The 144,179-nt window shown below is 36.3% G+C and overlaps 8 protein-coding genes across 18 annotated transcripts in view; 4 read left to right on the plus strand and 4 right to left on the minus strand.

Moving 5' to 3' along the window:
* Positions 1–2,091: 2,091 nt before the first annotated feature.
* LOC129279907 (PITH domain-containing protein 1-like) lies at positions 2,092–9,112 on the minus strand. The gene is made up of 6 exons (XM_064112064.1): positions 8,711–9,112; positions 7,998–8,041; positions 6,681–6,758; positions 6,163–6,267; positions 4,618–4,726; positions 2,092–4,026 (listed from the first exon to the last, which is right to left on the minus strand). Exons 1-6 carry the CDS (start codon positions 8,894–8,896, stop codon positions 3,925–3,927), a joined length of 624 nt encoding a protein of 207 aa, XP_063968134.1. The 5' UTR covers positions 8,897–9,112; the 3' UTR covers positions 2,092–3,924.
* Positions 9,113–15,265: 6,153 nt separating this feature from the next.
* On the plus strand, positions 15,266–25,616 carry LOC135157289 (tektin-B1). 2 transcript variants are annotated; one of them, XM_064112398.1, is made up of 6 exons: positions 15,266–15,549; positions 21,020–21,488; positions 22,100–22,314; positions 22,981–23,203; positions 23,693–23,916; positions 24,476–25,616. In XM_064112398.1, exons 2-6 carry the CDS (start codon positions 21,063–21,065, stop codon positions 24,678–24,680), a joined length of 1,293 nt encoding a protein of 430 aa, XP_063968468.1. In that variant the 5' UTR covers positions 15,266–15,549; positions 21,020–21,062; the 3' UTR covers positions 24,681–25,616. The 2 variants fall into 2 exon arrangements, with proteins under 2 accessions (XP_063968468.1, XP_063968469.1); XM_064112399.1 differs by having other exon boundaries at positions 15,462–15,549; positions 21,025–21,488.
* Positions 25,617–25,900: 284 nt separating this feature from the next.
* On the minus strand, positions 25,901–51,387 carry LOC129280249 (dynein axonemal assembly factor 11-like). 4 transcript variants are annotated; one of them, XM_064112395.1, is made up of 16 exons: positions 51,228–51,387; positions 49,037–49,134; positions 45,730–45,823; positions 43,804–43,877; positions 41,258–41,335; positions 40,425–40,521; positions 38,981–39,056; positions 38,362–38,472; positions 37,350–37,441; positions 36,251–36,313; positions 34,420–34,515; positions 33,117–33,200; positions 31,145–31,280; positions 30,124–30,219; positions 29,375–29,457; positions 25,901–28,785 (listed from the first exon to the last, which is right to left on the minus strand). In XM_064112395.1, exons 2-16 carry the CDS (start codon positions 49,044–49,046, stop codon positions 28,635–28,637), a joined length of 1,341 nt encoding a protein of 446 aa, XP_063968465.1. In that variant the 5' UTR covers positions 49,047–49,134; positions 51,228–51,387; the 3' UTR covers positions 25,901–28,634. The 4 variants fall into 4 exon arrangements, with proteins under 4 accessions (XP_063968465.1, XP_063968464.1, XP_063968466.1 ...); XM_064112394.1 differs by having other exon boundaries at positions 51,204–51,385; XM_064112396.1 differs by lacking the exon at positions 51,228–51,387 and adding an exon at positions 50,526–50,623.
* On the plus strand, positions 50,753–68,946 carry LOC135157291 (uncharacterized). Of its 3 annotated transcripts, none has more exons than XM_064112401.1 (8): positions 50,753–50,871; positions 59,592–59,687; positions 62,440–62,535; positions 63,360–63,677; positions 65,674–65,721; positions 66,293–66,519; positions 67,729–67,792; positions 68,843–68,946. In XM_064112401.1, exons 2-8 carry the CDS (start codon positions 59,612–59,614, stop codon positions 68,938–68,940), a joined length of 927 nt encoding a protein of 308 aa, XP_063968471.1. In that variant the 5' UTR covers positions 50,753–50,871; positions 59,592–59,611; the 3' UTR covers positions 68,941–68,946. The 3 variants fall into 3 exon arrangements, with proteins under 3 accessions (XP_063968471.1, XP_063968472.1, XP_063968473.1); XM_064112402.1 differs by lacking the exon at positions 50,753–50,871 and adding an exon at positions 51,099–51,390; XM_064112403.1 differs by lacking the exons at positions 50,753–50,871; positions 63,360–63,677 and having other exon boundaries at positions 59,519–59,687.
* A 488-nt stretch (positions 68,947–69,434) lies between these two features.
* LOC135157290 (uncharacterized) lies at positions 69,435–72,566 on the plus strand. Its single transcript, XM_064112400.1, has one exon. The coding sequence runs from the start codon at positions 69,435–69,437 to the stop codon at positions 70,476–70,478; it is 1,044 nt and encodes a 347-aa protein (XP_063968470.1). The 3' UTR covers positions 70,479–72,566.
* LOC135157254 (uncharacterized) lies at positions 71,268–85,074 on the minus strand. The gene is made up of 9 exons (XM_064112232.1): positions 84,732–85,074; positions 81,068–81,205; positions 80,187–80,309; positions 79,122–79,286; positions 75,835–76,155; positions 74,740–74,895; positions 73,507–73,827; positions 72,599–72,695; positions 71,268–72,072 (listed from the first exon to the last, which is right to left on the minus strand). Exons 1-9 carry the CDS (start codon positions 84,844–84,846, stop codon positions 71,268–71,270), a joined length of 2,241 nt encoding a protein of 746 aa, XP_063968302.1. The 5' UTR covers positions 84,847–85,074.
* A 5,133-nt stretch (positions 85,075–90,207) lies between these two features.
* LOC129281015 (microtubule-associated protein RP/EB family member 1-like) lies at positions 90,208–107,362 on the minus strand. 3 transcript variants are annotated; one of them, XR_010296254.1, is made up of 7 exons: positions 107,207–107,361; positions 106,807–106,952; positions 103,780–103,951; positions 102,511–102,650; positions 101,685–101,837; positions 95,040–95,957; positions 90,385–94,498 (listed from the first exon to the last, which is right to left on the minus strand). XR_010296254.1 is itself a non-coding variant. In XM_064112148.1 (7 exons), exons 1-6 carry the CDS (start codon positions 107,325–107,327, stop codon positions 98,921–98,923), a joined length of 825 nt encoding a protein of 274 aa, XP_063968218.1. In that variant the 5' UTR covers positions 107,328–107,361; the 3' UTR covers positions 90,385–95,957; position 98,920. The 3 variants fall into 3 exon arrangements, 2 of the variants coding, with proteins under 2 accessions (XP_054772978.1, XP_063968218.1); XM_064112148.1 differs by adding an exon at positions 98,920–99,013 and having other exon boundaries at positions 90,385–95,957; XM_054917003.2 differs by having other exon boundaries at positions 90,208–95,957; positions 107,207–107,362.
* Positions 107,363–133,141: 25,779 nt separating this feature from the next.
* The window catches only part of LOC129280247 (uncharacterized), a 22,524-nt gene continuing 11,486 nt past the window's right edge, over positions 133,142–144,179 (plus strand). Inside the window, exons 1-2 of one of the 3 annotated variants that reach the window (XM_064111808.1) lie at positions 133,142–133,425; positions 139,351–139,524. In XM_064111808.1, coding sequence (XP_063967878.1) covers positions 139,425–139,524 — 100 coding nt within the window. In that variant the 5' untranslated portion in view covers positions 133,142–133,425; positions 139,351–139,424. Of the gene's footprint in view, positions 133,426–133,656; positions 134,794–139,350; positions 139,525–144,179 lie in introns of those variants that run through there. The other 2 variants (XM_054916292.2, XM_064111809.1) reach the window with 2 other exon arrangements.

Below are 144,179 nucleotides of genomic sequence, written 5' to 3' on the forward strand. Positions count from 1 at the left end.
TTTGCTAATGGATAAATATCAATATAGGTTTTTAACACCAACACTTGGATGTGGACTACATGTAGTTGTATTTTGATTTTCACTGTACAAGACAGCCCACTTTGCATTATTTCTGCTAAAATAAAACATTAATGAAATTGAAGATCTTGTTGGTTTCTGCACTTCTCATAATACATTTTTAACAGTAAGTTAAAAAATCTCCCCGGTTGCACTGACTATTGTGATGATCAAGGGCATACCTGAAAGTGAGGGGATTTGTAGAAATGGGGGGGGTGCTTGTGAAGGGCTTACATTCTGGGTTAACCATCCTCTGGCTACTTATTAAAGGAAACCAAAACCCAAGAAGAGAAGCAATCTTATTGGAAAGAGTAAAACAAAAGGAACAATTTAAAACAAGTTTCATCAAAATTGGTTATGAAATAAGCAAGTTATGGACGTTTAAAAAGTCTTATACTTTCTATGGGGTTCCTCAAATTGGCAAACATGCTTCAAAATGACTGATTTTGTGGACAACCCTCCATTTGTTTTGTACACAAATTTTCCCCTTTATTTTAAATTATTTCACATCACCTCCTCCTGACCTTGACATATGTGGTGTGAATTATATGTTCCCATGACATATGTTATGCTCAGAATGAGGCAATGTGCAATTTAAAAGACAATAGGGAAAATCTTAAAAATTGTGTACAAAACAAATGGAGTGCTGTCCACAAAATCAGTCATTTTGAAGCATGTTTGCCAATTTGAGGATCCCCATAGAAAGTACAACAAGACTTAAACGTCCATAACTTGCTTATTTCACAACTGATTTTGATGAAACTTGTTTTAGATTGTTCCTCTCATTTTACTCTTTCCAATAAGATTGCTTCTTTTCTTGGGTTTTGGTTTCCTTTAAGTTTTCACAAAATTTATTTTAAAGGTTTTTGTATTGGGTGAAAATTGCATTTATTCATATAATAATTCCTCTTCTTCCAGCAAAACTTCCAGCACTAGTTATTAGTTTCACCCACACTTGGGTGATTTACAATAATATTCAAATGAATGCACAGTGTTCCATGGGAAAATGATGCATATAGAGTTTTAGGTAACAATGTTGAATTTAAACCCATAGAAAATTGCGTAATTCATATGGTTTGATGATTCTCATAATTTGTCAGAAGTGAAAAATAAGGAATTCCATGGATAGAATGAAAATGTTGGGATAACCATCCCATACAAATTTTTTTTTTTTTTGGGGGGGGTCATTTTGTTAAAAAAACTTGATCCTATTCTACAAAAACTTTTTAACATGAACATGATGAAGGTTAAGTCTCCTCAAGAATTTGACAAGCAGGAATAAGAAAATTTGATAAAAGAAAAGATCCTCAAATTGGCAAACATGCTTCAAAGTCCAAAAACAATCAATATTTGCAACTTTTGGAATTTACCTCTTCTACACCACATACATAATGTATTTCATTATAGATTATAACAATAATCATGTTTACATGTGATATAAATACTGTTGGGTTTTGATTTCAATGTTGATTAATCGGGAAGAAGGGGGGAAGGGCCCGGAGGGGTACTGCCACTACAACATTCATGCTCATCCTCAAAGACACTTAAAAGGGGTTGCTTTTCACAGCCGGGCAGGGAAAAAATTACATGGGGGCTGGCACGATTTAGCCCCCAAAATGCTCAAAAGAGCACAGGAAATTCCCATTCATCGAAATGTGAAAGCTTACCCAATGTTGGAGATATAGGCAGTAATTTGTGAAAAGTATCCCCCGATAATTTTTTTTTTGCCTGCAGCTGGGTGATGTATGCATGTGCATTCAGGGAAATGAATACAAAATAAAATGAGAAGATCAGGGAAAACAGTATACTTTTCAATCCTATCATGATTTGAGGCATATTTGGGGTAGGAAACCATGACAACATGTGCTTAGGGTACTTTGAGATTGAAGGAAGGATGAATTCTTGCTCAGAGACAATGTATGGAAATGGCATTCACCTTGTAAAAGCAGTCGGTGCCCCCCCCCCCCCTCTCCTGGGGACTTATCATAGCCAATTACCAATGAGATCAAGAATTTCATCACTCATGAGACATGATTTCTTCTGAGAAGCATTCATCATTGTAATATGTACATGAACATACTATGCAATGGTTTATTAACAGACACATTGAAGATACAGGCATAAATGCAATATGATTCATATTTTATGAAAAGCATCAGATCAGAACCATTATGGCACGTATTCTCAAACGAGGTTTCGATTGTAACATGGAGCATGCAGATTTTTAAGATTATTATGCTTATTTCATCGCGTACACAAAGTTAAATCCAATTAAATGCGCACTTTCGACAAAGTGCGCTTAAAATGAAGCATGTTAATGAAATAAATCTGCATAGTCCATAGTTTTGTACTATGGTACAATTAAAACCTCTTTTGAGAATATGGGTTTATGGGTTATTATCATGCCCCAAGATTCATCCGTTTTCAGACACTTGAGTGACTTGCCCATTATAATGAGCTTATCAGTACACTTTGAGAATTTTTTTTTTTTAATCTATGTATATAATTTGAGAATTATCTTAGAAACAGAGACTTTGTGACCTGAAACCTATGTCACATGATCAACTAATACTTGACTAAGATTCAAGAAATGACTCCTTACACTAGCTGCCAAAGTTATGTTTCGGCATAAACAACCTTGGTAATGACTTCATGTTGACGATGCCATTGACATCGGAAAACCTGCATATTTGTCTTGCTTCTGCTATGCAGGCGAAAGAAAACTGAAATGGCCCTTACATCAAGTCACAATAACTGTTCAATTGTTTTATCAAAAGGTAGTACGTATCAAGACTGCCCGATGCATGTTAGAACTTGTCATACAAGACAGTCCTCTATTAACTGCCTTCCTCGCAATCATGAGTGTATTCATAATACACAGATAACACATATTCACACATATTCTCTTAACAAAAAAATAACGGTATTTGATACCTTGTTTTCAACAAAAACAAAAAAATTCAAATGCAATGTGATATTTTTCAGACAAAATGTTTAAAGTTGAAAATCTGATGAGGTTGGCTGTGCATTATTTCCATTATGCCTAGACCGGTCTGGTACTATTGTAAATATCAAGATAAGGAAATAACTGTTTTCCCCATTGAATTTTTAAACACTAATCATGGTATAACTATAAATCCATGAATGTTATGATTCATCCAGTAAAATTGAAGTGCTGGTGCTTCATTCGCCTGCTGAAGCCAATAGTGGTTGGTGAAACGTCGCAACTACAGACAATTGTGAGTTTCTACTTTACAATTTTCACAAATTCCAGTAAAAGATTCATAATTGAATAATACCAATCATGGTATATTTTGAACGTTTTTAAACTCTAATAAAGTTTTCTTTAGAAGCATTAATGAAGTTCTTGAAGAAAAACTCAAGAAATAAATACAGATTTCAGTCACTTCATCAGGATCCACAACACCATTTTATAACAATCAATCTTTTTCACTATCTTTTTACAGACACTTGGAATATTAAAATTGCATAATATTTTTAATAGAAAAAAATATTACATCATCCATAATTCATTGCAATTCCTGATGAAATGCATCAAACTGTTTCATCAAAATAATACAAAACTTAGAAGTATCATATTCTTGTTGCTCTTCATCTGGCTTTGATGAAACTTGAAGTGGTTTGCCTTTTCAATTTTACTCTATTAATTCCAATAATATCATTTTTGTCCAGGATTAATAATTCAATAAAGAAACAATTTAAATTGGTATTGAAAAAAACTTTCAATGATTTAAACAGAGCCAGATGAAATGATTACCATAAAAAAATACAAAAAATTACATAATACAAATAATATTTCCATAAACTATGTCAGTAAACTAACTTGCTTGGTCTGGAGATTGGAGACTATCTAATCTGATGTTGGACGTTGTCATGTAGATCTGTTTTATGATCTTTAGGATTGGCTTGTGCTTCATAACTCACCAGCAAAATACCCTGCCTTGGGGCCTAAAATAAATCAAATACAATTGAGTAATAATTAGGTCATCATTAACTGTCATAATTCGAATTAGGACTAATTCGAATTGGTAAATTGTTGAATGTATGAATTAGGTACATGTAGCATATAAGTTACAAACATGATGAAAGAAGACAATTTAAACTTTACAACAATATGTTTCTTATTACTTATCTCTGAGTTTTGGTATATGGGGGGTACTGTTTTATGCATCCGCCTAAGGCCAGTCAATATTCTTTTCTAATGTTAAAAGATAGGTGCTCATAAAAATGAAATAAAAATGATAATACCAAATAATTCTAATAACATGCTTTATACAAAGTGTGCAAAAATTAATAGCTGAGAAGGAGTATAAATTACACAAAGCCAAGAAGCATAGAGTGTATGCAAGTAAAATAGGTATAATATGAAGGGCAAAAATATAATTACTGCAATAGACAAATAATAAGAATCATATGATTCAAATACAAAAGACCCAGGTATAAATGATAATGATGAAGTAGTAAAATGTGAAAATAAATTTAACAGCGATGTTATCATCATGAATATGACTTAAATTATCATTCTTATCTCAATCATACCTCACTAAATTCTCCTTTAAGACCGATGTAGTAGATCTTTGATGTGTCTGCTCCAAAGTTTTTTGAGAAGTGAATGGACAAGTGGTTGACATTGAAAAAGCGAGCGGCCCTGTAAAAAAAACCACACACACAAATGATAAAATGACTATGCCTACAATCTATCATTAACACAAATGTATGGTATTTTAAACAAGCCAATGAATAGATTACAGTCCATGATTATAATTTCCATTCCAATTTTTGACTTCTTATATCAGAGTCCTATAACATAAAGCTTAGCGACTGCTTGGGTGCTGATATTTACAAATGATCATACACAATAATCAATGCACTCAACCATAAAAATCAGACACTTGATCAATTGCTAGGCTTTATGTTATGGGATACGTGCTCATCTTCAGGAACAGATAAATATATTACAGGATGAATTAAATCAACTAGATTAGATTAAGAAATGTAATGAAATAGATGATGTGAAGTACAGAGGGGGTGGCAATATATACCGTCTCCTGGGGAGCGTTTCATGGAAAGTTTTGTCAGTGATTTTCATCGACTAATTTGTTCTCAGCCAATCAGAAGCAAGGATTTGCATAACCCACAGCAAGTGAAAGTCACTATTGGTTTCATGAAGTAGTCCTCCAATATTTGTTTTTATCAATCCTGTGAAGCCTGGCATTGTAAAATGTCTCCTTTCTCTAAAATTGACTTGGTTATGCTACAGTATTTCCAATGGCACTACAAGTGGAAGACAAGACAGTCAAAGCGCGTACTGAAACTTTGGAAAGAGTGCCCTACAGCATTGGGTAAGTACAAATTCATGTATTGCCATTTTGGGGTGTGTGTAGAACATATTTGGGAAATGATTGAGGGGTGAAGAGGCGATTTTGACAATAAAAGATTTTTTTCTTGAAAAGAAATCTCAATGAAATTAGAGATGAATATATCTCAGAGGTTTCCGGGTAAGGGGAGGTGGAATTATTCCCAAGCACCGCACTTTTGCCATTTCCCTACCCCCTCTCATTTTCCCCATATGCTTGATATACAGCCACGTGCCGATGTGCGAAGGTTTTCTCCCCAAACGCTAGTGGGTGCCCTTCCAAATGAACGGAATTGAGCGTTTCAAAAAATTGCCGAAGTGTCCAGTCTTCCCCTGGAATTGTCTTTGCTATTTCTCACTAAATTTTGTGCATTGAATGTTGATGGTCTTATAGCAAACTCTTTGTACCACCTATAACAGGTAAGCATTTCACACACACACAAAAATTATATAATTTTCACTGACTCACAAGTTTGCTTTTAGCCAATCAGATGCATGGACCTGTAGTAGCTTATAACAATAGTCAGTGAAATAATTCTTTGAAACCAAACTTGTTACAAATTATTGAATTCGAAGAAATTCATTAGTTGTCTCACGATGGATCAAACGTTAGCATTCTAACGTTTGATCAATCGTGAGACAACCAATTTATTTCTTCAACTTCATCTATCGCCACGATGAACCTCTTCCACAACAATGAAATTATTTTTGGTGAATACCATACTTACTTCGTGGCATACTCTAGATCTCCAGTAGAGTCTCTGTGCATTTCAAACATTTGATCAGGCTCAGACTGGACATCATCAAACGTCATGTGAGGTTGATTCTTAAACCTGTACAGAATAAGCGTAACATAAACAATAAACCTCATCAAAAAACAATTTAGCAAAGTGAAAAAAACATGAAGCTATACTGTATAATACAATATCAATTCAATGCACTTTCACTGACTTTTAAAAAATATACGTATTCATCACCCCCTACCCCAGGCATTAAAATGTATGTGAAATCAATTCATGTTCTGTTTTACTTTACCTATAAACTAGAAATCAATCTAAAGAATATTTGTGAGGGTTTCTATAAATGCTAATATTAATATCAATTGGCTGGATTAACTGAACATGTTTGCATTCAAATTTATACAAGATAGTGCGCTTCATAATGAGATTCATAAAATTTAAAGAGTTAATCTTGCTGGTAAGAGCAAACTCCTTGGCTGAAAAAAAGAAAAGAAAAGAAAACTCACAGCCTCATTTCAGATGGATGGCTATCATCTTCTCCTCCAATAACAATGACACCCTTCAGCTTGACATTGCCAGTGAATCTAAAATAAAAGACATACATCATCTTCATTTCAGATCACAACAATCATATGAATTAATTTACAGTAACAAATTTGTACAACCAAAATAGTGTTTGGTAATAATAATAGTAATAATAACATGTTCCATTTTTATGACGCAGAATCTACTACAATTGCATGTACTCTACTGCGCTTGATACTTAGTATCATATTATTACCCCAGCTGTAGCTAAGCCGCCATATTAATAGACGCTAAAGCATTCAAGGAATAAATCCCACTGGGTACCCATTCACCTCACCTGGGTCAAGTGCAGCACAATGTGGGTAAATTTCTTGCTGAAGGAAAACAGGCCATGGTTTGGATTCGAACCCACGTCCATCTGATTGAAAGACGCGAGTCGTAACCACTAGACCACGACGCCCCCATAATGGTTGGAATCCAAAACAAAGTGACTGACATCACTGACCATCAAGATGAATGCAGCCTTAAAGGGAAATGGCTGCAGTATGTTACTGAGGATTCTGCAGTTTAAACAGTCCTTCTCAGGGCCATCACATGAACATGTAGTTTATTTCTGTCATCTTTTTGTAAAAGATTTGACTTTCACCTCTTTAGATTCTCAATTGATTTTCTGAAAATTTGTGATGCAGGCTAGAGGAATCACAAATCTCAAGATGGCTTACATCACCCTAAGAAATAGGGGTGCACATGTTATTGCCTGACATTACAGCATACATACACCATCTTGTGTTTAATAGCTTTAAAAGATTAAGTAAATAGTAGCGTCACCAACGTCAGAGGAGATTTTTCACTGAAATTGTGCTCGCTCATTTTCATGAGGCCAATGGGGATTGTATTCAATCACATGGTACACTTTGAACCCAATCAGTGGTGCTGCTTTTTATTATCATCCTAATGTGAAGTATATGCCCAAATCATTTTTTTCTATTTATGTAATGTGAAGTATATACCCAAACCATTTTTTTTTCTAATTATTATGTTTATGTTGTAAACATTATGGATTGTTTTATATATTGCAAACAATGTAAATAATTTTTGATAATGTATTGTGAACGCAGAAATAAAATAAAACAAACAAACAAACAAACAAACAGAATGGTGGATAAAATCATGAAAATTGATCATCATAGTAAATTCATTTTTTATCTTCAAATGAAAAATAAGAAGAAAAGAGGTGAAATGCTATAGCTATAGGAATAAATATGGAAATTAAACTGCAAAAATCAAATAAAACTTACGGAATATTGAAAAGAAGTTCTTCATCATCGTCACTCTCAACAAACTAGAATCAGAAAAAGGTTGGAAAAAATCTGAAATCATTAACACACAAAATTTTTTTAATATGATCACATCTTTCTGCTTCATTCTATTTCTAATTTCTATATCTAATCAATTTTGAGCATGGTAAAAAAAAGACATTAACAGCAATATGTATCAGTATACTAGCAAATTATTTTTCGATGAAATAATAAATATTTACCCAGTAATACGGTACTACTATAGGTCTAACGTCCACGTTAAAGAAATGGTTTTAACGGTCTGAATAAGTGCCAATCAAAGATTTATCAGTATCACTACACTACTAGTATCATATCTATTCTAGATCTACTCCACTCATGATTAGAATTAAAATTCTTGTTTTCAGAAATAAAGAAGGGTGTTAATCACTGTCTTAATGATCGATCTTCTTCTTTGCGATTTTCACGTTGGACTTAACTTGGAGGCCATTTCATTTAGCGGCGCATGCAATTTTTATGCACACATGTTTTAAAATATCTTTCACAATTTTGTGAAGAACTTCTTTTCACAATTTTGTGAAAGAGCCATTCAAATTACACGGGAACTAAATCTCCGAGTTTATAACATATGTGTTGCGCGATGTTTGTGATCTGTCACACCGTCACTATGCACAGCACAAATATTATTGTGAGTGGGACTGGGACAAAGTTACCTTGGAAAAATCGAGCCGCTCGTCCCATGGTTTAAAAACCAGCTTCCCGGATCCGTCCTTCAATTCATTCAGACACTCTAATCTTTCTGTATTAATTTTCGTGTAAAGGGAGAATAAGGCTCCTCTGTCAGGGCTATCATGATCGTGGTCATGTCCTCCGCATCCATGACTGTGTCCGTGAGACATCGTGAACTTGAACTTTGAAGAGACTACGGTACCCGGTACGGTAGCTAGTATAGCTAGTACTAGTAGTATTACTGCGCTAGTGTGTATGCGCGACGTCTGGAAATGTGTCTGGTGCGCGAGAATTGGCCGTCAAAACATTGACATATTTAAACAAAGGCACTTTCGGTCCGCTCGATCTACAAAACAGGCCCATGGGCCCATTGACATAATAGAGATACGTATTTGATTGACATTCACTCGTTTTGCATTTTTCGTTTAGAAAAGGTTTCAGATATTCGCGTACAGATGGAGGGGGAGGGAGTGGAGGCTTGGGGCGCTTGCCCCCCCCCCCCCATTTTTATTTTTCACGACCAAGAAAAAAAAAACAAGAGAAAATATTCGGGGGGGGGGGGTGATAAATTGCTGTTTCACTTGACAATGAGGGGGGGGGGGAATAGAATATATCATATTTCATGCACATAATAAAATGCAAAATAAATAGTGAATGGATGATGTCATCAGTCCCCTCATTTGCATACTAACCAGGATGTGCATAATATAACTGTTTTGTGAAATTAAGCGAAACTTTAAAATGTCATAACTTTTTCATTTTACATCGATCCGATTTTGATTAAATTTTCAGTACCTTTTTATGCTTGTTAGATTTGTCTCTTTTTCTTCAAATCAACTTTTTGTTGGGGTAGACTTGTCCTTTAAATAAATAGAGTAAAATTCACAAAGCAAAATGCTGAAAAATTGATCAAAATTGGATAACAGATCTAACGAAGTTATTGAATTTTAAACATTTTCATTATTCTGGTGAAACAGTTCTAGTATATATAGGCATGTCTTCATGAATATTCATTAGGTGGGCTGATGATGTCACACCCCCACTTCCCTTTTTACTATGTTATTACATGAAATCAAAATTGCTTCATTTTTGTTTATAAATGTGTAAATGATGTGTCTCCATTATGAAATAACTAATGCACTTAATCACTTGTCAATCCAATTGTTTTAATTCCTGGTAGAAAGATTTTTAGTAAACCTACTTTCATATAATAAAATACAAAAGAACAACTGGGGATATGACACCATCGGCCCGTCTAAGGAATATTCATGAAGACATGCCTAGAACTGTTTTACCGGAATAATGCAAATCTTTCAAATTTTGTTATTTGTTATCCGATTTGAGCAAATTTTCAGATTTTGTTTTGTGAATTTTACTCTATTTCTTGAGATGTAAATATCCTCAGCCCGGAGCATCCCTTTAAAAACATTTCCACTGTTTCCAGTCGGAGTGACAATAGGCCCTATTCGAGGAAATTGTTTGAGATCAATATAGGAGGGTAATAACGTTTCCAAAAATTTCAAAAATATTATTTGATAATGAGTTACCTGGTAAAGAAAATTCATCATAAACATTTCACTTTTTTAGAACAACCCCTCCCCACACACACACCCACATACAATATTTACTTGAATCGCCTTCTAAGTTCTTTTAAGTGATATTTCGTGTGTTTTTCCACCTAAGAATATATTTTTGTAATATGGCATTCATAGCTCACCATCATACTGTAAAATGATTTTAGTGAATTTTCCAACAACGAAATTTGGACCTTTAAAATATTCCAAATATTTTAAAAATATGAATTTACTCACCTCAGCTGGAAATTTTCGTCAAAACTCACAGAAAAGGTTGGTTAACATGACCTATCAATTGTTAATTGGTTTGAAAAAATGCATGAGAAACAAATGGAGATTATTTCTCTTAACCAACAGTTCATTGGTTCATACGTAATATGTTAACCCCCCCCCCCCCTTGTATATAGGCTTAGTGCCGCTGCCCACTTTATCGATGCTGGATATGCTGGAAGTCTTCCACTAATGCGGTGACCGCCTCCCCTAACGAAAGTTTCGGGGGGGGGGTGTCCCCTCTGTGTCGTCTTCAAAGTTTTTTTCTCACTTTTTTCAAACTATTTTTGATAGATTTTGTATTTGCCGACCGATGAGTAAAGCTATCCAAAATTCAAAACTTGGTAAAAGTCCAGGTCCAGATGGTTTAACGTTTGAATTTTTCAAATGTTTTTGGGATCATTTAAAAAACTATATTATTAAATTTATTTAACCATTCGTTATCAGTTGGGAATTTATCAGTTAGCCAAAATAGAGCTGTTATTACACTTTTGCATAAAAAGGGACGAAAAGATATACTATCCAACTGGAGGCCTATCAGTCTTTTAAACACTGATTACAAAATACTGGCATCAGTTTTGGCAGATAGATTGAAACTAGTATTAAGTTCATGTATTTCGCTTGATCAAAATGCCTATACTTAAAAGGCCGTTTTATTGGAAACAATATAAGACTTATTGATGATGTGATAAATTATATGACAAAACATGAAAAATCAGGGGCTATTTTATTTTTGGACCTAGAAAAGGCCTTTGATAAAGTTAATAGGAATTTTCTTTATAGAGCCCTTGAGAAATTTAATTTAATTTTGGTAATAATTTCATAAGTTATATAAAAGCCTTATATGCTGATGCAGAGAGTTGTATAATGAATTTAAATTGGCAGTCAGTTTATTTCCCTCTAACTAGAGGAGTAAGACAAGGTTGTCCAGTGTCTGCCCTGTTATTTTTAGTAGTTGTAGAATTTTTATCAATTGATTTGAACAAGAATGATAACATTAAAGGTATTATTTTGACGAATAATGTAAACAATTCAGTTGAGATCAAGATAAGTCAATTCGCTGATGACACCACAGTATTTGTAGCGGATGAACTGTCTTTAAAAACTGTAATGGAAAGAGTCCAAAGGTTTTGCAAAGTTGCTGGACCATCGTTAAATGTTTCGAAAAGCTCGGGTTTTAGCTTTGGAAATTTTAACAGCAATCTTTTTCAAAAGGTTGATTGGAAAAGTGTGTTTATAAAAACTCTAGGGGTGTATTTCAGTAAAAATATGTTTGATGCTTATGAAAAAACTTGGAAAGAAAAAGTAACAAAAATTGAAAACCAAGTATTATTGTGGAAATGCCGATATTTAACATTTTTCGGAAAAGTTACTGTACTAAAATCTTTAATTCTTTCAAATATAACTTATTTAATGACTGTATTTCCCATGCTTGATCACATTAATACAAAAGTTGAACAAATCATATTTAAATTTATATGGAAAGGGCGTGATAAAATAAAAAGAAAAACAATGATTGGTAGAACTGAAAAAGGAGGAATACACATGCCTGATTTTGTTTTACAATGTAATGCCCTAAAAACAGTTTGGCTAAAAAATCTATTTGAAACCAAGGATCACAATTTTAGATGGAAGTTCCTTCCTGAACTACACCTCAATTACTTTGGACCGAATTCACTTGTTCTTAAAATGTCTTTTGAAAAAGAATGTCAAATGCCTGAAATGAAACAACTTCCATTATTTTATCGTCAATGTATAATTGCTTGGAAAATGTGTAATAACAAACCCTCTTTTGAGAATACAGGTGAAGATATTAGGCAACAGTTATTATGGGGTAATAAAAACATTTTGTATAAGAATAAGTGTTTGTTTTGGAAGCATTGGGTATGCTCAGACATTCTTGTTATTGGAGATATTGTTAACAACGATGGACTATTGGATATACTGTGTATTCATGCAAAATTAAAGAAAAAAGGAAATTATTTATGTGAATCGAAATTAATTTGGAGTTGTATACCAGAAAAATGGAAAAACATTTTGGTTAATGATAAACATTGCTCAAATCATTCAATTGTTAGCTACTTTCAATTGAAGGACCATGATCCTGTTTTACATATAAAACAAAGTAAACATTTATCTGTTAAACTTTCTAAAAGATTATACAATTTTCTTGTGGATAAAAAGTTTATAACCCCAAATGTTGAACAATATTGGTCACTTTATTTCAAAGAAAATTTGATTTGGAACAATATCTGGAAAGAAAAAGTTACTTTCATTGAAGAATTTCGTTTAGCTGAATTCAACTTTAAATTTTTGTATAAACTTTTGATGTCAAATGAATATTTGTTTCGATTTAAATTGGCAGAATCTCCACTCTGTTTTAAATGTAAAACTATTGAAAACTATTATCACTTATTTTATGATTGCCATTATTCTAGACTCTTTTGGTTAAAATTCAGTAACTTTTGTGTTACCATTAATCTGAATATTAAAAATGTGGATATAAGTTATAAAGACATTGTGATTGGTAGACACGGTGGTAATGGACACAATGTTATATCTTTCTTTAATGTATTAATCAATTTAGCTTCTTATACAATTTTTCAACAAAAAAGAAAATCAAATTTTAAAGAAATATTTGAAATATTCTTAGAAGAAATAAAATGGAGAGCAAATATAAAAAAAAAGTATTTTTTGGAAAAATTATAAAACAAAGATTGAAAAGTCAATTTAGGCATTATGTTTGCTTACTATTGAACATGTATCTAAACATTTTTCTTGCTATATTTATATAATGTTGTCAATTTTTATGTTGAATTCTAATGTATATCATGCTGTTGTTTTTTTATTTTTGTTCAATATACAGTGACGATGTAAATGAGAACATACAAATAAAAAAAAAAAAAATAAAAAAAAAAATATTGTTAAGCATCGGATAGTTGAATTTCTGCCAGATCATCTTCCTTATTTACTCATGATTGGCAATTAGTTGGGGGGAATTTTATTGTAGCGCCTTGTTGTGTAATCTTGTTGTATCATCAAATAATCGAATATTTCAAGAAAGTAAAACTGTAATCATGGTATTATTTTTCATATAAAATATTAAAATATTTGCCCAATCGAAGACTACTGGGCCACATCGTATTGATGAGTCCAAAAAATTGACCTATTATATGTCCATGCATATTTATATCATTACATTATTCTGAACCAAAAATATCTGTTTCTGTTTCTGTTTCTGTTTCTGTTTATGGTAACTCCCATAGGAGCTCGGCAGGACAATGTTTTGCTGGTAAACGCCAAGCTGGTATGTAACCAATTATCTCGGAAACATTTTAAGTTTAGGTTAATCAGTCATAGTGGCTGACGTTATTTCAATCCTAACTCCGAATCAAGACCGGAGCAAAATATCGTATCACTGTGTCATATCAAATCGTACATTTCTAAATTCCCCACAATGTTTTTTTTTTGTTTTAGTGATTTTTGGGAAGTTGTTTTTTTCTCTTTTTTACCCGATTGCTAAGAAAGCATGAATGCTTGTAAAAGCAAGCAACCCAAGGACCCAAGGCTCAAGGTCCTCATCCGCAGGGGAGGGGGGGCAGGGCCCTGCATGGGATTTTTTTTTAAAGGGGGTGCTAGCTGGTTTAAATTTGACAAGCAAAAAAAAATATTTTTTTTACCAAAAAGGTTGCTAAGTTGTTCCAGGAAGAATTTGACAAGAATTTTTTTTTTTTTTTAAATCAGATTTTTACATTTATGTATGCGGCCTATATCAGCACCCCCCCCCCCCCACATCCCGCCGGATTCCCAAAACCACTGCTACATGCCTCTCGAGTCTCGATCCGAGCTCGTATTGATAGGATCCCCCTCTCATATCTTCCGCCCCGCGTTTCCCCCCCGGCTATCGTGCTCCATCCAATCCCCGTAAAACAGTAACGTTCGGGGCGTGTGGCAATGGGGGGGGGGGGGGGGGGGGAGGGGGCGGGGAGGCTTTGAGGCCGGCCGGGGGTAATCATGCATGCAACATTATACTGTATAGTCTTTATTTTAATTTTTTTTTTTTTTTTGGGGGGGGGGGTTTGATTTATACAAGTTTATTGATGAAAGGTGGAAACGTAGGAAACTTATATAAGCACCCCGACCCGGATCGTCGTATGTTTACATGGTACCCCCCCCCGGGGGTGGTACTCACGAAACAAGGCATACGGGATGTGACGCTGGAATGGGTCGCTTTTTTGGAAGAAATAACTAAACATGATGGGGTATGTTTTATGCTGGAAAATCCCTAAACACGGCCCAAATTTTTAGATACTAGCCTTAAACACGGGTCCATGGCCCAAATTCTAAAATACTGGCCTTAAATATCCTTCTGCAATTTTGGGTGATAACCCGGTGATAACCTTTTTTTTTTTATTTCTTTCTTTTCTTTTTCTTAATTGTCAAATTTTAATAAATTCCTAATAATGGGTACCTATATTTAGCCAAAATGACCCGTAAATATGGGTATGGGTTTTGAACCTTCCGCCGCACACCCTCGTCCAAACCAAATCTAAGTAACCCCCCCCCCCCCCCCCCCCCCCCCGGGTCAAACCAAACTTGTCCAGTAAAGGCAATATTTTAACCAAATGGTGATTATTTTGTCTAACGACTGGCACAAGTCTATCTATCTCCCGCGGTTGCTATGACCACATGCAGAATTTCAATAGACGTATTTTAATTGGGCAGTCATATCCCGGCTAGCACATAAAAGCCAATCACGTGTAGCGTTAGAAAGAATTTTCAACCATTGTGGCTGTTGCTAAGCAGCTGGCGTGTATACGGAAGTAAACGTGCATTGCATTGATATGACACACGTAAAATTTCGAGCCAGTTCATTCAATTTACTCTAGAGTCTAGTTTCAACACGGTGTCGGTGACGGTGTAACGCCTCAAATTTATATCAGCAAGACCCAGTAAACTGTGGAAGAACATTAAAGCAGGTAAATATTCGATTTTTAAATGTAATCATGGTAAGACGACACAGACTAGACATGCTAGATTATAGATATAGAAATACTCGACTCTTCAAACGTTATTTTAATAACTGACTTGTTCAGTTGTTGTCTTGTTTTGAATTGATGTTGACTTCGTTTACTACGGTTTAGTCTTGAGACTTGACTCTTCTCTCTGACTTTCTGAGTCTGACTCTGAGCCTGACCGAGATTTAAAAGGAAATGGACATAAGTTTGTAACGTTACAGTTTAGGCCTAGGATGGGGGATCGGGTGTCCGCACGTCCGGACACTTTATATTTTTGAAGCCTTCTTTTTTGTCTTTGGATTACCCTAAAAATATGAATTCAATAGTTGTAATCATCTTCGATTTTGTTCTCTATAATATTTCCTACATTTTGTACTAAAAATTGATGAAACTTCGCCTGTAAATTTCTTCAAATGACTTCCTAATAAAATTGATCGTCCGGACACACAACCTGTCCGGACACACAACAACTGGGTATACTTGATTTTCATATTGAAAATGTTGAATGATTTCAGTAGCTTCACAGTTTATTACAAATCACATCACATCACATCACATCACATCAGGTACGGAAATGAAGGACTTCTCCTGTAGGTTTTCCGATCTTAACTTCCGGTAATTGACGATTATCTAGACAGTTTAAACTTGAGAGACTTCACGTGCGTTGAGAAATGGAGGTTTTAAATCTTTCCCCCCACCAAAATTTATCCAAACGATGTTTAAACATTTCCACTGATTTTGCTTCCACTACTTCTGTAGGCAGTTTGTTCCAGTCAGAAATTACTCTTTGACTAAAAAATTTGCTCCTAAGTTCCAACCGGGATCGTCCTGTGAAGAGCTTGAACTTGTGACCTCTAGTTGCTGAATGGATTGCTGGTGTGAAAAATATATCACTCGAGATCCCAAACTTTCCATTTAACAGTTTGTACACAGTAATCATATCTCCTCTTCGTCTTCTGTAAAACAGTGAGTGAAGGTTTAGTCTCTGTAGACGTTGCTCATACGGTAAGCTCTGGAGACCAGGAATCATGCGAGTAGCTCTCCTTTGCACCTTCTCTACTTTGTCTGCATCCATTTTGAATCTCACATGCCATAAAATGTTTCCATATTCCAGATGAGGTCGAACCAGAGATACAAACAAAATTGGTAATATTTCAGGGGTTATTTGAGAAAAAGTCCTGTGTATTATTCCAAGTATTTGGTTAGCTTTCAGAACAGCTGCTGAGACATGTTGGTGAAAATTGAGCTCTTCATCCATAATAACACCGAGATCTTTTTCCTGCTTACATGGTTCTAATTCATCTCCATTCATAGTATACACACTTCTTGAATTGTTCTTTCCAATATGTAGAACCTTGCATTTCTTAGTATTAAACTTAAGTTGCCAGGTTTCACTCCATTCGACAGCATGAGTAAGATCTGCTTGAAGAGTCTTTTGTTTAACATCAGAGCTAACATCACCGATGATTTTGGTATCGTCGGCAAATATATACACAGAATTGTCCAAAATATTAGGTAAATCATTTATAAAGATGACAAAGAGAATGGGTCCTAACACGCTCCCTTGCGGAATTCCGCTGCTTACTTGACTCCAATCAGAACTTTCACCGTTGATAGTCACTCTCTGTTCCCTTCCTGTTACAAAGGCTCTTATCCAAGCATGTAATTTTCCAACTATACCATATGACATTAATTTCTTGAGAAGCCTTTCATGAGGAACAGAGTCAAATGCTTTACAAAAGTCTAAATAAATGACATCTATAGGAATTCCAGCATCAAGTTTGCCTGTCATTTCTTCCATTGCACATAAAAGTTGTGTCATACAGGACCAATTTGGAGTAAATCCATGTTGACAGTTTGAAAGCAAACAATGATCCATCAGATGTTGCATCACTATATCACGAATTAAACCCTCCATCACTTTTCCAACCACTGAGGTTAAACTTATTGGTCTATAGTTTTCAATGTTCTTCTTGCTTCCCTTTTTGTGTAGCGGAGTTATGTTTCCGACTTTCCAATCACCAGGAAGCATGCCTTCATCAAATGACTTCTCAAAAATGATTTGTAGTGGAACAGAAATGGAACGTGCAGTTTCCTTCAACAGTCTTGGATGCATTTCGTCTGGACCTGGAGATTTGCTTCCATTCAGTTTAAGAACTTTCTTTTCTACCTTTTCTTTAGTAATAATTACATCAGATAGTGGTGGACCAGAGTATTGCCAATTTATATCTGGCATAAAATACAAATTCTCATTGACAAAAACGCTTGAAAAGAAGTCATTAAGAAGTTTTGCCTTTTCTATGTCTGAACTTATGACTTTTCCCTCTGAGTTTACTAGATCACTTATTCCAGGTCTTGATTTTATTTTCCTGTTGGCATACTTCCAAAATTTCTTCGGGTTTGAGGCTACCTCCTTAGCTAGTGATCCTTCATACTCAATACAGTCCTGTCTGGTGACTTGTCTCAAATGATTACGTATCCTTTTGTATTTAGCATGATCAATAATACTTTCAGTGTTTACATACATCTTCCATGCTTTTTTCTTCTTGCTGGATAACCTCAATGCTTCTTTCGATATATATGGGCTCCTACGTTGCTTCGAGTCTCTTATCTGGCAAGGAGGCACGCATTCCTGAACAAAAGTAAGGAATATATCTTTGAAGAGTTTCCAGGCATCACAGCATGTCCTGTCTACTAAAAGTTCACTCCACTTAATATCACTGAGAAGATAATTGAGTTTCTCATAATCTCCTTTTTGTGTCAATCACACACAAAACAAATGGGCTTCTGACCTCAAATTTTGGGTGGAAAAAATCATGCTTTTGTTGGTGTTGTTTCTTTTGTCCTTTTGCAAATCTGTTATTGCATTTGCAATGATTTCAATGAAACGGACCCCTCATTGACATTGGGCCTCAACTCAAACTGATCTGAATTATCTTTTTGTGTGTTCTGAACTTCGAAGTTCGAGACTTCTCACAAGTACGATGATAGTTGATACACCAAGTCACCAACCTTGTGGATTGATGATGTTTGTTCGGATGGGGGGCCGGGTGTCTGGACACTTTGAAAATTTGAACTTGTCTTAGCCTTCTTTTCGTCTTTGGATTAGGGCCTAGGCCCTAGGCCTACACTAAAAACAGTAGAGGCGCACGGCCAATATTGGAGACTGTCTCCAATGTGGGAGATTATCTCCAATATCAGAGACTTTTGTAAAGAATTTGGGTATCCAATTTCAGAGACAGTCTCCAGTTTTGGAGTCCAATTTCCTTTGTTTACATTTGCTGCAAAAGGATTAACTTGGCGGCAAATAAAAATGTGATAAGCAGATTCCTCACGAAAAATTATCCCTTTTCACCGTCTACTTTAAAAATTCACCGTCTACTTTTGTTTTGATAAGGATTTTTGTTGTCAATCACACACAAAACAAATGGGCTTCTGACCTCAAATTTTGGGTGGAAAAAATCATGCTTTTGTTGGTGTTGTTTCTTTTGTCCTTTTGCAAAGCAAGTCTCCAATGTGGGAGATTGTCTCCCCTATTGGAGAGAGTCTCCCATATTGGCCGTGTGCCTCTACTGAAAAATAATATAATTCAATAATAGAATATAGATCTAGTCTAACGTTAGATCTCTCTAACGTTAGACTTAGACATTTTGTTTTCTAGATCTAAACTTCTAACTTTTTAATTTTATGCCAAATTCAAGAGTGGAAATAATATCGCCAGCAGCTACATGTAGGTGAGCAGTAACTTAACCAGCACTGTCAATGTCACTGTCACTTAACTAAGTCTAAGCAATAAAAATAATAGCAGTGGCTAGATCTACAGAGTACAGTACACTAGGCTGTAGACAGCTGGCAGCCGTCTGTTTCGAGGAGTTTTTTAACAATTTTAAAATGTTTTTAAATTTCTCCTCGTACACAGACGGCTCGCGATCGTGCAGCCGCCATTAGGGGGTAAACAATGCACAATTCCCCCGACAGGGCTCATCGATTTTTGTCTTTATATCATAAGAATATATAAAAAGAACTGGACCAAAATAAAGATTATTATTCCGTTTTGACCTGAAATGCACCAAAAAGGGGGAAAAAAAAACTTAAAAGGACAAAAACAGTGACTTCGGCTGTCGCGCAACTCCCACTTCCCTGGTTTATCCGAACTTAATACATAAACATGGCCATTGAGTCCCTGTACAGATCAAGTTAGAACTTCAGCCTCTTTAATTTGTGAGTGGAGCCAACGGAGTTCAGCGGAACAACCAATATAACAGAGACCGAAGCTTTTGGTCTATGGCTACACTGGCAACTTTATTCCATGATAATGCATACGGCCATGCCATGCGTCTTGAGCTCGCCCCCAATTTCCCCAAAAGGTGGTTAGGCCTACGCTTTTTCAATTTTATTTCAGTTTAACTTTTTAAGATACAATATCTCCACTCAGTTGAACAGAGCTGAGAGGAGAGATTGTGAAATTTGTATCATTTTGTCATTTTTGAAGCTAAACGCTCTAGACTAGTCACTAGATCTCTATTGAAAAAGTGAGCGCAATAGCACATGTAGACTAGATCTAGACCTAGATGTAATCGCGACATCGTGACTGATGAAAAATTGTGAGGTTGGTTGAGGAGGGGGAAGTGGAATAGGACGCAGCGGTACACACAAAGTCAATGAGAGAGACACGTTTCATAATTTAAACGTGAATAACTTTGTTATAGACTCTAGGTCTAGACCTAGATCTACAGGGGGCTAGATACTTAATTTTGGTCTCATTTTAAAGCATTTTACACCTCTAGATCTATGCACATCATAAGATTATTATGATTTATTATAAATGTAACATAAAAACTGTTAGAAAATGTCAGTTTTTGATATATTTCAATAGATCTATATCAAAATTACCGGTACTTCATTTGAAAGGGAATTTCATGAGTAATAAAAATCTGGTATGTAATTTAATGGTATGGGAAAAAGAGAGAAAAAAATTGGTCATCTGAAATATATTAGGGTTCCTAATTTTTCCCTCATAAAATGTGAGCAGTTCACCTTATCTCATTTTTTATGCCATTATTGGAATCCTCATGAAATTTCCTTTAAAAAATTAAGTAAACTTTTGTATAGACAGGGTGAATATGGCCACTTTGATACCAGCAGGTGCGCTATCATTGGATTTCGACGATGTAACTAAATGAGGCCAGTTCAAAACGCATGACCGTGTATGTACATCTGCATCTACATTCTACAAACAGAATGGCAAAATCTTTATAGGATTTCCTATTAAAGTTAGACTAATTTTTTTCTCTCGAACTGGCAGTTGCAAAACTTGATAATAAAAGGGTCATATTTGATGATGTTGTTACATGTAATTATTCTATTATTTTGTCATTATTTCACGAATGCAAATTTTACAATTGTAGTTTCACATTTGTTTCACTTCTAGACTAGATCAATATAGATCGGAGAAGTCAAGGAAATCAATCACCATGTCTATCAGGACCGATATCGCCAGCAAACCAGTCGTTCATTATGCAGACTCCGACTGGCACACCAACAATCATCTCCTGTCGTCAAATGCTGAGAAACTGCGTGATAATTCCCACAATACCCGCCAAGAATCTAGCCAACTTCGTAATGTGACCTACAACCGCACAGCATGGGATATGCACGACAACACAACTCGTCTCCAAAACAGAATTGATGACATTGAGACGTGGCGGCAAACCCTGGAGAAGACCCGCGATGATGTCATCGAGGAAACTGAGAAGCTTGAAAAGGACTTAGACCTTGCCGAGAGGGCGCTAGAGGCCAAAGCACTTCCTCTTGACGTAGCATCAGAATGTAAAACGCTACGTGACGGCAGGAGGGATATTGATGTTGTAGACGACCTAGCAAATGCTGAAGTTAGCAAGGTAAATAGAATAGGAACATTTAATGCAAATATTTTTTCTAAATAGAATCTAAACTGAATCATGCTATTCATAGAGTAATGCAGATGGGTTCTCAAATACTTTAATTCAAATTCCTATTTCTCTCAGTTCTCATTCAATTGAAACTTTCTTATAATGCATGGAGAAAGTCAAAATACTAAATGAAATTTAAAAATAGACAATATGGCAATGATCAATTCAATTTTTTTACATCAAGTATCTGAGAGGAAATCCCTGGCCTTTGTTTCTTATTTTTGTATTATTAGCCTTTATTTTCTTCAACTTCATAGTCAAATAATTTTTCAAGTTCCAAATGATTGACCCTCTGACCTCTGTGATGATTGAACGTCCGTGGGACCTATTGATGATCCCAACACTTGTTTTTATCATTGTTTTCTTATTTTGCAGTGCTCTTAAATGTATATTTTCAAATATATTTTTAATTTTTTTAAATATATAATATAGACCCTATTTCTTTATCAGATTGTTTGAAATTTTTTAATGAGATTTCGGAAGTAAACTTGAACTGGATTGAATTGAAATTAAGTTCTTATTAAAATCCTCTCCCCAATTTTTTTTGGGTGTGTTTCTAGGAGATTGATGTGATAGAGGGTATTAAGGATGCATTGCAGGCCAAAGTGACGTCGGCGCTTGAGAAACTCTGTCTTCTTCGAGAGGCTCGTCAGCAGCTAGATGCTGATCTAAGGGATAAGACTGAAGCTAAGAAGATTGATACCTATGCTCATGATCTCTCTATAAACTCGCCAGATATCTGCTATCAACCCAATTCTACCAGGACACCTAAAGGGTATGTATTTATTTTTAATTTAGTTATTTATTTTTTTAGTTTGTAATAGTATTTCACTATTTTTTAGTCTTATTGCACCAGGACAATGTCTTACTCTTTATTGTGTTTTATAGATTATTATTGCCTTGCTCGACAAGTTCTGGTTTACAATTACAATTACTATGCTATACTGAAAAAATATGTAATTTTGATCACTTACATATGTAGAGCAGTTTTACATTTCAATATCAGAAAGTCAACACTGCTGTTATATTGAATTGCGTAATGGTAATGAGATAGACTTGTGTTTGTCTATTCAGGTTTGCATTTTGCTTTTCTCGATCAGTGGTCTATTTTCAGCTCTCTAACAACTGCTAAGATTCATCCCCATTTTTGAATTTGTAGGGTAAATGAAATGTCTAAAATTGCAATAATTTCTTATTCATGATTTTGATTCCCCCCCATTTTGTTGTTTCAAAGAAAAAGATGGGTTACAAATCGATCGCTACCTCCCCAAAAAAAACACAAAGAAAAGCTAGAGCAGAAAAATAAGCGAAAACAGATTAAAATAGAACTGAAGCAAGTATAGAAAATATGAAATATGATACAATGTACACTGCCAAGACATTTATCAAACATCCACACCGATAAATTTTAAATCTTTGCTGGTTTCTTTTTTTTTTATAGGAGTACCACCCCCCAGACATGGGAAGATTTCTCTCGTTATAATAAGGACAGAGCAGATGCTGAGATGCGTTCATCGCAGCGTCTAAGGGAGGCAATCCACAGTACCGTAGCACAGACTGATAACGATTTAGAAGCTCAACGTCAAGCTACTGAGTTTGCTATTCGCAAGAGGATCCACGAGATGAAGAGAGCCAAAGACGAAGACGAATGGCAGAAGAAGAATGTAAGATCATTGTTTAAATCATTTTATTTCTCTTTCCTATATGGTATGAAACTGTGCTTGTAATCTTAATACAAATCTTCACAGGTACAAATTCGTTTTCCAGTAGTTCAAATTTCTTTTAACTTGTTGATGAAATTAGTAAATCTGTATGCTGAATGATAAATTTTTAGTAAAAAGCAATAGAATATAGTGTGGCATAGTTTAAATACGTACATGTAGATGTAAAATGATGTGAATGGTATTGCTCAGGCTTAAGGGTTTACATTTACATATATTCTTTTTTTTTTAATATTTATGTATTTATTAAAACATTTACATATATTAATTTCACCTGGTATCCATATTCTTTAAGTTATTTACTTCATTCAGTTTTATATTTGTTTCGTTGATTTATGTGTTTTTCAAGTTTTGAGCTTGAAAACTTAAATAAGAGATGCAATTATTCATGTATCCTGTTTAATCAATCACTATTTTTTTTCTCAACCACAGACTGAAGAGGAAATTGCTAAGCAAGAACGTAACATTCGTGAGCTGGAGCGAGCCATCAAGGACAAGGAAAATCCCCTCAAGCTTGCCATGACCAGACTTGAAAACCGTACCTACAGACCAAACGTTGAGCTATGTCGAGATAACGCACAGTATGGATTGGTTAATGAGGTACATGAGATCCAAGACAGCATCAAGGCTCTCGAAAAGAAACTCCAAGACGCACAGTAAGTTAATTAAAAAAAAAATTGTACCTCTAAACGAGCAATTTCATTCGTCATAATAAACTAAATATCACACTATATACAACATTTCATCTGATAATCCCTTATCTGGTGGGTGTTTCACAAAGATTTACGTATGACTTAGTCGCACTTAAATGCCGACGCGTACATGATATGCAACGCGCAGTCTTATTGATCAATGCGCAGTAGTGCGCTTCCTCTTTGCATGATCTGACCAATGGGGTAATGCTTTTTACACCGCGCGCAACTAGACATTTATGTGCGACTTTAAGTCATACTTAAATCTTTGTGAAACACCCCCCTGGTTTCTGAATTTCTTTCTTTGTAATGTATCGTAATTTCAAATCACTTTGGTGAGAACCATATTTTTTTCTGATGAGCAACATTTTGTAGATACACCAAAAGGCAATTGTCATTAGTATTGTACATTTAGGAAAGGGTTCTGTTTGATTTCACTTTGGCATCACAAAATTTTCAGTTTGATCTCCTTGAAAATGACACGATGCTAAATGCCTTGTATTCATTCCTTTGTTTATCACAGCAATGCCCGGGATGCGTGCGAGAAGCAGCTGTACCGTATCAACCAGGACCTGGAACTCAAGAACAATTCTTTGGACCTCGACAACAAGTGCATGCAGGTCAGACAGAAGCTTACAACTGGACCAGTCACACAAACTATGAACAACCTGTCTACGTTCAAAACTGATCGGGAGCTCTACACGGCACAAAGGAGTCTACTTGCTTGAACATTTTTATAACCTTATAAAGACTTTCTGTAGTGATGGAGATGTCGAGCTGCATTAGTTTGCTTATGAGGATGATGCATAGTTGGCATACCCGATGCAGTTATCCAACATTGATGTTAATCTACCTTCATATGCAGATCAAAAGATCATGTTAATTTGAATCATTATTCATCAGTAAGTGGTGTGCCATAGTGATATATTTATTTTTCAAAAGAAAAAAGGTGATCAAGTAATTTTGAGGGGCAATCGTCAAGTCTTTGTGATACTGCAATTCAAACTGTACTCTCATGCTCATTAGTTTGATATTTCATTCCCAGCAAAAAAAAAAACATTGATTAGATTCAAGTTACACATCAATAATGAACCAACATTGCCTTTACAAGTCATGTCGAAAGTGAATTCATATCATAGCCAACATGCAGATAAACAAACCAGCCCCCAAATAAATTATATTATTGTATTCTATTGTCCGTCCATTATATTGCAATAGTATAGCAACTTTTGTTATGTAGATATTTGATCGATTCTATAATGAAATTGTATAAAAGTGTAGTAAAAAATATACATCTAAATTATTGCATTTCTCGTTATTGCATATATTAAAGGACAATTGTGTCTCGTGTCATCTACGAAACCTACTATCTCATAAAAAGAGAATTGTAATCGATTGCAAATTTGAGGAGCGCTTCACAAAGACTTTTGTTGGTGAGTTTCACCCCCCAAAAATGTTATAAGCTATTGAAAATCTTGTAAATCTGATTTGCCGAGAGTATATAAATGGGTAAAAATCACTGACAAAACTCTTTGTGAAATGTTCCCTTATCCAGAGCAAGAGAAGTACTTCAACGTTTCTGTATATATTTGATTGATTCTATGGCATGTTTTATTTCATGTATACATATATTGCACTACACAAATAAACTTTTTAAATGATAATGGAGGATGTGTTTCATTTGTAATCCTTTGGTACCATGTCCGGGGGGAGAGGGGGGGGGGGTTACTGTCATTATCATTACATTGTGGAAACTATTCTTGTACATTGATTTTCAAAATGGACCCTAAACGATTATCACCATTTGATCTTGGGCCCAATCGTAGAGTACCCTGAACAAGTATTTTTTTGTGTGTATTCCCACCTCAAATTATGCCTTGAGTATACTGTTTTCTTAATATGATATATACATCTCTCTCCCATGATCGACAATAATCAATGTTCAGCATAATTTTTAAATTCAATCATTTATTGCATATAAAATATACATAATATAAATAGACACTTCAATGAAAACACACATAGTATATGATAAATTCCAAGGTGTATTTCTGCGGTGGGCCCAGCCGCCCAGTCATATAAAGAGCTGTGATAGAATGATTAAGCAAACTCAAATTGCAAAAGATCTCAATTTCTCTTAACTACACAAATTTGGATAAATTACAATTTGAGTTTGAGTTGATTCTATCACAATTATTTGTGAAACCGGGGTCCCTCTCTTGACAATATCGCGTATATATATATATATATATAAACAATGTACGGAAGAGTGAAAACACCTTATGAAAATGGTCTTTCACACAGACACTGTATCTTCAGCTTTAAGATTAGAGCACTACTCTGAAAATCATCTTTATATATCATACACTGAGTTTGTACGACGTCAGATCTATTCATACATGTGTAAAGCTGTACATGTAAATGCCGCATAAATTTATCTCTGAGCGCCAGATATAATCTTGTCATGAAAATGAAACAGTAATTTCCAGGAAACAATGACAGAGATACATAGTGTCGAAACCCCGGCAACAATATCTTGGAAAAGGACGGAATGTAAATTATTTCAATTTTGTACGGTTGCAAATATCTTACATCAAATCCACTATACATGAAAAGGCCCAACCTGTAACAGCCGATGTCAATGCTCACATCTCATACACTGAGCTTGTATGATGTCGGAGCTATTTACGCATAAAGCTGAAAATGTCGCATCAATATCTCTGAGCGTCATATAATCTTTTCATGAAAATAAAAAGCGATGCTCCCTAGAAAAAAAAATGACATAGGAGGTATCGACACCCCAGCAACAATGGCGTATTACAGCAGCAACTTCGCAGACACTTTCTAGAACATTGACAGTCTATTGAAAATGCCTGTCAAATCACAATGGAAAGATTAGAAGTTTTTGTCGAAAGTTGGTGGACTGGTACAGCACATCGTCTAAAGATTCGGACCAGATAAAAAATTGCAAAAATGCAGTTTGTCCAGTACGGCACTGCTGTTTTGATTCACCAATTTTTGACAAAGGCTGCTTTGTTCTGAGGGGTTTTTATAGAAAACATCTGCATCGTGATTGCTAAAATTTCCTAATAACTTGGGAAGGACGGAATGTAAATTATTTCAATTTTGCAGCGTTTCAAATATAATACATCAAATCCACTATACATGAAAGCCCAATGCTCGTAACCTGCAACAGCTGATGCCACTCATCCAGTATGACCAGCAGATGTTATGTAATACTACTGGAAATTATATCCATTGCCTTGTGGTATGGTAAATTCATTTCACTTCCTGGCCTGACACTTGCCCAAGGCGAAGTAGGCCAGGGCCTGTTTCATAAAGACTTGTTATAGTAACATATTCACAATTTATATGACAAATCTACTATTAGCCAATCACACTGAATGATTTCAGTAGCTTTTAAACTGTTATTGCAAATTTGTTATAACAGTTTTAATGAAACAGGTTTCCTGATCAAAGAAATTCTCTCTGGTACATCAAGTTTGCTCTCCCCACAAAGAAGTCTCTATTGCATGTATGCTTTTCACAAAGTCTGCGGTCAGCAGATAAATATCCACTCCCCGTGAAAGCTGGACCCTGTCTTACAATGAGTTCCCATTGATCCGATCATCCTCAACTACCGGTACATGGAAATCTGTCAATGCCATAATTTTTTTCTCCTGGAAATTTGTGCAATGTCCTTTGCAAACAAAGAGAAGCACACTGAATTTTCAAGAAAACAATAAATGTATGAATATACATTATAGTTAGAAAATATTTTGAACAAACATGCATAATAGATGTTGACTTTGCTGGCTTTCCTTAGTTGTTGATCGGATCGATGGCAATTCCTTGTAAGACAAGGCCCTGGGCCCCGTCTTACATAGAGCTACGATTGATCCAATCAACCGCAACTATGGATGGCCAGCAATGTCAACATCTATCATGCATGTTTGTTCAAAATATTTTCTAGCTATGATTTATATTCATGCATTCGTTGTTTTCATGAAAATTGACTGTGCTTCTCTTTGTTTACAAAGCACATTGTGTAAATTTCCTGTAGAAGAAATTATGACACTGATGGATTTCCATACAGTTACAATTGATTGGATCAATAGTAACTCTTTGTAAGATGGGGCCCTGGGGCCCGTCTTACAAAGAGTTACGATTTATCCAAGCAATCGTAACTCTATGGAAGTCCATCAGTGTCATAATTTCTTCTACAGGAAATTTGTGAAATGTCCTTTGTAAACAAACAAGAACACACCAAATTGTCAAGAAATCAATGAATTTATGGATATACATTCGTATCTAGAACAAATTTTGAACAAACAGGTATTTTATATGTTGACTTTCCATAGTTGCGACAGGGCCCAGGGCCCCATCTTACAAAGAGTTGCGATTGATCCTATCAATGGCAACTATGGAAAGCCATCAACGTCAAAATTTAAAATTACATATTGGTTCAAAATATTTCCAAGAAATTATGTATATTCATACATTAACTGTTTTCTTGACAATTCAGTCTGCTTCTCTTTGTTTTCAAAGGACATTGTGCAAATGTCCTAAAGAAAAATAATGTCATTGATGGATTTCCATATACATAAGATTGTTCGGATCAATTGTAACTCTTTGTAAGACGGGGCCTAGATGTTTAATGTAGGCGAGGGAGATGTCCATCATCATATTAAAGGTGGTACGTCGGGATCATCTATGAAGTCATCGCTGTTGTTTCTCTCTTCCACTGTCTTTTGTAGCGGCTCCATGGTGGTTGGTTTCGTCACCATCAGATCAACGCGTCTCCCGCTGTTGGGATCGATCTCAAGCTTCTTCCTGCAAGCAATTTGAGAACAATTTATGATCAATTTATGATCAGTTATTATAAGTTTGGGATTGCTGAGTGGAATTTGAGGTTTATGGGTTTAACAGTTATGCATGAGTGAACAGGGTGGCATTTCAACAACAGTTTCATCCGACAAGTTGTCAGATCTGACAATTTTCCTCGATTTTGATTGGCTGAGAAGCACTATTACTATGGCAATAGTCAGATAAAACAGGAGCGTTTCATGAAAGGACTTGTCGGACGTTTAATCCAACAGTTACTATAGGAACAATGCCTCTCAGCTAATCAGAATAGAGGAAAGATGTCAGATCTGTCAACTTGTCGGTCAAAAATGTAGATGAAACATCAACTTGTCGGACATCCGTCAAATCCTTTGATGAAAACTTGTGAGGAATTGGGATGAATTTGACAATTTTTTGCCAGGCAATCATCATCTAAGAATATTATGTCAGTGGGTTTTATATTTTAGTGTGAATATTAAGCTATATTTGTGTATGCATCTATGAACAGGTTTCGAATATGATCTAATTCATGCTCAATGCTATATCATTCCTTTCATACTAGAAACATAAAACTTACTCTACTCTTGATATCTTGCTGTCCTCATTCCTGACAGTACTTGGTTTTGTTGAGGACTTCTTTGGTCGGATATATTCCTTAGCCTGAGAGATAAAAATATGCATTAGATTAGTTTATGAAATCATGTTTCTGAGTAATGCAAAGGGGAGGTTAGAAGTCAGGGTTACTAGCTTGTCTTCTAGCTGACCAGGCTCCCTTTGGGGATGACAACCCTAGCTTGCATCCGTACGGGCTGTAAGGGGGAAACCCTGTTTCAATCCCCGGAGCATGTGGCTTCGGCCCCTGGCTATATTTGGTTTGGGTTGACTGCCCATTCCATCTAATTACCATTGTCACATTATTTAATTATGGTTTATTAAGTGGCAGTCATGGACCTTTTCTCATCATTTTATGATGGCAAAATCAGGCCCAATTAAATAAAAAAAAATTAGGGTGTGAAGTGCACCTACAAAATAGTGCGTAACTTTGGAACTGCAAACATGAACATTACAAAATTAATTTTGCTTCAAAAGTTGCACGATTCGTAACAGAAAAAACAAAACAAAAACAAAACATGAAAACAAGGCAAGAACTTTCACAATACTGATATATCATGAAAATCATTGAAGGGGTCTAAATATGCCCCTCCTTCAAAATTGCATGTCAAACAAAAATTACCCTGAACGTTGAATCAAATGAGAATCAATTATATGACATAAGGAGCCAATATGATCCTCAGACAATCCCTCAACCATGGTCCAATAACATACCTTTGGCATCTTGATGAGTAGGTGACCGGTGGTTTGAGATCTTTTAGCTTCACTAGTATCAGGCATCACCTCTTCAACCAAGGTTAACTGCAAAACCTAAAAAATGATAATAATAAGCAAAGATACGTTCAGTGAAAATAAAACAATTGTTAATTTGAAAATAATAGTAAATTAAATGTAAATTTCAGGGAAATGTCTCATGAAGCATCTTTTCAATGATTTTCACTGACAAACTTCCTCTCAGCCAATCAGATGCCAGGATATCAGTAGCTTATAACAGTTGGCAGTGCCATCCCTAATGGAATAAAATGCTCCACAGATTACACACATCCTGTCCAAGAACATTGTTAATGTTAGCTCCCAAGGATTTTCTTCACAGAAGTATGTTTACAGAAGTACTGAAAGAATGAATTCACATGCTGATCTTTCGACACAAATCCACCCGATACTACCAACGCAGAACCCCTACACAAATTGTGGATTATGTAACATGTTCTGCAACACTTGGACAATGCTCTTGCAAGCGATAGACTAGGTAAGTAAGTAAAACTTGGGGCAAACTTAATTCTATCTTACTGAAAGCTATTTTATATCAATATTCATTTAATACAATTATGCTTATGGGATATTTTGTTAATAATCTTTCAGTAACTTGAAAACTGTAAGTTGTTGCATTGACCCCTCGAGGTACATAGAAGAGTACCGGTTATCTCATTTTGATCTTCAAATTGGCAACAATTTTTTACTACTTTAAAAAAAAAAATGGATATAACATGAATCACAATTGATGATTAAAGACAAATTCTGCCAAATTACATTTTTAAATCAACACTTTGTGGTATTCATCAAGTTTGTACAAAAGGTTATCTTGAGTAAAACGTCTTTTATTCAATAATGACACCGCATACTCCACAGGGAATGGCAACATTTTTGTAAGTACATTATTCTCTTTCTAATCCTATTTAAGAGATATTGGTAGAAATGAAACAATTAATAGGATATTGTGAACACTTGGTCTTACCTTCCCTTTAAGAACTACTTTAACATGCGAAGGTTGAACGTCTACGTCAATGAGTGACGTGTCTAGATGCTTGAAACACGCCACATCTAATTCATAGGTGTTCTCATCTTCATTATCCGTCAGTGTGAAATCAATTCTAAACAAAGAAATCGATGTATGATTTATCAATTAATATAATAGTCACAACATTGATTTTCATTCTCACATTTTTCACAAATTATCTTGGAAAATTAAAAAATCTTCAGATCAGTTTTGATGTTGGAACCACAAAATGGCAAAAGGTTTTTGATCTTTTATCTTCTTCTAGTGTGAGCACTGCTTCCAGGTGTTGAAGATGAATTCACTGGTTGGGTGTGTGTATGTGTGGAACTTTTTCACACACTGATATTTAAGTTATTTGGGATTAAATCCTGAATGATATTCTACCTTGAATCTCAGGCCAAATGATTTATGACACTTGAGTAACCTTGTGTACAAATGGCATACAGTAGCAGCAACTATTTTAAAATCACCTTCCATATTAAATTAAAAAAATTTTTCCCGCTAAACCGTGGGGGGGGGTGGGAGTCTTTCACAAAGATTTTAAGTATAACTTAGAGTCGTACTAAATGCCTGGTTTCATGCAGTATAAAAGACATCAGCGCATTGGTCAGATCACACTAAGAGGACATGCATGACTGCATATTGATCAATAAGATTACTAGGGCTGTTATTGATAACGTCTTTATCGCTAGTCTTGTCAATAATCGCTTGCTATTATGTACTCTCGTTGTCAATAATACCCGTTATTATGTAGGGACACAGTGATTTACAGCGATTTCACAGAATTCACGGAAAACATATTTTTCCTCAAACTGCACAGAACAGCAACAGAAATTACTCCAAAATCTCAACAAAATACGAATCCTTACTAGCCACAAAACACGATCTCACCCCCACTTCGCTATAATCATGACAATCCAAACATCGTGACTGCACTCCACTACATTTCAATCAAATCGAAAACATCACAAGCGCAAGCTCAATTTTAGCAAAGTACCAACTAACGTAAGCGTAGAAGGCAGCACACGGCCATGAGTTGCTGCCCTCTACGTTCAAAGATGTTCAGCATGATATCAAAATGGCGGATAGGTGAAAGGCATTGACTGCTCCGAAAGATGTCGAAAAAGCCCCCAAATTATTGATAAAACTTCATCCAACCCTAAAATAATGCTAATAACGTGAAAGGTGAGGATGTATTTATGCTAAATATGTTTGTTAAAAGATGTTATGTAATCATTAACATCCGATGAACGCGGATTTTAAAGCGTTCTTGGTACAGTGGCAGATACAAATTTTGACCAACACGAGCATGTGACATTGCTATAATGGATAAAAAATGTGTATTCATTATGTTCTTTGGTTGATACTTATCGATATCGGTAAGATATTTTCAACGCAATATCGACAGAGAATTTTCTGACCGACAACAGCCCTAAAGATTACGCTTTGCATATCAAGTACTCCTCGGCATTTAAGTGCGACTCTAAGTCATACTTAAATCTTTGTGAAACATCCCCCAGAATATGCAAACACATATACTATATATCTGCTCAGTCAAATTTGCATACATCAAACAGATTTCTGTGGTCTACAAAATGATTTGACCAAGGCACATTCACCTGTACTTTCAAAGTTATGATAAAATTTCAAACAAATGAATCTTACATGAAGACTTGATGCTGATGACACTGCCAGAAAAAAAAAACACACACACACACATAAAAAAAACAGCACCTATGTCTGATCTTGTTTCTGCTGTGCAGGCAAGACAAAAATGAGAGTAATAGTGACAAACTATAAAAATAATATTGAATTTTTGTTAAAAAAATAATTAAAAATATTGATTTTTTGTTTAAAAAAATAAAAAATATTGAATTTTTGTTTAAAAATCCAACAAGATTTAATATCTTAAAGCATTAATTTGACTCACTTTGCTTGATTGACATTTAGAGGAGTACCATCATCCGTCATAAGTCTTACAACTCTCGGTGGTGGTTTGGGACCTTGCTTCTTACTGTTATAAATACAATCAATAAAATACAAAATCTAATCATTTTTCACCTGAGAGTGCAAGCATTCAGATTAATATAATTGAATTAAAGGAGAATGAAACTCTTGGAGCAAGTTAGCTTTTGTGAAAGCAGAAAAATCAAAGAATAAGATCAACAAAAGTTTGAGTAAAATAGGACTAGCAATAGAAGAGTTATGAGCATTTGAATGTCGAGATCACTAATGCTATGGAGATCCTCCCATTGGCAATGCGACCAAGATCTATGATGTCACAGATGAACAACTCTCCCCTTTTGGACACTGAAAATATACGAAAATATATATGAAGAGACTCATTACATATTTCAATTACTTCAAGAAGCTTATCTGAAGTTTCAATAAATGCAATTTTCAAGTTGACTCCTGTATATAATTCATATTTCATGACTGTCCCCTGTACATGACTGCTTGATATTCTTTTAATCTCCTCTTGTTTATGTTGTTTAACCCCACCCCCTGCTTTGATTTCATAACAGTTCATTCTATTATGTTTGCTGCTCAGGTATTCTTGATTTAGTAACTATTTTAATGTTTAAGATATGTCACGAGTCTATTCTTAACAGTAATATATACAGAAAAATTAATCAATGTTGCCAATTTGAAAAGTAAAAGCAGGTAGATCCTTACAAAATGAATGCTGTGTACCTCTTTGGATTAAAGATATTAAAAAGAAAGTAGTTGTAGAAAACAATTATTTCATGAGTCTTTTAAATCAAGGTAAATTGTCACCATATTATCATATAAAACTTATCTTTGTAAAATCATCATATCTTCACTCAAAACCGATTATTCTGATGATCACCAACACAGAAAGGCATTTGTGGGACAGTGTATAAATATTGCTTTGAAAAATACCAGACATTTGATGAAATTCCATGCTTATTTTCCAGTGACATTTGACACATATTTTTCATTTATACAAACACTTGGTCATTGGATTCTGTTTGAACTTATTTCGAAATCGTTACCACAACTGGTATTTATCTTTAAGCCACCTTTCTTTTTAACAAGTATATTGTTTATCAAAGAGATACAGAATGAAACTGTTTAAAAACACAGTGACCACTCAGTAAAGCAACTTCCTTTTCAAAACGGAATGCTGATAGAATGTTGATAATATTTCATTGAAGTGTCACATTTATAATATTCATCTCATCTACAACAATAAAATATAAAAATCTAACCTTCTTTCCTCTTCCTCTTTCCTCTTCTTCTCCTGTACATGTTCACTTAGGGCTACCCGAGACTCTGGTGTAAAACCAACCTTTTCATTCCAAAACCTGCAAGAACAAGGCGTTTTTGTTAATATTAATTCATAAAGCAAAAGGATAGTGGATAAAAACAAATGGAGTGCCTCTGGCAGTCTCGCCTGCATTTCGCGATTCAATGTAGCAGCAGTGCTGACTTTGAAAATGACTATACAGTAATTAAAAAAAAAAACACCATTCATATAATAATACTACGTTCATTGACCCTAAATGACATTTGACCTTGATCAAGTGACCTACGACTTGTGCAAGATGAGCAATGATACTGGATGACCCGCCGCCGCCGTCAGAAAAGCGGCGCCTATAGTCTCGCTCTGCTATGCAGGGAAGACAAAAACTGGCGCTCGATATAATCTTCTTTTTTTTTAGACAGATTATAATAAGCAAAATGGAGGTACATAAATGATGTTTATGATGAAAGAGGAAGATTGGAAGAGGGTTGGCAATGGAGGTGATGGTGGTGATGGTTATGATGATGATTATGATGATAATGGTGGTGATAATGATGATGATAGTGATGACAATGATGACAGTAATGATGTTGATGATGATCGTGATGATGATAACGGTGGTGATAATGATGATGATAGTGATGACAATGATGACAGTAATGGACAGTAATGATGTTGATGATGATCATGATGATGATAACGGTGGTAATAGTAATGACAATGATGACAGTAATGATGTTGATGATGATGATAATGGTGGTGATAATGATGACAGTGATGACAATGATGACAGTAATGATGTTGATGATGATCGTGATGATGATGACGGTGGTAATAGTAATGACAATGATGACAGTAATGATGTTGATGATGATGATGATGATAATGGTGGTGATAATGATGACAGTGATGACAATGATGACAGTAATGATGTTGATGATGATCATGATGATGATAACGGTGGTAATAATGATGATGATAGTGATGACAATGATGACAGTAATGATGTTGATGATGATCGTGATGATGATGATGATGACAGTGATGACAATGATGACAGTAATGATGTTGATGATGATCATGATGATGATAACGGTGGTAATAGTAATGATAATGATGACAGTAATGATGTTGATGATGATGATAATGGTGGTGATAATGATGACAGTGATGACAATGATGACAGTAATGATGTTGATGATGATCATGATGATGATGACGGTGGTAATAGTAATGACAATGATGACAGTAATGATGTTGATGATGATGATGATGATAATGGTGGTGATAATGATGACAGTGATGACAATGATGACAGTAATGATGTTGATGATGATCATGATGATGATGACGGTGGTAATAGTAATGACAATGATGACAGTAATGATGTTGATGATGATGATGATGATAATGGTGGTGATAATGATGACAGTGATGACAATGATGACAGTAATGATGTTGATGATGATCATGATGATGATAACGGTGGTAATAGAAATGACAATGATGACAGTAATGATGTTGATGATGATGATAATGGTGGTGATAATGATGATGATAGTGATGACGATGATGACAGTAATGTTGATGATGATCATGATGATGATCACGGTGGTGATAATGATGATGATAGTGATGACAATGATGACAGTAACGATGTTGATGATGATAATGGTGGTGATAATGATGATGACAGTGATGACGATGACAGTAATGATGTTGATGATGATCATGATGATGATCACGGTGGTAATAATAGATTCTGGATGGTGCTGCATACAGGAGAGAAAACTTACTTTTCTTCTTCATCCTCCTCCTCCTCATCATCTTTGGTCTTTGTGTTTTCTTGGTGTGAGTCACTATAGATGAGACAGAATCAAAGAAAGTCAAAGAGGAGAGAATGAAAATTTTAAATAAAAATCAAAGGCCCCTTTTCAGCACAACTGCCAATTGTGGTAATGATCTAAAACTGATTTTGAAGAAATCTAACAATATGACCATGATAAGTCTTTTGATGTATAAAGGAAACAAAATATGCCAAATTATTCTGTTAGAAAATGTGAAATTGCTAAGAGATAACAAAATAAGAATTGCATTCCAGCCAGGTGACAGGTCTTTTTTCTTGCTACTTCTTTTTCTTCTATTACCTATGACCACAACTACTTCCCTACGTAACCCTTAACTTGGAATAGGCCTGGCAGAAGCTGTATCATGATGATACGTATTTATATTTTGCAGCAATCATTTTAATACATAGTACATAGAGCCTGTTGCAGAAAGAGTTGTGTTTGAACACAAATTAAAATAATATAAATGACAAGTCCAAAATACATATTTCCAGTAATGAAACACAAAGATTATCCATTGATGTTATGCTTGATTTCTACAATTGACTGTACATTGTAGTCAATGTAATCAATCATAAAATAATGATCTACGATGATTGCCATTAAAGCTTTGTGTTACAGGCCCCTGATTAAAAGTTAGAAATCAAGTACCGTTTGATTTCTGGGCCCCGTCTTACAAAGAGTTACGATTGATCCAATCAATCGTAACTCTATGGAAATCCATCAGTGTCATAATTTTTTCTACAGGAAATTTGCAAAATGTCCTTGGTAAACAAAGGAGAACACACCAAATTGTCAAGAAATCAATGAATTTATGGATATACATTCATATGTAGAGGAAAATTTTGAGCAAACATGCATTTTATATGTTGACTTTGCTGGCTTTCCATAGTTGCGATTGATCGGATCAATCGCAACTCTTTGTAAGACGTAGCCCAGGTGTTGCGTTTGATTGCGAATGTTTCTGCAAGAGAATCCCTAACAGCAGAAATATGTTGCCAATTTTGAGAGTGAAGTCCTATCAATTTGAGCCAATTCAGCCACTTACCCTTCGTTGATATCAGTATACCATCGTTTATCAAACCCTTTCTCTTTCTTCTTCTCCTTCTTGTGATCCTCCGCTTGAGCTTTCTCTCTCTCCTGGTGATAAACATAATTTATAATCACAGATTCTCAGACATGTCAAATACTACATAATAATGATAATAATAATCCGCTTTTATATAGCGCTTAATTCATCTGAACGACGTGTCTAAGCCCTTTACAGATATACTATTATCCTGGTCATCAGATCACATCCTCCACTACCTGGGGAGTATTCCAGTCAGTCGCCGGTGAGGCGCACACAGTATACTGGACAAGCTACAATGACTTTCACATCCTACCGGGTACCCATTTAGCACCTGGGTCGAGAGTGGCAAAGTGTTGATTAACGCCTTACCAAAGGACGCCAGACCGTGGTGGGATTTGTACACACGACCCTCTGTTTACAAGGCAAGAGTCTAACACCACATCTCTTCCACTACATGGGCTAAACCCATTTGGTCTACAATCAATATGGTCTCCCAGGTAATTAACGTTGCCAATCTTGATAAAGATAAATCAATTGTGAATTTTGAAACTTAAATAAATTTCTAAATTTTGTAATTGATCTTATTGTTTTGTTTGAAAACTGCTACAATGGATATCTTGCAAGGCTTTCAGTGTCATTTAAGTGTTATGAATTTGACATGAAATTTCCATTATAGGTCCAATTTACAATAAAAACAAAAAAAGGTGGATATTTTGCAATATCCTTTCATTTTCATGTTCCCTTTTTGTCTAGTATACTTTAATAGCATGCAAGTAACTTAGTGCAACTATACATATTTTCAACACAATCATGGTGATCAATGATGCATGGACTCAAGAAAATCATCTAGTTTATATTTTAACATTCTTTTGGGAGACAAACTTTCGTCAATAATTCTACATATTTTTCTGGAAAAGATATGAAAGTTGGGTAGGTTTTGTTTTGTAATTTGCTAATAAATCTAGCGATAGAAATAAAACATACTTACTCGTGTCAGCTGATAGGATTTCTGTTGTTCAATTATTTTTGGTCTGATAACATCAAGATCTTGTTTAGCTGCTATTCGCTCTGATTTCTCTATTTCTTTCCCATCTAATCTCTGCAAAGAGGACAGATTACAGCTATTTTTTTTTCAAATTGAAATAATACAATTTCCATTATATTACAAATAGGTTAGAGCAATGAGGAAATTACCAAAATAATGTAGTGATATCAGATCATACACATAGTATAGAACTTTCCTTGCAGATCTAAATCAGCTTTCCTATTTTGATGGAAAACATTCAACTTCATCAGGCGGTGGAATAAGTCTGCGGATGGTTTTGGAGACATCTATATGGGCATACTTACTTTACCGCATGGTGAAGATGGACGTTCTTCTGTTGAAATATAGTGGAATATTTTCAGTTAGTTCAGAGTTTTATTCATAACTTTTTATCTGTTTGAACTTGGACAAAATGAATGATAATCTTTAGCACTTTTACAAGAAATTTTGTGTATTTTTGTGTGTATATACAGCTGTTTAGATTGGTCATACTGCAAAGGACTGTCCAAACCTATACCACAAGCTTTTTCATTTTGTCTCATAAGTGATAATAAAGAATTACCTGCAATTGTTGTAGGGTGCCTATTACATACTCCCTATAGCCTTCAAATTCTGTGCATGGATTACCTGTTAAAAATCTAATGAAATAAACACAATATTAAAAGTAAGTTCGTTCCCATTAATTCAAAATGATGTAACTTAATACTAACAAAAAGTTTAGAAGTAATGATGCTGATATGAAATGAAATATTGATATATGCAGAATATGATGATCCTCGCAATTGATATCATCATATCAGCAAATAATCACTGGCCTCACAATAGGTGCAAAGGTTTAGCGTCTCTGAAGTAAGGTTGATCACATGATGTATTGTGAATTTCTGTGAATGGTGGTCACCGATTACATCACTGTGTCGTACTGTCATCAAGTTTACATTTTTTTTGGTAATAAATTTCAAGACTTTTGGATGCCAATTTCACTATCATGGTTGAAAATTTGAGGGGGGGGGGGGGATTTTATCCCCTGCGAAATACCGGGTAGATGAATTTTGTCATGGATATTTTTCTGCTGGTCTATCTTTCCATGCCTGCCATTCCATAGATTATTAGTCTGGTATTCACAGATAGTGATATGCATGAAGGAAGGAAATGTCACCTTATCATGAAACTCAATTTTCCAGAAATTATGGTCCACAATGGTAAACTTCACAACAAAAGTTTATAAAAACAGGTGACCACAGTCACAAAATTCACGACTGCAAGTCATACGATTGAAGCTGTCCAATTAACCTTCAATGCAAGTGTTTAAATTGTATTATTTGCAATTCTTTATCTTGTACTCGTCATAGAAAATGGATTAAATAATTTTTTTCATGACCATTGGTTGGTAAAAAAAAAAGCCCCCCCCCTGACAAAAAAGGAAGGTACAGTATTCTGAATGCTGTGGGAAAATTTTATCGCATGGGGAACTGATGTGCCCTATTTAGACCTCTTTTAAGGACAATTCCCATTTAGAAGTAATATCAATTTTCAAATGTGATAGACAGTTTTGGTTGTTCAGGAACTAGAGCCCATTTCTCTATAGTCCTGTGTAAAACTTGCTATAAATAGGACAAAGTTTGAGTCGCAGTAAAATTGCTATGCAGTGCCGGCATTATCACTCCCAGCAAATTGAGGAAAAATTGTAAGGAATATTGTTGCTGGGCTGTAAAATCCTTATATCTCAAAATCCACAAAAAATTAGGGCAGCTAAGAAAAAGTTTATTTCAATTTTCATGAATACATGTATGGCAATGTTGGCAACCTTATATTGTCTGGAAACAGTCACTAATTCCTGTAAAGAACAATTTCTAGGCAATAGAATGTTGCTACTATGTCATAACTCTAGAATCAAGCTTTTTCTGTGCCGTCCTCAACTATTTAATTATTTAAATTTTGAGATGCAGGATTTTAACAGCCGAACGGCAACATATTTAAGAAAGCAAAAGTGTAAAGGTTGTACTTACAACTCCCTGAGACTATAATTATCTTTGAGGCATTCTATACTGGTCAGTTCACCTACAAAGTTGACCGTCAGGTCGAGTTTCTTCAGAGATTCACACCCTTCAGAGAGTATATAGAAAGAGTACATGTACAGTTGAAACAAAAAGTTTTCATGTGGCAGAAAAACCTTTTTTTCAAATTTTCATCATCTTTAGCTGTCCAGTTTAATTTTGTTACTTAATATACATATCTATGTATATAAGAAACAGAAATAAAGCTTCTTTCACATCAACCTAGAATAAAGCCGGGGTAATGATAATAGCAGGGCCCGCTGGGAGAACAGTTTTCAGAACTGAAGTGGCTTCCCTGGGTAAATATATCAATATTATTATTATATTATAAATTCATCAACAAACTAGGCTACAAATATTGTCATGCATAATTCGTCATTCACGGTAGGGTATAGAGCAACCAGCCAAATAAAAATCAGTATCACAAGACGTCACATGCCCCAGAATTCCATCTTTTGCCCCCCCCCCCCCCAAAAAAAAAAAAAAGAGCAAGGGACATCATTTTTGGTACACTTTGAGCTTGAGCTAATCATTACACATTTCAAATTGGCAATGCAATAAAACCAACAAAATCATAGTTTAAAAATACAAATTGGCAACTTGTCAGTACATTTGTTTATTCATCATTAATTTAGACGTGTGTTATATCCCTATTTTCTTTTTTTCATAATATGAAAATGAATAAAACAATTAATGGTTGTTGCAAATTTGAGGAGCAAAATTAATTTTGAACTGATGTAACTTTGTAAGATGTGTCCTGTATGGGCTAAGCCATTTAACAGTACCTGAAAGATTCTCTATCTTCTCCACATTATTCAGGGCAAGGTTAAGGTACTCCAGCTTCTTCAGCCGTCCGACGTTCTCTGTATAGAACACATGCAACGGAAAGGTCTGATGTCAAAAGAAATGAATATAGCCTCACAAACCCAAACAGAGTACTCAAACAAACATACATGTAGATATAAAGGAAATACAAAATATCGGGGCCCTGTCTTACAAAGAGTTGCGATTGATCCAATCAATCACAACTATGGAAAGCAAGCAAAGTCAACATATAAAATGCATGTTTTGTTTTAAAAAATTTCTAGATATTAATGTATATCCATAAATGCGTTGATTTCTTGACAATTTGGTGTGTTCTCCTTCGTTTACAAAGGACATTTTGCAGATTTCCTGTAGAAAAAATTATGACACTAATGGATTTCCATATTGATCCAATCGATCATAACTCTTTGTAAGACGGGGCCCAGGTCATGAATCCAATTCCATGGTAACTGTACAAACCCAAACATAACCCCCTACCCCAAAAAAAATAAAAACAAAAAAATCAATAAGTAAATAATAAAAAAATGAAAATTTATTCAAAATAAATACAGACAAGGAAATTACAAAATATCAGGTCATAAACCCATTTCCATATTTACTACACAAACCCAATGAAAGTACTAAATCAATGATTGAAATAAACAAGGCAATAGCCAAAATGCATCTCATCCAGTTTTACATACATGACACAAATAGAAAAGATGATGCCTACTGCTGGCCTTTGACCTGATAAAAGCTCTCCAACTCAAATTTGGTAACAATTGGATAAATAAGGGCAAAGTTATGGGTCACCTGCTTCAACTACATGGGATTCTCAACTAAACATACTCAAATTCAATGGCTCTGCAATTGCCAAACTAAAATTTTATTATAAACAAGACTTCTAAAAAATTTTAAATAATGAATTTTGACCTTGTGACCCTAAAATCTACTCAGGTCATCATCACTCTTAATTAAAAGGTCTAAAGGCGACCGCACACCTTATGACTGGTCTGCGAACCGATTTAGGAACAAATCGCATTTTGCTCATTTTCTGAAGATGTGAATGGAACATATCATTTTATTTGAGGTTGAAATTAATTGAAATAATAATATTATAACAATTTTGAAAGATTGCAAGCCCTTATTTTGGAGAAAAGTCCAAATTAGGTTCAAATCGTAGCCAATCGTAAGACTGCTATGACGTCATTACGACTAGATATTAAATAGATAGCATAGTCACAAATTTGATCATAGGTATTCATACAATGATTTCGAACATTACACAGTAAGATATTCCAAGTCTCAATATTAGCATCAAATTCTATTACATTTCATTCTGAAATCGGGTCGCAGACCAGTCGTAAGGTGTGCGGTGACCTTAAAGTTTTAAGTTGACAAAAAATGAAATCCTTCAGTTATCACAAGACAGATATATTTTCAGAAATACAGTGTGTCCCACAAAAAACGAAACCGAGATTTAGCGATGATTTATCATAACTTAATCATAAATAAAACATACAAATGACCTATCAATTTAAAGCTTAGAATCTCCTCTTTCATCTGATATTACTTAGATTATTCCTCATTCACGCATGAGTGAGCAAAAACAATTTGAAGAAAGGATACCAAAAAATCATTTGGCAGGGGGTATCTGAATTTCAAAAAGAAAATCACATGCCTAAAAAGTTCAATATCTGCTCTTTTATTTGATACCTTAATCACAAAAAATGGTCCAGAAGTAAAAAAGTTATGTTCCCTCGAAACAATGCTTGTATTTCCATAATTTCATTACATAAACGTGTTTTCACCGGTTTCCCACAGAAGCTATCGCACGGTTAACAAAAGACTTAATGCATGGCTAATCGTCAACAAAACGGAGTGTCGAGTGAGTTTGAACGCAAGCATGTAAAACTTCTTCATTTTATGAAATTATTGAAATTCAAGCCTTATTTCAAATAACCAGAACTTTGTTATTTCTTGACCATTTTCTGTAATTGAGGTATCAAATTAAAGAGCAGATATTGAACTTTTTGAAAATGTGGCTTTCGTCTTGAAACCCAGATACAGCCCGCCAAATGACTTTTTGGTATCCCCTCTTCAAATTGTTTTTGCTCACTCATGCGTGAATGAAATATAATCTCAGTAATCGCAGATGAAAGAGGAGATTCTAAGCTTTACAATGGTAGGTCATTTGTCTATTGTATTTGTGATTAAGGTATAATAAATCATCGATAAATCTCGGTTTCGTTTTTTGTGGGACGCACTGTATAATGACCTTTGTGACCTCACCACCCTAAAATCTTATCAGATCATCATCTCTACCACATGCATAAAATAGCTTAGTTTAAAGTTGAACCATAATTTTTTTTTCTTCTTTTTAAGTTATCAAGACTACAAGTTCTTTTCAGGTATACAATGAGCTCTGCAAGTTTTGACCTCAAGAATCAAGATTCTACTGTTAACCTTCCTCTCTTCTGAAATAAAATCATAAACAAGCATCAAACTTGATTGATATTATACTCACCAATTTTAGGAATGAGATTGCTCTGGAGGTACAGAATCTTGAGGTCCCTACACCACTTGTCTAGAAACTCAATCCTAACAATAAATAAATGAATTTATGGTCAAATGTATGATATGTATCAGAAAACAAAATAAATATTAAATTTGGGCAGGGGCTAACACAAGACCAGAGTGTTTAAGCGGTGTTATGGCTGCTTTACTCCTTAGTCTTCTGCAGACCTGCCAACCTTCTACAACTAAAAAGTATTCTTAGAAGGAAAAAACAAGTATTTTTGACAAAAGAGAGTATTTTTAAAAATTTGTCTCAACGTAACAATCGCCAGCCTGTTGTAGTGACATCGGTGAAAAACATGTGAAATGACTCTACTTGAAAACTTGATAATTCACCATTTTAAACATGTGCTCGTAGGCAAGAATTTACTTGTTCTTTTCATGCAACAAGTCACTGGCCTGACAGTGATTTTTACAGGTCTTGGATCGTCGGACCAGCGCTAGTGTCGCGTGCTGTGTACAATATCCAAGTCCTGTGGAAGCGCATAGGGACGTTATGACATATTGTGATATGTGCTATACAAAGTACTCCATGATCGGAAATTTTAAAAAAAGTAACAAATCATACAAAAAGGTATTGGCATATTTATATCAAAAAAGAGGAACAAATACAGTAGGCTAATGTTTTTACGAAATGGTGATATGGCTCCTAATCATATGATTGGCTGATATCTATCACATGACCTGTCATTTATTCTAGCTACATGTAACATGAAAATTTGTTAATGACTGGTACTAATGAAAATAAATAATAATAAACAACATTTATAAAGCGCTTAATACGCATTGTTTCTAAGCGCTGGATACACATATAGACAATAATAAGTACATGTCAGCAAAATACAAAATAAAATATAACATCAACTTTATTATACGACAATTGAAAATTAAAGGAAAATGCATAGAGGATAAATTAACAAATTACAATATATCACAAATAACAACGAAAATTGATATGATTTGCTAATGATCAAAAAGGTAGGTTTTCAGTTTAGTCTTAAAAATGGAGAGTGCTGGAGAGTCACGAACGAAAACCGGGAGAGCGTTCCAAAGCCTAGGAGCATGTACGGCGAAAGCAAATCACTGTAGCTGGTGTGGGTTCGAGGACCATGAGATAGTCGAAGGTGGACTGAGGATGAGCGGAGTCTGATAGAAGTAGGGGCTTTAGGTGAGACGAGTGCTTTGATGTATGCTCGAGCGTACATATTAGTTACATTGTATATTGACTGGTCATAGTACTCACATCACTCTCTTCTAAAATATATAATTAATACACATCACTTTGCTTGGACATAAGAAAAGTTACACGCACTTGTTGCATTTACACAGTTTGTTACATTACAAACAGTTCAAATGCCCTTGGCTATGTCTCTGTGGTGTTCTAACGGTTCATTTTCAATCGGTCTAATACCAATTCGTCCAATTACCAATTTGTCTACTGTCATTTGGTCTACTCATCAGTTCGTCTATTATCCACATGGTCTGATTGCCATTTCGTCTACTCACCATTTTGTCTAATAACCAGTTGGTCCAATAGCCGTTTAGTCCATATCCTACCATTTGGTCTAACTGGAGGAACATGTTAATTGGGCAAAACAAATTAAAATAAAATGGATATTAGACCGACTGGTTATGAGACGAAATGGTCAGACGAACTGGTGATTAGGCGAAGTGATGATTGGACCAAATGCTGATGGACAGAAAGGCATTAGACTAAAAGAAAGGTAGACCATGTGGTGAGTGGACAGGTTGGTAGTAGACAAATTGGCAATTTACTGTTACGGTTCCAAATTAATCTAGTGTGCATTATTTTATTTACTAATGCCATTAATTATGTGTATTATTTGTATAATTTGTATAAGTACTGCCTTCTTACCTTTCTATATCTTGTTGATGTAGGGAGAGTTCTTCGAGGGTTGATATCTCCATCTCATTATGTTCCGATCTTTTTCTCACCATATCTTCACTGACTGAATTTAAAGAATAACAAATTTATTAAGGAAAGTTTTTTTTTTAATGAGTATTTCATCATTTTCATAATCATACAAAAAAGCTTGGCATTGCAGTGAGCCATACATCTAAAACAATCAGTCCTAGATTTATGTTTTGTGGTTTCATTTTTATCAAACTCACTCAAGCCACTAAGACTTCATTTCGTGGGTTGGCCCCAAGTATTATAAATCACACAAATACAAAGAACAAGAAGACATTCTACCACTTTCAATGTATGAGTAATAATGGTAACAAAATTTTGAATGAAAATAATGACCAAGTTCCTCACATATAATGGAATGTACACTGCTTTCACCCCAAATCCACACATTTTCATATGTACACTTACATATGTACAAAGTCAATGGTTATCAATCTTGTGATATTGTTAAAGGACAAGTCCACCCCAACAAAAAATTGATTTGAATGAAAAGAGAAAAATCCAACAAGCATAACACTAAAAATTTCATCAAAATCAAATGTGAAATAGGACAGTTATGACATTTTAAAGCTTTGCTTAATTTCACAGAACAGCTATTTCCACATCCTGGTCGGTATGCAAATGAGGGGACTGATGAAGTTACTCACTATTTATTTTTTATTTATTATATGAAATATTTTAATTTTCTCCTCATTGGAAGGTGAAACAAGTTTTCTTCCTCCATGAACATGGGGAATTGTAATTGTTTTAACATTTTATGGTTCAGTCAAGCTGGTCATTATTGTCAAATCTGTAAAAAAAAATGAAATATTGTATAATTCAAACAATAATAAACATAGAAAGTCAAAAGGGGCCTAAGCTTTTGATCCTAGCAGAATCTTTGTCGGAGGCAAAATAATAAACATAAATAGTAAGTCAGGGACATCATTGACTCTCATTTGCACGTTTCTGAATTGTGCATAGGCCTATAACTGTTTTGTGAAAAATCAGTGAAACTTTAAAATATCATAACTTTCTTATCTTGATGAAATTTTCTGCGTTATTCTCGTTTGATTTTTCTCTACTGATTCAAATCAACATTTTTCTGGGGAGGACTTGACCTTTAAAGGGGGAGTGAACTGTGTGTGATCTCTCATTGACTGTGTGTTATTTATACATAGTCTTAAAATATACGTTTTCAGATATCCACTTATACTACAGATAATAAATTAATGTATAATTGTATTTGTATAGAGGAAAAGTAATTGTTTTGCTACTTGGTATTAAATGTATTGAGTAGTTAATTAGCATGTTATCATTCAAGTGGGTCTATATTACTAGACTACACTAGCATTATGGGCCGGGAAACTGGCCAGGTATGAGTAGTTGAGGACTCGAGATGGCACTATTGGTTCGTATCTGCTTTAAAGGTCCAGTCCACCCCAGAAAATTTTTGATTTGAATAAATAGAGAAAAATCAAACTAGCATAACACTGAAAATTTCATCAAAATTGGATGTAAAATAAGAAAGTTATGACTGTTGACATTTTAAAGTTTCACTTATTTTTCATAAAACAGTGATATGCACAACTCAGTGACATGCAAATGAAACAGTCGATGATGTCCCGCACTCACTATTTCTTTTGTTTTTTATTGTTTGAATTATACAATATTTCATTTTTTACAGATTTGACAAAAAGTTCCAACTTGACTGAACCATATAGCATTAGACAATGCAAATTCCACATGTTCAGAGAGGAATCAATCGTTGTTTGACTTGACAATGAGGAGAAAATTAGAATATTTCACATTTCATATAATAAAATACAAAAGAAATAGTGAGTGGATGATGTAATCAGTTCTTCATTTGCATACTGACCAGGATGTACATATAACTGCTTTGTGAAAAATACCGTAAGTAACAGACTATAAACCGCACCCGTAGATTAACCGCACCCCCAACTTTGGACTAAAAAAAAAAGAGATTACCGGTATGCGGAAATCTGCTGTTCTTGATCAATTTATCTACAAATGTTTGCAAGAAAGAAAGGTCCCGACAATATTGGCCACTTACACACTCCCTCACCTCACAGTCACAGTGTACACACACAGCACTGCCGTTCTTGTACATTGCAAACTACGATACGGTACCAGTACATCTTATCAAATAATGATCTGTGTCTTTCCCGCCGTAGGAGGAAGAAACATTCACATTTCTTGCATCACAAACTCACAATCACTTTCAGAATTTGTCTAGCATTCGATGTCTTAGCATGAATTTTGGATACGGGATTACAGGAAGGTTCAAGAAACATAGAAATTGGCATTTTTTACAGTTGTTTTGACGGCTTCGTGCTGTCTCTCTCGTTGTGTGGTGTACATGGTATCTTATGAAAAGCAAACGGGAAAGAAAAAATAAGCTGGCGCGAAACGGGACTTTGGAGGGGATCGAGGGTTAAAATGAATAGCGCCAGCTTAAGTCGCACTGTAACCACGATGCAACGCAAACTAGCTCAGCTAACTCAACTCTCGCGCTCGCTCAGCTCAGCTGTGACAAAATATTACCGAGTATGCTTGGCTTCTCTTTGAACTTAGCCCGGGAACTTCCCTGCTTTGAACCGAGAATAAAGTCGAAATTAGTGTCATGAAGGTGGGTGCGTTTGTTATAATCGCTTCTCATTACCCGCGGCTCATACCCCTCTAAACGACATTGCCCTGGGCAGCTACGCCCGGCCAATCGATGTGTTGTGAACTGGCAGACATGTTCGGGAGGGGTTACGACGGGCTGGCTCAGACCCGTCACCGTGGATAAACCGCACCCTTGACTTTTGCTTCTATCCCGCCGAGAAAAAGGTGCGGTTAATAGACCGTTACTTACGGTAAGCGAAACTTTAAAATGTCATAACTTTCTTATTTTACATCCGATTTTGATGAAATTTTCAGCGTAATGCTTGTTGGATTTTTCTCTTTTTATTCAAATCAACTTTTTGTTGGGGTGGACTTGTCCTTTAAAGAGTAAAACAGGTTTGCTAATCCAAGTTTGAAGAGTGACGAAGAGACAAATTCATGACACAAATATCAATTTTCACCTAGTAATATTGTTCTAGCTACTGCAAATCCTTGCCTCTAATTGGCTAAGAAAAAGTTAGTCGGTGAAAATCAGTGACAAAAATTATTCATGCAATACTCCCTCACTACCAAAGAGGGCTTCAAATAATTGTCCTGTTCAAGAGTTAATCATCTTGAAAGATAAAAGAAAGACAATACTTACTTCGTACCATCTTGACCTTTGTGAGAACTGATGAAACAAGTCTTGAATTAGAAAACTGCCTTCAGATTACAGTTTAAATATCAGATGTCCTCCTGATCCTGTCAGAATAAGATCAATCAAGAAAACAAATAAATTGATTCAAGAGATAGCAGAATGAAAATGCAATTTCACTCATTTCAAGTCAATAATGTAAAAATGTTGGCTGACCTTTATCACAGTGAGTGTGATATTTTCCAATATGCTGATCAGAAGAATTTAATAATGAATGCCGTTAAACCTGTACTGGCCCGGTAAAAATTAACCCTAACCTGGACCCCCTAACGTTAAGTCTAATCATTTTATTTCTGGCTGTTTCAAATAGGCCTAGATCTAAATAGACAGACTCTATTCAATAACATTTTTCCCCCACTCTGCTTCATAAATCATGCCATGGCGTAAGCCTCAACTCTTAACTTGAGCATCTCTTTGCTTTCTCTGTCATCTGACTTTCTATCGCTCTCAGTCTCACGTCTCTGAGTCTGACTCTGTCTCACACACACTAAGTCACTAGTCTAATGCAGTCGACTCTGGAGTCTGACTTGGTCTTGATCTTGGTGTCACTCTATTAATATTGATGACTAAATCAGCAATCAGTGAATCACCCTACATACATGGCCAACGGTGGCATGCTGTTATAGTTATCACACACAACTCACACAATAACTTATATTATAAAATAGCTGTATTATTTCAAGCATCGCGATTGGTCAATACGCGTCACATGACATCCAACTTTTTTTGTGCACTGCACGGTAGTGCAAAAGGTGTGCAACGAAAATTGACATTGCACGCTCGAGCAAACCAGTGCGGTAGAAGTCCAACAAAACTGTACTGTAACTTTAAAAAAAATTGTTTCTGTGTTGCTATTTTATAAAACAAATAATGCACTTGCTCTGTCGTGCGTAAAAGTAAATGCAGAGAAAGCTCGGTTTCTTCAGATGGAGCACACTGGGCACTCGCCGCAAGCGGCTCGTGCACAGTGCGACTCCTATCTAAAGAAACCTCGCGTGCTCTGCATTTCCACTAACGCACTCGGCTGCATGCATTATTTGTATAATATTATGCATCTCCGCACAGTTAGCCGTAAGTTACTGTCTCATTGTCTGCACTCTGTCTCTGCAGCAACCCGATTTAGCCTGTAGCCTTGGCCTTGGCTACCCCACAGCTCAGCCTCAGCTAGACAGGAATAACCGTCGTTTCTGGGGATTTATTCAACAATTTCTGACATTTTACTGTAATCTCCATTTACCGATGGTAGGGTGTACGTGTGGGCTCGCATGTGTTCTCATTCCCTCCCTTTTGTCAATTCACAGTCCAAAGTTTGATGTAATTTTACACATCGAATTTACAATCTAAGGATGTATAAACAACAAACTTTTAGACCTTGATATTCCAATATTTAAAAACTTTAAACGATATAGATGAAAAAGGTATGAAAAATATACTTTACCGATGTTTAATTGGGTTGAACACGATGAAAATTGTCAAAATGGCAGCCAAACTATAAAATATTTACAAACGAACGTCAACAATCACGAATGTGATATCGATATTGCTTTCGATATTGTACGATCTGCTCCATATGCGAACGAAACCGAAGATAAACGATACTAGTTATACTAGTACTAGTACTAGTTATAATCGCGATATATCGATTCGAGACATTAAGTTAATAACGATAATGACGTCATTCAAGATGGCAACTTGCAAGAAAAACCGTCAGGTCAGGTGAAAATGTCTTAGATGACAGATTTCTCAATCATCCAGAGGATTTTTTTCAATAACTCCGGCCCAAGGTATGCAATTACTTAAGTTATTTATATTTTCCTGATAATGGAAACCATGAAACTTTCAATTTTGCTTAAAAAACAGTTTTAAATCGCGATCTATAAAACGCTAGTTCACTATACGTTGGCTGTAGGTACGGGGCCCCATCCCCTTCAGTCTATGTATGGTGAGTGGAGCCAACGTAGTTCAGCGGAACAACCAAAATACAGAGACTGAAGCTTTTGGTCTAAGCCTCAGCCAGCGCTAGCCGAGCGCGACTTGCAACGGGGAGCACTCTCGAGCTCTTAGTCTTAGACGGTGCAAAATTTCGGAGGCCGTGCCCGTGCTGGCCTCTAAATACCTGAACATGATTGTTATGCCATACTTCTCGTTGGGAAACAGTCCTAAGAACGCAACCCGCCTCTTTCTTCCGTAATTTCTCCGATGATTTACTTCAGTAGCTCGGTATTTACAAATAACAATCCAGGATTTGACAAAGACAAAGTTGAACTTGTTTACATGTGTGGAAGGACGCCAACTAGCGTTGGGTAGGTAAACAGTCGCATATTTTGGCATAATAATTGGGTGCCGGTGGTGTAGAAAAAATTAAATAATGAGGAAAATTGTATTGGGATGGGAATGGGGGCACTCGGATGGCACAGGGATAATTCCACCTACCCTCTCCCAGAAATATTAAAGATTGTAAAATTTTCGACGATGTCCAGTCTTTTTCAAAGCAATAAAACACTCGACCTGTCCCACATGTGCTTATGGTGATTCACCCAGGACCAAAATCCAGTTAAAACCAATTAGAGCAAAACCAATTGAAACCAGTTGGCCAACTGGTTTCAATAGGGAAATTGGAACAACTGGTTCCAATTGAAAACCGGTTGCCAATTGGTTCCAATTGAAAACCAGTTGCCAATTGGTTCCAGTTAAAACCAATTGGGCAACTGGAACCAGTTGGCAATTGGTTTCAATTGGTTCCAGTTGTTCCAATTTCCCTATTAAAACCAATTGAATCCAATTGGAGGCAACTGGTTTCAATTGGTTCCAGTTGAAACCAATTGGAGGCAACTGGTTTCAACTGGAACCAGTTGAAACCAATTGGTTTCCAACTGGATCCAATTGGAACTTCACGTTGGAATGAACTTAATTAGTTACAAATTAATTAGCATTTGCACTAACTATTGCTCATGCCAACTCAGAAGCAGTACATGTCTATTATTACCAATGTAAAGGGCATTGATAAAATACAGACTTTCATATGTATATATTTATATGGAAGATCTTCAAATATATGTATTTTTGTTTGATGTAATTTGGTAACAGTTAGTGGTGTACTAATTATCTTTGAATCTGTTGTAATTATAATCTATAACATTAATGAACATGGTTTTCACTGTATTATAAACACTTATCTTTAAAAAGTGTGGTACTTGAAATTGAAAAGAATTAAATAGATACATTGTAAATGATGATGAAGTCCATAAAACATTAATCTGTGCACACTGGCAGATAATATGCAAATTAACTGGTTTCAATTGGATCCAGTTGGGTAACTGGAAAATTTCCAATTGGAAACCAATTGGAAATCATTTCCAGTTACCCAACTGGATCCAGTTTTATTTCCAGTTTAATACCCAACTGGTTCCAGTTAGGATTTCCAGTTGCCCAACTGGTCCCAGTTAGGATTTCCAGTTACCCAACTGGTTCCAGTTAGAAATCATTTCCAGTTGGAAGTCATTTCCAGTTACCCAACTGGTTCCAATTAGGATTTCCAGTTGCCCAATTGGTTCCAGTTAGGATTTCCAGTTACCCAACTGGTTCCAGTTAGAAATCATTTCCAGTTGGAAGTCATTTCCAGTTACCCAACTGGTTCCAATTAGGATTTCCAGTTGCCCAATTGGTTCCAGTTAGGATTTCCAGTTGCCCAACTGGTCCCAGTTAGGATTTCCAGTTACCCAACTGGTTCCAGTTAGAAATCATTTCCAGTTGGAAGTCATTTCCAGTTACCCAACTGGTTCCAATTAGGATTTCCAGTTGCCCAATTGGTTCCAGTTAGGATTTCCAGTTACCCAACTGGTTCCAGTTAGAAATCATTTCCAGTTGGAAGTCATTTCCAGTTACCCAACTGGTTCCAGTTAGGATTTCCAGTTGCCCAACTGGTTCCAGTTAGGATTTCCAGATACCCAACTGGTTCCAGTTAGAAATCATTTCCAGTCGGAAGTCATTTCCAGTTACCCAACTGGTTCCAGTTAGGATTTCCAGTTGCCCAACTGGTTTCAACTGGAAATTGTTAAATTCCAGTTAAAACCAATTGAAACCAATTGAAACCAGTTGGAAATCCAACTGGTTTCAATTGGATTTTGGTCCTGGGCAGTCATTATGATTCCACAAAGATAAATTAATGAAACAATCCAGATCTGGAGTTAGCTTGATTTTCATTTCATTTCGATTCCGATTAGTTTCCGTTTCACTATGTTGTACATGATATAATAAACATAACAAAGTCAACAGTATAACAAGACATAATTTTTTATTGGATAAACGCAATTCAAAAATGAAGCTATAACTCAGATGATTTTTGTATTTTAAAGTAAAATGGAGAGGCTTGCCGAAAAAAAAGCAAATTAAAGCTTTTGTTTAAAAGGTAAGCCTCTAAACTTAGTTTCATTATCTAATTAACACACGAACATACCCTCACCTTCCCTCACACACACCCTCACACACCTGCACGCGAAATTAAGTTCGTAGTGTGTACACTTCTAGTCCAGTCAATCTAGCCAGAATAGGGGGGTAACCCACCACTAATTGCAACACGAGATATTCCACTGAAATGCTTTCCAAAAAGGTCCCCGTAACAACATACTAAAAGTCCCAAGAAATCCAAGTAGTGGAAATTTATGAAATTTGCAAATTATGCAAATTAGCCATGAAAAATTTGAAAAAGAAGGGAAATAGTCCAGAGATTACAAATTAAATGTCCAAAACAATTTAATTTGAATGGAAATTCATGATAAAGAACTGAATTCAATGTTTTTAATCAAAAGTGCAAAAATTTCTACCTCATTTACATATTATGCAAATAAGCATCCTTATATGGAAAAAATGTCAAAATATTGTGATTTTTCTCATATAGACTGCTTGAAAACATTTCATTAATGTTGACATTAATATGCTACTATATCACTAAGCATGATAATTCATCACAATGCCTGAAAATTAATTTGCATATTATGCAAATTAGCCATTAAAAAAAAAATAGAAAATGAGGAAATTATTCCAAAGATTACTTAAATTAAATGTCCACAGCAAGTAATTTTGAACAAAAGTTCATGATGAATAAATAAGTTCAATGTCTTTATTTAAGAAAGCTAGCTAATCTGCCTCATTTGCATATTATGCAAATAAGTAACCTTATATGGAAAATGTCAAGAAATCTTGATTTTTATCACATTGACTGCAGTGAAAACATTTCAGTTTTTCAAATTAATATGCTGCTATCACTAAGCATTCAAATCTATCCTAATATGATTTATATTCAAGGAAAAATACTGGAAATATATTCTTTGCTTCCTACGCGTTAGTCTGACAAGATGATGGGATTGGCAAGAACAAAGCACAGTGTTTGAATTGGTGCGTAGTTTGTTAGAGTTGACAACCCTTTCATATATGGTTGGGAACGACTTAGACTTTCTTGAAATTTCACCGCATAAACATGATAAAAGGAGGCCAGGAAAAGCAAACTTATGGCAGGTAAGATCTGATGAGTAGTCTCATTAAGAAGTGCAGCAGAGATTCCGTCTGGCCTAGTAGCTTCATGCAGGTTGTTTTCTTTAACAATTTCTTCAGTAGTCTGGCTACACCTGCTTGACTAAACAATATGTTATCTGGCCATATCTGGGCCAGGACTGGGTCCCAGGACTTCAGCGTCATCATCATCATGATCAGTGGTGAATACTAAGACTAAAAATCTTTGCCTTCCTTTAATAATGATATTCCAATGTAGTCATATCTATTGATATTAAGGGCTCCCAACATGCTAATTGTTACAGCCTGGATCATTGTCAACCCGGTCAACAAATTATGTATTATAGGCTTGTCTACAAACCCTCTTATGGTCCTCTTTAATGCATTGTAGCAATTCTGAGCTTTACCTTACTGATGCTTTTGGAGCTCTAAAATGTGCAAGCCTTCCTAGCCTTTCTCTAAAACTCTTGACATCTTCCGACACAACTTATGTCCATTGTTTCATTGAGGCAACTTGTGTCGGAAGAAGACATGGTTGACGGTGTGTTCTTGTTAAAGTCCTCTTGATTGGCATACAGTCTCCTATGCTCGACTTGTCGGATTTCAGTACAGAGAGTTGTATGACTGTACAAAGTACATCTGCATGCCACTATTAACGTGATTAAAGTCAGCATTCCTCCAGAAGAACATCCTTAGTCGTACCATAAAATGTTTATTCCTCTGGATAACCTCACAGTATACCCATGAGTAGCACATTGTGGCAAATAAATCCTGGAAGTGGTACACACTGTCTAATCAATGTTGGATGGTATTTGATGGTGATGTTAAGGATGTTCCATTATGTTGTGTCCTCTTGTTGGAAAGGCAATAATCTGGCTTAGTCCTCCATCTGGTTTGTTCATTGTCTCACTGAGGAATTTCTGTTTATCATAAATATCAGGAAATTAATATTATTATTTTCATACGACTTACTTAGAAACTATAGCTTTAATATTTGGAGATGGATGCCATAGGAGATTTATCAAAGAGGAAAGAACAGAACATGGATGCTTCATCGTGAAGCAGCAACTGGATTCAGCAAGAACGTCTAATCTCGATTCCTGTATCTGAGAAAGATGCCTATAATGCACTTTAGGCCTTCATCATGAATTTATGGCTTTCATGTCGCTCGTATAGGCAAATGCCCATTGTTACTCTTATTAAGCATGCCCAGAGATCTTGTGATCAAAGCAAGTACTCATATTCACCACCAAGACAAGTGATGATGATGATGGGTTCTTGTAAACGCCGGTATCCGCCACAGCTGGGCGCTCATGGCGCTTGCTCAAAAATAGGAAATATCTCACAAATTTCAATGTCTTCAAACAGTGCTTAGGATCATCATTCAGTTCAAGTACTGTCCTAGTAATGCTACAAGTGAGTTATTCTTGTATTGGGATAATGTTGGAGTGGGGAACAGAAAGGTCTTCAGGTAAGACTCAAAAGTTGATTGGGTCTCTGCTCTCCTGATAAATTGGGGAAGGCTATTCCACAACTTTGGTCCAGAGATGTAGAAGGCTCTGTCACCCCAGGTTGTGTGGCTGAGAGATTCCCTCAGCAATGCTTGAGCTGCTGATCTGAGACTGCGTGTTGGTCTATGCTGAGATAAGAGCTCTGAGATGTAGGGTGGAGATTTATCGTTAAACGCTTTAAATACAAGGACCCCAAGTTGATAAGCTAATGGTGTGCTACAACATGGACCTATTACAATAGGTCCATGGCTACAAAGACCAAATATTCGAAGCTAATGGGCTTTTATTTGTACGGGTGTGACATCTTGTGCTGATCACTTGGCAATCCAGGAGTTGCTAGCGTGGACTATACTCGCAAGAAACGCAAAGTCTCTACAAAGTCAAGAAGAGAGCAAGACCTGGATGGAAATAATGAAGCATTCAAGCAGTGGGATCTATGTAGAATGGACTCATCATTGTACAATATGAGTGGGGTAACTGCTCATGACAAAAGTCAACATCAACCAAGCAAGAAGTGTAGGGAAGGTCATCATGGTTAATACACATAATCTATATGGAATTTTAGAGGAAAGTATCACTTATGTGTTCCTTGAATATTTATAAAATGTCGGATGCTTATTTGCATAATATGTAAATTACACTTTGGATATTAAGCTGATTATTAATGTATTTGCCATTCTTAGTGATCACATCATATTGATCCAGACTGAAATGTTTTCATAACTGTTTTTGTGAGAAAAATCAAAATTTCTGGATTTTTTTCCATATAAAGATGCTCATATATGCAAATGAGGTAGATTTATTTACGATTTTTTATTTAAAAAATAAATAAATTTGTAAAACTTATCATGGGCTTCAGTTCAATTCGTATTGATTTCTGCACTTGATTTCCAATATTTTGATTATTTTCCTTATTTGTAATTTATTATGGCTAATTTGCATAAAATGCAAATTTTGTGATTTTCCTATATGATTGTATATTTAAGGACTTTTAATATGGTGTTTAGGAAACCTTCCTGTAAGGTATTGCCATATTTCAATATCAATAGATAAAATACTTGCAATTTTTGAGGGATGTATCACCAGAGTGTTTTCTTGAATATTTATAACATGTTAGATACTTTTATTTGCATAATATGCAAATTACACTACAGACACTAAGCTAAATACAAATGTATTCAACGTGCTTAGTGATAGCAGCATGTAAATTCCAACATTAATGAAATTTTCAAGCAGATAATGAGAGAAAAATCACAATACCTTTACATTTTTCCATATAAGGATGCTTATTTGCATATTATGCAAATGAGGTAGATTTTTTTTGCACGTTTGACAAAAAATATTGAATACAGTTATTTATCATGAATTCTCGCTCAAATTGAATTGTTTTGGACACTCAATTTGTAATCTTTGGGCTATTTTCCTTATTTTTCTAACTTTTTATGGCTAATTTGCATAATATGCAAATTTCATAAATTTCCACTGCTTGGATTTCTTGGGACTTTTAGTATGTTGTTTAGGGGACCTTCCTGGAAAGCATTGCAGTGGAATATCTCGTGTTGCAATTAGTGGTGGGTCAAACCCTATATTGACTGGACTATTCGCTAAATTAACTTGAGAGGAGTTGTCAAAGAATATGCTGTTTGGTAAAGTATTACTTTTGTTAGTATCTTTTGTTAGTATCGAAAGTTTGTTAATTGGTTTTGATCCAGTCTGTAACATTAATTTGTTAGTTCATAATGTACAATCCTAACGAGTTGGTTAATATCATCATGGGAAAATAAGATATTGGAGTTGTCTGCAGCTAGCGATTGTAAAGACTTTCTCATCGAATTTTTCATGTTCTGCTTGCTGTTGCCTATAACCTGCTTGCTGTAGCCTATAACCACATTCCCAATAGTAGCTAACTTCGAACACTTATCAAAAACCGCTTTGATTTCGTTCTCATCGCCATTTGCCTAGCTTTTCTCGATCCTGGCACCACTGCCACAAACTGGGTCTATTTATAATGTTTAACAAGACTCTTCATACTGATTTTATTATGAATTAGATGATGATGACGACGACGACGACGACGACGGTGACGATAACGGCTGTTGTTGTTATCATCATCATCATTATCATTATCAAGATACGTGACTTCCAGTAACGTGTCATCCTATGTGTACATAGTTCTAATTAGTCAACAAACTACTTTTTGAATAGATTTGTAAGACAAAATACTCCCTTAAGGAGCTGGGGATAATTATATAGGCCTATTGCTGGCCATTAATAAATCAGTATATGTTTTTACTTGTAGGCCTATATTACTGAAAGCAGTGGCGTAACGAGCCAAACATTTTAGGGGGCTGGATCCCATATATTGATTGCGTAAAATTAATGCTTGCAAGCGAAGATAGCGAGCAACAGTTTTGACATTTTCATTGCCAAAATACAATTTTGTGAGGGATTTTGACATAATATATTGAGAAAATTACGTCATATATTTCATCCTTCTCTCTTTCCTTTCATATGATTTCCTTTCCTTTTATTTCTTAGTCGTGAAATTCTTGTTTGGGGGCAAGACTCCCTCCCCAAGCCACCCCATCTGCACGCCACCGATTGAAAGAAATAAATTATATATTGAAAGTAATAAATTTGAATATTTTCACTCTCCCCTCAATCTTCAAAGTAATTTGTGTGGGATTTTACTTGTTTAAAAATTAACAGTCAATTAGGCCTATAACTAATTTTCAAAAGACGCGAAGTCCACTTTTGACACTAGTAAATTAAAACGGCAGATGTAGGCCGGCCAACAAAAATAAGTTTGCCATTTCAGTGGGCGGGTTTGCTCATTTCCATGGCCGTCGGCATAATATTAGCAAAATTTTTGACCGTCTTATATACAGAGAAAACAGAATGTATATTTTGGGAAAATATTTTGACATGTTTGGTAAATAATATCATATTTTTCAATACTTCCTTTCCTTTATTTCTGTCTCTCCTTTTTTTTTCTCTCGGTCGAGATTTTTTATTATTATTATTATTATTATTATTTTTTTTTTTTTTTTGGGGGGGGGGGGCATATGGCCCCCAGTCCCTGTCTGTCTGCCTGTGGTAAAATCTAAACCACGCAATCCGATTCTTTTATTTTATGAATAGAACAGGATCCGAATAAACGGTGGCAATGATAACATCCACACCCTCAATAAACAAAAGTACTACCACGCGATGAGAGCAGCTATATACAGAGCGTGAATACAGAAGTAGAATCATCGCTAGATTCGATACGTAATTATTATTGTGGGAAGGTATTCAACCGTGCAATATTTCGATTTCCTGGTCCGTTTCATAGTAAACGTAAAAATCGCTTCCATATATTGATCCGGCCGTACACAAACTGGGCTTAATTCATATACTCCGCATATATTTTGGAAAGGCTATAATGCAACCACTATAAGGCGATTCAAAGTTACTCAGTTATCTGTTCGTGAATTAATATTTAGATGCACTTGGAGAGGCCATCATGGATATGCAGAAGTGGTATCTACAATTTATATTGCTATTGATCTTGATCTTCAATGGAGTAGTATGTCCAAATGGTAAGAATGTCATTGAACTGAATTAATTCCTACATGCCAATAGATGAAGCCCAAGGCAATAGCGTATTCAACATAATACTGCGAAATGACCGTGTTTATGTGTGTTTTTCATAAAAGGAAACATATTGTAAAATACAAAATTTCAAGTAAATGCCATACGCATATACATATATATTGTCGATATGAAACGGTTTGTATTTAATTATGTTCTCTGTCGTAAAATGTAGGCCTAATTGCATATTTCATAAGGCTTAATCTAATGAGAATTTGCAACTTACAAAAGGGGATTATAAAGAAGAGAAGATAAGAAAAATGTCGCGTAATGTTAGAAACATCCGGTTATATAGGAAGATCATGATGGACCTACTTTGTTTTACTTTATCATTATTATTTTACAACAGAACACCATACTGGGCGTCGATACGGGGGGGGGGGGGGTGGAGCTAGGGGGGCGATATTGCCCCCGATGAAAATATTTGAGGGGCCGGGCACAAACACATCGATTTGCAACCCCATAATCAGTTAATATGCAATGCAAGTATAGCTTTCCTAAAAGCATTGTAAATCATTCACACTATAAAATCATTGAACATAATAATGACATAAAAAGGAACATACTACATTTTCAGTTTTCTGACGCGCTTCGCGCGTAAAATGCTGTAGGCCTATTACAATTTAGAGGCCACGCTTACTCCCCCCCCCCCAATTTTGCCCACTCCTATTGGCAACATACAATGGCACCCCTGTACCGTAGATATGGGAATTTGCAGAAAATATTTTACAACACTGTTATTTGATCATGGAACTGCAAGTCAATTCTTGATAAAGGGAAGGTCTAGGCTGAAGATATTTATGTCTCAATAAAGCAAAATGCTGAAAATTTTATCAAAATCGGATAACAAATAGTCATTGAAAAAGTTATTGAATTTTAAAGATTTGCATTATTCCGGCGAAACAGTTCTAGGCAGGTCTGTATGAATATTCATTAGGTGGGCTGATGATGTTATATCTCCACTTGTTCTTTTGTATTTTATTATATGAAATCAGGTATATTCAAAAAAATTCTACCAAGAACTAAAACAATTGGATTGACAACTGGTAAAGTGCATTAGTTATTTATTGCCGCAACTTATTTCATCATAATGGAGACACATCATTTACACATGTATGAAAAAATGAAACAATTATGATTTCATGTAATAACATAAGAGAAAGGAAAGTGGAGATGTGATATCATCACCCCCACCTAATGAATATTCATGACGATGTATACCCAGAAGGAAAAACCAGTAAAACCAGTAAGAATTTTTACTGGTTTCCAGTAGAATTTTACTGGTTTCCAGTATATTTTTACTGGGCCAGTTGATTTTTAACTGGACCAGTAAAAATCAACTGGAGACCAGTTCCAACAATTGCATTCCAGTTGATGCAATTAGTAATACCAGTTAAATTGTTTTTCATCAAACTGGTGTTTCTGGTCCAATAAATGGTTTCCAGTAGATTTTTACTGGTTTCCAGTATATGTTTACTGGACCAGTTGATTTTTAACTGGACCAGTATAAATCAACTGGAGACCAGTTCAAACAATTGCATTCCAGTTGAAGCAAATGAGTTAATTTGTTTTTCATCAAACTGGTGTTACTGGTCCAATAAATAATGATTTTATTTCAAGTCAGATCATTTGACGAATTATGGAAAATGAATCTTGCAATTCATAGAAAGTTATTATCGTTATCATCATTCTTCTTATAATTATCATAATTATTATGATTATTATGATCATTGTTGTTATCATTCTTATTACTGTTATCATTTTTATCGATATTGTAATTATTATTATTAATATCATAATTATCAAGTATTAACATTATCATTAAAATAATTATTTCCTTTAATTATGATTAAGATCAAAGCAAGATACATTCCTCTGATATAGTCAACTGGTCTAAAGTAATTCATTGTTTGAAATTGAACTGGTCAAGACCAGTAATACCAGTAATTCTGATGATGCTGATCACGTGGTTTACCTCATTTGCATATTTCCTATTTAAAAAAGAAAAATCAGGATTTAGAATGGAATTATCCTTACAATGGCACTCATTGTTGTTTAAAAACTTTCCAAATTAATGTGCGAACTAATTCACAATGAAAATGTGTAATTTCATATATCACATTTAAAATAACAGCAGAAAGATTAATTTACTAACCATCTTTTCCATCACATTTCACAGACCATGGTATATAACAAACCAAATGCATGTAATAAATTGATCCAGTAAGACCAGTACGAGGACCAGTTTGACCAGTTCGACCAGTAGAAAATACCAGTAAACAGACCAGCTTGAAAACCAGTACGAAGACCAGTGATACCAGTATAACAACCACCAGAAACAAGACCAGTATAAAATTCCAGTAATTCAAGACCAGTTTAATTTTTAACTGGACCAGTAAAATTTTAACTGGACCAGTATGACCAGTTAGACCAGTAAACCGATGTTCCAATTTCCAGAGTTACCAGTTAAAATTCTACTGGTCCAACTGGTCCAGTGGAACTGGTTTTTCCTTCTGGGTAATAACTGTTTTCACAAAATATTGATAAACTTTAAAATTCAATAACTTTTTTATTTGTTATCTGATTTTCAGCATTTTGCTCTGTTAATTTTACTCTATTCATTGAGATATATTTTCAGCCCGGACCATCCCTTTAATTTTCTTTTTTGTTCTTTCATCCATCACTGCCACGACATCAAAGGTGAACTAATGTGTCAATATCAAGGCAATGATGGTATGAGAGGATTTTTAGTGAATATGGCCGAAGATGATCAGCTAGACGTGTACTCTGATGAAGGTAGGCCAACAATATTTTTGGTATTCTCACCAAATGTATTTTGATATACATGTATATTTTGTTTCTAGAGTGTTTTCTTTTTAATTTATCAGCCACAAGGTCAGATACAAATTGAAACAAATTTCAGAAAATTACATTTAATTTTTGACTGACAAAAAATGTTCAGAAGATTCGAACCCTATACAAAAAGTGGCAAAAATCATTTTTCCAGTTATAATCTTGTCCTTCAACGCCTCTGTTCCATTCGCACGCAATTTCATATTCTTATCCTTACAAATTAATGCATTTAAAAATTGAGGTTATGTCCATTACATATGCAGCATCAGATCCTACAAAGCATTTCATGGGCCCAATATTATTGTCCGAGGGCAATAGTGACTCTATTATGCTTGTGCATGGGCCAATCCTTTTATTTCCGTGACCCGTCCATTTATTTGTCATTGTTGATGCTGTATATATACGCTATATAGTGCATTTGAGGTATACCTTATCTATTCTTGATATGAAATTGTCTTTTAATCACCAGTATTATTGAATTTATACCACATGTGAATCCATCTCTTCCAACATTTATTTTTTGTGTGAATTGCGATATCAATTTTTTTAATCCTATGTTGGATTAAAAAAGAAAACATAATCGTGATGAAGGCGGTTTTTTGAGGAAATAGATTAACATCAATTATTATTTTCTTTCAAATTGGGGGATTTGGTTGGAATCGTCAGGACGATATTTTGATATAATTCTATTTTTATTCAACAAGCACCCTGTGATGAAATCATAAAATTTTATTTTTTTCTTGCCATTATATGATCCTCTTTTATAGTCGCACCACGTGTTCAAATTGATGCTCGTGCGAACGTATCATGCGGTACTCAACATAAAGGGAAATTCTCCTTTGAGCTTGTCGGTCAAAAGGAATGGCAAATTCTTCTTCGTTTATCTCCGACAGACGTCAGTGATGACGTCATCGTCGAAGCCTCCAATGGGCATGATGTTCATAGTATCTCGAGAGAAAACCACCAATCCGGTTATCCGATGTATCTGCTCTCAGAGACCAATCTGAAGATTTTTTCTGATTTTAAAAGTCGAGGAGATTCAAACAGGGGGTTTATGCTCAATGTCCGGGCAGTCAAAGTAGTTGGTACGTATGTAGACATAAAAGCCCCTTTATTACTCAAAGTTTCCGGATCCGAGATATAAAATTTGGAAAACACATTTTATGGAATTTGTGGAAACACTGGAAGGATATCAACGTATAACTTTGTGGATAGGAAATCATGTGCAAACGGAATTCGGGGTCCAATTTTAGAAAACTTATATCATTGACTATTATTTGAGACTACGAGAACCGAGAAATCATTTATTAGACAGTGACTATTATGTCGACCTATTGTCTGCAGTGCGAGCTGAACAATTTTTTTTCATTGAGATGATAACTGGGCGTTATAAGCACCATTTTAAACCGTGAACAGGAAAGGTATCAAATTAAACAAAATAATGATGCGAGTGCGTACCGCGAGCTGAAAATTTTTAATTTTCATCGCTTTTTTGTAATGCATGCAGGATGGTTATCTCGCTAATACCTGTTTCCATTGTCACGATTTCGCCACGACTCAAACGGCGGTCTTTATCGTGGAGTAATCGCAGTAGTAGTTTCAGACAGAGGCGTCGATCCTGGGGGGCAGGGGGGCGATCGCCCCAATGAAAATATTGGGGGGGGGGGGGCAAACATATCTTTTGCCCCCCAATAATTCCGCATGTGCAAAAATAAAACAAGATTGTAATATTACACAGAAATCAGCAAGCGAGATTGAAATACACAACTCGTTCTTTATTTAAAATCGTGCTCAAAATGTCCGCTTTTCAGATTGGAATATAAACATTTTCAGGTCGCGCTTCGCATCATTTCTGTAGCAGAAACCCATACTTTTCATGATTAAATAGGTGAATAGAATGCCCCGTTTTCAGTTCTAAACCTCAAAAGAAATCCCACTTCGATTTGCGATAAACTTTTGTTGGATATACTATATCTTGTTCTTTATTAAAAAGTCCATTAAACTGTCAATTTTTTTCAGATCGAAATATCAAAATTTTCAGCTCGCGCTTCGTGCTCGCATCTATTGTTCCTTTTAAATACCCATCTTAATCGTTGGTACCAAAAATGCTTAGAATATCAAGCTTTCAGGTCAGAATATAAAGAAATTTCAGCTCGCTCTCGGCACTCGCATTATCTGTGTAGTGAGATATGTATCCTCCTCATGAGTTACTACAAACAGTTAACAGAAACCTTTTTCCTGCTTTCAGGTCAGTATATACTAAATATTTTCAGCTCGCGCTTCGCGCTCGCATTTATTTGTTGGTGAGATATGTGTCTCTTTCTCATGAGTCATATATATAGGCCTATGTGTGTGTGGGTGAGTTTGTTTGTTTTGTATGATCAAGCGCGCCTTTGGAACATTGATTTTGCCCCCCAATTTGAAAAATGGATCGACGCCCCTGGTTTCAGATCGTATCAGATCATAGCATATCAGTTGTGGCAATCGTACCCGTAGAAAATTTGTTGAATGGTTAACAAAATCAGTTACGAAAGGCCAATCGTGGGTTAAGGATCGCATGGCAGTGTGAACGAGGTATTAAAAAAAAATGAAAACTCGAATTACGGGAAGAATAGTTGTGTATATTGAACACTGGATTTCAAGCCCCATGTTATCATTTATTCATCCCAACCAACAGCTACTGTGAGCCCGAGCCAAATTTTGAATTTTATATAATGACTTGAAAGATTTGTGTTAACAGTGACTGGATGAGAAAAAATTCAAAATTTGATGAGTAAAAATGCTGTTTTGGAGCACTTTATTACAGCTTGAGTAGGAAGCTTGTGACAGAATTTACTTCACATTTTTATCTTCAGTATTTCAAAATATCTGGGGGGGGGGCAACGATCCTGACTAAGGGAGTGCCCCACTCCCCTTGGTGCCAACACTGGATACATGTCGGATAAAATTAGTGTGTAATCATAGGCTCAGTAAACATATGCATGACAATATATCGATGTAAATAAATGATGAAGGCTATCCGTTAGTGAGGAACAGCTTAGTGCCATAATCAGTTACTTGTCTTTTTTTTTCTTTTCACAGAACAACATTATCTACAACATTCGACGTCCTGTTACAACCAGGAAAGGGGTAATTATAACAAGTTCCTTATTGCAAAGGAGCCATACTCTGCAAGAATAATACAAAAAATCTGAATTCTTAATCTTATGTCTGTCATATTATTTAATTGATCTATTTCCCATATTGATCGCATTTAATAGGGGGGGGGGTGGAATTCAATATCGAATAGGCCTATCATCTACACCCAAAGCCCAAAATCGCTATACAATTATTACAAAGGTTTTAAACTATGATTGCATTATTGATATTTTCATTAGTTGCATATGTGGAAAACTTTGCAGGAGGGGAAAGTGTACACCCCCCCCCCGAATGCTCATCGCCAATTTTGGAGACACTTTCCCTGTCTATATATATCTGAAACAAAAGATAAAACAGTTATCAAAATTCTGGCAAGGGGGGGGGGGGGGGGGGCTCTGCCCCGTTCCCTTCGGTATAGTGATTTTTAAAATCTAAATTGATAAAATAATAACCCTTTTTCTTTGTGTAAACTTTCTCAAGTTAGTAAAACGTAAAAAAAAAATTGAATTCACTCCGGACTTGGATTATGATTAAGGCTGCTTTTGTTTTCATTCTTCTGCAGATGGCCAATCTGGTGCTTGGATATATCGAGTCACCTGTGATGATATCCATCCCACTTACGACAGTGTGCTCATATCATATCGGCAAGGCCCAGGGATGTCAGACACTGGATACAAAACAGTTATGTGCGAGAAATTTCATGATGATCTTCCCGGCACCTCCGTCATGCCGTGGATTGACACCTGGCCGAATTTATCATGCTTTCGTAATTCAAATAAATTAGTGATGGTAGGTTGAGCTCAAAACAGACATTAAAATAGTACTCTAGGCTGAAACAATATGATTTGAACAGATATAAAAAATCAGACGAACAAAACACTGAAAATGTGATAAAAATCGAACAAGGAATAACAACGTTATGACATTTTAAAGATTTTTACTGTTCTAAGATGCAATTCTAAGATGCATATCTTTGATCATTAATATTCAATGAGCAAACTGAGGATATCACATCCCCACTTGTTCTTTTGTATTTTATTACAAGAAATTATTTTTTCCACCAAGAACTAAAAAAATGGATTAGCAACTGATTTAATGCAAATATATTCATCGCTGCAACTTATTTTATTATAAGGAAAACGTTATCCTTCACGCATGTATGAAAAAATTAATAATTATGATTTCATGTAATAACAAAAAGTAAAGTGGGGATGAGACATCATCACCCCATCTAATGAATAATCATGAAGACGTGCATAATCATAACTGTATTCACAACAAACCGCTAAACTTTGAATTCAATAACCTTGTTATTTGTTATCAGATTTTAATGAAATTTTCAACATTTTGCTCTGTGAATTTTACTGTATTTATTTTATTTATCCGGAGTACCCCTTTAAGCATGATCATAACAATTCGTATACCCGTGTTACTCATTAAATCATTTCATAGCAGTACATGGGACTCAGATTACAATTTTTTGTGTTTAAAAGATCAGTGGCATAATGAGCCCAAAAGTTTGAGGGGGGCAATAGGGCAAATAAGGGTAAAAATATGTGTGAACGCGCGAAACGAACGAGCAAAAATTTTGACTTTTATTCATACAAAAACCAAATTTGGAATATATTTATAATATTTTGAGAAATAATTCATATAATCACTCTTTTCCCATTCCTTTTATTTCCTTTTCTTATTCATTTTCCTTGGTCGTAGAAGTTTTTGGGTTCCATGGCCGTCAACCCCCCCCCCCCCATCACCTCTGTATGATAGTGGTTTAGATATTATCAATATGTGTGTTCAATATTCTCGAAACATATAGAGGGGTCGAGTGCGTAATATATACTGCGCATTCGCTTGAATCTGCCACTGTATTATCATCTTTTAATTCTTATTGTTTTAAATCCATTTCAAAGTCAAGTGAAATAATAATAATCCATTATAACCAACCGATCTGAATTGACGAAAACTAAAAATATTTCATATTCTATTTTTATACAGGTCGTTGTCTCAGCACAAAAGCAGATGGTATCCGACGTCATAATAGAAATGATCATCTATCGCGGTGAGCTGCACAATGAATAGGGAGTTTTCGCACCACCACGCAGAACGGATTTCAAGAATACAGTAAACCTATAGAAAATGCCCGTCACATGACAATGAACAACTATGAGGTTTTTGTCGAAACTTTGTGAACCGGAACAGCAGTTTCCTAAGTATCGGAGCTGACGAGTAAAAAAATGCAAATATGTCAATTGTCCAGAGTCCAGAACGAAACTGCTGTTTTGATTCACCAACTTTCGACAAAGCTTCATGGTTGCTCATTGCCATGGATGGCATTTGACAATATATTTTCTATGTTCTTGAAAGCGTTCTGGGTGGTGATGCCAAAAACTTAATAATAGTTAAGGTTTAATTACCCCCAACAACAAGTTAATGAAATGGAGAGAGGGTGATCACACAGATATGATGGAGCAATTTTCAAAAAGAAAAATCGAATGTGAAATAAGAAAGATATGATGTTTCAAATTTCACTAACCATGCTAATTTTCACAAACACTTCGATGCGCAGTACATGTGAAATGCAAATTAAAGTATCAATGATAATAACAACTCACTACATCAGTGTTGTTTTATTATTTAACATGAGATTATTAAATTTTGGTGAATTTGGCAATAAGAAGCACTTAATTGAATCTGAATAGTTTACAATGATAATTACACACATCAGACCATATTTATCTTACACTATGCAAAAACTTAATAATTATAATGAAATGTGTGTTTACTAAACAGCACGATAAACAAAAACATGAAAAGTCCTGAAAATATATGGCTTCGAAGTATCTAAATCATTATTCTTTCGATTACATTTGATTGGTTATGACAACCTAATTTCTGACTGCGGTTGAAAATATATGATATTCTCATGCATTGGACGTGGTATCATCGTCGCTTTAATTGCATTTTGACTAAAATTTGTATTTCTATTGAAAACTGTCTTCTCATGTCTTTTTCCACGTCAGATACGTGTCTCTTTGTAAATTATGAACCCGTGTATTTAGAGATTTATGAAATAATTTACCTCCATATCTCATTAATTGTTTAAATCCAGGTTCCGGTGAAAATAGTGAAAGGAGAGCTACACTGATCATTGTACAAATTGTCGTTGTCATCGCAGCTGTCTTGATACTTGTGGCATTCACGGTATAAACGAAGGTATTTAATAAAAAATTATACAATGAAATAAGTTATATATACACACACACTCATATTTGCACTTGGGAATGTGATTGTAATATCTACGATAGTAGCAATAGAAATTATTATCATTACTTCTGATTACTAGGACATTTTTTTAAATAACATTCATTTGGCAAAATAACATCTTCTGTATATTTACTCTCAGGGACGCGGACGATTCTGGAAGTTTTTTTTTTTTTTTTTTTTTTGGGGGGGGGGCTGACCATGACAAAAAAAATCATAAATCAAGAGTCATTTTACAGTTTTGCACACACTTATTGCAAATAGTGGAGAACTGAAGCCCCCCCCCCCGCCATCTGGTTCCTTGGCCCCTGAATGTGATAGCCAAACAAAAAGAACCCAAAACCGAGAGTGACCATCCCAAATTGAACTCTTTCATTATCTTTAGAAACAAAAAGGAAACGGCGAATGCAGATATCATCTCAGCTAAAAACGACCCAAACATGCCGGATAGTGGTAGATCAGGAGAGGGCATAGAGGCTGAGAATCCTCGATACACGGCTTCGAACCCCGCGTTAGAACACGAAGGTTCCTCGAACGTGATCAATCGGGGTGAAGAATCGACTACCTACAATGAGATCGGAGAGCAGGACTATCATCACTACTACTACCCAGATAGCATACCAGGAAACACATCGGTTGGTATGACCACTTCCGGTGAGTCTGGTCAGTATCAAGAGCTCATCAAAGGTGAAAATGGCGCTGCCGGTGCAGTGGATAAGAACGCGGGAAATAAAGGTCCTGATCATGGAACGTCCAGTGACCAACATACCTACCAGGACTTGCAACGTGACGTTAGCAGCACCAATGGTGTTCGCCAAGATGGTGATCTTCCACTAGCTCGAGCCTTACAGGAAGCACCCGCAAAGGAGAATGGCTACCAGGCTCTCCAGAAGCCTTCCCCTGAATACGCTACCCTAGAACCTCCTTCAGATATTGCAACAATAGCGCAAACTGGACAGACGTTAACTTCCTCTTCTCATGATAAAGAACTTCCTTCAGATACGAGGTACGAAGCTCTCCACCAAGGATCAAAGACGGTTGGACACCAAGAAAGCTCCGCGGGATATAGTACACTAACGCCTACAGAAGAATCAGCAGACGATGATTACGAAACTCCAGATGCAAAGCCGAGGGTGACACATGCCTCTCGCGATCCGAGAGCTGCTACCGAGGAGCCATACGACCACCTCGAACGCACCAGACCGTCAGATGCTTCACCAATTATTGACCAGCCAAAGACCAACGGCACTGTATCTAACCCTGACGATGATTACCAGACACCAATCGGAGCAGTCAGAGATCACCTGCATGAATACCAGATCCTGGAGAACCAAGGTTATCATCTTCAAGAACCTGCAGACCTTGAAGATGATCATGACTACTCACATCTTCAGAGGACCCTGGGACAAAACCCCAATTCCGATGTGACCAATGACAATGGTGGGGATAATTCTTACGGAAAGCTACAATTTAACGATAAGTAAAGGGAATGAGAGAACATCGATATGATTATTTGAGTTAAGAAATTCAAAGCATGAATTCAGAATGTCATCACAGAATGATTTACTCAGAAAGTTGTTGATGCTATTAGTGTAAAGATAAAGTGTACTATAAAACCGGTAATATCATTTTACTCATATTTGTTTGGTGTAAAATGTTCATTAAAAATGAGAACATGGATAATGGATGAATGATAACTTGTCTACATTTAATTGATACCTTAAATACCCAGACACCATGTATTACTGAAATAAAACCGTTAAAATCTACGGGTATGTTTTTTTTCGTTGATATTAAATTGTTATTCTCAAGTTTGCAATTAAGACTGGATGTAACGTTTAGTGTTGTATCAATTATTTAGCGATTTACTTCTCATTTTCCCCTCATTAATGATACATTGCTGCAAATGCTGACGGACTAAAATCTGATACATTATAGTTGTCGAATCACTAATTTCACTTATTAAAACACAATTTAAATCATAAACGTATTATGCACGTAACCCCCACTGGTGATTAAAGTTTCTTAACAATTCTTTTCTTTTAAAATGCAATTTGAAAACTAAAAACAAAAGTCCATTTGAAGAAATGTTTAAAACATTCTTCGTATTAGTTTTACATATACTACTATGAAAAAGAAATTACAGATTTTCATTTTGCTGAACACAGAATAAGAATCTTTATACAAAGGCTACACGGTGATGTACGCAGTAATCCCAGTAATAAATTAGAATAGGTACCAACATTATTGGGCATATTATCATTTTGGATGATTTATCTGGTGTTGCCCTCGAGTTTCCCATACTCATTACATGGATCTCGATCAAGGTGATGATGACCTGATGGCAGGTTGATACCAAGAGGCCTTTGAAGATGGGAGTACTCTCCGTCATCCTTCGGATCCGCATCCAAGGTTGTGTAGGTGTTGGCCAAGTCATCTTCAGCAGCTTCATGTCGTGTTCGGCTGTCGGCGTGATTTTCTAGAACTTCCGGTGCGCTTTTTCGAGGATGGTCGTATAGTTTGCGAGCAGCATCGTCGGGTATCACCTTTGGTTTTCCCTCCAGGGCTTCAGAGTCGGGATCGACTCTTGTTGTTGATGATGATCCATCCTTTGAGATAAGTCCAGTCGCTGGTGCTGGTGAGGTTTCGTTTCCTGCTTCAAGGACATAATATGAATGGTTGTTCCCCGGTCCTTCCTGCCCAAGTTGCTTCTGGAGATCCGATTGGTTTGTGTTTCCTGCTCTTTGATTACTTGTCTTTTGCACCTCCTGTGGAAGATCTGGAATATGCCTATCTGGTAGGACGTAGGTATGATAGTCGCCCTGCTCTTTGCCGCTGAACAGGACACTGTAGTTTTCCTCTCCAATTTCATTGTAGATCACATTGCTTGCCCCATCACGACCATTCTGTTGCTGTTGAGCGATCCTGGATGCATCAGGTTGCATTTCGAACAGTGGAGAATCATGTGCTGAGTGAAGAGGCCCTCCGTGATGATCACTGCTGACTGTATTGCAAGTAGAGTTGACGGGACCATCCGAGCTTTGACAATACAGATTCTTCCTTTCAGTCAAAACTTTTCTATATAGATGCAAAAGTCGAAGAAATACAAGTTTGATTTATTCTCTAATTTAGTCTACATTGGATTAAATGGTTTATATATTCTAAAATTAAGACCGAAAACTAAATATAGGAAGATGTAATATTCTGGAACAAGCTTTCCTCTCAATTTAAGAAGTCATTCATTTTTAAGAATAACGTAAAAGTCTATACAGTATAACAGTTAAGGTCCCTGTTCTTATTTTATTATGTTTGGTTATTCCCCTCTTTTTTTACATACACTTGTGATTGTGTAAATAGGCCTACAGTACTTTCATAAGTCGTAAATTATGTTATTTTCTGTAGATTAAGTATTAAATATATTTGTGGTATACGTACTAATTTTGTATTGAAAGATTATATCAATTTATTCATGTATGTTCTTTGTATATCGTGTCTCTTTTCTCGTGATGCAGGGTTTCTTTATACAACTCGCGGCTATACCTTGTGTAAATAAAACTGAAATAAATAATTGGACAAATAAATAAATCTCTAAGTGTGAATTTACCTTCTTCTGCAGAGGATCCAAATTACCGATACACCGACAACAATGAGAAGAATTGTTGGTAATACGATAGCAAAGGGAGATAAAGAGCTATCGGAATCTGAAAGAAAAATGCATTGTGGGAAATGTGGAATCACTATTTTTGTTAATGGATGAAAGGGGGGAAACTATTTGTAAATGGCAGGAATCTGTAAGCCTATAACTTATAATCTTTCTTCGACCATGTGTTCTCTTTAAAGGTGAAGTCCACCTCAGAAAATTTTTATTTTAATCAATAGAAAAAAATCAGACAAGCAATATGCTGAAAATTTCATCAAAATCGGATGTGAAATAAAAAAGTTATGACATTTCAAAGTTTCGCTTTTTTTCACAAAATAGTTATATCAAGTTAGTCACATGCAAATGAGTAAATCGATGATGTCCTTCACTCACTATTTTTTTTTTTTTGAATTATACATTATTTCAATTTGTACAGATTTGACAATAAGGACAAACTTGATTGACCCATATAATGTTAAACAATGGTAATTCCACATGTTCAATTTCATATTTCCTACAATAAAATACAAAAGAAATAGTGAGTGAGTGATGTCATCATGCAGTTCCCTCATTTGCATACCGACCGGGATGTGCATAGAACTGTTTTGTGAAATTAAGCGTAACTTAAAAATGTCACAACTCTCTTATTTTACATCCGATTTTGATGAAATTTTCAGCATTATGCTTGTTGGATTTTTCTCTTTTTATTCAAATACACTTTTTGTTGGGGTGGACTTGTCCTTTAAGAAAGGAAGCAATAATATTTTTTGTCATATTGGGCCTATACAGTATAGCCCTTCTAAATGGCTTTAGAGTCTTTAACGGATAAACAAACAAATGCGAAAAAATAAATATAAACCAAAGTAACTTACCAGTTTCTTCGAGAGCCCATCCTTCTATCCCAAAAAGATGACCTTGCTTGAAATCATACAGTGATGCGTTAATAATAACTGTGTTCGATGCAGATACATATACGTTATCATCCAGAGAGAAGGTATGACCACTGTTGCCATCAACTCCATTTGTTACTGTAATAGTACTCCCTTCAGAGTGGTGTACAAGAAGATGAATCATTGAGTTTGGTGGTGCGTTCATTCTCCATGTATAGGAGTATGGCTCGGGTGATGAGATGGAGGCATTGGAGAGGGCCGAACAGTTTATCTTGGTCGTCAGTCCTTTGGTGAGATTCACCACTTGGTATGAATAGAGAGAGGAATGCAGAAAAAAAAAAGATTTTGGAATTGTTCTATATATGCCATCTCTTTTGCTAGTTTCAAGGGTCTTTTCAAATTATTATATATTTTTTTTAAACATTTCCTCCTCTCGTTGTGCATATGGCCACTCCCCCCAAAAAAAGTCGGCGCGTAGTGTAGTTGCCCCCCTCGTAGAATGATACGCCGTTGAGATGGAGAACGAATATTCGAAGGTTACTCCTCTAAAGAATAGTTTGCCTACTCCTAATTGTTATTCACAGATTTACTTGTAATGACATGAAAAATTGATACCCGCAACTGTATCAAACTTATGTCTTTGTGTAGTAGTAGAGAAAGATGCAAAGTGAAAAAAGTATAAGCAATTAATGCCCCCTTTCTTTACATTTAATCACCTCTCCCTCAAAAATAATATAGAAAAGAGGTTTGATATATTGTATTTAAGGACTGATGCAATGCCTGAATATGTCATGTAGGAATTATCATACACTCTGCCCACACACACACATACCCCCCCCCAAACGAAAACGTTGATTGGTCAATTCTATGACCAACATATTTTATTGGTTGCCACGCTTACTTAAGGATTAAAATGTGGGCTAGTGAATAGGTTATGATCATGACTATTTCATACTGAGAGTAAAAACGTTGTTTATTTACTTTTTATACAACACTATTAACTATATGAACCTCATAGTACGTGCATGTAGTTGTTTAAAAAGTTTTAAAAAGTGTTTAAAATCTAAGAAAACAAGGTTTATTTTTTGAAATATTCAATTCTCCTAAATTAAACATGTTAAACAATTAGAGATAAACAGCATTGCATAAATCTTGAAACACCGTTTTTAAAGTGTACTGTTGAGTGAGTGACATCGGTATAAAAATAGATCTTACCTAAATCATCTGGTCCAATAGGACATGAGCAGTCAGGTAGCCAGTGTATCGATGGCACACCTTTTTCGATGCAGGTCCAAAAAGTATAATTTGAAAGATGCTGCACTGCATCCTTGACGTAAGATGTGACGTCACATTCAACCGTAGGGGTTGTATCTATAATTATAAGCAGAGATTTAATGGGAAGAAAAGGAACTAGAAAATGGCATTGGACATAGAAATATTATCAGATAGGGACAAAAAGTGACATAAAAGGCACTCAATCCCCTACCCCCACACACATCTGTCTTCGGGGGAGGGGGGGGGGGGGGTATAAGAGATCGTCACAATTAAAATTTAATTCTGTTTTTTTTAATGGACTTAAATTTCTGGGAATTTTGTTGTCTGACCATATTGTCAGACAAGCAATATGCTGAAAATGTCATCAAAATCGGATCGGATGTGAAATAAAGAAATTATGACATTTTAAAGTTTCGCTTATTTTTCACAAAATAGTTATATGCACAAGTTAGTCACATGCAAATGAGAGAATCGATGATGTCCTTCACTCACTATTTCTTTTGTTTTTTATTTTTGAATGATACATTATTTCAATTTGTACAGATTTGCCAATAAGGACAAACTTGATTGACCCATAAAATGTTAAACAATGGTAATTCCACATGTTCAGTGAGAAATAAAACTTTGTTTCACAGGTTTCACAGGACAATGGGGAGAAAATTAGAATATTTCATATTTCCTATAATAAAATACAAAAGAAATAGTGAGTGAGTGATGTCATCATGCAGTTCCCTCATTTGCATACCAACCGGGATGTGCATAGAACTGTTTTGTGAAATTAAGCGTAACTTAAAAATGTCATAACTCTTATTTTACATCCGATTTTGATGAAATTTTCAGCATTATGCTTGTTGGATTTTTCTCTTTTTATTCAAATACACTTTTTGTTGGGGTGGACTTGTCCTTTAAGAAAGGAAGCAATAATATTTTTTGTCATATTGGGCCTATACAGTATAGCCCTTCTAAATGGCTTTAGAGTCTTTAACGGATAAACAAACAAATGCGAAAAAATAAATATAAACCAAAGTAACTTACCAGTTTCTTCGAGAGCCCATCCTTCTATCCCAAAAAGATGACCTTGCTTGAAATCATACAGTGATGCGTTAATAATGACTGTGTTCGATACAGATACATAATCGTTATCAACCAGAGAGAAGGTATGACCACTGTTGCCATGATCTTCATTTGTTACTGTAATAGTACTCCCTTCAGAGTGGTGTACAAGAAGATGAATCTTTGAGTTTGGTGGTGCGTTCATTCTCCATGTATAGGAGTATGGCTCGGGTGATGAGATGGAGGCATTGGAGAGGGCCGAACAGTTCATCTTGGTTGTCAGTCCTTTGGTGAGATTCACCGCTTGGTATGAATAGAGAGAGGAATGCAAAAAAAAAAAGATTTTGGAATTGTTCTACTGTATATATGCCATCTCTTTTGCTATATATACACAACAAAAAAAGTAAGTCCCCTCTTAAACAAACATCAATAATTTCCGAACCAATGCGAGTTTTTAATATATTTTTACATGAGCGTGTAGGTAATTTTATAGGCTACCCTCTGAGTAAATGTTATGGACGTATTTTACGTCATGCTTCAGTGAGCACGGTCATAAGGCAAAAATGTCACTTTTCAAAAGTCACAAGCAAAATATCATGACTTTGATTCCATTTTTATTGGAACTAATTCCACATTCTCATCATGAAAAATAGTCAGAAGGCTTGTAAAAGGTACTTTCTAAAAGACAATACAACTTTTCTGGCTAAATTTCACGGTTGAATGAACACAAGTCCAAATTTGCTATAATTGGATTTTGTACACATTTCTATCAATAAAAATGATAGAATATGATGACAGTTATTTTTGGGAAGAGTATCTTTAACAATATTCATTGTTTCACGGTTCAATGAACATTTATTGTTAACAAAAGATACGATTTTCAAATATCATAGGCAAGTATTGTTTCATTTTGGTAACTGAAAATGATCTTTTCTCAACTTTTTCGTTATGTTCATGACCAATTAACATGCTTCAATGATTCAAAGGCGTTTAATTAAACATTCACGCTTGAATGAACATGTGGAATGTGATTAGCTCTTTTTTACGTTATTGGAAAAAATGCAATTTGTAACTATGGATATCTGTCACAAACCTCCTTGCGTGGTTCATTTGATTTGATTTTTATGAAAATCCCGATGTTTAATGCATCAGTGAGCACACAATATTCGAAAATTATGCAAATGAGAAGAAAGTTCAAGGCCCTGGCCCCACTCTGTGCCGTATCAAATGGTTATTTTGGTGTGCGCACATTTTGGATAGTGTTACACTGAAGCAATGTGCGAAGTTTCATGAAATAACTGTTGGCAGAAGTAACAAAAACCGTCCATGAAACAAACCTTCATTTCATATTTGTTAAAATGTTGACTTCCTCTCTCATAGACTTGTGTACATTATGGGTGCATATGTTTAAGAATAAGTAACCCCCTATTCAATGTGGTGGAACTTTTTTTCAAGACTGTCTTTAGCAATGTCATTTGGCAGTAATGTTTATCAACCTATGGGTAGAATTCTGTGTAAAAATGAAATCGATTTGTTTATTTATGGATGAGTGAGCACACATCAAAGTGGGAAATTGGGTATTTTCAATGTCACAGACCCATTTTAAATGGTAATAAAGTGAATATTGGGGGCAAATTCTGTTTCAAATGTGACTTTAATTGCTGTTGTTTTTATCATCTATCATTTCTATCACCACACACTTTCCGAAGTTTTAAAATTTTCATGGTTGAGCGAGCACATTCGAAAACTTAGGAATGAATACTCTTTATAGTGCATAAATGTATTTTTTCTTACAAATTCTCATGATCAGTTTAATTTATGGACAAATCAGTGGTGGATCCAGAATTTTAAAATGGGGGAGGGGCCTATAATCGGGGGAGCCACCAACATTTTCAAATTTTAACATGATCTAACAAGTTGTAGAGGATACTACCATAAACCCCTAAAGTTTGATGATACGTCACTATACAGGGGCCGCGGAACGGTTTTCAAAGTGGGGGGGGGGGGGGCTGACCATGCAAAAAATCACAATCGTATGGTCATTTTTACATTTTTGTACATGCTTTTGGAAAAAAAGTGGGGGGCTGAGCCCCCCCCCCCCCGCGGCCCCTGCATTATTGTGCTCACTCAACCATGAACATACGATATCAAAATTGTGTGTGGAGTGGCTAAATGATGGATAGTAAAACAGCATTAACACCATAAAATTCACCTAAAAGCAACTTTTGCCCAGCTTTGTATTTGCACAATCTGAAAAACGACTCTTGTGACTTTCAAAAATGGTCATTTTTAATTCAATCTTTAATTACTCATGCATGACTCAACCGATCAATCTCATTTTTCCCCAGAGGTTGCTTAATGAGTGTAGAAAACCACCTACGAAATATCATATCTCAAAATAATTCCGTTCAAAAGTTACAGCAATTTGATTTAGGGGGGACTTACTTTTTTTGTTGTGTATAGTTTCGAGGTCTTTTCGAATTATTCTATTTTTTTTTTTACATTTCCTCCTCTCGTTGTGCATATGGCCACTCCCCCCAAGTCGGCGCGTAGCGTAGTTGCCCCCCCCCCCCTCGTAGTATGATACGCCGTTGAGATGGAGAACAAATATTCGAAGGTTTCTCCTCTGAAAAATAGTTTGCCTACTCCTGATTGTGATTCACAGATTTACTTGTAATAACATGAAAAAATGATAAAAATGATGTTCATAATATACCCCGCCACGTATCAAACTTATGTCTTTGTGTAGTAGTAGAGAAAGATGCAAAGTGGAAAAAAATGCAAGCAATGCCCCTTTCTTTACATTTAACCACCCCCTCAAAAAAAATATCTAAAAGAGGTTTAATATATTGTTAAGTAACGACTGATGCAATGTCTAAATTTGTCATGTAGGAATGTACACTCTGCCCACATACTCATACTTCATCCCCCAAATGAAAACATTGATTGGTCATCTATGACCCACAGACTTTTATTGCTTACTTAAGAATTAAAAATAATTTGGGCTAGTGAATAGGTTATGATTATGACTATTTCATACTGAGGGTAAAAACTGTAACTATATGAACCTTACAGTAGTTGTTTAAACAGTTTAAACAAGGGTTTAAAATCTAAGAAAATAAAGTTTTTTTTTTTCAATATTCAATTCTCCATAAATCAAACATGGTTGTTTAACCTGTTAAAAGATAAACAGCATTACATAGAATTTCAAACAACGTTTTTAAAGTGTACTGTTGAGTAAGTGACATCTGTATAAAAATTGATCTTACCTAAATCATCTGGTCCAATAGGACAGGAGCAGTCAGGTAGCCAGTGTATCGATGGCACATCTTTTTCGATGCAGGTCCAAAAAGTATCATTTGAAATATGCTGCACTACATCCTTGACGTAAGATGTGACGTCACATTCAACCGTAGGGGTTGTATCTATAGGCCCTATAGGTGGAGATTTAATGGGAAGGAAAGGCACTAAAAAGTGGCATTGGACATAGAAATATTATCAGATAGGGACAAAAAGTGACCCATCCCCTACCTCCACACACATCCGCGGATATCCGTCTTTGGTACACTCTAAAAACACTGAGTAAAATTCTACCCAATATTGAGTAAAAAGGGAACATGCATGTTTGCTGGGTATTTTTTCACCCCATATTGGGCTATTTCAACACAACATTGCGTAAAAATCTTTTTACCCAACCTGCATGCATGTTCCCAATTAACCCAATATTTTGTAAACCTTTTTTAGAGTGTATAGGGGGGATAAGAGATCGTTTAAAATTTAATTTTGTTTTAAAAATTGACTTGAATTTCTAGGCATTTTGTTGTCTGACCATATTTGTCAGATCCAATATATTTCTACGATTTTGATCGCTGAAGCATGTGTCTGACTGTTAATAAAATGTTGGATGAAACAGACATTATGGGAAAACACCCCGACAAGTCTTCCCATGAAACGCTTCCATGCCTCCCAAGATGTACCACGCTCGTTTGGACGAGCTCAATCTGGGGGGGGGGGGGGGGGGGTCATGAAATAAAGAAAAAAACTTTCACCGAATACTTTTCTTCGAGCCAATCAAGATGCATGGTATTGAAAAAACTATTTCAGGCGCGGATCCAGATAATGTTCTTTATTTTGGATGGATGACCGTTCCTTTTTTGTTTTGCTTGACATTAAACTTTTCAGACAAATTCTCACCCCGTAAAAGTCCGACTCTGGATCCGCGTATGTGTTTATTTCATAAAATTCTCCCCCAGCATGCCAAGACTGCAAGAGAGCAATAGCATCGAGCTCACGTGCACGTTTTTACTTTCTTCCTTTTTTCCACTTAGGCCTACCTCCATTCTGGCACATTTCCGTGTAGTCATCACAACAATTTTCATGATTTTGACATTGTTCATTACATTGGCATGAGAGAGGTTTATCATAACCCTGGTCGCATCGCCATGCACAAGACGTGTCTGAATGGAAAATGAAAAGAAATTAAAATACATTATCTTTCGAAAATATGAAATAGGGCGAAGGGGTAAAAATAGGCTACATGATGTGTTTTGTGCTTCTAGCCTTCTGTTTTTAAGGACCATTTCTTTCTGTTCTTTGCTTAATTGAATATTGTTCATTGATTGAATTTGAATTTGAAGTGAAGCAATTTATTGAATATTGTACTTGTTTCAGATTATACTTTCACTGATTACGTAAAAATGTTTTGAATGGTATATCAAATAAAACAACATTCAAAAATGAGGAAGGGGAGGGATAAAGGACAGAAGAGATACTATTGTCACACAATAACGTTTTCCCATATATCCTTTCGCCGACAAAAACTATATTTTGGCCAATAGGGCTTGCGAAAATTTGGGCGGACACAAAGAGGCATGCAGCAAGCAATCGCCCTCACCCCCTTCAATAAAGAAATCAGTCAAGAAAAATTGTGCTATGGGTCCCAATGGCGAGGGAGAGCAAAATACGACCACGCAAAACAAAATAACTAGCGGCTCTTAAACGCATTCTTATGGCATGTAACACCACTAATATTGTTAAATGGCCGTTGGCCCCCCCCCCTCCAAAAAGGGAGGAGCAGGACAATCAAGAGGAATATTATTATAAGGGAGGAAATTATAGTATATATAGGGCCCATATATACATTCCACAATTTATATGGAAATATGTATATGTTAAAATAAGATACTTTGAAATTATTCCGAAAATGAGTTCTCACTACAAACGTCGCCAAAGTCAGGACAACAGTCTTTATGACGTCCACATAGAGAATTACACTGACAGGACAACCTTGGGTTGAAGGCATCACCACATCTGCTCACGCACGAAGTCCGAGTCTTGTAACTCCCTTGCCCTGCTATTGAGTTGAAGAAAAAAAAAGTCACAAAATCATTGACAACTCATTCTCGAAAAACACAAATTTCTTTAAATATCAGTTGTCAGTGGCGTAACTACGGGGGGGGGGGGGGCATGGGGGCACGTGCCCCCCAATCGGCTGGCCAAAAAAAAAAAACAGGGGAAAAGGTGAAAAAGAAGGAGAAAGAAAGAGAAACGTAGTGGGGAAGAAGAAATCATTGTATTTAATATATTATATTATATATTTCACATCATATTACATAAAAAATATTTCTTTTTAATAAATTTATGAAACATAATTGGCTTAGGGCGTATATAGAGGGCTAATGTGTTCATCATTTCTGGTGCTCGCATTGTCTGAGTAATGAGATATATAAATATATATATAATATATATATATATACACAACAAAAAAAGTAAGTCCCCCCTAAATCAAATTGCTGTAACTTTTGAACAGAATTATTTTGAGATATGATATTTCGCAGGTAGTTTTCGACACTCATTAAGCAACTTCTGGTGAAAAATGAGATTGATCGGTTGAGTCATGCATGAGTAATTAAAGATTGAATTAAAAATGACCATTTTTGAAAGTCACAAGAGTCGATTTTCAGATTGTGCTTATACAAAGTTGGGCAAAAGTTGTTTTTAGGTGAATTTTGGGTGTTATGCTGTTTTACTATCCATCATTTAGCCACTCACACACAATTTTGATATCGAATGTTCATGGTTGAGTGAGCACAATGTATTGCAGGGGCCACAGAAGCGGGGAGAAGGGGGATCGAGGGGGGAAGGGCTTTAGCCCCCCCCCTCACTTTTTTCCAAAAGCATCTACAAAAATGCAAAAATGACGATACGATTGTGATTTTTTGCATGGTCAGCCCCCCCCCCCCACTTTGAAAACCGTTCCGCGGCTCCTGTATTGTGACGTATCATCATAGGGGTTTATGGTAGTATCCTCTACAACTTGTTAGATCATGTTAAAATTTAAAAATTTTGGGGTCTCCCCCGATTAGGCCCCTCCCCCATTTTAAAATTCTGGATCCACCACTGATTTGTCCATAAATTAAACTGATCATGAGAAGTTGTTAGGAAAAGAATACATTTATGCACTATAAAGAGTATTCATTCCTAAGTTTTCGAATGTGCTCGCTCAACCATGAAAATGTTCGGAAAGTGTGTGGTGATAGAAATGATGGATGATAAAATCAACAGCAATTTGCCCCCAATATTCACTTTATTACCCTTTAAAATGAGTATGTGACATTGAAAATACCAATTTTCCCGCATTGATGCGTGCTCACTCATCCATAAATAAACAAATCGATTTCATTTTTACACAGAATTCTGACCATAGATTGATAAACATTACTGCCAAATTACATTGGTAAAGACAGCCTTGAAAAAAAGTTCCACCCTATTGAATAACGGGCTACTTTTTCTTAAACATATGCACCCATAATGTACACAAGTCTATGAGAGAGGAAGTCAACATTTTAACAAATATGAAATGAGGGTTTGTTTCATGGACGATTTTTGTTACTTCTGCCAACAGTTATTTCATGAAACTTCGCACATGGCTTCAGAATAACACTATCCAAAAGGCGCGCACGCCAAAATAATCATTCGATACGGCACAGAGTGGGGCCAAGGCCTTGAACTTTCTTCTCATTTGCATGATTTTTTAATATTGTGTGCTCACTGATGTATTAAACATCGGAATTTTCATAAAAATCAAATCAAATGAACTATGCAAGGGGGTTTGTGACAGATATCCATAGTTACAAATTGCATTTTTTCCCATAATGTAAAAAAGAGCTAATCACATCCCACATGTTCATTCAAGCGTGAATGTTTAATTAAACGCCTTTGAATCATTGAAGCATGTTAATTGGTCATGAACATAACGAAAAAGTTGAAAAAATATCATTTTCAGTTACCAAAATGAAACAATACATGCCTATGATATTTGAAAATCGTATTTTTTGTTTTCAATAAATGTTCATTGAACCGTGAAACGATGAATATTGTTGAAGATACTCTTCCCAAAAATAACTGTCATCATATTCTATCATTTTTATTGATAGAAATGTGTAAAAAATCAAATTAAAGCAAATTTGGACTTGTGTTTATTCAACCGTGAAATTTAGAAAAAAAGTTGTATCGTCTGTTAGAAAGTACCTTTTACAAGCCTTCTGACTACTTTTCATGATTAGAATGTGGAATTCGTTCCAATAAAATGGAATCAAAGTAATGATATTTGGCTTGTGACTTTTGAAAAGTGACATTTTTGCCTTTTGACGGTGCTCACTGAAGCATGACGTAAAATACGTCCATGACATTTACTCAGAGGATAGCTTATAAAATTACCTACACGCTCATGTAAAAATATATTAAAAACTCGCATCGGTTCGGAAATTATTGATGTTTGTTTAAGGGGGGGACTTACTTTTTTTGTTGTGTATATATATACATATATATATAATCCTGTTGTACTAAAACATCCCGTTTTCACGTCAATATACACCAAATATATTTCCTCGCACTTTGAGTATTTATTGTTTTATGTAGTGACATTTGCTTTTTAATTACTATTTCATGATTGCCCCCTTTTAAGGTCTGAATATCAAACATTTCCTGTCCGCTCGCATCATTTGGTTAGTGAAATACGTATGGTCTTAGTGAATTCCTACAAACAAGCCTTAAAATGCCCCTCTTCAGGTCTGAAATTCAAAAATTTTCAGCTCGCGCTTCACGCTCGCAATATTTGATTAGTCAGATATGCATCATGTTCATAATTACAATGACTACAAAAGGTGTTTCATGGGTTAGGTGTAATTGTAACAAAATCAGCAAGCACTTGCATGGCGCTCGCATTAGATGACTATGGTGAGATAGGTATGGTCTTTATGAATTCCCTAAAACAGTCCTTAAAATGTACCTGTTTCGGGTAAATATATACACAAAATTTCAGCTCGCGCTCGCATTGTTTGTTTTGTGAGAGAGGTACGTATTATGATTACAAAATTTTGCTTATGATATTCTTTCTTAGGTCTGAATATCTAAAATTTTCAGCTCACGCTTCGCGCTCGCATTATTTGATAAGTGAGATACGTATCCGTTTAATGGCACCGTCCTTAAAATTTCTCTATAGGTCAGTATACATGGCAATTAAGCGATTCGCGCGCCCAAGTATACCATGACCCACGGTCCGCCACTGTCAGTTGTCGCCTTGCACTTGGACTTCCTTTTTAGGACTTGTTTCTTTCCTTCAGTGGCATAATGAGTTAAATTTTTGAAAGAAATGAAACGACAAGCCAGCAATATTATCATCGAACGACCTCACCATCATCATTATCATCATCATCGGCCTCTTCCTAGCTCCTTCTCCTTAGACCATTATCCTCCCCATTGTGAACCAACACCAGCACCACCACATACAACCAGGCATCATCATCATCATCATCCTCATCCTCATCATCACCATCAACATCATCATCATCATCATCATCATCGTCATTTTTACTTACCACATCTCTGCGTTAACGGAACGGTGCTCGATCTAGTTGAACACATCAGTCCGATGGCTGGTAGCGATATGAATAAATACCATAATATCCAATATTCCGAACTTAAATGACTCATGATTATATTGATCTATCTACAGCAACATGCCCTTTCAGCGTTAACTTTCACCATTAACGATGTTTTTACTGATAGATCAATTTACCGTAAAGAAGAAAACCATTTACGACAAGTTCTTATTACGTTCAGAATATGATCTACATGCATTGTTCACCTGCATTACGACGGACAAATTGTTAGCGCTTCTCTAATAATATATGTTTGTATAAATTCGTAATTGAAACTGCCAATGCACCCGGAAATAAGAATAGTACAACATGCTCAAGGGTTTGTGTTAAGTTACAATTTAAATGAATTATTGTACACAGTGTGACAGTGGCGTACCGTGGGTCACGGAATTGGGGGGCACCAGCAAACATTTTGAGTCGCTTAGTGAGCGCGCTTCGCGCGCTCAGTTGCCAGGTATACTGACCTAATAGAGACTTAAGTACAGTGCCATTAAACGGATATGTATTTCACTGATCAAATAATGCGAGCGAGAAGCGCAAGCTGACAATTTTTTATATTCAGACCTAAAAAGGGACATTATAAGCAAGTTTTTGTAATCATGATACGTACCTGTCTCGCTAAACAAACAATGCGACCCCAAACAGGGACATTATAAGGACTTTATCTAAGGAATCCAATAAGAGTATACATATCTCACCATAATCATCTAATGCGAGTGCCAAGCGCTTGCTAATTTTGTTAGAATTACATTTTAACACATGAAGCACTTTTTGTAGTCATTGTAATCATGATTATCATACGCATCTCACTAATCAAATATTGCGAGCGCAAATTTTGGAAATTCAGACCTAAAGAGGGGCATTCTAAGGCTTGTTTGTAGGAATTCACTAAGCCCATATGTATTTCACTAACCAAATCATGCGAACGTAAGCACGGACAGGAAATGTTTTATATTAAGACATTAAAATGGGGCAATCACTTTAAGTAGTCATGAAAAAGAAGCATATGTCACGACATAAAACAATAAAAATGTTTCTTATGTAATATAACATAACATATTTATTATATAATATAACACTAAAATGAACAATATAATTTCTTCTTTCCCACTCCGTTTCTCTTCTTTTCTCCCTCTTTTTCTCCTTTTCCCCGTTTTTTTTTGGCCAGCCGATGAGGGGGGGGGGGGGGAGGGGGCACGTGCCCCAATGCCCCCCCCCCCCGTAGTTACGCCACTGACTGTATATGATTTTGCCGAATAATTGTGTATTATTCTCTTGTGGTAATTCCCTTTCAAAATAATGTGTTGAGTGGGTTCCGTCCCTTACGTCACCGATTTCCTCATAAGCATGTGCATATACATAGGCCTATATTTTGTTTTGTGAAAATAAGTGAAAATTGAAAAATGTTTTGCATCCGATTCTGCTGAAATTTTCAGCGTTAGGCTTAGTTGTTTGATTTTTCTCTCGAATCTTTTCTCTCTTTTTTTCTTGGGGGGGGGGGGGTAGACTTCCCCTTTAAAAGACATTTTATTTGCATATAATATACTTGTGAGCCCAAAAGTTTAAAGAGTCACAACGTTGCGTATGTGGGAAAATGTTTGAATTTCAAAATGAAAATCGAATTCTGTGATACATTTCAACATAATATTCAACAAATAAACTTATATTTCATCCCTTCGCCATCTCCATGTTATTGGTCGATCGTGTGATTTTTTTTTTTTTTGGGGGGGGGCAGAGCCCTAAAACTCCAACCATCTACACGTAAGTACAATGTAAAACCCGGATAAATTCAATAAAAAGTGCTGAAAACAAACAATATATCATTGGGCAGAATAAACGAGGATACTGTTATTTATATCAATATACTCATCAAATGAAGATCTGTCTTGTGATACCACATTGTTATAAACCAGGCAGGCCACTTCCAGCTAACGACGCTGTTTTTACTTTCTTCCTTGTTTTTAGAGCTACATGGGCTAGAATTTCCTGGAACAAATGCACGAGTGACAACGAGGTGAAGAAACTGAATTATCATAAATGCTTTGGTTCGCTTGTGAAAATGTTTACAATGTGGGTGGGGCACTGGGTAGTCATTCATTACAAGAATATAGAAAAGATACATGTATGTGTCCTTCCCTTTTTCGTTGATATTCCTCTTATATTAGAGCGTGATCGGTTCATCATGGACGGACATTTGATAGACTTTGGAAATTTTGAAGGCTTGTAACAAATTAGGAATAAGATGAACAATGTTCCTTTGTGTTTTATAGAGAAGGGTAGGACAAAGTATGCTGAATGATGGAAAAAGTTTGTTGCCATGGTTACCTACAAACATAGATATCCAGTAAATGTGCCATATCACGGACGGACATGATAGAAATGTGGTTTTCAGAATTTTTGTACATTTTTATTGTTTCTATCTAAACAGCTTAACATTGACCAATAATTGCTAATGCAACTAACACTCAGGTATGTTAGCTTCTATGTTCAGCATATTGAATTCTTAACCAATATCAAACTTCTGAGAGAATTGCAAATATTTTCCATTACGGACGGACATTTTGGACGGACATCACGGACGGACACAATTGAAATACATTGGAAGTACCTTGTAAGAAGTTCTTATTACTTTTTTGGGGGAACAAATGCTATTGTATTGATGATTTGTACATTTTTTAATATGATTAAACAGTATTAGTTGCACAATCAAGTTGCTACAACTTGATTTAAGTTGTAGCAACTTGATTTCTATGCTAGATGCACAGTATAATATAGACATATGATTGCTTTAAACACAGCTCTTGTCAAGTCAAATGTAAAGAATGTCTGAATGCATATTGTCTTCTTTTCAAATGATAGAATACTAATAGGTACCAAATCAACATCTAGTTGATCAATGATCATGTTGATACAACTATTTTTATGATATATCATGATGATACATGTTAATACATTTTTAGGCATTAATTTTCCAAAAGCAAAGATATTTTTTTGGTCCATTAACTAAATCCAAAAGATTCAAAGGTTGCTGATCCTTATGCTTGTTTGGTGGATCAAGTATGACCACAACACTTGTTAGAGGCTCTCTTCAAATTCATCTTTTGTCCATATTAAAGTGGAGACACCCCATAACATCAACAGCCCTAATGTATTTAGGCTCTGACCGAATCCAAAATTGAAATTGATAATTCATACCAATCAAAAGCTTATTATGCTTCTAAACACTGCAGTGCAAGCTTTATAAATAGTATGCATTTTAACAGTTTACCAGATAAGCAATTTGCTTAAAATTAGCTCCAAAATGGACTTTGAAAAAAGGTATTCTTGTACTTTTCACAAGCCTCAAGACATTAATGTCATGTTCTGTTAGGATTGTGAATCCATAGGTTTGTACAGTATGGACAAAATTGATGATTTTTCTGCTTATCAGATTATGCATTCTACTTTCTTCTTTTCCATCACTTTCTGCAAGCTTGAATAGATTAAATCTACAGCTTTGGACTTGTTCTTGCCATATCTTATTTCCTGCTTTTTTGGCATGTACATGTATACATGTAGATTTCCAACTCTATCTGCATTCCAATTATGTTTAACAATTTTTCCTGACAACAATTTAGCCCCAATAACATCCAAACAAAGATACCACAAAAAATTGTGAAGAGTTTAAGGGGTCTATCCATTTGAGTTCTGAATAATTCTCAGTGACATTTTTCACTGCAAATTGAAAGTAAAGTTAAATTCATAATCTGCTCAGCAAAGTTTCCCATTTGCATGGATCATTCCACAGTATTAGCAGTATTTGCGTATATTGCTCACTTGTCCTTCCATGATGAAATTAATGTCCGTCCGTGATCATTTCTTATAATATGATATGCGTAAAATGTATGGATTTTAGCTATGTTCAAATAAAATGATGTACAGTGTCTAGTGACATACTTCTACACACTTTTATTTTTGTTTCTATTTTGATAAAGAATAAAAAGCTGAATCCATACATATTATCCATATCATAAACTCAATAAAAACTGATCACAGACGGACATTAATTTCACCACGGACACATCTACCAAAAAAATTTACTTCCTATATATTTTTTTTACTGATTTATGTTTGATGATAGATTAATATTAAGAGTGCAAGAACATCCAAACCAAATTGAAGTAACTTTGAAAACAATAAAACTAGAGTGAATTTACTTTGTCCGTCCGTGATGAAATTAATGTCCGTCCGTGATCATTTTGGATTGAATTTATGATATGGATAAAATGTATGGATTTCAGCTATGTTCAAATATAATGATGTACAGTGTTTAGTGAAATACCTCTACACCTTTTTATGTTTTATTTCTATTCTGATAAAGAATAAAAAAACTTTTCATCACGGACGGAAATTTCAAAATGGAAATGTTAACACCTACCAAAAAAAAACTAGTTCCCAATATTTTTTTCTACTAATTTATGTTTGATGATAGATTAATGTTCAGAGTGCAAGAACATCCAAACCAAATTAGAGTAACTTTAAAAACAATAAAACTAGAGTGAATTGAATTTGAGTAAAAATGTCCGTCCGTGATGAGAGGTAACAGCACCCCCATGAATAAAATGGATTATCCCAGTACTTTTGGAATCATCAATCTTCATGAAACTAAGTTTTTTGAAACCTGAGATATCAAAGATTATTTTAAAAGCAATTTTGATAGAAATACCTTTTAAATTTTTTTTCACCTCAATGCTAACCCTTAACCGATCATGCTCATTATTGCTCTTCTACTATTTCCTCTTCTTGTTCACCGATCTTCCTCTCCAACTTCCTTCTCATCTTCTTCACATCTCCCTTCTTCCCCCTCTCATTCATTTCGCATTTTTCTTCTACTCCTTCTTTTCAATGTTCTTCTTTTCCTCCTTCCTCTTCCAACCCTCCCTATGAGATGAGAACAAGTTGCTCCTTCACTGGCCATTCAAAATGATTTCATCACGACGTCATAAATTTACTAAAAATTGTGTATAATCCAAACTTTGAGTGGTCAACGAAATACAGGAAGGTGTGGCGAATTCGAACAAAGGTAAACCCTTTACTTGAGTAAAGGGTCTGAATTGCAGCCTACTCATGCCTTGTGTACTGAAGGCCCTCTCTGAAACAACAAGTTTTGTATGTGCTAGTCTTTGTGTGGAGACACACTTGTTGATCAAAGTTTCAATCAGGGTCTGTGTCTGCAGACTAGAAAGGGGGGGGGGGGGTGCGTGGAAGAACATAAAACGAACAAAATACACAGGATGGAGTAGGAGGGCAGAATGCAACAATTCAAAACTAATACAACAGCCAAATCAATCAAAGCCAGAAAGCAGTAATAAAAAAAAAAATGAAGGTTTGATGAAAATCCATCAAAGAACAGGTGCTATGAAACCTTGACCAATATTTTTCACTATTTTCTCTGCTTTTTAATAAAACCAAGTCACAGTTTGGAAATATTAATTTCCCAAACTGTATCAAGATGGCAGACCAAAGGACGATTTCATTGGTGTGACTGTAGCCTAACTGATAAAAAAGAAGAAAAATAAACTACCAAGAACAAATTACAACTGGCACAATATGTTGGATATAAACACGTCATTTGACCTGTATTTCAATAATATCCGTAATTCAAATAAACCATCATAAATATCATCGTAATACTCACAATGGCTGGATTATAGGTAAAACAACACAAACATTTTCAATATTATTTCACAATTTACATTAATTTTCAAAAATGTTGTATAAACAAACATGCCCACTCATGGAGCAAATAGATATTTGTTGTATTTTCGTACATTGTATGATTTGCCTCTTTTTTATGACCAAATAAATAATGATATTTAAAGGGTTTTTGATGTGAAATGGAATCCTAATTTTAATCTCATGTTTTACCCTCATAATAACCGAGTCTGCATATATGCTGGCTGGGGTCTGTGTAGTCTGCAATCACAGACTCATATTTGACACTTTAACCAATAACGGGTCTAGAGTAAAGACTAGATGCTAAAGGCTCTGTGTCAAATAAGAGACACAGTACATAGTGAATCTAGTCTCACTACTACAGACTCTGCAATATTCACTGACTATTTTTGCTCTGAGCCAATCAGATGTAAGGATTTCAGTAGCTTATAACAATAGTCAAAGAAATTCACCATCTGTTTCATGGAATGTTAGCCAGTTTTTGCATCATGAAGTCTGTTGAGAGAAGACTCCATGGATACTTGACTGGCATTGGCGGAAGGGGAGCATTTCATGGAACAATTTAATAGTCTCTGATATGCAACGTTTGTTATAAGGTACTGAAATCCTTGCATCTGATTGGCTCAGAATAACTTTGTCAGTGGAAATCACTGACCGGATGCATGATGAAACATTCCCCATTTTTTTTTTTACGAAGGTTACTGCAATGCTCACCTGAATGGTTCATGCATTTAAACTATGAGTACACCTCATTTTATCTAGTCTAGTCCATAAAAAACGTTGAACAATCTTGAGTTATTTCAAGGCAACCTCAACACCTAATAACCCTTAATTCTCATGTTTACAAAAGCATCAGATTATCGCAATAATATGCCCCTTAAACTTTCAAATACTCCTTTATACAAAACAAATGACTAAAAGATTGTAAAGCTCCTGTAAAATAGTCCATGACATTCAGAGCATTCTTGAAAGTGAGTTAATAGCAGTAATGAAATTTGCATATGCATGCTAATTGATTTCATAATCTAATTCAATTAATCAGCAGTTCACTTAATGGAAGTGTAAGATTTAATGTTAAGTTGTTACTTTCAGTTACACGTATACCTTTTTATTGATAACAACAGGGTCCAAAATCCTAACTGTTACAGTCCATGTACAGTAAATTTATTGAAAATGAAAGTCAAACATTATAATTACAAGGAATTCACACAATCTGTTAACATTGCAGATATAATTACAAACTGAAGTTTTCAAAAAGGAAGTGTAGGATGACAAAAATGAACAAAAACCCAACTGCAAGAGAGAAATATGAATTGACAAATTTGAATCGAAGCAGGAGAACATTTAAATCGGTAAGTCAATCACACAAAATAAATGATCAAATATATATCAGATTTTTATTTACTCTGGCGCATTAAAGTTAACCGGATTTCTGACTTATTGCCATCTCCACATTCAGCCGAGGGGGTGGGGGGGGGGGATGCCGTCTTGAGAAAATCACTGACAATAAGCTTCCCAGGTACACTGCATGTACAATAATGTTTGGTTGGGATGAAGGCTGCCCTCTTTAGTCTGACAGTGTATAAGGGATCAGAGCACACACAGATGCACAAAGTCAAGTGAGTGTTACACCAGAAATTATTCTACATGTATGTAGAATAAAGAGCAATTGATATAGAGCAATTTTAACACAACAGGCATGGCAAATCACATATAAAAAATGCATAATTTCTTCATCACATTGTTTTCCCAAACGAGAGTTCAGTTGGAGTTATCATATTTGCATCATCCAAACAATAAAGGAGATCAAAATAAAGTGAATGAATACTGGTAAATATCATTATTCTAATTCTAGGTGGAACAAGGTCTGCCGCTCAAATAGCATAAGGATGTTAAAAATCTATGTGGTATGCACAAGTGTATTTCAGTGCAAATACTAACCTCTTTTCCTTTGACATTCAACATTTTGGGAACACTCAAATTGTAAATTGGAATTATCAAGCATTCTTTCCACAGGATACAAAGCACTACTGCCCATATGCATGTGACCTCTAACATGATTTTGTGGTGAATAATAAAATTGCTTCAAGACAATACCTATAGGAATATCCTATAACACAGTCTCCAACAGGAGCCTTTCATGTCCATTAGATATCTCAAGTGAAAAATGCCAATATTCATTCTTTTGTCAAAGTGACCTTTTTATATCCATTTTTTTCTGATGTACATGTATGTATATCAAAATTGTGTGTTTTCTGTTTATCAATATGCATTCCTTTGTTCCCAAACCATAACATTATTAGGCACTTCATAGATGTATCACCTCTTTCTATATTATCAAACAAATAATGCATAGTTTTTTAAAATTTCAATGCATTAATTAGCATTCACATGTGTTTCATAACAAATCCCTCCTAGCCCAAACTTAAAATATCAATTGATTTTTTAAGTACATGTGCTTTCAAAATTCTCCTTAATTTTGTATGTTTTTAGTCCTTACCCTTTCCAAGTTCAAAGGAATTGACAAGCTAACAGACAAACCAATCACACAAACAAATAGGGTATGAAAGGTAACTCAACGCTTTATACATTTAATTTAAAAAAGAAAACTGATTCATACACATGCATGCGGTTGGAAAAAAAAACACACACACATGAAAATGATTCAGTCGGCGTCAAAAGTGCAAAATCAGCAACACATTTACTTCTTGTAAATGTGATTACATAGCTTAATATTATTTAGCAAATCATAAGGAATGCATAAGTGTTTCATAAAGTTCACCAGCTTCTTACTATTAGATAATCCAGTATATTATGGTCCTAGGCAAGAAATAAAAATTCACTAGACAATAATAAATGTTTGTAATAATAACGCTCCACATTAATGCATAGTAATTCTATATAATGAAATAACTCAACAGAAGTCAAATGTGATTGTGAAATACATTCAACTAAAATGTGCAAGTACAGATGCATTTATCCGTAGTATCCTTTAGGGTATACCATTCAGGTCAGGATTACAAGGAAACCAATTAAATGAATGTTAAAACCAGATTCATCCTTGTCGGGAGAAACAGGGTCTAGTAATGAATATGAGAATGGATGAACATGTTTAACAAGCAAAATGATAACCTCTGAAGAAGGCAATGGTAAAAACTATCCATTCAATTGGATTTGGGTGGTTCTATTACACAATAAACTATTTTGCTACAGAAAGAAGTGGATATTAAAAATGATATGGAGCCAAATTCACATAAGTGTACTACCTCACACCGTGCATACAAATGTTAATCTGCCCAACTTTGGCAAAAGGAAGCAGCTGACCCATCAGTCAAATCTAAGTTATTGTTGTTTCTTTAACACCCTTTGTATGTTGCACGAAATGCACGTTCATGCAAATTTCGGGGGAAGAAATGATCGTTCTAAGGAAAGATATTGAAGAAAATATGCTGTTGAATTGCCTTGACGCCTATCTAAATGATGAACACACATTGCTCATTTACAACAAATGATACTTTTGTGACTTGCTTCTTTTTGCCAAAGTATGGCAGTAATGTTTAGCATGAAGAATTGTGCTACATCTACATGTGTGTGTATGATTATTTCAGAATGTTCACACTGATTTTATTTATTTATTGTATTTATGCACATAAAATTGACCAGCAGCACATGCTGAAAGGGTCAATTTACAAAAATTCATGAAGTACAATATAACAAAGCAAATGAACAAAAACGTAATTACAGTATTCTACATCAAAACTTCAATCCAATTAAAATAATTTTATTGATAGTCAGAACTCCTAAAGTTCATGCACTCTTGTTCTTATTGCAGGTTTATGATTTAATTTTGAATAAATCAACTAAGTGTTTCAAGAAAATCAGGAATTCTTTAAAGAGACAGACTTCTGTATGAAAACCAGGAATTACTTGGGCTCATTGTCTTCAGAAGAATAGTACACATGTACATGTGTGTTAAGGCGACCGCACACCTTGCGACTGGTCCACGATCCGATTTTGTAACAATTGCATCTTGCTCATTTTCTGAAAATGTTAATGATAAGTATCTTTTTATTACAGGATCAAATTAGCTGAAAGAATACTAATATAACAATTTTGGACGATTGCAAGCCTTCAATTTGGAGTAAAGGCCAGATTAGTTTTAAATCGTAGCAAATCGTACGACTGCTATGACGTCATTACGACTCGATATTGAATTCGCTTTATACAGTATTCTGATAAGGATTATAGCATAGTCGCATTTTTTAATACAGGTATTCGTACGGTGATTTACAATGTAGAACATTACATAGTAGGATATTCCATGTCTCAATACTGTATTAGCATCAAATTCTACAATGTTTTATTCCAAAATCGGGTCACAGACCAATCACAAGGTGTGCGGTGGCCTTTATACAACGACAAGACTGGTGGTAGTTTGGTGCTCTGCTGACATGACCATCATTAATGAAGCTATGTCTGCCATACTAGTCGTATATTGATTCATTTAGTTTAAGAAAAACAACCGAACACTGGGATCTCTTTTGGGTTTTGATGAAAATAGCCGAATTTGTGAATATTGCATATTTGGCGACTTCATGAACCATTGGGCAAAGAGCACACAGATAACAAATAGAATTTTAGTAAATACAGTATAGAGATGAAAACTGACTGACTGATTATTAACTATTGTTTAAAAGTTGCCATGGTGAATAATGTACACTGCACAGTTTGTAGTCCTAGTCAAATGTGCCTAACTATACGTTTTGAGATGCCCAACTGTACAGTTCGAGGTGCCTAATTGTACAGTATGTTTTTTATGAACTCAACTAGACTTACGCTGCACAGTTTGTAGTCCTAGTCAAATGTGCCTAACTATACATTTTGAGATGCCCAATTGTACAGTTCGAGGTGCCTAACTGTACATTTTTGATGTGCGTAACTGTACAGTTTAATATGCCCAATTGTACAGTTTGATGTGCCTACTTGTACAGTTTGTTTTTTCAATGAACTCTATAAACCATACTTACGAAGAGAATATCTACCCATGAAGCATGCATCCAGACTGTGTAGGCTAGGCAGACAGCTACTCATCGCCAAAGGTCCTTTAATTGCCACACCGCACCCACTTTCTCCACTAAACTTCATCATTTGTTAAGCTTCAGGACGACTTTAAATACTAGATCTACAACATAAGAAGGATAGCTGAAGCCTCTCTCACACAAGTCCTTATCATACAACAATCATACGCATTTATGTAATAGATATATGTACAAACTTCTCTTCCCCTGTGATGGAGGCATCATTGATATTCTAACTATACCCAAATAAAATGTTCTGGTCGAGGGTAGGACTGGTTTAATACTCCTCCTGCTCTTGATCCAGTATCTCCTCTGGTTGGTAGTCGACGCCGCCAGCATCGCCTTCGTCATCTGGTTGCTCAAAACCATCCTGGAGATAAGGAAGAGACGAATATAGATTAAATAAAAATGGGTGTGGGTGTATTAAATGAGATTAAAAAGCAATGGGACTGGGAGAGAAAGGGTGATCATGGAGAGGTTATTAGAGAATGGGGGGGGGGGAGAATAAGCGACGGGGGCTTTAAAGGGCAAAGTGGGAGGGGCAAAACTGAAAAGCATAAACAAAAGTAGTGGAGGGGGATACTACGGGAAAGGAGCATGTACATTTACATAAGAGAAATAAAATCAGATGAATAGAGAGGGAATGGGGGGGGGGGCAGAGAGTGAGACAGAGAGAGAAGGGGGGGGGGGAGAGGTGTGAAAGGTGATAAGAGTAGAAGATGTGAGAAAAAGACGAAGGAGGGGGGGGGAGAATGGGGTTGAGGAAAACTTTCATTTTGAGATTATCAATTAAACCAATTTTCACATTTCATATGAAGAAAAAAAAAGGGCTTTCACTGAAAAGATAGACAATATGTATCACAAAACTTTCATTTTTGAGACGAGCCACCAGTAATAACAGACAAAGCACCAATAGATTTGAGAACGATGGTTCAGGTACAGTGGAAATTCATTTCAAAATACGTTTTTAGAAATAGTTTTGAAATTAAATCATGCATAGAAACAACAAATTTGAAGGTTTGAAACACTAGACAATGAGAACATAAGGAAGCGACATTAAATAATTATTTCAGAAGTGCTTCTCGCTGAGTTTGAGAATAAGAATTCCTTTTTATTTCTTTTCATATACATGTGGAGGACACATACACAGAACACTACCCCCTCAACATGAAATTTGCGGATCTATTCTTTCTTAAATGCCAAATAAAATGTGCAATTTTCAAATGATGTGCAATCATAGACAGCATGAAAATCCAGAGAAAAAAAAAAAGTTCTAAAAGCTGAATTCATTAAAAAAAAACATTTTCAAGGGACAATATATGGGAAATGTGTACAATTAAAACAGTGAAGAAATAATAATGTAGAATCTACATGTACATAAAGTCATGTCCTTTCAAATCGCCCACAAATAATAATGAAAATGTCACTTTTGGATGTTCAAAATTTACACATGAAAATTTCTTTCTTTGAAATGAATAAATGTCCTGAAGTTACATGAAAGGCAATTTCATGAACAGCGAAAATAAGGCAAGTAATGGACAGATAAAAAAAGGACATGGATGTTGAAAATAAAGTTTTTGTGGGTCGTCAATATTCAGACATTTTCACTCATGAAATGGGAACATTTGCCTCATTTTTTGTCATTCTTTACATCCTCAGGATATTTCCTTTTAAATAAAGTACACTCTTGTATCGATGAGTACATTGATGCACTAAAGTGCACTATAAAAGAGTTGTGTGAGGATCCACATTTTGGCTAAGTTTGAAATGCATGTCCTCAAAAGATAAAAAAAAATAGAATTAAAAATTAACCATTCCCATTACACAATTATGCACCAATAGCCATTAAGAAAATGTCAATTATCACTGGTGGAAAATTGTGCATGACAAAGTACTAGCAACAATATTACTGTAAAAGAAATAATGAAGGAGGAAAGGTGACAAAGTTCAAATAATTTACAGTCATTTCCATCAAAATTAATGAAAAAAAAACTTGGTATCAAATTAATAGGAAAGGGAAAGTCTGACAAGGAAAAAAAAATGTTGATAATGATATATAGAAACTAATTCAAAGCTCAAATCCAGTTTTAGTAGAATATTGAACTACTATTGCTCGTATCAGAAACTGATAGCAGTGTCACATTATACATCTTGAACAAACACATACATTGCAAGATTAAGAATAGCAGCGCATTCTTCAAATGGATGCAATACATGCTATGTAGATAACAATCACTCTTTAGCCATACTTGGGGAAATCTAAACCCCCGCGGCACTACCCCCGCCTAAGTTCTATGCAGAGCGTATGTTAGAGTTATTAAAGATAAATTGCTATGCCTTTTTGGCTACAGGGAATTCATCCTTAAAAAGGCAATTTATGCAGGAATCCCAAGCATCTTTTCACCACTAATTCTCACATAAGTCACAGACAAAGCAATGGGGAATGTATGTGGTAAAACTACTGCAGGTGAAAGACACTAAGCACCCCCTAAATGCTGCCAAAAGCAGAGCTACCTACCATATTTGAGAAAAAGTCTATAATTTCTTTTTATCCTATTTTCAATCCTAAAATAATATTTTTCTATAAAACATTGAAAAACATGTATACAAAAAAAAATCATCATTATTACAAGTTTCAAAAATGCTGTGTCACTTTCCCCTCCTACTAAATAGGACAACATCCTACTACATGTAATTGGCAGCTCTGTAAAAATTCTATCAAGCATCTCTCACGGTAGCCTTTCAATTTTCACCACTGTTTTGTCGATGGAAGTGAGAATTAGAACTGGAAGAAACTTGTGGTATTGGCGCATCGAAGACGCTGCTCAGATATTTGCGTTTAAAATCTTTATCATGGTGATGAAGAAAAACCTTCATAGCATCGTAATCTTGCTTACATTGTTGACTTCCTACTACAAAGTGAAGAAAATCAAACTATTTTGAGATTTTACCAAAACTGGAATTGAGGAAAGTAAGTAAAATAGAGCATAAAGGATAGTGGAATAATAGCATTTTAACATATATTTCAAGAGTGAAAGGAGAGGAGAAAAGAGGAGGGGAGGAAATGTGATGAGCAGGGATAAGAGAGGAGAGGAGCAAAGAAAAGAGAAACAAAGAGAAGCTAAAATAATGTAGAAGAGAAAAGATGCGAAGTGATGCAAAGAAAGAAGAAGAGAACAGAGAAGAGAAGACAAGAAAGCAACAAAAGCAAAACACATTTTAAAATATGGAATAAAGGGCAACAAAGATGATAGCAAAACATAAAGTTTTCAAGGACAGAAATTTCAAAGAGCTTCATGACGGACTGGACACCAATGGATATATTTCTCTACCCTAGTATTGGTCTGAGGTACGATCATCAAGATCGTCCAGGCTGCCTGGGTCTGAATCCGTCGCCCCAAAGTCCTCAGGAACCGCAAAGCCATCCTACGTATTCCCACGAAGCAAGAGGAGCAAGATATTAGGGATGGAAAGAAAGGGCGCTATTAAAGCAAAATCAATGATTTATCTCATAGTCATTTGAACAGTATTTATTTGCGTGACGTGAACTCCTCTTCATACCCGGAACACAAGTGCATTGGAAACTTGGTAAAATGAGCATTTTAGGATCATTCAAATTACTCCAGGCCCATAGTGCAATAAATCACAATTTATCATAGATTTCTAATAATTATTCTTATTGGCTAATAGCATTTGAGTAGCATGTGCATGGAACTGAAGATTTTTTTGTTAAAGCTGCTGCAAATTTTTACAAGGAATTGAAACTGATATGATGACAGATACTAGGTTTAGAAACACCTGTCAAGGAATGGTCATCTCTTTACACTAAGTTTCCAATGAACATGTATAAATAAGTGGTAGATATGAGTGATGGAAACAAGCCACTCAGTATTGAGGTAAGGGTCCTAAACAAAGAAGTCATAAGAGAAAAATATACACCAAGGATTGGAGGTGTGATGCCCATCTAAAGGGACCAAGAAAAGAAGTCTACAGTGTGGGCCAAGGCAGTCTGGGCATAGGAATCTCCTTTCCACTTTTATTTATCATGCTGCATGCAAGCTGGAAACAACACCACCATCATGATCCTCCACCATCAGCCAGGGCTAACCAGGAAAAAAAGGGGATAAAAATCATGAGTCACAGGCCACCTTGTGAGAGATTCCGATATCCTCAAATGCTTTGTCGATCTCAACTGCAAAGCAATGTTCTTCGGAGTCACCCTGAGGAGCGTCTGAGACAAGGGCAGTCGTAGTGGGGTCTTCTATAAAGTCTACGGTGTTTTCCCGGGAAAATTGCTGTGTCCCCACCCCAGGGCTAATTCTAGAAATTTCTGGACTAAGTGTCTGACTTTCTTGTTGGGGGTGATCAACAGCCATGGGGGCAGTCTCGGGGCTTACTCTATCTATATTTGGGGGATTTCCCAGGTCATCAGGCTTGTAATACACAGCTTCAACCAGGTTCCCAGCTCTACCTCTTATCAAGGATACATCTCTATATTTGTCATTGCTAAGGGTATCCGTCACAGATTCAAGAGGGGCCGGGTTTGAATGATAAAATGACGAAGCGTCAACGGCCCTGTCAGGGATTGGAGAAATGGGCCTTGGACTTGCATGAACATCAATCTTCCCTATGGTTTTTGAAATCCGACTAGAACTACTAGAGGACCCAGAAGGAAGATCTTTGTTGCTTGGATTACGATTCTGTTTGAGGGATGCTCGGGGAGGTTTTTCCTTCAAGGGCTTTTTGGCAGTTTTGGAAGTAGAGCTCTGCTTGGCAGTAGCCGTCTTGAAAGTTCCAGAATCATAGTCAACAGTCCTGTAGACAGGGTCTTCAATCCCGGGAATAGGGCCAGGGGTCTCTGGGATGGATTTTCCCGTCTTAGGGGGTGGTGCCCTTGGGATACCCCCAACCTTCCCTGGGGTGGACTCGGCCTTTCCCGGAACGGGACGGACTATCTCGGGGACAGGCCCAGGATTCCCTGGGGTAGTGTCAGCCACCACTGGGACAAAGTGTGAGGCTCCTGGAACAGAGAAGGGGGTCTTGGGCGGTTCCTGTCCTTGCTGTTTGGCACCAGGGTGCATCAAAATCCAATTAGATTCCTCCTGCTGAGGTGTGAAGTCTTCGAACACACCCTCCTTTGGACGGAATGCCATAATGTAAGGGATGCAAATGAAGCATTCAAAATTGTGTTACATGTTTATGAAGCAGTAATGAATGAAAGCAAGGCGTGAATCGATGTAATAACATACATGTATATCTAAAATGAATACTCTCTTTGCGTGCCTATTTTATTTATCAATGTTAAAAAATTAGAATAATAATCAAAATCCTATTTATAACTTCAAATTCAAAAAGGCAAGGCTTGTTGCATGTTACATCTTCTTTATGGTATTTCAACCAGGACTGACAGGGCTATATTCTGCCTGATAAGTCTTTATTCTAAAAGTCTTTTGGCACAAAGTTTTCTGACGAATTCCTGTTAATATCTGCATCAAAGTGTTTTCTCTCATCCCCCACAAAGCATCAAATGGATGACTGGTTTTTAATTTCAAATCTTTTGCTTACAAACTTGGAGCTAAAAGGGCTGTTTAGCTCCATTACAACACGCTCTTTTGGTAGCAGTATTTATATCTAGATAATATCAATCCCCGGAACCAAGCAGTGGGTACAATCAACAGCAAACTCACATATTTGGTATGATTAAGCCAAGGGCTCTGTGGATGAATTATGAACCACTGACCAGCGAATGAAAGCTGCACAAAATGCCATTTTCCCCAGAAATGTAATGGACTTCGTAAATTGGAGGGAAAAAAGGCCCCCATAAATCAATACGAGGTTCAAGACAAAATGTAATTTGGAATGGAATTATTAATGGGGAAGTGTACAATACATACATGTACCACCCTGCCCCCCCCCAAAAAAAAAAAATCCTAGATGCAAGTGAGTAATTTCAATTGATTGCTTTGTTAACAAAGGGAAAAAATTCTGGCATTTTATTCTGGTGGCCATAAAAGGGTTTGACTTATCACCTCTGTTGCATGTAAGACTTTCAATACTGGTGGCAACTAAAACAGAATTGATTGATATCAAGTATTACCTCTGTTGCATATAAAACTTCCAATATTCTTGAGATGCCACTGTGTGGTTGGTCTTCAAATTCTGAGCAGATGACTTCGATATCTCGTAACTTTCCAAAGTAGAAATCTCTCTCCTTTTCTAGCCCAGTTATCGTCACTAATGATTCATCAAGCTATAAATAAAGAGGAGTATTTACAGAATTGTTATTACAGAGCGCCATGCTGCTGGCATCACCAATAGTGCCAATATCATAGTCATCATTGTCATTATCATCATCACCATCTATTCACCACCACCCCCACTACCACCCCTACCAGTACCATCAACACCATCATCATCGGCACTACCACCATTACCCATCACTATCATCATCCTCGTTATCTTCATCACTGTCACTATCATCATCATCATCATCACCGCCACCATCACCATCATCATCATCATCATCATCATCATCATCATCATCATCATCATCATCATCATCATCATCATCACCATCATCATCATCATCATCATCATCATCATCATCATCATCATCATCATCATCATCATCACCACCATCATCATCATCATCATCATCATCATCATCATCATCATCATCATCATCATCATCATCATCATCACCATCACCATCACCACCACCACCACCACCACCACCACCACCACCTTCATCAACATCATCATCATCTTCTTCTTCATCATCATCATCATCATCATCATCATCATAACATCGGATGATTTCATCGAGAACTGTAAAAAATATTTACATTTACAACCATTTGTCTAATGGTGACATTAACAACAAATAAAATATAGACAAAAACAAGTCAATCAGTATAACTGACCTGTAACTGAAGATCTGTGACCTGTGCATTTGTTACTGCTGCTCCAGCTTTACTTGATGCAGCTGGTTTTGAGGGTGCTGGTTTCGATGCTGCTGGTTTTCTGGTGGGTTGTGCTGCTGGAGCTGTTTTGGCTTTCATCACTGGAGGGGAAGGGGGGGGGGGGGTGATCATTTCAAATCAATTGAATTCATAATTAGAGTTTCAGGAAGCATGAGTGTTTTCAGGGCCCGGTCTTACAAAGAGTTACGATTGATCCGATCAATCGCAACTATGGAAAGCCAGCAAAAATCAACATCTAAAATACATATTTTCTAGAAATGATGTGTAGTCATACATTCACTGTTTTCTTGACAATTCAGTATGCTTCTCTTTGTTTCCAAAGGACATTGAGCAAATTTCCCTAAGAAAATAATATGACGTTGATGGATTTCCATATACTTGAGATTGATCGGATCAATCGTAACTCTTTGTAAGACGGGGCCCTGCAGATCAGCGAGGGCATTAACAGTCACACAAACGAAACCGACTCCAAACCGAATAATGTGTCTACAGCTGGAAATCTCGTTATTGCTTTGGTTGGTCTGAGGAGCGTTCTAGGGGAGGACTTGTCGGACGTTTTTTCCGACAAGTCCTGTTTTATCAGAGAGTTACACTACAGTAACAGTGCCTCTGAGCCAATCAAAATCAAGGAAAGATGTCAGACCTGACAACTTGTCGGGCGAAAATGTTGATGAAACGCTCCCTTGCAGTTGGTTCTGCCCGTGTGACTGTGGCTCAAGAATTACCAATGCAACTCGTGTAAATCTTGTAATGAGATTTTCCAGCATGCCCAAATGCAAGATCGATTCCCAGAAATACAACCAACAAGACATGCAACGTGTTAATCAATCATGGTGCACTCCAGGCTGAAAATAATACAGGTGTAATACATAAATGAATAGAGTAAAATTCACTGAGCAAAACGTTGGAAAATTCATCAAAATCTAATATAAGTAACTGAATTATTGAATTTCAAAGCAATATTTTGTGAAAACAGTTAAATGTACACCATTATGAAACTGCAATAGGATGCCTGAAAAAGTTATAATCCCACTTTCCTTTTTTTTCATATGTCATGTGTGTATGATCAGTCTCCCTTATAACAAAAGTGTAGTATAGACTAAATGGAAATTAATCAACTGACTAAGACTAGATGGATAATACTTCAAACAAATGTGGCATTACACTATCTGAGAAGTAGGTCAAGTGGTAATAGTGGCCTATACTAACCTGGAGCGGTTTTCTTTGGACCTCCTGTTCCTCCGACCGATGCTCCTCCCCTTGCTGCTGCCGCATCATACTCCTGACCGCTGTAATTCGCATCGAAGAACTTCTTGAACCACTGCGCAAATTCAAAGTTGTCTTGAAACTTCCCATTGACAAGCTTTTGTATAGGAATTACCTGAAAACAGAAATAGGAAAGAGGATCACACATAAGACTACAGCATCACGATATTGCTTATTTGGATGTACATGTAGATCATTCTTAGTCAAACATTGTCAATTAATGTTCTAATAAAACTTTTTTTAGCTAAATTAAGAGGAAGACTAAAACAGAATTGATACGGGGAAATATAATAGTGGGTAGGGATGAGCATTATGAGTATTTCCCATTAAGAAACCTGGTTCAAGTTGAATTGGAGTAGAAATAATGTCTGTATTTTTATAGTATTTTCAAGGCAGATTTGGTGTCCAATCTTGGAGTTGTAGAGAGCACACAGAGTTCACTTTAGGAAACAGGATGCCACCAGAGGTGGTGGCAATGTCCAGTCCGGGTGGGTGTTTCATAAAGCTGTTCGCAAGTTAAGAGCAACTTTAAGAGCGACTGGTGAACCTTTTTTGCATGCTAAATAATCACCAATGAACATTTAATTGTGAATATCATTTACCACAAGAAAGGATCACCAGTAGTTCTTAAAGTCGCTCTTAACTTACGAGCAGCTTTATGAAACGGCCCCCAGGAGTTGTAGACGGCCCACTAATAGTTCATTTTGGGAACCAAGACAACACCAGAGACAGCGGTTGTATACGATCCAGGAGAACTGGACAGCCCCATAGAGTTCCTTTCTGGGACAAGACGAGCAGGGATTCTGATAAGAAAACCGAAATTTGGCCCGGACGGCGGATGTGGAACCAGAGTTTTCCTTCAGAAACATCACTACTCAAGACCAATAGGGGAATTTCACCCTGATGAAAAATTTGTTGTAAAAATACCAGAAAAAAAAAATCAAAAATATTAGTGAAGGTTCGAGGAAAATCCATCAAAGATTAACAAAATTATTAGGATTTTGAATTTTTTATTAGTGATGTCACATACATGTACGAACAGCAGTTATTTCAATATGCATGAATTTCAATCTTTTAATGGTTCATTACTAAAAAATTTCTTCATTCAGGATAAGGAGTGAAATAATTTTCATTTCTTTGAGAAAAAGACATATCATTGATTTTTAAAGTCAAGATACATGGGGAGCTGCTTGCATATGACGTAGCAAATCAAAAATTTAAATTCTTTGATGGATTTTCCTGAACATTCAGCAATATTTTCAATTATTTTTTTCTGCTATTTTTACAATAAACTATTTGTCAGGGTGAACTTCCCCTCTATTAAAATCAACACCATCTACGGTATTTTAGAGGAGCCCAGGAAATGCACGCAGGGGCATATATTCAGAACTCAGGTTGAATTTAAACCTTGATCTAAAGTTGTGGTTCAATTATGGACAGTCAATTTTGACACAAATCTTTTAACAGTACAGGTGGGTGTTTCATAAAGCTGTTCATATTAAAGTTACGAGTGACTTTACAAACGACTGATGATCCTTTCTTGTGGTAAATGGTATCCACCAGGTTTTCATTCGTGTTGATTTTTAACCAATGAAAGGATCACCAGCTGTGTGTAAAGTTATTTGTAACTTACGAACGGCATTATGAAACACCCACCTGGGTCCCGTAACACAAAGGTTAGCGATTATTTGTACGCTTGATTTTCACGATTCATTGTACATTGTAGTCAACGCAATCAATCATAGAAAATTGTTGTACGATCATTGCTAAGCTTTGCGTTACGGGACCCAGGTGGATATTTCATAAAGCTGTTCGTAATTTAAGAGTGACTTTAAGAACGACTGGTGATCCTTTCTTGTGGTAAATGGTATATTCATTGGCGATGGTTAAGCGCGTAAGGTTCACCACTGACCAGTCATTCTTAAAGTCGCTCTTAACTTAAAGGAGAATGAAACCCTTGAAACCAGCTGAATCCATATCAAAGAGAAAAATCAAAGAAACATATTGTTGAAAGTTTGAGGAAGATTGAATGAATAATAAGAAAGTTATGATCATTTGAATATTGAGATCACTAATGCCATGTAGATCCTCCCATTGGCAATGCGACCAAGATCTGTGATGTCACACACGTACAACTCCCTCATTACTTTAGTACTTATTTCACTTATATTCTCACTTTTATAGAGTCTATCACAAGGTGAGGTGTTCTCTTTATGAGAGGACAAGTACAGAGGTTTCACAACATTATATCATTGATGAATTGTTTGTCATATGATTAGAATGAGCAAAAAGAGATGTTTTGGGGTATATTTTCAGTGTCCAAAAGGGGAGAGTTGTTCATCTGTGACATCATAGATCTTGGTCGCATTGCCAATGGGAGGATCTCCATAGCATTAGTGATCTCGACATTCAAATGCTCATAACTCTTCTATTGCTAGTCCTATTTTACTCAAACTTTTGTTGATCTTATTCTTTGAGTTTTCTGCTTTCACAAAAGCTAACTTGCTCCAAGAGTTTCATTCTCCTTTAAGAACAGCTTTATGAAACACCAACCAGGTTTGAGTCATCAGCTCAACTCTTACTCAGGTCATTCATAACTGTCTGGGAATAATAACTAAAATCAGTTTTCTTCACCATTGCAGCATGATCAAAGAGCATTGTAATCATAAGAAACATACAATGTTAACAAAATGTTGACATTTTGACTTCCCATCATTTTAACAGTATGGCCTATTTTAATCAGACTCCATGATACTAGCCAGGATCTCTAATGACAGAAAATAAAAAGAAAATGTCTGGGCCCAGTTGCATAAAAGTAATATCATCATGGTAACTTTGTCATGCAATCGTAACGTGCACGGAAGCCTTGATTTTGATTGGCCGTTGATCAGTGTTACCACGTGGTAGTTACCATTGAATGGCGAACTTTTTATCAATAACAACTTTTATGCAATGGGACCTTGGTCTTACCTTGTCTACCCCGCATTTCTTGAAAGCTTTCTGTAGCATCTTGAAGTTTTCAATAAACTGATGCTCCTGCTTTGCATCAAACCTCACTTTCTTCAATGCGACACAGTTCTCAAAAAGCATGTCCATGAACTGGCAATACGCAGCCCCTGTAAATGAGATGGGAGAGATAAGATTGAAATGAATTCATTTTGAATAGAATCAAGTCTGTAACACATACAACTATGTAATATTGTTATTTTCTCTCTATGTTATTGGACTATTCTTTGCTTAATTGAATATATTTAGTCTCTGATGTCATCACTTTAATTCAATTGTGCCAAATTAATCTTATATATACATTTTATTATTGATGAAAATATATTAATGTTGACATTAAAAAGCTGTACAAGTTAACACTTACCATTACAGAGATTCTCCACCTTTGAGATGTTCATTTGCAAACTGTCATTGACCCATCTAACCATATCATGTCTGCTGATGTTTTCAGTAGTCACTGATGTTGATATAACATTGACAGCCATTTTGTATGAACAAATTAATCACAGGTCTGCAAAAAAAAAAACAAGACGAAGAAGAGGTTACAAAGCAGAAAATAATTTTGCCTTACAAATCTGAATAGCATTTTTGGTCAAAAGAGAAAAGCTCTCAGCTAATAAAGTAATGTACAGTCCCATGTATTAAATATGCTATACAAAAGACTTAATACATAGCAGTCTTTCAAAAATGTGGAGCAAATAGCAATGCGATACCAGGAAAATTATTCCCTGCAAAGACATACTACAATGTAAGAGGTAAACAGGTGTCATTTTCAACTACACTCACATGAAGTATTTTGATTCTTTTTCCTCTCCGTTAATGGTATAAGAGAGGGAAGGCTCACAAAAATTGTAATGTATAACATTCCGTGGTTGAAACATAAATTCATAATGGAAGGACTGGAAGCACACATAAGTGCCAAAAGAAATGGAAACAGCAATGCTCAATATCCAGGACCACCCAAGGCATGTCCTTGGATCAGTTGGATGTCCTAGACTGGCCTCCATGGATGATTTCAAGTATGGTGTTGAAATCTGGGGTGGGTGTTGTGACAACACCAACACCAGCCACAACAACGTACTTGAAATCAAGCTGGTGTTGGGATTGACCTCGGAAAAAATGATGTATTTCTGGCAGTTCGTGTTGAAGGCTGGTGTTGACGATCTACGTGTAATTTCCCCATTTACCAACACCAACCTCCAGGGATTGGGAAAATCGTGATTTCAAGTTCGGTGTTGGCAATCTCGAGCTAGCGAAACAGGCGGCGAACACGATGAAACATCCCTGTAAAATTAGCTTTTACAGAAATATGAGTACAAATCATTTGAGCATCATATTTTGATAAATAACTAGAGATGCTCGGCGGGTGGCGCAGCCGAGCACATGTATCCCCCACGTCATCCGTCATTGCGATATATAGAGCTCACACAGAAATTTGACAAATAAATACAATCATCATGGCGACAATGACCCTGCCCACATTTTGCCTGTGGGTACCAAATTTGATGACAATAATATGACGTAGCAGCGTGACTCTGCAGAACCTAAAGTATTGTCCAGTATCACCTGTTGGGGAATACAATTATAGAGTAATCTGGATATATTTAGTAAACCTAACCCTAAGACCCCCACCAAAAATGATAGGCATCTTCGCTTCACCTTCTAATATTGCCCCTGTGTGCCAACTGTTATGACAAACTGGAAAAAAGCAGATCATTTACAGGTTTTACCAAATTTTCCACAAAAATATGTTTCTCCTTTTCTTTCATCCCCTTCACTAACCTGATTGGTCTTCTCTACTCGCTAATGCCCCTTTTGTCTCCTTGTTTCTAGTGTTGCTGTAGCTTGTCTGTGGTCTATATTATGGTTGTTCCACTTTATATGTTTGTCATTTTGCCTCCGACAAAGATTCTGCTAGGATCGAAAGCTTAGGCCCCTTTTGACTTTCTAAAAATATGTTTACCATGGCAACGATGTCTCTGCCCACACCAAAATCAATAGGCAGCTTTGCTTTATGGACCTTCATGCCACATTTGAAGATGATCGGAGAAGAAATGCAGCTGGTAGAGCGCTCACAAGGACATCTCTGCTATTTCCACAAAAACTCGTTACCATGGCAACGATGTCTCCGCCCACACTAAAATCAATAGGCGGCTTTGCTTTACCATAATGGACCTTCATGCCACATTTGACGATGATCGGAGAAGAAATGCAGCTGGTAGAGCGCTCACAAGGACATCTCTGCTATTTCCACAAAAACTTGTTACCATGGCAACGATGTCTCCGCCCACACTAAAATCAATAGGCGGCTTTGCTTTACCATAATGGACCTTCATGCCACTTTTCCTACCTGACCCTGATGATTCTGGTATTGATAAAGAACAGGGCCATCCTCTATCGGTGATTTGTGATGTATGTAAAACTTATTATCATCGACAATGCAGTGGCCTATCAGATGAAATTTTTGAGATCATCAGCAAATTTGGCACGCAGGGCACTCGAGACATACCATGGCATTGTTCGATCTGTAAGAAGTATGCTCAAGTGATGTTTGATGAGATGATTGATTTAAAAAGAAGGCAAGATTTGTTAGAAAGAGAATTCAATCAAGTCAAAGAAAAGCTGAAAAGTGTTGGCGAACTCGGGCCAACAGTGGTGAGTGAAGATGACCCAAACCTCTATAGCGCCGTAAAGGAAGTAATGGAACAAGATAAAAGACAGAAGAATATTGTATTTACCAATATGGCTGATGTCACGGCTACAAGTACGCAGAAAGCTGTATTGAAAGCCACCAAAGACCTATTTCAAGGCAAACTCCAAGTAAGCTCTAGTGATATTGAGAAAGCCGAAACCATTGTCACAGAAAAAGGAGTTCTAGTAAAGGTACAGATGAAAAACTTAAAAGCTAAGAAAACGGCACTCTCTAATGCAAAACTCCTGCAACACGATGAGGTGTCAAAAAATGTATACCTGAAGCCAGACCTGACTTACAAACAGCGATGCAAAGAAGCCAAATTAAGACTAGAACTGAAGCGTCGGAGGGAAATGGGAGAGAGGAATCTGAGGATAGTGAGGGGAAAATCATGGAAATAGACCCCCCTCCAGTAAAGGAACTGAAGTAAACACTTCAATACTAAGCACCACTGTATATAGCGCACCATTAAAGCACAATGAAGCAAATTTTTTAATTGATCCAAGAACTTCAGAGGTAAACCACCATGGAGAGGATCCACTAGATTATGAGTTATCCAAGTTCTCAAGGAAACAAGAAGCAATCAAAGACAACCAACCAGAAAAGCACAAGAACTTTTATAATGACATGGATCATAACTCCCAAAATAAAGCAAGTATTACAGTAAACCAAACATTAAAGGAAATGTCACTAGAAAGAAGTTGAAATGCATATTAACAAATGCCCAAAGCATCGTCAACAAAAGAGACGAACTACAGAGTACTGTATACCAAGAAGAGCCAGATATAATAAGCATTGTAGAGACATGGCTAAATAGTAAGATATCAGATGCTGAGATACAAATTCCCGGTTATCAAGCCACTCGACTAGATAGGCAAAACAGACCACATGGAGGTGTTCTATTGTACACCAAGGAAGGAATAGAAGTACAACAAAGGACAGATTCTGAGCTAAATATCTACGACGAAGCACTATGGTGTGATATCACTAGCCAAGGCACAGAACTAGATTTGTTAATTGGTATTGTGTACAGAAGCCCCAACAATACAAATGAAGAGAACGACAACTTAAACAAAGCCTTATGCCTGCTAAATAAAGTACAGAAAGACATCTTGATTATGGGCGACTTTAATTATCGTGATATTAATTGGGAAACGATGCAAGCAGGCTCAGGCAAGTCAGAAGCTTTTTTGGATGTTATTATGGACAACCTGTGGACTCAACATGTGTCCGCACCGACGAGACAAGAATCACTCCTGGACCTTGTGATTATATCAAACCCTTGTGCAATCCATGAAGTTGAAATCATAGCACACTTGGGAAATAGTGACCATAATATGCTACGATGGGATACAAACTACTACGTAAATCAGAATGACACTGTACCTAAACGAGACTTCAAATCTGCCAACTTTGATGCAATCAGATGTAAATTAGAAGAGATTGATTGGAATAACAAACTAAACAACAAATCAGCTGATCAGGCATGGAATGAAACTAAGGCTGTGCTTCATCGGCTAATATATGACTATGTACCTACAAAACAACAACGCAAAAAGAAGAAGACGCTGTGGCTCACGAGGAGAGCACAGAAATTGATTCGTCGCAAACACAGAGCATGGAAGCGATATAAATCCCAGAAGACAACTCAAAGATTTGAGCACTATAAGCAGTGCCAGAAAGAGGCAAAGCATGAAGTAGAAGTAGCCAAAAGAAGCTTTGAGAAAAGACTAGCTGAGAATATAAAGGAAGATACTAAAAGCTTCTATGCATATGTGAGGACGAAACAGAAGGTAAAGGATTCCGTCGGGCCTCTTAAGAATGAAGCTGGCAAAACAATTAACCCAGGAGTTGATACAGCTAACGCCCTCAACAACTATTTTGTGACGGTGTTTGCAGATGAGAAAAATGAAGCACCCTTTCCTGAAACAATATTTCAAGGACCTAATGACATGTTTCTCAAAGACTTCTCGATAACCGATGAATGTGTCAGAAAGAAATTGGAAGCGCTTGATCCAACAAAGGCTGCTGGACCAGATGAGATACCTCCAGTCGTTCTCACGACTATGGCAAGCCAACTATGTGTACCCCTAGCCTACATATTCAACAAATCCTTAAAAGAAGGAATAGTGCCTCCAGATTGGAAACTTGCCCGTGTTATCCCAATCTTTAAAAAAGGATCAAGGTCTAAGCCTAACAACTATAGACCAATCAGCCTAACTTCAACAGCTGGGAAAGTTATGGAAAGCATAGTTAGAGACAAGATTACTGAGCACGTTGAGAAACACAACCTTATCTATGACACTCAATATGGCTTCACCAAAGGAAGGTCAACAACAACGAATTTGCTGGAGTATCTCAAAATCATCACAAAGAGTCAACGAGGGTACGCCAGTTGATGTCGTATACCTCGATCTAGCAAAAGCGTTTGACACCGTACCACACAAAAGACTAATCAGGAAAATTGAAGCATATGGGATTGGTGGTAAGTTACTACAATGGATCAAATGTTGGCTCAGTGATCGTAAACAAAGAGTTAGTACACAGCGAGCAGAATCTGATTGGAGGGAAGTTACCAGCCCCGTTGTTCAAGGCTCTGTGCTGGGCCCACTCTGTTTTTTGATGTATGTAAATGATATGGATATTGGAATAAAAAATGGCTCAAAAATCAGCAAATTTGCAGATGATACCAAGCTTATACATGCCGTACAAACTGACGAAGACATACAAGGTATGCAACAGTCGATCAATCACCTCGATAGATGGGCAGCAAAATGGCTGATGAGATTCAACATAGACAAGTGTGCAGTTTACATTTTGGATCCAACAACCCTCACCAAGTGTATTCACTGAATGGCTCTGCAATAAAAGAAACAGTCGAAGAGAAAGATCTCGGGATTCTTGTCAATAAATCACTAAAAGTTGCTTCCCAATGTGCAGCAGCGGCCAAGAGAGGCAATATGGTACTAGGGATGATCAAACGCAACTTTACATTTAAAAACAGACAAGTGATCCTGAAACTGTACAAATCGCTGGTACGTCCACACTTGGACTATGCAATGCAGACTTGGAATCCATAGGTCTAGCAAAGGACAAACAAATACTGGAGAAGGTCCAAGCAAGAGCTACAAAAATGATCCCTGATATCCATGATCTATCCTATGAAGACAGGCTTGCCAGATTAAACCTCACTACGTTAGAAAGGAGGAGAGAAAGGGGAGACCTCATTCAAACATACCCAATCATGACACAAATGGACAAATCAAACCCGGACAATTATTTCCAGAGAGTAGAGTGTGCCAGAACAAGTGGACACTCTCTTAAATTTTCCAAGCAACGATCTAGACTGGATATACGGAAACACTTCTTTAGCCAAAGGGTTGTCAATCAATGGAATAAACTCCCACAGTCCACAGTTAATGCACCAACACTCCTGCAATTTAAGATACAATTATCAAAATTGGGTTTTTAAATGGGCTCTTAGAGCCTCCTTAACCCTGCCACACTCATCTGTACAGGCTTGTTATAATCACTCGGGTCGCGTTCGCGTTCGAAATCACTCGGGTTTTGGATTTTTGGCGATTTTTTTTATTTCGATGCGATTTTTTTTTTCTAACGGTGTCTTCAATGGGACAAACACGCTGGGAAAATAAAATGAAATTCAAATTCTAGTTTCGTTTTAAGCCGGCAAGTGCCCTAAAAAAAAGGCACTCGCCTACTGCTTAACATAACAAACAAGAAAATCAGCCATGTGGCTCAACTATCCTAGAATACATCCAGACTTCTACTGTTTTTATACGAGGACTCCGAGTCGGAACTTGCCATATCTGCCACATCGATATTACATCGTCATTCCCATGTACGGACATGTATGCCTGCATGCAATGGCCCCAAGGCGGGACCCGGCCACGGTCGGACACGGCGTGCATCGGTAGCATGGAGCAAGGTAACGTGAGTCCAGCCGAGTTAGATCCCACGTTACAGTGCCAGTCAGTCTGCAGCTCGTCCGAAAGTATTTTATTCAGCGGTATGCATAGCCAGCCATCCGTGGTTTAATGCATATATACGCAGTTAGACCAAAAGCTTCGGTCTCCAGTCTGTAATGTTCGTTGTTCCGCTGAACTCCATTAGCTCCACTCACCAATACAGAGACCGAAGTTCTAGCTCGATCTGTACAGGGACTCAATGGCCATATGTTTATGCATTAAGTTCCAATAAAACGGGGAAGTGAAGTTGCGCGACAGCCGAAGCAATTAGTTACTGTTTTTCCCCTTTTAAGTTTATTTTCTCTTTTTTTGGTGCATTTTAGGACAAAACGGAATAATAATATTTATTTGATACAGTTCTTTCCATATATTTTTATGAAATAAAGACAAAAATCGATGAGCGCTGTCTGGGGGATTTTGCATTGTTAACCCCGTAATGATGGTTGCACCATAGCGAGCCGTCTGTGTACGAGGAGAAATAAAAATGTTAAAAAACTCGAAACAGACGGCTGCCAGCTGTCTAATACGTAATGAGCTTTGAGGACGATCTTTCCGATAGGCATTTTAAAATTCTGCTCTTAACTATTGTCCATTTCTCATAAAATTTGTCTTATTTTATAGATAAAATCGCCATATCATGTTTTAAGTAACTGGAGACCTAAAAAATTCCCTACCTAAATTCTCGAAACCATGCATTAGGTGATGTGCTTAATTGATCTTCTTCGTGCTCGCGTGCCAAACGTATACGTTGAGCTGAACGGGGATCAGTCTCTCTCTCTGTCTCTCCTACCTTTCCGAAATTAAAACGGTCCTTCGATCGGACATAGTTATTTAGACGCAGGAGAAATAATGCTCTGACAACCAAACTAACTTTTCGTCAGCATCAGTAAAAATGTGAATGGGCTTTTAAAAACTAATACTAAAACTGATCTAAAATTGATCTTAGATCGATTTTAAAATTGATTTTGGAAATCGATTTTAAATTAATTTTAAAATCGTAATTGTACCTGTTCTAATTAACCGATTTTAAAATCGGCTCCCGATTTTACCCAATTTTACCACAATCGGCGCGATCACCTGCCAATCTTCGATCATGCCCCTTGAAGGAAAAATCGGATATAAAATATCGGCGTAGATCTACAGAGCTGCCAACCTTGTGCAAGCAAAAAAAGGAATCATTATGGCCAAAAAAAGGAATTTCCAACAAAAAAAAGGAATGTGTTAAAACGAACCTTAAAACGACATGCGACAAACATCCAATGCAAAAAGTATGTATGCAGTGAACAATTAAAAAAAAGTTAATCTCTAGGCCTAGTCTGGGCTAAGTAACGGAGCGTTACAAATTGGACCCTTATTTTAATTAAGTCAGTAGCAGGGCTTGAATTAAGAATTGAGAGGGGCAAGGCCATTTTCAAATGGGCACTTTCAGCTTGGGGCAACCGGCAAAGTGGCCTTGGATGCCCCAAAATTTCAAGGGGTATCAAGGCCATTCTAAAGGACATGAAGGCCACTTTTATTCTAGTCAATTGGGCACCTAGGCAAATTTTTCTAAAAATGACAAGTAGGCCTTTCATTTTGTAGTGCAACCTACTCCGGCACTTATCAAAGTGAAGATCTGTCGAGAAAAAATTCTTTCAGGGGCACCAAAATCAGTTCTGGTGAACATTTTTAGGGCCCCATTTTTCTGGGGCTTCCTTTCCACTTCTAAAATAATTAATTGTTTTATGTTGAGTTTCCTGACAAAACTACCAAATTGTAGACTAAGAGAAATATAAAAAAAAAGTTGACATCAATTCAGACTTCTCTTCCCAAGTAACATTGTTTTTGCCAAACAGTACCCTTTAAAATTAAAGTGTCATAAAATGGAAGTGTACATGTAACATTCATAAATCAATCTAATCTAAAATTCAAATAGATCTATAGATAAGAAGTTGAAATCATTCCACAAAAGTCCCATCGTAAATCACTTCACGATGTGCACAGCTCAGCCTCAATCACACTGCACGCACACTCAATCATCCCCAGCAGTGACGGCACTATAGAGCAGACATCTAGGCCGCCAGAACCGGGGAAGAAATCTTCCCATTCCTGCTAAACTGAATGCTAAAGTGCCGACTTTTTTAATGAATTCCAAAGGCAGTAGGACATCTCTCTAGTATAAATCATGTGAAACTATCAATAAATGTTGAATATCACCCAGAATTATTACTTCAAGGGACAATGAAGAGCTTTCCAGGTCTTTTCAAAGCCGAATTCATCGTATTTGTTTGATACGATTACGAGTTGATGAAAATTAACCAGACAGTACCGTTATCCGAAGGGAATTGATATTAATCAATTCAAGAAAATAGCCTCAAAATTTCATTTCTTTATCACAACAATAAATTTTAAAGTATATGAAAAATATCTTTTGATGATTCAATCTTTAATATATATGATGAGTATTTTTGTAAAATTTTGCAAATGGAATTATAATTTCCCTCAAACCTCCAAATCCCCCTCCATTACAAATGGACTCTTCTCTTACTACATTTGGGAATTACCCTACCCAATTCATCGTACTCCTCGCTCTGCGCTGCAAGAACAAACGTTGGCTCGATCACCTAAAGAGTGTTGGCCCGTGCGTAAAGACAACGTATTAGCAGTAACGTTAGATCTAAATTCTGAAATCTGATTTTCGGATCGTTTTTTTGTACATAAAACATCACTTTATAGGAAAGAAATTACATGCAAATTTAAGATAAAATATATAAAATTCAGAAATATCGTACCTTAGACCGCAGTTACTGTTATTTCCTTTCAAATGATGATCAAAACATAATCATCCTCGATCCTTTCGTTTGTCATCGTAAGTTGCCATCTTGGATGACGTCATCATCCTTACAGACGTATTTACCAGTCGCTATACATCGCGATTCGTACCATGCATGCCGCTCGCATATTCAACTAACGTATATGTACGTGCACGCTATCAAATTATTAAAGTGCGTTGGAAAACCGGCCGGCGGGCGACTTTGCACGCGCAAATACCAGGCTCATCTCGGGCTCAACCACTGAACTAGAAATACGTATTTCTAGTTCAGTGGGCTCAACACGCACTCCACATACATACAATTATGTACACACATTATCAAAATTGTCAAAAAACGTAATTTGAAAAGAAAAACCATAATGCCGTAATTTGAATGAAAAAACGTAATGATTACGGCAAAAACGTAATGGTTGGCAGCTCTGGATCTAGTTACAGTGCGTGATCGTTCAGAACATATTTCAAGATTTTTTTGAGGTGCTAGCTATTTAGAGGTCGCATTAATCAGGGAGAAAGACGCAGTATTATCTCTGACGATGTTTACGAGGATAGATATCTTCTCTTCAACCTCGTGGTGATAGCGGACGCCGCCGTGAACTTTTAAAGGTCGTATTACCGACGGACATCACTGCACTACTCTCTTACCTCCTTTATGATGATAGACACTTCTCTTCAACCTCGTGGTGATAGCGGACCCCGCTTCTTTTATATTTGTTCTTGGCTATCAAAAGTTAATTTCTGAAGATAGTAATAAATTGATTTGAAAACGTTAGCTCCCCAAAGCATTTTAATAACATGTTCCGAATCATCGCGCGTGCTTGCGACTTCTATTACATTTTAATTGCACTTGCGCCTTTAAGATGATGCATTTTATTTAAGGCATTTGCTGGCTTAAAACGAAACTAGAATTTCAATTTCATTTTATTTGCCCAGCGTGTTTGTCCCATTGAAGACACCGTTAGAAAAAAATCGCATCGAAATAAAAAAAAATCGCCAAAAATCAAAAACCCGAGTGATTTCGAACGCGACCCGAGTGATTTCGAACGCGAACGCGACCCCAGTGATTATAATAAGCCTCTGTACACCCTCGTCATGAAGACAGTGAGATGTGGCCATCAAGGTAACTTCAAGGTAACTTCAAGGTAACCTCAAGGTAACTTTTGAAGATGATCGGGGAAGTAATGCAGCTGGTAGAGCGCTCACAAGAACATCTCTGCTATTTCCACAAAAACTTGTTACCATGGCAACGATGTCTCCGCCCACACCAAATAAATAGGCGGCTTTGCTTTACCATAATGGACCTTCATGCCACATTTGAAAATGATCGGAGAAGAAATGCAGCTGGTAGAGCGCTCACAAGGACATCTCTGCTATTTCCACATTGTTACCATGGCAACGATGTCTCCGCCCACACCAAAATCGATAGGCGGCTTCGCTATACCATACTCTACCTTCATGCCAAGTTTGAAGATGGTCGGAGAAGAAATGCAGCTGATAGAGCGCTCACAAGAAAATCTCTGTGGTGGCGTATGCGGCGCGACGAGGCCAAATCCATAGTATCCTCCGAACTCTGTTTGGGGAATACAATGTTTACTCTGTCCAATTCTTGAATTGATTAAAGCATTGGCATTCTGCACGATGAGAATTTAATGCAATTTCTCCCCGATTTCACTTTCGTCGTGGTACGATTCATGATATTTATCAGCCGATGCAAGTATTTTTCTTAAATCTAAGTTTGGTTAGCACTGCTCATGATATTACGATAACAGAGTAAACGCTCCTCTACTTAAAATATTTTCAATTTTTTTATAATTAATATTATTCAAAACTATGACCCTTTAGTTTCAAAATGGTCCAAATCATATATTGTAGCCCATTAAGTTTGGGCTCAAAACCCTAAAGAAAATGAGTATTTTGGAGCAACATTATCATGATTATTGTTGCCATAATACTCGGTGCGCGTAGAGCAATGGCATCCCGTCCCTGGCTCCATGGAGATTAAGCACCTCAGCAAAGCTCGACATTAGCAGTGGCCAGGGGCCACCAGAAATTTAACTCGGGCAACCATTATTGAAAAATGCTTAGTTTTGGTGGCCTGAATCGGGCAACTAATAATTTTAAAAGCAGCGCAATTTTTCTCCCGATTTTTCATGCATTTATCAACTTACCACAGTTCAAATTGCACACCAGTTCATTTTGCAACATTTTCTTCAATCTACACATAATATGCATAGTCATGACAGTACCACTGGTACCGCTTTATATACATGTAGCTATCCAGCCGGCATGAGCCATTGCAGCTGGCCAGGTACGCAGGGAGCTAGATACAAAATGTTGCTGCTATAAAGAGATCTTCCACAGAACTTTGAAAATCTATTAAAGTTAAAGTCACATTTTACACCAATGAAGGTGTACCCTGACTATTTGCAAGCATTGAAAGTAGGAATTGTGACCTCTCTTTTGAATAAAAAAGATCGACTTCCAAATGAATTAATGCATACAAAAACACATACGTGAGTATGCATTTTTATGTGTGTTGATACTTGGTTTCTTTCGAAGCTGTGTCTTTTCTATAGTCAGGGGCCTTAGGCCCATAATTTGAAGTTTTGGGGACAGAGTTTACAAAAGCACCTAACTTTCCCTATGTCACTATTAGGTCAATAGCTTTAATTTTCCCATAAAACATGGTGTTGAAAATTGCATTTTCATGCAAAAAATATGCTAATTTATGTAAATTAGCTGTAATTTATGCATGAAGCCATATATGCCAATAGGAATTAATTAATAAAAGTAAATAAAGAGATACCAAACTTTAGGAAAGTCTCTTTCGGGTCAATAGCTTTAAATTTCCTTATCAAACATGATATCGAAAATTGTGTCTTCATGCAAAAATATGTTAATCTATGTAAATTAGCAGTTAATTTATGCATGAATAGTAAAAATTAGTAAAAAGGAATAAAAAGAAACCAAACTTAGAGAAAATCTCTAACAGATCGATAGCTTTAATTTTCCCTATCAAACGTGCTATTTAAAGGGGTGGTCCAGGCCAGGTTTAATTTATATCCACTAGATAGACAAAAACCTTCTCTTTCCTATACTATATTTTTTTTCAGAAATAAGAGGCACAGTTATTTTTTATTGAATTTTCAATTTTGCCAAAATCATATTCTGGCACGAGTCTGTACGATCCCAGAATGCAATGCGCAGCTTTTTCTGTGACGTAGCATCTCCACTTTGGCTTCGCTGGCTGCTGCTACGAGCGCGAGCGAGCTAGCTACCTAGCTAGCTATCGCTCGCACGTATGCGTATAGATCATCAGCGCCGGCCGCATACGTACGGTATTAGCTACATGTAATTCACAATTTGTTTGTTTCTCGCCGTTTATTTCATTATTTGAACAATTAATATGTCGGGTCCTGCGGGATATGCATTCCAACCAAGGTGGAATGCGGAAGAATAGAAGAAGAAGAGGTGGAGGAAGATCCGATCGTACCGCAGCCAGCGGCCGATCGAGTGGGGAGAAATGACTGGTGTCGGTGCAGGTGCGGGAATTAACTGCCCGGTGATGCCGACGGCCAGAGAGAGCATTTGGTCCTCGCAAACGACTCTACTCGCGTTATATTTGTATGTTTTTATGTCAAACTTGTCAGTCCCAATATTGTGAAGCCACTGGGCACATCTCTCTCGATCTCGGATCAGATTTGGTATAGAAAACGCACTTTTATGGTTATTTTCTCCCGGCCGAACCGAGCAGCCGTATGCCTGACACATAGGCATATTGCAGCTGTGAGACGTCGCGCGCTGGATTGTTGCGAAACCAAAGTGGAGATGGTACGTCACAGTCACGTGACCGATCTCGCTACATGTGCGCGAAATTTAATTCTTTTTGCCCCAAATAACCGTTACAAGAAATGCTCTTAAAAATCTCCAAAGTCGAGTAAGGAGATAATACTTTTTGAAATGGCTCCTGTAATTATTTACTACGGGCTAAATATTTTTTGGAGCTGGCCTGGACCACCCCTTTAAAATCCTGTCTTCGTGCAAAATATGCTAATTTATGTAAATTAGCAATTATTCTATATGTATAAATTAGTCCCATTCCAATGGGTATTAACAGTGGAAAAGGGGCCAAACGTTTGAAGTACCTCTATCAGCTCAAAAGCTTCAATTTTACCAGCAAAACATGCTATAGAAAATCCTGTTTCCATGCAAAAGTGTGTTATATTATGTAAATTAACAATAATTTATGTATGAAGCTGTATTCCAATGACTAAGCAAATATTACAGAGAAAAGAAGCCGAAATTTGGAAGAAAGCCTGCATCTTTCCCACAAAATATGTATGCTATCGATAACAAATTCATTTAAAAACATATGCTATTTTGCTAATTATCATATGCTTATTATTTAATGGAAGTAATTCTGCATAAATAATAAGTGCTACTTATTGAAGCAAATTAGATGCAAATTCATCTTACGGGAAACAAAACCCTCTTTGAACCAGAACGGGTGTCCATTTTAAATCCTGTCCCTCATTCTCACTCCCTACACATTGCTGTAAATCCGGTCGGAGCAGTAGGGAGGGGGGGGGGGGGTGAGCAATATATTGAAAGGAAAATTCAAAACTTTGGAGACACCCCCACACCAAAGGCTATGTATACGGAGGTATATAGCCATGAACTATCTGTCAGTTACTGTACATGTAAAGGCTGATTTTCTCAATAGCTATAAAGTACATGTATATATGGATCACAGTTAAGCAACTTTTCAGTCGTTGGGAAACAAAATGGTGTCCAAAAATCTCTTTGAAGTTGTGTATAATCTTATCATGGGCAATGTATACGGAGGGATATTCTTTAAATCTGTACATTATTACTATCTGCTTTCGGTTAGAGACCTATCCTATATTGTAATTAATTTGTCGGGATGTAAAGTAATGATTTTCAGTAAATATCAAAATCTGCAGCTTCACCGTGAGGAGGGATTGTAGACCAAGATATAATTCAAGCAGCAGGCAATGCGTCTGATCGAGACTATACTTCAACCAGGGTTACACGAGAACCGAATTCTCCCTCATAAATTTGGACTGATTCTGCCCGAATATGGCCTGATTCGGATGAATTTGGTGGATGTGCAACCTATTCGTCTCTGATTCGGGGTGCTCATAGGTCTGGAATACGTCCCGTATCAGAGCAGAATCCCCAAGAATTTACCCGAATCAATATTGACTGTCCCGAATAAAGCCGTATGCCAACCCGGACAGTAGCAAAAATCGAGCCAAAGGTGGTCAGAATCGAGCTGAATTTAGCCCGAATCCTCCGATTATCGCCAAATGATGACCTAAAAAACGACCAGAATCGGAACGATTATGCGCGAATTCGCCAAGTACGCCACCAAATTTCCAGAAAATACGCCAGACTCTTTCGGAATGGGCTATACTTGACCGATTTGGCAGCTATTCAGATGCAATTTTTCTATTTTCTGGCCAATTCGTCTCACTCGTCTATATTCTTCTCTGTATTCGAGGAATGATTCGTATGATATGGGGAGGCACTCTATGACTGGTACAAATAGGTCTTAATCTTCCCAGAATACCCCAAATGCCTCCCAAAATCCAACCGAATTCCATCGGAATACATCCCGAATGTGGCCTGAATGAAATTTGTCGTAGCCACACTCGGGAGTATTTTGGAGGTATTCGGCTGGTTTTGAACATTTTCATAACGAGCCGAATTCCTCCAAGAATGTTCCCTAATCCCTCCTGAATTTTCCTGCATTCGGGAGGGGAGAACAGAGTGCTCCAGAATCCATCCGTATGTGTATTCGGATGGATTTGCAGCTGATTTGGTTCCGGTGCAATCCATGTTTTAAGTAGGCAAATTGTTTCTTGACGACAAGCCAGAATAGGATGCAACTGTGGTAAACACTCTGCAAAACATTCAGAGGATAACCAAAGTACAGTCGCAAGAATACATCACGTCAGTCCTGGTTTAAGCTAGGATTACACCAAAATCAAATTCTCCCGAATAAATTCGGACTGATTCTGCCCGAATATGGCCTGATTCAGATGGATAAGGGGAGTTCCCCCAAATAGAGAAGAATGGGTCCGGAATATGTCCAAATTCAGCGCAGAATCGCCAAGAATTGACCAAATCAATTTTGGCCATCCCCCAAAAAGCAGAATGCCAACACGAATAGTGGCAAGAATTGAAGGTGGAATGCGGAAGAATAGAAGAAGAAGAGGTGGAGGAAGATCCGATCGTACCGCAGCCAGCGGCCGATCGAGTGGGGAGAAATGACTGGTGTCGGTGCAGGTGCGGGAATTAACTGCCCGGTGATGCCGACGGCCAGAGAGAGCATTTGGTCCTCGCAAACGACTCTACTCGCGTTATATTTGTATGTTTTTATGTCAAACTTGTCAGTCCCAATATTGTGAAGCCACTGGGCACATCTCTCTCGATCTCGGATCAGATTTGGTATAGAAAACGCACTTTTATGGTTATTTTCTCCCGGCCGAACCGAGCAGCCGTATGCCTGACACATAGGCATATTGCAGCTGTGAGACGTCGCGCGCTGGATTGTTGCGAAACCAAAGTGGAGATGGTACGTCACAGTCACGTGACCGATCTCGCTACATGTGCGCGAAATTTAATTCTTTTTGCCCCAAATAACCGTTACAAGAAATGCTCTTAAAAATCTCCAAAGTCGAGTAAGGAGATAATACTTTTTGAAATGGCTCCTGTAATTATTTACTACGGGCTAAATATTTTTTGGAGCTGGCCTGGACCACCCCTTTAAAATCCTGTCTTCGTGCAAAATATGCTAATTTATGTAAATTAGCAATTATTCTATATGTATAAATTAGTCCCATTCCAATGGGTATTAACAGTGGAAAAGGGGCCAAACGTTTGAAGTACCTCTATCAGCTCAAAAGCTTCAATTTTACCAGCAAAACATGCTATAGAAAATCCTGTTTCCATGCAAAAGTGTGTTATATTATGTAAATTAACAATAATTTATGTATGAAGCTGTATTCCAATGACTAAGCAAATATTACAGAGAAAAGAAGCCGAAATTTGGAAGAAAGCCTGCATCTTTCCCACAAAATATGTATGCTATCGATAACAAATTCATTTAAAAACATATGCTATTTTGCTAATTATCATATGCTTATTATTTAATGGAAGTAATTCTGCATAAATAATAAGTGCTACTTATTGAAGCAAATTAGATGCAAATTCATCTTACGGGAAACAAAACCCTCTTTGAACCAGAACGGGTGTCCATTTTAAATCCTGTCCCTCATTCTCACTCCCTACACATTGCTGTAAATCCGGTCGGAGCAGTAGGGAGGGGGGGGGGGGGTGAGCAATATATTGAAAGGAAAATTCAAAACTTTGGAGACACCCCCACACCAAAGGCTATGTATACGGAGGTATATAGCCATGAACTATCTGTCAGTTACTGTACATGTAAAGGCTGATTTTCTCAATAGCTATAAAGTACATGTATATATGGATCACAGTTAAGCAACTTTTCAGTCGTTGGGAAACAAAATGGTGTCCAAAAATCTCTTTGAAGTTGTGTATAATCTTATCATGGGCAATGTATACGGAGGGATATTCTTTAAATCTGTACATTATTACTATCTGCTTTCGGTTAGAGACCTATCCTATATTGTAATTAATTTGTCGGGATGTAAAGTAATGATTTTCAGTAAATATCAAAATCTGCAGCTTCACCGTGAGGAGGGATTGTAGACCAAGATATAATTCAAGCAGCAGGCAATGCGTCTGATCGAGACTATACTTCAACCAGGGTTACACGAGAACCGAATTCTCCCTCATAAATTTGGACTGATTCTGCCCGAATATGGCCTGATTCGGATGAATTTGGTGGATGTGCAACCTATTCGTCTCTGATTCGGGGTGCTCATAGGTCTGGAATACGTCCCGTATCAGAGCAGAATCCCCAAGAATTTACCCGAATCAATATTGACTGTCCCGAATAAAGCCGTATGCCAACCCGGACAGTAGCAAAAATCGAGCCAAAGGTGGTCAGAATCGAGCTGAATTTAGCCCGAATCCTCCGATTATCGCCAAATGATGACCTAAAAAACGACCAGAATCGGAACGATTATGCGCGAATTCGCCAAGTACGCCACCAAATTTCCAGAAAATACGCCAGACTCTTTCGGAATGGGCTATACTTGACCGATTTGGCAGCTATTCAGATGCAATTTTTCTATTTTCTGGCCAATTCGTCTCACTCGTCTATATTCTTCTCTGTATTCGAGGAATGATTCGTATGATATGGGGAGGCACTCTATGACTGGTACAAATAGGTCTTAATCTTCCCAGAATACCCCAAATGCCTCCCAAAATCCAACCGAATTCCATCGGAATACATCCCGAATGTGGCCTGAATGAAATTTGTCGTAGCCACACTCGGGAGTATTTTGGAGGTATTCGGCTGGTTTTGAACATTTTCATAACGAGCCGAATTCCTCCAAGAATGTTCCCTAATCCCTCCTGAATTTTCCTGCATTCGGGAGGGGAGAACAGAGTGCTCCAGAATCCATCCGTATGTGTATTCGGATGGATTTGCAGCTGATTTGGTTCCGGTGCAATCCATGTTTTAAGTAGGCAAATTGTTTCTTGACGACAAGCCAGAATAGGATGCAACTGTGGTAAACACTCTGCAAAACATTCAGAGGATAACCAAAGTACAGTCGCAAGAATACATCACGTCAGTCCTGGTTTAAGCTAGGATTACACCAAAATCAAATTCTCCCGAATAAATTCGGACTGATTCTGCCCGAATATGGCCTGATTCAGATGGATAAGGGGAGTTCCCCCAAATAGAGAAGAATGGGTCCGGAATATGTCCAAATTCAGCGCAGAATCGCCAAGAATTGACCAAATCAATTTTGGCCATCCCCCAAAAAGCAGAATGCCAACACGAATAGTGGCAAGAATTGACCCAAGCATGTCCAGAATCCAGCCGAATGTGACCCGATATATCTGATTACAGCCGAACGATGGCCTGAATGTGGACCCGAATCAGAACGAATGCGCCGAGCTCGGACGGTTCTGGACAGTTATGCCCAGAATGATACAAATAGGTCCGAATCTGCCCAGAAAACTCCAAATGCCTCCCCTAATCCAACCGAATGTCACCGAATACAACCCAAATGTGGCCCGAATGAAATTTGTTGTGGTCACATTCGGGAATATTCTGTAGGGTATTCGGCTGGTTTTGAACATTTCAAAATGAGCTGAATTCCTCAGCGAATGTTCCCGAATTTTCTCGCATTTACGAAGGCAAAACAGAATATTCCTGAAACCACCCGAATACGTGTATATGGATGGATTCGCAGCTGATTCGGTTCTGTTCTAACCCTAGCATACACCAAATCCAAATTCGGACCAATTCTGCCTCAAATGGCCTGGATTCGGTACTTATTCGTCTCCGATTCGGGAAGCTCCCAGAATCAATTCGGAAGGATCCGGGACTATTCTGTTCTCCCTCCCCATATACGAGAACATTCAGGAACATTCGTGGAGGGATTCTGCTAGTTTTAAAATGTTTAAAACCATCAACAACATTGACATCAACATGTCAATGTAACATAAAAAGGGGTCTACATGTATATAGCCTAAGTCACGGTTTTAAAGCTAACATGAGAAGTTAGAAGTATCAATCCACAAAAATTGGTGCAATTAAAAAGTTTACTCAGCTTAGCAGCGCATTATATTAATGAAGAATGCAAAAGAAAATCAGTGCAAGGCCCTAGCTAGCGCCGATGTTCGTTGGATGCGCATTTTGCATATTGTACCGTACATGCATGCACAGATCGCTGCAGAATTAAGTGTAACTGAAGTTATCAATTGATTTTCATTATTTTATTGCCAATTTGAGGAGCGTTTGTTCGTAGGCTTGTAGCACGTGTACACGATCGTATATTAATTACTGTAGCAATGATCGCTGTCGCAGTTGGTGATTATCAAATTGGCTCTGAGTGTGATTGAGCAACGCTTTCGAGCTTTCGAGACCGGAGCAGACCCATTTCGTGGTACAAAAACTCGAGTCTCCAGAATGAATGTGGATTAAATGGGCGATTTTGGAAGTAAACTCACTCTAGGTTAATTGAAATATATTGACATATTAGTGATTAAAACATGTGCAGTGTCTGAGAACTAAGAATTAATGTGAGGCTGTGAGCTTGTTCACTGACTTTACAGTCCCATGCAAGCTTTATGCAGATGCTACCGTGTACACGGTGATGGAATTTAGTACACGTGCACTGACTTGACCATGCGTGTACACGTGTACCCGAAACGGGCCTATTCCAGACCGATTCGACTCTGATTCGGTCTGCAATTGATTGGGAGAATTTGGTTTTGGTGTTACCCTAGTTTTAGTGATAGAGATCAATTCATAAGCCAATAAAGAAAAATCACTGAAATTATTCAGGTCACCGTCAACCAAGGGACGACAGAAAAAGAAGAAGGATCAGGTCTCTTTGCTCAATTAATCTGATGTGTCCCTGTTCTAAATAATGTACATAGTTGTCAGAGGGGCAGACATGGACAGCTTTTTCTGACATGAGAACCATCCATAAATATACCCTCCTCTTTCTGACAGGGGAAACTCTACTTGGGAAAGAAATCTGACCTCTCGAATTGCTTTGAAAAAAAAGATAAAATACTGGTTTATCTTTTCCATATGATTTGGGGTTTTTTTAATGTGAAAGGGGTATGCACAGGATTTATAATTTGCATAAATTTGCATTGTAAGCATGATACCCCCCTCTGGTCGCATGGAAAGTCACCATAATGAATGAATTGTGTAACAGTGTCTCATATGCATAGTGTTGTGCTCGTCCCTCGGCTTAAAACCTCGAAATAAATATGATAGTTGATGTGTTTAACACATATTTGCAGAAATTTGCATTAATTAACATTGGAAATTGATTCTTATTCGGGAACTGTGCAGAAATCAATCTAGATTTGATGCCCCATCAAAATAAATCCCAAATACCCCCCCCCAAAAAAAAATAGGCTTCTCAAAAAGTTTAGGTCTGTACTATACATATACCACAATTTACGGTGAATAGTGTAGTGTGATTTTGCATAATTTCGCATAAATTAGCACTATGAAATTATGATTCCAGTCATTCACATCGAGGCGTCCTATCAAGAATTAATGCTTTTGGTACCAGTGACACATGTGGAAAAATAATTGTGATTTTAACAATTCTATATGTCGAAATATGATAAAATATGTGTTTTTACATATAATTTGCATAAATTAACCTTAAAAATTGTTTCATACTCACCAATTTTATAAAAATCTACCTGCAGTTGAATATTTAGCCAAAGAAGACCCAAATACACAAAAATTGGGCATTTGAAAATTATTTTTAGTGAGATATGGTGAATTATGAGTTTTTTTGCATAAAATTTGCATAAATTAGCATTTTAAAATAGGGTGCCCTTCACTGATTTCGGGGAACCCTGTCTAGAATTAATGCTTTTGATACCAGGGACCCACATGCAAAAAATGGCGCTTTTGTAAATTCTGTCCCAAAAATTTTGCTAAGGCCCCCGACTACTAGGCATTTCATTGATATGAAATGTGGATTTTTCTGATATTTTGGCAGACATATATATAGGGAAAGACTTTTCTCACACTTTTTTATCCAGATAGACTATATCTGCTCTGTTTCCTACTTATCATAATTTTTTTTACAATTTGGTTAAACTATCTATACCCCTTCCCATTGACTTTGCCTGATTAAAAAACATGTTGCTACTGACAAAAAAATAATACAAACTAAAGGATATAAAATAGAAATGTCCCATTCCCAAAAGGCAAGTGAATATTATTTGCTTGGTTTTTTATTGCATTCCAGTCAGAATGGACTTTTGCCACAGCTATTACAAAATATTTGTAATGGCTTCTTGAGATTTCCCCCTTTCTTTTCCAACCATTTTTCTTTTCATTCTGTTTTATTCATTTTTCTTTTATATTCTTTTGTTTTTCTTTTTCCTGTTCTTTTTTTTATTTTTTTTCTTTTCTTTTATTTCTCTTCTTTCCTTAATAATTTTTTTTATTGCTTTTGGTATTTATTTCATATGAAAATTATTATTTTTTGTTCCCCCCCCTTAAAGGGGAATCCAACCCAAATAAAAACTTGTTTTTATAAGGAAAAGAAAAATCAGACAAGTTGATAGGTGAAAGTTTGAACAATATTGGACAAGCAATAAGAAAGTTATGAATTTTTAAAAGTTGTAAATATTGGTAATCACTATACCCATGGAGACTTCAAATTGGCCGCATATGGGATGTCTTTGTGATGTAAGGCAAGGACTACTCTTCCATGTACTCCAATACATATTATGGCTAAAATGTCATTTTTCTCAAAAGTTTTATTTCAAATTATACTTTTCTTTCATGAGGACATTAAATGATATACTACCTGGGTTATATTTAGATTACTGCCCCAGGGAAATGGGTACTTAGAAGAAAACCACAAATCCCTGATAATAAAGTACATGGCCTATGGGAAAGTTGTCCTTGCCCCTTGTCATAATTTACTTACCCAGTTGCCAATTTGAAATCTACATAGTATTAGTGATCTCAATTTTAAAGCAGCTATAACTTTATTACTTGTTGGATTTCTTTCAAATTTTCACCATTCTGACTTTCTGTTTAATTTATTTTTCTCCTTCCCAGCACAACATTTTATGGCCAAGGCTGGATTCCCCTTTAATACACTGTAGATTTTGCAGCATATTTTCTGTGATTTTTCTCCTGCTATAATATGCTGCAACGGAGAAAACAAAATTAAACTGGATTTCGGGCCTGCATATTCTAGGTTATGCCTGGGATTCAAAGAGGAAGGGAAAATTATTGTTTTGTATCCGAGTTTGATATTTAACTTATTTACTTTGAGTGTGTGTCTATGTATATGTACATGATGTAGATCAAAGAAAAGTCCACACAACCTGGAAACAATAATTACAATTCATTTATTCTCTTTCAACCATGTCATACAAATTACAATCAATGATAAAACTAAGCTTGTAACCGATTTTGCAATCGGCAACCGATTCCATTCGATTTCACCACAATCGGCAATCACTTGCCGATCTTCGATCATGCCCCTTGAAGGAAAAAATCGAAAATAAAAAATCGGCGTAGATCTGGTTACAGTGCGTGATCGCTCAGAACATATTTCAAGATTGTTTTTGAGGTGCTAGCTATTTAGAGGTCGCATTATTCAGGGAGAAAGTCGCGGTATTATCTATGGCAATGTTTACGGGGATAGATATCTTCTCTTCCAACTCATGGTGATAGCGGATGCCGCCGTGAACTTTGAAAGGTCGTATTACCGACGGAGCTCACTGCGTTACTCTCTTACATCGTTTATGATTATATACATTTTATTTTCAACCTCGTGGTGATAGCAGATGCCGCCGTGAACTTTGAAAGGTCGTATTACCGACGGAGCTCACTGCGCTACTCTCTTACCCCCTTTATAATGATATAAATCTTCTCTTCAACCTCGTGGTGATAGCGGACCCCGCCATTAACTTTTAAAGACTGTACTATTGACGGAGCTTATTGCGTTGCTCTCTTACATCGTTTATGATGATATTCATTTTATTTTCAACCTCGTGGTGATAGCAGATGCCGCCGTGAACTTTGAAAGGTCGTATTACCGACGGAGCTCACTGCGCTACTCTCTTACATCGTTTATAATGATATAAATCTTCTCTTCAACCTCGTGGTGATAGCGGACCCCGCCAGAAACTTTTAAAGACTGTACTATTGACGGAGCTTATTGCGTTACTCTCTTACATCGTTTATGATGATATTCATTTTATTTTCAACCTCGTGGTGATAGCGGAAGCCGCCGTGAACTTTGAAAGGTCGTATTACCGACGGAGCTCACTGCGCTACTCTCTTACATCGTTTATAATGATATAAATCTTCTCTTCAACCTCGTGGTGATAGCGGACCCCGCCAGAAACTTTTAAAGACTGTACTATTGACGGAGCTTATTGCGTTACTCTCTTACATCGTTTATGATGATATACATTTTATTTTCAACCTCGTGGTGATAGCGGATGCCGCCGTGAACTTTGAAAGGTCGTACTATTGACGGAGCTCATTGCGTTACTCTCTTACATCGTTTATGATGATTTACATTTTATTTTCAACCTCGTGGTGATAGCGGACCCCGCCGTGAACTTTTAAAGATCGTGCTACTGACGGAGCTTATTGCGTTACTCTCTTACATCGTTTATGATGATTTACATTTTATTTTCAACCTCGTGGTGATAGCGGATGCCGCCGTGAACTTTGAAAGGTCGTATTACCGACGGAGCTCACTGCGCTACTCTCTTACCCCCTTTATAATGATATAAATCTTCTCTTCAACCTCGTGGTGATAGCGGACCCCGCCATTAACTTTTAAAGACTGTACTATTGACGGAGCTTATTGCGTTGCTCTCTTACATCGTTTATGATGATATTCATTTTATTTTCAACCTCGTGGTGATAGCGGAAGCCGCCGTGAACTTTGAAAGGTCGTATTACCGACGGAGCTCACTGCGCTTCTCTCTTACATCGTTTATAATGATATAAATCTTCTCTTCAACCTCGTGGTGATAGCGGACCCCGCCAGAAACTTTTAAAGACTGTACTATTGACGGAGCTTATTGCGTTACTCTCTTACATCATTTATGATGATATTCATTTTATTTTCAACCTCGTGGTGATAGCGGAAGCCGCCGTGAACTTTGAAAGGTCGTATTACCGACGGAGCTCACTGCGTTACTCTCTTACATCGTTTATGATGATATACATTTTATTTTCAACCTCGTGGTGATAGCGGATGCCGCCGTGAACTTTGAAAAGTCGTACTATTGACGGAGCTCATTGCGTTACTCTCTTACATCGTTTATGATGATTTACATTTTATTTTCAACCTCGTGGTGATAGCGGACCCCGCCGTGAACTTTTAAAGATCGTGCTACTGACGGAGCTTATTGCGTTACTCTCTTACATCGTTTATGATGATATACATTTTATTTTCAATCTCGTGGTGATAGCGGATGCCGCCGTGAACTTTGAAAGGTCGTATTACCGACGGAGCTCACTGCGTTACTCTCTTACATCGTTTATGATGATTTACATTTTATTTTCAACCTCGTGGTGATAGCGGACCCCGCCGTGAACTTTGAAAGGTCGTATTACCGACGGAGCTCACTGCGTTACTCTCTTACATCGTTTATGATGATTTACATTTTATTTTCAACCTCGTGGTGATAGCGGACCCCGCCAGAAACTTTTAAAGACTGTACTATTGACGGAGCTTATTGCGTTACTCTCTTACATCGTTTATGATGATTTACATTTTATTTTCAACCTCGTGGTGATAGCGGACCCCGCCGTGAACTTCAAATTGATTTGAAAACGCTAGCTACCCAAAACATTTTAATAACATATTTCAAATCATCGTGCGTGCTTGCGTCGTCTACTTCATTTTAATTGCACTTGCGACTTTAAGATGATGCGTCGTAAGAGATCATTCCAATAATTCTAAATCGCTAGCACCTAAAAATACTTCTAAAAGATGTCCCGCCGATCGTTCATTAACCTGTGATCTATGAGAAATATTTTCATTTTATTTTCCTTTGCGCCTTTGTTCGGAAGATGCGTCTTTCGTTTATCTTTCTAATAAAAATCACTCGGTTTATTTTAAAGCAATAACACCTCAAAACCCTGGCTTTAAAACATGTTCCAAACGATCGCGCATGTTGGCGACTTCCATTCCGATGCATTCGTCTTTGTGACTTTGTCAGGAAGATGCGCGCGACCGCGAACAACATTTTGATGTATTCCTTTGTTTTTAAACATCGCCGATTCGATTTTCGATTCGATTTCGATTTTAGAAGCTTAACTGCCGATCCGATTTTCGATCTGATTTTTGATCCGATTTACAACATTACAATTCGTATTTTAACACAATTTATTTGCAAAATATAATAAAAGGCTTACATTCAAGATGTACAAAATGAAATAACTAATGGTCGTGGCTGCAGAATTAATATTTTAGAAGTTTGCTTTCTTTTTATTTTTAATGTTTTTTACAAATATTTTCGGGCCACCAAAATTTAATATCGCCTTATCGGCCACCAAAAAATATCATATATTTATAGGCCTAACTGTTTTTTGGTGGCCCGAACGTGCCACCCACTTATTGTGGAGCCTTGACGTAATATGATATGACATTAATCTCCAGGAACCTCCTGGCTACGTCCTAGGCTAGAGAGTAGTTCTTGGTCTGTCGTCGAAGAACCCCGACACCCGCGTACCGACCGCGCCCGACGAGGCGGGTACGGCCTACGGAGCAGTGCATGAATGGGGTCCGCGTCCGGTGCATGACCCGTGCGTTAACCCAGCGCCAGGCCCAAGCAGCTCGCCGACTGCCGCGCAGACGACGTGCATTTGCCATTATTTAGTTAGGATTACACAGTCGAATGACTCGATAACAAAAATGCAATCAAATTATGAAATAAAGCATTAACTCATTCATACACCAACATTACTTTCCGACATAAAACGATTTAAGCTTTGTCGCAAGGTTCGTACCTGTAAAATTAGGATTCTTCTCTCCACACCGAACATACACGTTCAAATTTCCGGTAATTTGATTGATGTGCGCTTGCGCAATTACGAGATAGGTCAAAGTGCAGGTGCAACATTGGTCATGTGACCAAAGCTTATCCAATAAAAACACTTGACAGGGAAGTCATAGGAACGTTGACCCATCTACTGCTCTGTCACGAAATATATTTTTACTGTTAAATTTCTTAAAATGTAAATTGTTGCTGCAACTGACAGTGATACAGTTTGTTGTGTAGAATTTCAAGCAAAGTCGTGGATTACTCGTCGGATGTCAACATGAACAGATAGACGTTATAGGTCATTCAACAGATGAGTCATTCTCAATTTCCATAAATCTATTTCCATTCCAGGGCTTGCGTTAATCAGCCGTAGACTGTTCCATTGCAAAGAAAGGGTAAGCCGTCAATCATCAATTGCAAATGTACTATTAATTGTTAATTATCATGTTCAAATAATCTAAAACAGTATGATATACATATGATTTGTTTTTAATTATGACTCAAATTATTTGAAGTATGTTTTCATGATGTTTAATCCTAAAATAAAAAGAATGATCAAATTGTTTTAGAAATGTTTTTACCTATTTTCGAATAGCAAATTCCTACGTAAACGAACTTCCGGGTTTGACTGTAGAGGAGCGAACATCTACTAGCTAAGGCACTATGCACACACGGCTCCTGGGAGTTGTCCCGGTTTGTTATGGCGTGCAATCCCCTGTTGCAGCGGAGCACACAGCTGAGGTCTGATCGATCTGATTATCTGAGCAGCCAGCCTCGCTCGGCCTCAGTTTTTAGTTTGGTTCAGCCTCGGTCTCAGCTAAGCCTGAAAGATACTGACTTGTAAACAATCATTCACAATCACAAGAAAATGACGTATAGTATAGATCTAGGCCTCGAGAACATTCAACATGTTGTCTAGTTTCAATGATCATATGATGCCTTTAATTTTTTGTCAGTGTTTGTAATAATCTCATGCCCGCGGCTTTGAAACAAATTGACTGACGTGCTGAACTCGGTCCAGGTAAACTCAACAGAGCAAATGAGAAATATCTTATCTATCAATCTAAGTTAGATTGTGAGAACAAAAAGTCACCAGCACTGTGCAGCACCTCCAACATTAATCTCGATATGCATCACCGAGACGTGGTTGTTTCAACTCAAATACAAGTTTACAACTGATTTTAGCCAGGTGAGAGGCAAATGAAATGAAAAGTGCTAAGCTCAATCTCAGAGACAGAAAAACTGGCCACGTCCAGTTTTTGTCCAAGCGGCTCATTTTAGATCAATTTATTTTTTGTTGTCCCATCTAAAAGGCTAAGAAAGTATGATGAATTAAAGAATGATGTGACCAAGAACAAGATTCATGCCTACATGTACATGTAATTCTTGAAATGAAAATGTACATTTTGACTCCAGAGTTGTGATGATCAAGATTGTTTGAGCGCCTGAAATAATTTGCATCAAGGCTGGACACATTGACACCTTATCGTGGAAATATTTCATCAACGGTTTTGACCTTTGGCTAAATATAGGTCCAGATTCAGCTGAGCCAAAGTCATTAGTCACTGGATTTGTCGTCATTTATTCTTTGTGTGTAAGTGTGTAACAAGGAATCACTAGACTGGATTTGAAATATTGGATTTGTGGATAATTAAATACAATGGATTTAACAAAACTCATGGAAGCGATAAGAAATCGGGCGGCCTCTGACGGGAATATTGTTTACGAGAACAATCGCAGCAACGCAAGGCTCTCGACGACATGTGAGTCAAGATGATGCATCATGCAAGCTTGTTGGTTGAAAAGTGTTCTGGGATTGCAAATTATTATTTTTTAGATTTTATTTTGCTATTGTTTTGTATGTGTTTGTCTTGTAATTCAATTGATTTCAAGCATGATATTTCTTTGTTTAATTATTTTTTTTAAATTTGTATTTGATTGAATTTAGATTTCTATATTTTTTTCTACTTTGTGCACCTTATAAATGATGATATACAGTAATGTAAAATTAACATAAAATTGACAGTTGAATGAATAGTTGTAGATGTTCCTCAAAACTAATGTTTTAATATTGCTGTGAATTCTGGTTATGCGTGGTACATGTAGGCCTACTGTATTTGTCTACAGGTACATGAAAATTGAAATTACAAGCACTTATTGTACATGTATGTACACCTCTATGTCTTGTAAACTTGTAGTATTCACCTGGTCTACACAGTGTATGTAATATCCATTATGCCAGATGTGAACTGTACATACTGTAGATGAAGAATATTGAGGGTCTTAGGGCTAGCTTACTTAAAGGTCAAATCCACCCCAGAAAAATAATGAATATAGAGAAAAATCAAGCTAGCATACAGCCTGAAACGCTGAATATTTCATCAAGATCTGATGTGAAATAAGAAAGTTATGACATTTTAAAGTTTGGCTTATTTTTCACAAAACAGTGATATGCACAACTCAAATGAGACAGTCGATGATGTCCCTCACTCACTATATTTTTTTTTATTGTTTGAATTATAAAATATTTCCTGTTTTGCAGATTTGACAATAAGGACCAACTTGACTGAACCATATACATGTAGTATTAAACAATGCTAATTCCACATGTTCAGGAGGAATTAATCATTGTCTCCTTTGACATTGAGGAGAAATTTAGATTATTTCATATATCATGTACTGTACAGTGTAATAAAACACAAAAGAAATAGTGAGTGGATGACGTCATCAGTCTCCTCATTTGCATACCGACCAGGATGTGCATTACCGTATATAACTTTTTGTGAAATTAAGCAAAACTTTAAAATGTCATAACTTTCTTATTTTACATCTGATTTTTATGAAATTTTCAGTGTTATGCTTGTTGGATTTTTCTCTTTTAATTCAAATCAACTTTTTGTTGGGATGGACTTGTCCTTTAACTTTTTCCTTGTTGCTGGCCAGGCAACCTATAATACAGTGTACTGTAAAGGTTGCCTGGCCGGCAACTGAAGAAAAATGTTCTCCATTGGTTGCCAGCCAGGCAACCTACAACATAGATACATGTAGTTCACTACTTGTGCATTATAGATTGCCCAGCCAACAACCATAGAAAAATGTTTAAGGGGAAGTTCACACCCAACAAACAATTTGTTGTGAAAATTGCAAAAAAAAATGGAAAAAAAATATTGTCGAAGGTTTGAGAAAAATCCATCAAAGAATAACATAGTTATTAGAATTTTAATTATTTGATTTGTGATGTCATACATGTATGCGAGCAGCTTTCCTACATGTACATGCATGTGATCACGTATCATGTGGTAAAAATCAATGAAATGTACATGTAATTTTTCAGAAAATTGAAAATGGATTTTTACTGTACAGTACCTTCAGTATACAGTATCAATAGACAAATTGTTTCACACCCATTCTTAAAGGTCAAGTCCACCCCAGCAAAATGTGTATTTGAGTAAATAGAGAAAAATCTAACTAGTATAATACTGAAAATTTCATTAAAATCGGACGTAAAATAAGAAAGTTATGGCATTTTAAAGTTTCGCTTATTTTTCACACAACAGTGATATGCACAACTCAGTGACATGTAAATGAGTCAATCGATGATGTCCATCACTCACTATTTCTTTTGTTTTTTATTGTTTGAATTATATAACATTTAATTTTTTACAGATTTGACCATAGGGACCGACTCAACTGAATCATGTAGAAATAAACAATGCTAATTCCACATGTTCAGGGAGGAATTAATCACTGTTTCACTTGACAATGAGGAGAAAATTAGAATATTTCATATTTCATATAATAAAATACAAAAGAAATAGTGAGTGGATGACATCATCAGTCTCCTCATTTGCATACCAACCAGGATGTGCAAATAACTGTTATGCGAAATTAGGCGAAATTTGAAAATGTCATAACTTTCTTATTTTACATCCGATTTTGATGAAATTTTCAGTGTTATGTTTGTTGGATTTTTCTCTTTTTATTCAAATCAATTTTTTGTTGGGGTGGACTTGTCCTTTAAAGAGAAAACAAAAATAAGTCATCAGGAACCATTACAAAATTGAAATTTATATTACATAACGTGTGGGGTGGCTGCTCGTTAATATGACGTCACAAATCCAAAATTTAAGATTCTAATAACTTTCTTAATCTTTAACATGGATTTGCCTCAAACCTTCACCAATATTTTTTAGTACTTTTTCTGCTATCTTTACAACAATTTTTTTTTCAGGGTGAACTTCCCCTTTAAGTGAGAGCCCTCTCAGCCCTGTCAAGTTGCAATGTTATGTGGTTTAGAGAAAAGTTAAAATCTTTTAAAAGCTTGCTCGTAATTATAATGCTGCCATCTTTAAATTCATTTGCTAGGTTTGAATTCAAATTCAAATCAGTTTGATTTTGATCCATCTACCAGGGAATAATTTTGCTCTACAAATTTGAATAGCATTTTTGGTCATAAGAGAAAACCTCTCAACTAAGTAACGTACTGTCCGACATGTACTGTATGTAAAAAATATGCTATACAAAAGACTTTATGCACAGCATAGCAGTCTTTCAAAAATGTGGAGCAAATTGCGATGCGATACCAGGAAAATTATTCCCTGATCAACAGACATGTTCATTTATAAGAATTCACGCCTCTGGGCTGGGCCCTCCCCCAAAAATAGTTTTAAATAAAGAAAATAAAATAAAAAGTTATAATACATCAAATGATAATTCCTCACTGTGCAATAAAACATATAGGTACATGGAAACCTTAACTCTTTGCACGCTGAATTAATTTTTGGGGAAAAATAGTGACAATTTTTTGGGGAAAATAGTGACAATTTTTTCCATATTATTTCATTTGAATCAAGATTTCATTTTGAACATTATGAAGTTAGGGAAAAAACTAATCATTACAATTGTTGAATTTAATTGTACGAATGGGCAAAAATTGCACATCAGCGTGCAAAGGGTTAAATTGTGATAGACTGCTGAGCCCTGTTACTATACATGTACACATGGAGTTGTCACGATTGCAAAAGTTACTTTTACATACATGTATGTACATGTATGAACACGCCTTCATCAGGTGAAGAAGTAACTTGTCACTGATTCGCAGTAAAACTGTCTTGATGATTGAGGTTAAATGAGGAATCGATTCCGAAAGTATTGGAGGAAAAATTCAAAATTAATTAGATCCAAAGGATAGATTGGACAGACAATCAGACATCATGAGCTCCTTCATTTTCATTTCTTTTTATAGTATGTTTTTCAATAATTTGTGAAAATAAGCTAGTAAAATGGATAGTGTAATTTGAACTTCATTGTGACTACCAAGATTTTGATTTTGTTAGCATGCTCACCAAGCAAACTATTTATGTACATGTACAGTGGTGCCCAATAGTTGAATAGTGAACCCCACCAGAAAATGAACAGTGTTGAGTTTTGCCATGTTTTAGACGTTAAATTGTGAAGTCAGGTGATAAAATATTACAACATTGAAACAGTTTGTTTCTCTGGGCTCACCGAACATTGTATAGTGTTGCCTACATGTACATGTATATCAACACTTGGCAATCAGCATGAAGGAATGCATTTTGTGGTGGGGTTCAGTTTTTGAGCACAACTGTACTTTATTTTTATTTTTTTTTATCTTGGAACATGAATTGTGTGTACAGGTTTTTCACAAAATTGATGAAATTCAACTTTGACAATTCTATTTTTATCTAACTTCTAAGTAGCCTTTTCTTCATATTCTGTCAGATGTGGTACATACATAAACATACTGTAATACTTATCTGTGTGTTTTGTTGTTGTTGAGAATACACCCTGAACTGACATTTACACATGTACAATTTAATAATAGGGATTAGTGTATATCCCTGCCATATTTCAATAAAATGTCCATGTCATCAATGTTCTTTAAATGCTGTGTGTAGGCCTACAATCCCTTCATGTACATGTATGTTCATGCACTGTACCGAAGTCTGCCTTCATGTACCTTGTCCAGGGCTTTTAAAAGAACATAAAGGTTCTCCTTTCCGAGCAGCCACGATGAAATTCATTTGTCATACTTTACAGTGTACAGTTATCAATCATTCAACAATGTGTGTATTCATGTCATGTACATACATGTATATAGTGTTATGTAATATACATGTATAGTGTTCTGTCAACAAATGTTAATATGTACATGTAAATGTACCTAGCTGTAAGTTGTTAAATTTACATCCATTACTTTTGCATGTTGCGTTGTTATTCTGCCCATTTTGCATGATCAATGTTATTTTGGCATATCTTCTTTTTGTTTTCCTTCTTCCACATCTTTTCCCCTGCAGCTATCTCCATCTATTTTTTAGTTTTGAACTTTGACCCCACAGTAGGGGAATCCCCTGCTCTTCTCCAGGTTATCATGGCCGAGGTCAAGGATAGAAGTAGGTCGCGGTGGACCTTCAGGTCATGGCGAAAGTCTATGAGGAAGAAAAACAAGAACAAAGAGCAACAACCTTCAAGTATATACAGATATTTTTATTTTCCTTTGTTTGTTTAAATCACTTCAAATATCTTGCTACATGTACATGTAGTTGCTACACTTGCTTGCATTTTCACCCACAAAATATATTCAATCACCTGTACAATGTTGAATTCTCTATGTACTTCATGTACATGCATTTATTCTCCATACTGACTGAGCATACATCTATAGGGCCTACAGCACAAAGTGTAGATCTAGAATTCTATGAAAGTTAAAGGAGAATGAAACCCTTGAAACCAGCTGAATCCATATCGAAGAGAAAAATCAAAGAAACATATTGTTGAAAGTTTGAGGAAGATTGAATGAATAATAAGAAAGTTATGAGCATTTAAATATTGAGATCACTAATGCCATGTAGATCCTCCTATTGGCAATGCGACCAAGATCTGTGATGTCACACACGTACAACTCCCTCATTACTTTAGTACTTATTTCACTTATATTCTCACTTTTATAGAGTCTATCACAAGGTGATGTGTTCTCTTTATGAGAGGACAAGTACAGAGGTTTCACAACATTATATCATTGATGAATCGTTTGTCATATGATTAGAATGAGCAAAAAGAGATGTTTTGGGGTATATTTTCAGCGTCTAAAAGGGGAGAGTTGTTCATCTGTGACATCATAGATCTTGGTCGCATTGCCAATGGGAGGATCTCCATAGCATTAGTGATCTCGACATTCAAATGCTCATAACTCTTCTATTGCTAGTCCTATTTTACTCAAACTTTTGTTGATCTTATTCTTTGATTTTTCTGCTTTCACAAAAGCTAACTTGCTCCAAGAGTTTCATTCTCCTTTAAACATCATTCAGATCCATCTGCATGTATTTTCATCAAGCCTAGATGTACTGTACATGTTTTCAACTGTCTTGAAAACATAGTTTGCTTCAACTGTATACATGTAGTTACACTCAGTCTCTAACAAGTGACAAGTACAAAAACATGTTAGCACGCTAGCATACATGTACTTGTACTAGACTCTGTTTTACAAATAGTTGCACATGATCTCAATAAAACATTGATTGATTTTGAAATTCCTATCATTTATAACACACAAATTTAGATTATTCTCAACATTTTGTAACATGGGGCCCTGCACCCCTTTCCTCTAGTCTTCACAGTTTATCTTGCTTCTTCAATGTGCATCTCCTTCTCCATCTGTTGTCTTTGTTTTTCATGTCCTAGCATTTATGTCATTGTGCACACCTTAAAAAAAAGCTCTTGAAAATTGAAATATCTGGTGGTTGGTAATGTGGTAAAATGTTTAACCCCAATAATTTGTTTTCGGTGAAACATACTAAACACAAATTTTACAGGAAATACTCCTAGATGTGGTGTGGTGATGGCTCTCCTGCAATTTCTATAGGGTTCTAAAACTTCTAGTAGTGTACTGTTGTGATGCTTTTTAGATACTGTATTAACCAGGGTGCTACATACATGTAAGCACTTGCCCGATTGCCCAGGGCAAGTAAAAGTTACAGTCGGGCAAGTGTTTTGAAATCAAGACCAAAACTACTTGCCCGAATTGAGAAAGCAAAATTCTCACAGTGGAATGACCAAAATTAGGGTCAATATTTTTGATATGATATCGTCCCTAATTTCGGTCATAGTGGGCAAGATAAAATCACTTTGGAAAAAGTCATGCAATAACAAGGTACATCAGTTCATGTCAAAAGAGAGAAAAGAAGTTCAATGGTTTATGAAACAACAATACTTTCTTTTGAATAGTTAAAACTTTTTTTTCAAGGATTTTTTTGGGCAAGTATATTCCAACTATTTAAAAATTTTCTTGCCCAACCGGGAAAGTGCTTCTAAAAATTTATGTAGCACCCTGTATTAACCTTGATTAAAAATGTTCTATTCTCCGAGACACTAAATTAAATTCTGAAGCTCTCATACTCGCAAGCTCTCAACTTGGTTGCATCATGGACCTACATTGTATTACGTGGTTGCATACTACACAGACAGTTTGATACTCACTGCTAGTAGAAAAAAAAATGGGGAAAAAATGTATTCATTGTCATCAAGTGAATTTTAATGATCATGGGAGGGTTCTTGCTCATGTTGATGTTTTGAATAGTTTGCATGCGAAAGGTACCAGCTTATTTATGTTTCATTTAATAAGGGATTCCCACAGTGATTGATGGTGGAAGTAAATATCAGTTGACGAGATGGTTGTTTATCAAACCTTCGGGTGGAATAACATTGAGGTCATATGCTAGTGGGTTTCATTTTCAGCTAGCCTGTTGTACATGTACTTTTCGTGTGAGTAACGAAAATGAAATTGGCAAAAAATTCTTTGTACAGACTGTAGGTCCCTTCCTGTTTCTCCATTTATAGCCTAAAGTATGTGTGATGTTCTCTGTAGGATAGCTATAATTTGCCTTCATGTACAAAGTACAGATGTACTAGTTCAATTTTAAAAAATATGGAGATTAATTTTTATCTAACTTCATAAATTTCTGTCAGATCAATACGAAAATTAATCCTTTTTTGTTCGATATGCAATTTGATCCCATTTCTGTTGTTATTGTTTTGTTTTTTTCTTTTATAGGCCTACTAGTATTATTTGGATAAAATTGTCAAAATGTCCAAATATGTAAAACCACTGGATATTTCTGGATATGATCTTGGCCTACATGTAATGTGAAATGGGTGCTTCAGCCATGGACCTGTAGGTCCATGGCTGAACTATGCGTAATTAAATAAATAATAACAGTTAAAAAGTACTGAGGGGGTGCTAGTCTGCTAGATATCAACTATCAAGAAATTAACAATTCAATTTAAAAAAAAGGAGCCTGGAAAAAAAAATCAGGAGCCAATACACTCGCATTGTTGGGATGTTAGATTAATTGGCCCTTGGCCGTTTCCAATGATTTTGCCGGGTTTTGAATTTGAATGATGCATTGTTCTGAGTGGTACATGTAGGCATACGTACATGATATTCTAAACAGGGTCTGTATGAGATGGAAATAACTCCTAGTCTGTATAATTATAAATAGCAAGATGGTGAGTCAGACCATACATGGTTGTATCAACCTTCCAATAAACAGGAAACAGCAATGACTGCTTAAATTAGTAGACCCATTCTTAAAAAAAAAACAATCTCTATTAACATTTAGTTATGGTATGCAATGATCACATTTTAATTGAACTTTGAAGTAAAAGAAATTAACACATTTTTTGCCAAATGATTCTGGTTAAAAAAAATTAAATTTTTCAAAAGTTTCATTACTTTATTTCGAAAGAATGTATTTATGTCTACAGGTCAAATGTTATTTAAAGTAAAAAAAAAATCATTGTGGCTTAACAAAATCACAAATTAATTCACTTCAATCAAACATTTCCTTTAAAGTGACTAAACAGTTTTTTAACCACCCATTCAGGGTTGAGACGGATACAGCTGCGTAAACCACATACACATTCACAGGCATATGTTTCAAAGCATGTGTGCCGCCTTATCGCCTACATGTATACTGTACATGTATTTCTCTGATCAGAAGCGGATTCTGAAAATTGTAACATCCATTTTATCAGTATTGTCCATGTTTTTTATTTTTATTGATTTTTTCTATTTTATCTTATTTTTTTATTACCTAAAATAATTCCTTTTTATTACCAGTAATAAATTTCAGTGATTTCAAATTTCAATGAATGTTTGATATGTGAGTTCAATAGTTAACTCGAGGAAATTTGACAATCTATTTATTTTCTTTGCATATAGGCCCACATGTATATGTGTCTGATTATTAGGCCTTAAATATTACCAGGTCCTTCAGAGAGGACCTTAAGCCGTCGGTCCTCTGGTTGTTTGCTTACAAGCATTCATGCTTTCTTAGCAATCAGGTAAAAAATCCCCACCAATCAATCAATCAATACCCATTTTTTTCTTTTCTTTTTGCATATAATGTCTGATAATTAGGCCTATAAAAGTATTAAAACCAAACCCAATTTTGCCATTATGCATGGAATACTGGATAGCTTGATGCTATCCCCAGCATGCAATAAATCTGTAGGTGTAGCCGTATTGATTCAGCAGCCTTTGACTACACACCCATAGGGCCTCGGATTGTCGCTTGTTAGTAGGAGAAGGCGTGGAATGCTTCAAGCTGAAGAAGAATCATTATCAAAACACTCTGGTGCCTCAATTCAGTACTTTTGGTGCTGCCGCGAATGCTAATGTACATGTAGTCAAGCATTGGCAAGTCCGAATGGACCCTGTGATGAGACTTGTTATTGTATTAAAAATGATGCTTCTTTCAGAAGGCGAAGACGAGAGTATACATGTATCATGAAATGTTTTAACAGATTTGCAATCAAATGCCCGTATTCTGAAGTCAGGTTTAACTTAAAAGACCATTGTCAAACTCTGTGCTAAAATTATGGAAAGCCAAAAATGTCAAAACTTTCCTTACATTGTATCATTCTTTATGTTTACTGGGTTCTTTCCTAACTCGTGAATGGTAAAGGAAGCAATCTTATTTCTCCCACAGAAACAGTTAAGAATAGTTTGAGAGAAAAATGAGCTGAGTGATACATTGAAATTCCACGGTTAGAGATTTATGCCACTTTAAAGGACAAGTCCACCCCAACAAAAAGTTGATTTGAATATTAAGAGAAAAATCCAACA

Source organism: Lytechinus pictus, chromosome 17 (assembly GCF_037042905.1).
Source record: "Lytechinus pictus isolate F3 Inbred chromosome 17, Lp3.0, whole genome shotgun sequence".
NCBI classification, from domain to species: Eukaryota; Metazoa; Echinodermata; class Echinoidea; order Temnopleuroida; family Toxopneustidae; genus Lytechinus; species Lytechinus pictus.

What these genes read in the sequence shown, in the direction of transcription:
- LOC129281015 (XM_054917003.2), bottom strand. Translation starts at nt 107,327, where the DNA reads ATGGCTGTCAATGTTATATCAACATCAGTGACTACTGAAAACATCAGC. An exon ending in AGAAATGCGGGGTAGACAAG is followed by an intron (nt 103,952 to 106,806) that starts GTAAGACCAAGG and finishes TTCTGTTTTCAG; the next exon opens with GTAATTCCTATACAAAAGCT. An exon ending in TCCAAAGAAAACCGCTCCAG is followed by an intron (nt 102,651 to 103,779) that starts GTTAGTATAGGC and finishes CTTCCCCTCCAG; the next exon opens with TGATGAAAGCCAAAACAGCT.
- LOC135157290 (XM_064112400.1), top strand. Translation starts at nt 69,435, where the DNA reads ATGCCGGATAGTGGTAGATCAGGAGAGGGCATAGAGGCTGAGAATCCT.
- LOC135157291 (XM_064112401.1), top strand. Translation starts at nt 59,612, where the DNA reads ATGGATATGCAGAAGTGGTATCTACAATTTATATTGCTATTGATCTTG. An exon ending in TGGAGTAGTATGTCCAAATG is followed by an intron (nt 59,688 to 62,439) that starts GTAAGAATGTCA and finishes ACGACATCAAAG; the next exon opens with GTGAACTAATGTGTCAATAT. An exon ending in CTGTTACAACCAGGAAAGGG is followed by an intron (nt 65,722 to 66,292) that starts GTAATTATAACA and finishes ATTCTTCTGCAG; the next exon opens with ATGGCCAATCTGGTGCTTGG.
- LOC135157254 (XM_064112232.1), bottom strand. Translation starts at nt 84,846, where the DNA reads ATGAGTCATTTAAGTTCGGAATATTGGATATTATGGTATTTATTCATA. An exon ending in ATGGGCTCTCGAAGAAACTG is followed by an intron (nt 74,896 to 75,834) that starts GTAAGTTACTTT and finishes TTATAATTATAG; the next exon opens with ATACAACCCCTACGGTTGAA. An exon ending in TATTGGACCAGATGATTTAG is followed by an intron (nt 73,828 to 74,739) that starts GTAAGATCTATT and finishes ATTCATACCAAG; the next exon opens with TGGTGAATCTCACCAAAGGA.
- LOC135157289 (XM_064112398.1), top strand. Translation starts at nt 21,063, where the DNA reads ATGTCTATCAGGACCGATATCGCCAGCAAACCAGTCGTTCATTATGCA. An exon ending in TCTACCAGGACACCTAAAGG is followed by an intron (nt 22,315 to 22,980) that starts GTATGTATTTAT and finishes TTTTTTTTATAG; the next exon opens with GAGTACCACCCCCCAGACAT. An exon ending in ACGAATGGCAGAAGAAGAAT is followed by an intron (nt 23,204 to 23,692) that starts GTAAGATCATTG and finishes TCTCAACCACAG; the next exon opens with ACTGAAGAGGAAATTGCTAA.
- LOC129280249 (XM_064112395.1), bottom strand. An exon ending in AATCCTATCAGCTGACACGA is followed by an intron (nt 37,442 to 38,361) that starts GTAAGTATGTTT and finishes GTTTATCACCAG; the next exon opens with GAGAGAGAGAAAGCTCAAGC. An exon ending in CTAAATGTCAATCAAGCAAA is followed by an intron (nt 31,281 to 33,116) that starts GTGAGTCAAATT and finishes TTCTTTGTTTAG; the next exon opens with AATTGATTTCACACTGACGG.
- LOC129279907 (XM_064112064.1), bottom strand. Translation starts at nt 8,896, where the DNA reads ATGTCTCACGGACACAGTCATGGATGCGGAGGACATGACCACGATCAT. An exon ending in AGCGGCTCGATTTTTCCAAG is followed by an intron (nt 8,042 to 8,710) that starts GTAACTTTGTCC and finishes TTCTGATTCTAG; the next exon opens with TTTGTTGAGAGTGACGATGA. An exon ending in CATCCATCTGAAATGAGGCT is followed by an intron (nt 6,268 to 6,680) that starts GTGAGTTTTCTT and finishes TATTCTGTACAG; the next exon opens with GTTTAAGAATCAACCTCACA.